The sequence below is a fragment of the Mustela nivalis genome, assembly GCF_964662115.1.
Source record: "Mustela nivalis genome assembly, chromosome: 1".
Lineage (NCBI taxonomy): Eukaryota > Metazoa > Chordata > Mammalia > Carnivora > Mustelidae > Mustela > Mustela nivalis.
The window spans coordinates 160,805,230-160,947,203 of record NC_139020.1 but is presented as its reverse complement, the minus strand read 5'-3'; the positions used below and the strand labels follow the sequence as shown (position 1 = coordinate 160,947,203).

The following is a 141,974-nucleotide window of genomic DNA, read 5'->3' as shown; positions in this document are numbered from 1 at the left end:
CTACTTCCTGCGCTCCAGGAGTATTGTTCTAGGTGAGAGAGACACAGAGCAGGTAAATAAGCTCTGGAAAAGATGAAATAGGGTAATGTTGAAACTGAGTGAACTGGGAGCACTTTATATGGAGTGATCAGGGACAGGGTAAAAAAAGAAACAAAGAACCTGAATAGAAATTTTCCCAAAGAAGATATATGAATGATCAACAGGGACATGAAAAGATGCTCAACACTGCTAGCTGTCAGGGAAATGCAAATCAAAACCAGGGAGGATAGGGGCTCCTGGGTAGTTCAGTCAGTCGCTTAAGCATCTGCCAGAGCGCAGGTCATGAGCCCAGGGGCCTGGGACGGAGACTGCAGTCAGGCTCCCTGCTCAGTGGGGAGCCTGCTTCTCCCTCTGCCTCTCCCCCTTGCTTGTGCGTGTGCACACCCGCGTTCTCTCTCTCTTTCTGTCTAAAGTAAACCAGAAGGGATAGCACTTCGCACCTGTTAGAATAGCTGTCACCAAAAAGACAGGAGATAATCTTCTCAGGGTTCATCCATGTTATACTATGTGCAAGCTTCCCTTTTTAAGAGCTGAATAATATTCCATTGTATTCATAGACCACATTTTGTTTATCCAATCATCTGTCAAAGGACTCTTGATTTGCTTCTACCTTTTGCTATTGTGAATGCTGCTATGAGCATGAGGGAAGAGACCTTGAACGTGTCTCTTCAAGGCCTTGCTTTCTTGTGTTCAGAGTACATACCCAGAAGTGGAATTGCAGGGTCATATGGTAATTCTATACTTAATTTGTGGAGGGAGGAAATACCCTACGGTTTTCCCCAGCGACTGGGTGGTTTTACATTCTCACCAGCCTCCCTGTGGGAGGGCTCCAGTGTCTTCACATTCATGCCAACACTGGTTATTTCCTGTCATTTTGATAGTAGCATCCCGATTCATGTGAGGTCCCATCTCACTACGGCTTTGATCTGCATTTCCCTAATATCTATGCCTTTTGTGGTGTGAGGGGCCTACCCTCCCATCAAGAGTAGCGTCTGTTGCTGGTTTACACCTTACTTTGGCAGTTAGGATGCTGCTGCCGATTGCCAGCCTCAGCCAAAAGAGGCCCGGCAAGCATCTCTGCTTGTTGAAACCCAGCTACTGTGTGAACAAGCCGAGGCTAGCCTGCTGGAGGATGAGAGACACGTGGCCCAGTTACTCCCGTCCCCCAAGAGCTGTCAGGCATGGGCACATGGCCCTGCCAGCCCCGCCAGCCCAGCCGAGCTGCCACGTGACTGCAGCTTGGATCCGCCAAGCCTGGCTCAGCGCGGAACCACCCAGCGGACCTGCGGCATCATGGGTAAGTCTTCGGTAAGTAATTTTTTTTTTTTAAAGTGACTGTATTTTTTTTTAGGCCTCCGTGTTTGGGAATGGCTTGTTATGTGACGATTGCTTACCCATACATCGCTGTCCCAGCTCCTGCCCCAGGGTTTTATCCTCTGCATTCCATGGACTCTTACTGATTTAGGACAGGTGAAACTTCCACCTAATTCCTGGAAGAAAGCAGACCAACTCTTTCTCTGCCATCTAGCAGGAAGGACTCTTTTGGAACACCAATCTTCCCCCCACCGCCCCCACCCCCATGTTTTATTGAAATGCGATGGACAAGCATCACTCTATCAGTTCCAGGGGTACAGTAGAAAGGTCTGACTTACATATGTTTTGAAAGGATCACCGCAGTAAGTGTAGCTAACATCCACCCCCTGATATAGATATAATACAAAGAGATGGGGGGAAAAAACAATTTCTCCTTGTGATGAGAATTAGTTGTTACCAACTTTCACAGACATCCTGCAAGGGTGGTAACTCTAGTCACCATGTGGTACATCACAGCCCTCAGATTTATGTACCTTCCAACTGGAGGTTGGTAGCTTGTGATCACCTTCCTCCGATTCCCCCCTCCCTGCCCTCTGCCTCTGGTAACTGTGCATCTTTTTCTATAAGATTTTTTTGTTGTTGTTTTAGGATTCCACAGATCTCAGACCTCATACAGTATTGGTCTTTCTCTGACTCATTTCATGGAGCGTAATGTCCTCCAGGTCCAACCATGTCACAAAAAGCAGGTTTTCCTTGTTTTGTTTTTTTTTTTAATGGCTGAGTAATATTCCATTGTAAATAGGGGTGTGTCTGTATGTGTGTGTGTGTGCACGCATATACTTATGTATGCACACAACGTACCACAACTCCTTTATCCATTCATCTGTTGATGGACACTCCGGTTGTCTCCACGTCTTGGCTATTGTGAATAACGCTGCAGTGAATGTCCAGATATCTTTTCAAGTTAGTGGTTTCATTTCCTTTGGATATATTCCCAGAAGTGGGATTGCTGGATCATATGGTAGTTCTATTTTTGATTTTTTGAGGAACCCTCTCTGTTTTCCATAGTGGCTACATTAATTTACATTTCTTACCCAAAATACACAAGGGTCCCCTTTTCTTCACATCTTTACCCATATTTGTTATATCTTGGCTTTTTGGTGATGGCCATTGTAACAGGTGTGAAGTGGTATCCCTCCTAGTTTTGAGGTGCATTTCCCCAACAGCTAGCAGTGCTGAGTGTCTTTTCATGAACCTGTTGGCCACTCACATATCTTCTTTGGAAAAATGTCTAGGAGGTTCTTTGCTCCTTCTTTCTTTCTTTTTTTTTTTTAAGTAAGCTCTATGCCCAATGTGGGGCTTGAACTCATTACCCCAACACCAAGAGTCATACACATCATTGACTGAGACAGCCAAGCACCCTTTGCTCCTTTTTTAATTGATTTTTTTGTTTGTTTGTTTTTTGTTGTCGAATTGTATGAGTTCTTTATATTCTTTGGATATTAAGCCATTATTCTTTACATGGTTTGCAGTTTTTTTTCCCCACTCTGTATGTTGTCTTTACGCTCTGTTGATGGTTTCTTTGGCTGTGCAGAAACTTTTTAGTTTGATGTAGACCGTTCTGTTTATTTTTAATATTGTGGCTTGCACTTTAGGTGTCATATCCAAAAAGTCATTGCCAAGAGCCAAAGCAAGGAGCTTTTTTCCTATATTTTCTCCTAGAAGCTACATGATTTCAGGTCTCATATTTAAGTCTTTAATCCATTTTAAGTTGATTTTTATGAGTGGTGTAAGCTAGTTTCATGCTTTTACATATGAATATCCGATTTTCCCAGCACCATTTGTTGAAGAGACTATCTTTTCTCCACTGAATACTCTTGGCTCCCTTGTCCCTCTAAATATTAGTTGACTGAATATTCTTGGGTTTATTTCTGGGCTCTCTGGAATCTCAGTCTTTAATTACTGCTCTTAATGCAATGCTGTTCATCCAATCCTCATGTGGGCCCGGGGGCCCTCTGACACCCACCGTGTATTTACCTTCCTGTCTTCCCAAGCTCCATGCCGACTTCTGTGTGCCCCTTTCCCAAAAGATTTATGAAAGTTAGGAAAGAGAACCACTAAGTCTGCACACTTCCCTTGGAGACTGCTTCTTCCAGTTTCAAGACGCTCCATAGAGGCTGGAGGAGTCTTCACCATTAATAAGCTCCCAGGCATATCTAAGATGCAGTCTGGTTTGGGAATGGAAGTCAGGATGCCCCCAGAAATGCTCCGCAGATGAAACACCAGATTCCTCCTGGCGGTCAGCCCCGCTGGCTTCATAGGGTTCTGCTGCCCCACCCCTCTCCCTTTATCCTCCTCTCAGGTGAATCAGGCCTTGCCCCTGATTTTCCCTTGATGTACTTGAGGTTGTCACCCACTCACTTGCTATCTCGTCCACTAGCCCAGAAGCTCCCAGTAGCTAGCACAGGACTTAGGACAACCAGTGTGGTGACAAAGAGCACAGCCCGTGACCATCAGACTCCCAGGGTTCAACGCCCTTACCCGCATCCCCACCTTGCAAACCTTGGACAGGTGGCCCAGCTCTTCTACAGTTGTATTTTCTCGTTTATAAGGTGGGAATGACAGTAGCACCTGCTTCACCAGGTGTTGTGAGGTTTCAATGATGGCACTATACAGGAGGCAATACGTGGACAAGCACTAGGTGTCCACGTGTGTTTTATTAATTATTAAAATTAAATCAAATTTTTAATTCAGGTCCAATGTATAGATCTTAAGTATGTATGCATGTGCTCATTTGCCAAATCAAGGCATGGAGCCTGTCCATGGCTTCAGAAATGAGTTGTCCTTTCCCAATTAATTTTCCTCCCCACTAGAGGCCACCACTGCTCCAATTTCTAAAAGGACGGATTGCTTTCTGTTTGTTCTTGGACTTCAAGGAAATGGAATCGTATAGTTAATGCACTGTTGCTGTGTCTGGCTTCTTTCATTCAACATTATGCCTTCTGGATTTGTGTCTTCACGTTTATGACTGGCTGCTCCTCCATTTTTTACATCCTCCCATTGATGGGCAGGTGGGGAACTTCCAGCCTTGGAGCTATTATAAATAATAATTTATTAATAATAATAATTTATTATTATTTATGGGAACTGTCTACAAGCCGACGTATCATTTTACTTGGGTAAATAGCAGTGGAATTTCTGGGTCACAGAGCGGATCTAATTGTATAAGTAACTGTCAAACAGTCCTCCAAAGCAGTTGTCCCAGTCCACACTCTGCTAGCAAGAAAGGGGTATTCGGTTGTTCCTCGGCCTCAGAACACTTGGGGTTGTCACTCTTACTTGTTTCAGCTGGTCTGGCAGGTGGGAAACAGTGTCTCGTTGTGGCATTTCTTCACATTTCTCTGATGACTAATGATGGCATGCACTTCCTGACGTACCTCCTGGCCATTAGTGTATCTTTTACGGAGTGTCTGTTCATTTTTACCCACTTTTTTTTTTTTTTTTAATCACATTGTCTGTCTTCTCAGTATTGATTTGTTGGTGCTTTAAAATAAATCCTGGAAATAGTCCCTTTGTCACAGAGAGGTATTGGGAATATTTTCTCCCAGTATATGTCTTGCCTATTCGCTTTTTTTTTTTTTTTAACTTTCTTAAAGCAACTTTAGGGGATGACTGGGTGGCTAAGTCGGTTAAGCATCTGCCGTCAGCTCAGGTCATGATCCCAGGGTCCTGGGATCAAGCCCTGCATCGGGCTCTCTGCTCAGTGGGGAGTCTGCTTCTCCCTCTCCCTCTGCCTCTCTCTCATGCGCACTCTCTCCCTCAAGTAAATAAAATCTTTAAATAAATAAATAAATAAAACAACTTTGGCATGTGATTGATAAACAATAAACTCTATGTATTTAAAGTATATAGATGGATACATTTTGCCATGTATGTCAACATGTATATACATATATTTGTACATGTGTGTGTGTATGTATATAAACACTGTGAAAACCATCATCATAATCAAGACACTACGCATATTTGTCACCCCTCCCAAAGTTTCCTGGTGCCCCTCTGTGATTCTTCCCTTCCTGCACCTGCCTCTCCTGTCACCCATCCCCAGACACCCGTTTATCTACTTTCTATTGCTATAAAGACTTTTGTGTAAATGGAGTCATACAGCATTACTCTTTTTTATGTCTGGCTTCTCTCTCTCAGCAGAATTATTTTGAAATCCATCCATGTTGCAACGTGTGTCAGTGCTGCGTTCATTTCTGTTGCTAAGACGTATTCTGTTTTACGGCGACACTGCATTTTGTCTATCCATTAATCCAGTGATGGACATGCGGGGTGTCTTGAGGTTTTGGCTGTGTCAGCCAAACCCACTGTGAATATTTGTATACAAGGCTTTGTGACAAATACTTTCATTTTTCTGGGCAACTACCAAGCCACGAGGATGCCCAAACATGTCGTAGGTATATGTTTGACTTTTTAAAAACTGCCAAACTGATTTTCAAAGGGGCTGTGCCATTTTACATTCCCACCAGCCTAGGATTCTAACTCTTCTGTGTCCTCATCAGTTTTGGGTTGTCTTTTTCGTTCTCGCCATTTCCGTCGGTACGTACTGGTAGCTCACTGTGATTCTGATGTGCATTCTTGTCTAACAAGGTTGAGTGTCTTTTCAGGTACTTATGCGCCACATTTATCTTTGGTGAAGGGTCTGTTCAAATCTTTTGTGTATTTTCTTATTCCCTGGCTTGTTTTCCTATTGAATTTGGAGGGTAATTTATGTATTCTGAATACATAGTCCTTTCTCAGATGTATGATTTGCAGGTACTTCTCCTGGTCTGTGGATTGTCTTTCCATCCTCTTACCAGGGGCTTCAAGGAGCAGAGATCTTAAAATTCTGATGAAGTCCAGTTTGTCCATTTTTTTCTTGTTTGGTCTTGTTATCTAGAAATCTCTTCCTGCCCCCAGGTCACAAAGGTATTCTCCCGTGTTTTCTCTAGATGGTTAATGGTTCCAGCGATGATAGATCTCAAATTAGTTTTTAGGTATGGGTTTGATTACCCTGTTGATATAGCATCAGCCATTAAAAAGTTTTCATTTTTTAAAGATTTTATTTATTTATTTATTTGAGAGAGAGCATAAGCAGGGTGGGGGTACAGAGGGAGAGGGAGAAACAGGTTCGATTCCAGGACCCTGAGATCATGACCTGAGTCTAAGTCAGACACCCAACCGACTGAGGCTCCAGGTGCCCCCAAAACTTTTCATTTCTTACTTGAATTACCTTATCATCTTTGTAAGTCAATTGGTTATATACGGCAGAGTCTATTTCTAGACTGTCCTGGTTCTGCAGATCTATCAATCTATTCTTATGTCTGTATCATAAATGGTCGATTATTAACTTTACAGTGAGTCTTTCAGAAGTTTAACTCCTCTGAATCTGTTCTTCAAAGTTGTTTTGGCTGTTCTAGAGCCTTTGCAACTTCACATACATTTTAGGATCACCTTGTCAATATCTACTAAACAGCTTTGCTGGTTTTGTTTGTTTCTTGGATTTGCGTTGAAATTTTAGGTGAATTTGGAAAAAATGGACACCTTTAAATTTTCCAGTCCTCTAGTGCGTGAACATACTGTATCTGCCCATTAATTTAAATCTTTACTATCTCTCACTGTTGTCCTGTAGTTTCCAGGGTAGAGATCATGTGCTGCCTTCATTAAATTCATTTCTAAATATTTTGGTTTTGTAGCTATTACAAATGTGTCCTTTTACATCCTTTTCTTCTTGCTTGTTGCTAATACATATAAACACACATTTGGAAGACCGAGCTTGGATTCTGAATTCACTTAATTTTTCTAAGTTTTTTTTTCTTTTCCTTTTTTTAAAAGATTCTTTAGGTTGTCTGTATACAAGATCATGTTGCCTATGGGTAAAAACAGCTTTATTTCTTCCTTACAATATGTGTTTTGTTGTTACTTTACTGCACTGGCTAGAATTTATGGATTGATGTTGAATAGAAATGAGATTAGACATCCTTGCCTTGTTGCCGATGTGGAGGAAAGCCTTCATGTTTCACTATTTCCAAGTTTTACTAACACTAAGCTTGTTGTTAACTACATGTATTTCATACATGCACCTTATAAGCCTGAAGACATTCCCTTCTCTTCCTATTTTGCTGAAAATTGTTATCACCAATGCATACTGAGGGGTGCCTGGGTGGCTCAGTCTGTTAAGTGTCTGCCTTCGGCTCTGGTCATGATCCCAGGGTCCTGGAATTAAGCCCTGCTTGAGGCTCGCTGCTCACTGGGGAGCCTGCTTCTTCCTCTCCTCTGGGTGCCCATCCCTCGGCATGTGTGTGTGCTCTCTCTCTTGGTCAAATAAATAAAATATTTTTTAAAAAACACAAATGGAGGCCACCTGGGTGGCTCAGTGGGTTAAAGCCTCTGCCTTCAGCTCAGGTCATGATCTCAGGGTCCTGGGATTGAGCCCTGCCTCAGGCTCTCTGCTCAGCAGGGATCCTGCTTCCCTCTCTTTCTCTGCCTGCCTCTCTGCCTACTTGTGATCTCTGTCTGTCAAATAAATAAAATATTTAAAAAAAAATACAAATGGATATTGAATGTTCTCAAATGATTTTTTCTGCCTTGAGGAGATGGTCCTGTTATCTTGCCCTTTTTTCTTGTTAATGGGATGATGTATATTGATTGCATTTTGAATGTTAAACCAAACTTGCATTCCTGGGATAAGTCACTGGATTCTATTTCCTGATATTTTGTTAAGGATTTTTGCATTTCTCGTTATGAGGGATATTGAACTGTAATTTTTGTTTCTTATAATGTTTGGTATCAGGGCCCACTAAAAAGAGTAGGGAAGCATTCCCACCTCCTCTGTGTTCTGGAAGAGATTGTGTAAATTATGTTATTTCTTCCATAAATGTTTGATAGAATTCCCACAGAGAAGCCATCCAGTCTTGAAATGTTCTTTGTGGGACAGTTTTTTATTGCAAAATAAAATATTTTTTTAGCTGTCATGGGTCATTCAGATTTTTAATTTCCTTCTGTTTTGGCAAGTTGTGTTTTTCAAAGGATTTATTAATTTCATCTAGGTTGCCAAGTGAAGCTGTTCATGATATTGAAGATTTTGACGCCTCCTTCCAGTGGAGAAGAAAGTGAAATGAGGCATCAGTGAAGATACAGAGTATTTAAATAACACTATCAACAAACCTGTCTGAATTGTAGGTATAGAATATCATGCTGAACACTTACAGGACACACATTCTTTCCAAGTGGACATGGAATATTCGCTGTATGTATACCACATGTGGGTCCATAAAATCTCAAAAACTGTATTAAATTAGATATTAATGAAAATACACTGTTCTTCATACCTGTTAGTATGGATACTATAAAAGAGAAAAACAGAAGTTAACGAGTGTTGGCGAGGATGTAGAGAAATTCGAACCCTTATGCATTAATGTAACATAGTGTATCTGCTGTGGGGAACCGTTCAGCAGTTCATCAAAAAAGTAAAAATAGAATTATCAGAAGATCTAGTAATTCCACTTTTGGGTATATACTCAAAACAACTGAAGGCAGGCTCTCAAAGGGCTCTTTACACACCCACGTTTATGATAGTGGTACTTTGCACAGTAGCTAAGAGCCAAGAGGAGGAAGCAAGCCAAGGGTCCATCAGCCAGTGAATGACTTAACAAACATGATCCAGACACATGACAGAATGTCATTCAGCTTTAAAAAAGAAGGGAATCCTGACACATGCTCTGGCATGGATAAAACTTGAGGACATTGTGCTACCTGAAATAGCCAGTCACAGAAAGACAAATTCCTTTCATATAAAGTTCCTAGAGATGGACTCTTTGGTGGCTAAGTCAGCTGATTGTCTGACTCGATTTGGGCTCAGGTCATGATCCCAGGATTATGAGATTGAGCCCCCCATCAGGATCCATGCTCGATGGGGAGTCTGCTTGAGATCCTCTCTCCCTCTCTAAATAAATCAATAAATAAAATCTTAAAAAACAAAGTCCCTAGAGTCAAATTCAAGGAGACACAAAGTAGAATGGTATCTGGCAAGGGCTCGAGGGAGAGGGCAGTGGGACGTGTTGTTTAATGGAGGCAGAGTTCCAGTTATGCAAGGTGAAAGAGTTCTGGAGACAGGATGGGGAACTTTGCATGCAACTGTGAATGTGCTAAGTGCCACTGAACTGAGCACTTAAAAAGGGGGAAGGAGGTGGTCTTTCTGTTATGTTCACTGCAATTAAAAATAAAATTAAAAAGCAATCCTCCCGGGAGGGAGACAAACTGTAAGAGATTCTTAATGTCACAAAACAAACTGAGGGGGACCGGAGAGAGAGGGGTAGGGAGAGGGGAGTGGGGTTATGGACATTGCGGAGGGTATGTGCTATGGTGAGTGCTGTGAAGTGTGTAAACCTGGCGATTCACAGACCTGTACTCCTGGGGCTAATAATACATTATATGTTTATTTAAAAAATTAAAAATTTTTTTAAAAAGCAATCCTCAAAATCCCAACAAGACTTGATTGTTAAACAATCCACTTTTAGATAGTGATGAATGAAAAAGTCACAAGGGAATTTGGAAATATTTTGGAACCGAAAGCAAAAACAAAGCATCTTGAATTTGTGAGAAGCCAGGAAAGCAGTGCTTAGAGGAAATTGGTGGCTCTTATGTTGGTTCATTTGTGTGTGTGTTGACTGGATTGGACCACAGGGGGTGCACACATATTTGGTCGAGCAGCATTCTAGGTGTTTCTGTGAGCGTTTTTGTGGGTGAAATGAACATCTGAATTGGTACCTGAGTAAAGCAGATTGCCCTCCCCAGAGTGGGTCTGATCCACTGAACACCTGGAGAGAACAAAAAGCTGAGTAAGAGGGAATTTCTGTTGACTGATTACTTGGGCTAATCAGTAATCATCGGTCCCCGTTCTCAGACTAGAACTTACAAGTAGGTTCTTCTGGTCTCAGACCCTCAGATGCACACTGCACCTACACCAATGGCTCTTTGGGGTATCTAGCTTCCCTTCCACAGACCTTAGGATTTGCAAGCCTTCATAATCATGTGAGTCATTCCTTATAATGAATCTCTTCATACCTGCACACACAGGCATACATACATGCATATAGGCATACCCTATTGGTTCTGTTTCTCTGGAAGCCCTGCTAATACAGCTCTAAACAGTTCTATCCGAAAATAATAAACTTTTGGGGTGCCTGGGTGGCTCAGTGGGTTAAAGCCTCTGCCTTTGGCTCAGGTCATGATCCCAGGGTCCTGAGATCGAGCCCTGCATCGGGCTCTCTGCTCCGTGGAGAGCCTGCTTCCTCCTCTCTCTCTGCCTGCCTCTCTGCCTACTTGTGATCTCTCTCTGTCAAATAAATAAAATCTTAAAAAAAAAGAAAAGAAAAAACTTTTAATAAAGTACAGAATCAGCTCTCTAAGGACAGGCAGTCCTATAGTCGGTATGTGGAAGAGCCAGGTAAATGCAGACAGCCAGCTCCAGAGTCCGGAGCTTAACCCGCAGGCTGCATCTCGGCTTATGTGCCTTCCATTGGCTTGTGTCAAGTTTGCAGGGAACGGCAGTTGGGGAGAAAGTGGTGGTCAGGCTAATCCTGTGGGTGCTCCGGAAGGCAGACTTTGGACCAGTGGATGGAGAGCAGCTCTCGTTAGCAAGGCAGATTTGGAATTGACACAGAATGCATGACAGGCTGGGTGAAATGGCAGTGAATGCTTTTTCCCTGGAGGTATTTAAGAGCAAAGTCAGACAATAACTTGTCTCTACTCATAGGCAAACCCTGTAATTGATGTTCAAACCAGGGTTTAATGGACACTCTTCAAAAAGCTATCATGTTCTGCCTAATTTATCTTGGGGTTTTTTTTTAAGGATTATTTTTTACAAGCCATAATTTTCTGGTTCTTGGTCTAAAGACCATGAAGTTATTTAAAATAGGAACATGGTCCATTTCCCTGCATTTCCCTGCCTGACAGAAATGTGGAAACAAAACTGTCTTGCCTTCAGGAGTACGGAGAGGACATTCTAACTTCACCTCAGTCTCAGTCCCCCAACTACTTTGGGCCCAAGTTCTGGGTCAAGCTCTGTGGGATCATGGGCATGGTACTTTACCGCTCTTGGTCTCAATATGCCCATCTCTAAGAGGGGTGTAATAACCAAAGTCCCAAGTGTTTGTGTGTTTGTTTGCTGGGTGTCTTAAACTACTTTCCCAATTGTTGTGTCCTGTGCTTTGATTTTCAGTGAGGATAAAAAGATCATGCATGAAAACAACATCTGAAAAGTAAAAAGCTGAATGCACACACAGGGTGTAATTTTCTCCTGCTTGGGAGAGAAAAAAACCCAGGATATCATTTCTTTAGCATCCAAATGCCACCCTTTTTTGCCTAAAGACACCTTTAGTTCTGTGACAGCAAACATCGTCCCACCTTGGGGATCAAAGATGGGCATTTGAGAACAACAAAATGTTTCATGGCAGCTCCAGGACAAGTTTTTTTACTTTGCTTTATCTCTCTTTTTTAAAAAATGACTAATATATCCTTGGGTCAGTGTGTCCCTGAGCTGACCTTAGCAACATAAAACTGAGACTAATTAGTGTGGAGATAATACAGATGGGTCCACTTCCTGTTTCCACAGACATCTCAAACTTGGAGAATTAAAACTAGAAAAGAATTCTGATTTTTAAAAAATACATCATTGGGAATATTCTTGGCAGTGGCCTGGATGGATGTCAAGAGAACTGGGTTTTAATTCTCAGTCTACCCAAATCATAAGAGACTCTTAACTATAGGGAACAAACTGGGGGTTACTGGGGGTGGGGGTTGGGGTAACTGGGAGATGGACATTAGGGAGGGTGCTTGAAATAATGAGCACTGGGTATTATATAAAACTGATGAATAACTGAACTCTACCTCTGAGACTAATAATAACACTATATGTTAATTAGTTGAATATAAATAAAATTTTAATTAATTAACTAATTAATTCTTAGTCTACCCACCGAGTGGTCCTGAGTCCCTTCAAAAGCCACTTACCTTGTTCAGTTTCCAAAGTTGTAAAGGGGGTTGGTCTTACTTACCTACTGTGACATAACAGAAAAAAATATATGTATTGATCTCTTCCCCCAGTTCCTGCCACAGAGCTCCTAAAACCTTTGTAATTTCCTGTGTCATAAGAGCACTGGGAACATCTTTTGTTTTAATATTTGGTCTTTGACTCCAGTTCCTGACACAGAGCTCCTAAGTCTCTTGGCATTGCCTGAATGATGGAAGGGTGTCTTTTGTTCTAGTGTGGTGACTCTTGGTGGGTTCCTCCATAGCTTCAAGCTGGAGGCTAGTACCCAGAGAGACCAAGCCGTGGTCAGAAGCTTGGAACTTTCAGCTCGCCCCACCCCAGTCCTCCAGAGAGGAGAGGTGAGCTAGAGATTGAGTTAATGATCTCTCACGCCTGCATGAAGAAGCCTGTGTAAAACCCCCAAACCAGGCTATTCAGGGGGCTTCCAAGTTCCCGAACACACCCATGGGCCCGGAGAATAACACACTGCAATTTCACAGGGACAGAAGCTCCCGTGTGTGGGACTCTTCCTGACTTTGTCCCATGGAACTCTATATTTAGCCTTTATACTGATCCAGTAAGTGTAAGTTACTGTTTCCTTGAGTCCTGTGAGCCGTTCTAAGAGGTTTATCAAACCTGAGATCATGAGAACCTCAGCTTAGACCTGGTCAGTGAGAAGTTTAGGTGACAAGCTGAACTCGTGATTGGGGTCTAAAGTAGGGACGGTCTCGTGGGCCTGAACCCTAACCTATGTCCAGGTCGATGGTGTCAGAAGTGAATGGGATGGTAGGGCACCCAGATGGTGTAGAATGACTCGATGTGTGGAAAATCCACACATCTGGTATCAGAAGGGAAGTTTGGTAGCCATGTGAGAGCGAGGTGGAAACACAAGAGTGCTCTGTCTACATACCTGCCAAGCCGTGAGGAGGAAATTACATTAGGAAAACAGCTCTAACCCTGTAAAGAGTTTAGCACCCAGCAGAAAAGGTCCACAGTTCTTGCTTTAGAAGGTCCACTGGGACAGGTCCCCCCACCCACACCCCTGCTTGACACTGGGTTGGGGGTTGTCTGATGGGTTCCCAGAACATCCTCTCTTTTCCACTGTTCTAGGGTAACGTGCATTCTATTACTTTAAACTTTAATTTGTTTTTGTTTACAGCCATTAGACATGTTCTTGCAAAAATCCAAACTCCTGGAAAGGCAGAGCTATTTTGTGTCCCAAATGAAAACCTTGGTTTTCAGCCTTCCCCACTAGACTGTTAAAAGTTCTGGTTACCAGTTCAGATAAAGGGTGGGAAGTCCCCCTCCCTTCCCCCCACGCCACCAAGCAATGTTCCAAGGCCCACTTAGTGTCCTACAGTCCAACCCCATTCTGACACTCCCCACTCAGGATAGCACTGGATCCCACTGGTCAAGGGCTCAGCCCCACAAGACTGCCCTCTGCTTCAGATACCAATTGAAAGTCCAGGTTGTGCCTCTGATCAATGGGCTATAAGTCAGAGATTCCCTCAACCCACTCCTTGAGGTTCCATTAATTTGCTGGAGCCGCTCACAGATTTCAGGAAACCTGCTTACTCACTAGATTGTGGATTTATTACAAAGGTTATTAAAGGAAAGAAACTAACAATCTGGGGTACCTGGATGGCTCAGTGGCTTAAAGCCTCTGCCTTTGGCTCAGGTCATGATCCCAGGGTCCTGGGATGGAGCCCCACATCGGGCTCTCTGCTCAGAGGGGAGCCTGCTTCCCCTTTTCTCTTTCTGCTTGCCTCTTTGCCTACTTGTTATCTCTGTCAAATAAATAAATAAAATATATATTTTTAAAGATTTTATTTATTAGTTTGACAGAGAGAAATCACAAGTAGATGGAGAGGCAGCCAGAGAGAGAGAGAGAGATAGGGAAGCAGGCTCCCCTCTGAGCAGAGAGCCCAATGCGGGACTTGATCCCAGGACCCTGAGATCATGACCTGAGCCGAAGGCAGCGGCTTAACCCACTGAGCCACCTAGGCGCCCAATAAATAAAATCTTTATATATAAAAAAAGAAACAGTCAAATGAAGACAAAGAAACTTTTGTCCTCACAGAGTTTGGGCACAGTGGTACATGGAAGTGTTCTGGTCCCCAACTTGGACACTCTTGAACCCCCCTTTCCTCCCTTTTTTTTTTTTTTAATGAAGTCTTCATTACATAGGCACAATTGATTAAATCATTGACTGTTGTGATTGATTCAACCTCCAGCCCTTCTCCCCTCCCTTAGAGATCAGGAGGTGGGACTCAAAGTTCCAACCCTCATTCCTGGTTGGGTCCCTGACAACAAGTCCCCATCCTTAGGTGCTTTCCAAAAGTTTCCTCATTAACACAAATCCAGGTGTGGTGGAAAGGGGCTTGTTATGAATAACAAGACACTCATTCCACCATAAGGGTTCTGAAGTAATTTTGGGAACCACGGACAAGAGACCAAATACTATAACAAAAGTTGCTCATGAGATTTCAAGGGTTTGGGGAACTGTGAGCCAGGAACTATGGACGTAGACCAAATGCATGAAAAATGTAGTCTGACCATCTGAAAGATAAAATATGTATTTCATATAAATTATATCTCACGCACTGGGAACAACCTGAGACACCAGTTTATCCTTCTCTTATCTCCCAGTTCATCCACTGGAGAAGAGGATACCAGGGCACTCGACCAGTATCTATCTATTCCATTGACGTCATTTTTTTTTTTTTTTTATCATTAAGCATGTTTTAAAAAGAGTTGTCCAAAGTTGATCTTTCTTACAGTTATAAGAGCTTAAAATCATTGTCTTGACGTTGTTAAAAAAAATTCAACTAAGGAAATTTTAAAGATCGTATTGGCTTAATTTGATGATTCAGGAATCAGGCAACATTCCACCTAGCACATAGAAAGAAGCTATACAAAATGGAAGATCTTTATAGGCAGAGGAAACAAGGAAGTTACACTATGTGAAAAGTAGGTTGGTTATTGCAAGGTTACTTTCCTGTAGGAGACACAGTTTCTATCAGGCAGATGACCTCACTAGTGCTGATCAGGCAACAAGGTTTAAGATTGCATTTCTCAGAGACCCGGCACTGTAATTAAGTCTCAGTTTGGTGACGTGGGGCTTAGCGTAAGTGACTCTACTTTGGGCCTGTTGTCTTGTTTTCAGTAACATGGTATTTCCTCCAAACTATAGCATTCATGTGAAAGTAGGACAAAAAGGAAAAAAACAACCCAAGAGCATCTCTATTATGAAATTTTACTGTACATCTAATACAAGTACCAATGTCAATCTGTAGCTTTAGTTTATTTTTTAAAATTTCATGAATATGGTTTACTTATACGTTCTTGTACTAAGTGAAATTAGAGATGTTTCTAGTTGGTTCACATTCACAAAAAAATCTTACAATAGATACATTTCCTTTTATCTCCTTATACACATGTGAGAATTTCTCTGTAGTCGTTTTGTCAAACTGGGGTTGTAACCTATTAGTGGGTTGAGAAATCAATGTAAGAAGTTTTAGCCAATTTTTTTTTTACAGTTTTAGTAAAATAAATTTCACATATCATAAAACCCACTGATTTAAAGCATAAAGTTCTGTGTTTTTTAGTATTTCAGAGTTGTAAAATCACCATGATTTAATTTTGGAATATTCTCAAAAGCCCCCCAAACACACCTCATGACCATTAGCAGTCACATCTCATTTCTGCTGCCCACCGTACAGCCCACTCCAGCCCCAGGCACCCACCAATCTATTTTCTGCTCCTACGGATTTGCCTAGTCTGGACGTTTCACATAAATTGAATCAGATAATATGTGGCCTTGTGTGTCTGGTTTATTTCACTTAGTGTAATGCTTTTAAGGTTCATCCATTGGTTAGAACATATTGGTACTTCCATTGTGTGAATATACCACATTTGTTTAACCATTGGTTGATGGATAATTGTTTCCATTGGCTATTATGAATGTACGAGGTATGTTTTCATATCTATGGGGAGTGGAATTACTGCATCATATGAGAACTCCAGATGTTTAACCTTTGTGAAGCTGCCTCATTCTACATTCCCATTAATGCTATATGGAGGATTCTGTGATGACCTGCCTGAACCCCCCCTTACTTTATTTTTCATAAAATAATTTAAAGATTATTAAAAAATAAACACAGTTGAGTTTCAGCAAATGCAGAAGGAGCCTTTTTGGAGCTTCCATTATCTAATTAAAAGCAGAAACTTCTGGAAGTAAGGTTGCCATAAATCACCTCTCCAGGGGAATTTTACTAGCCAGAAAGAAGGCAAAGATCATTCATATCTACTTAAATATTGTCACAAACTTTTTGTTCTGTTTGTTTCCCTAGAAACTCATTTGCTCTTCTCATAGAAACCTCTTCTTCCCAATCTCTCTCCCCTATTAAGTTAGATATGTAAACTCCCATCCTATACTCTTTAGAGAGTCATGTTTTTCTGTGAACTCCACATACATATGTTAATAAAAGTCTTCTCTTGCTAATCTACACCTTGTTAGCTTAATTTACAGGGCTCCAAGAACTGAACCTAAGAAGGTAGAGGAAAAGGTTTTCCTCCCCAACAGTTCCAATTTCCCCGTATCCTCCCTAATACTTGTTATTGTCTATCTTTTTTATTATAGCCATCCTAAGGTGTGAAGTGGTATCTTATTGTGATTTTGAATTGCATTTCCCTGATGGGCAATGGTATAGGACATCCTTCTGTGTGCTTATTGGCCATTTGTATGTCTCCTTCAGAAAAATGCTTATTTGGCCACTATGTCCATTTTTTAATTGGATTATTTATGTTTTTATCATTGAGTTGTAATCCAACAATTTTCAAAAAGTTGAAATGTAGAAAAAATGCTTAGAGCTGTGCAGGCATGTATTAAACTGCACAGAAATCTGGAATACACATCAGGGCGATCACCTGTAGGTAGGGTAGATACCGTTTCATGAAACTTTGGTTTGAATCATACAAGTGTGTATATGAATTGTATTTCTTACTGTGGATTGCATTCATAAAAGTTAAAATCCCATTATTTTAAGGTGTCTACTTAGGAGATGACTTGATTGGTCACAGAGTATACCCATGTTCAAGTTTACCAAGTATGGATCACAAGCCCCCTTCTGCAAATGTGAAGGCCAAAAAATTCTAGAAACCCCTTTTCCTATATCTTTGCAACAAAGTCCTGTGGCAGTGAAAAGTGGCCTCAGATGAGCTAAGGCTATTTAAAGTTTATATTTATCACATTTAATCTGAATACTGATGTTTCACTGCAGACAAACCAATGTGTTGATGTTAGGTGTAGCTCCTGAACTCATTAGGAATGGTAATGTAAAAATGGTATCTGTACCTTTTACTTTCAAAGTAAAAAAAAAAAAAAAATTCCAAAACAAATATGATTGCAAAGATTTCCAATAAGAGCTTGCAGATATATGTACCAAAAAGCTCTCCAAATTGGTTGAACCAATTTACACTTCTTCCAGCAGCATGAGAGAATTCATGTTCCCCCATCTCTATCCAGACTTGATAGAGCCAGACCTTAAAAGTTTTTCCTATCTGACCAGTCAGAAAAGCTAATCGGGGATGTTTTAATTTGCATTTCCTTGGCTTTCAAAAAGGATGAACAGATTTTCTTATGTTTACTGGCCATTTGGGTTTCCTCTACTGGGAATTGTCCACTCACATGTCTGTCTGTCTGTCTTTTCAGTTATCATTTCTTTGGCTCTCCACAAATGGACTCCAACACCATATTCAAGCTATTATAATATTCAGCTGTTGGAGAACTTGGATTTATTCTGACAAACTTATGTTTTTTTCCCCGCTTGAGATAATAAATTTAGAAGAGAAACTGAGAAATTCCCAGTAAGGATAATTTCTGCCTTTCCCAATACAAGAAGTATTCAGGGCCCATATAAAAATGGCCGAAAAAAGACATTTCTCCCCCTCCCCCCAACTAATTAAATTTTGAATGCATTTAAGTTTCTAGTGGATGCAAAACCTAAATTATTCAGACAAGCTGGTTTATGACTTAAAGGTACTCCAGTTTGCCACAGTCTAATGTGTATTTTTGTGATGTCAATGTTGAGTTAATGTCAACAGTTGAGCTAAATATACCTGTTTGGTCACTTAAATGATTAACTTAAGCAACTTCCTCCATGGGCAGGGAGGAAGACTGGAGCATCTCACAGGAAGTCACCCTCCCACTAACAGGAAGTTGCCTGCCCACCGACAGGAAGTTTCAGATGGAAAGTCACAAAGCTTCGAGGTTGAGGGTCGCAAAGCAGGGAGGTTGGCAGAGCTAAGTCTGTGGCTTCCTCCTTCAAGAAGATAGTGGAAAATTATGGAAAACCTGAAGTTGTTCTTGATCACTGTGTTGCTGAGGCTGTGGGTGAAATGAGTTTCCTAACACATATTTTGTTGCCTGGGTCTAATTTTTATTTTTGGTTTACATGCAGTCACACATAGTGGATGAAAGGACTACACTCAGAAGAACATAATGAGTATAATATTGTGGCTGCATCTTAACCAGAATATAAAATTATTTCCATTTGAAGAGTCCTTTGCTGTTACCGAATGCTTTTTTAAAAATTTTATTTGAGTTGGGAGGCACCTGGGTGGTTCAGAGGGTTAAGCTTCTGCCTTCAGCTCAGGTCATGATCTCAGGGTCCTGGGATCAAGCCCTTCTTCAGGCTCTCTGCTCAGCAGAGAGTTTCCCCCTCTCTCTCTGCCTGCTGGACTGCCTACTTGTCTTTAAAAAAAATAAAGTCTTTAAAAAAATAAAAATTTTATTTGAGTTGGGGAGGATCAAGGGAGGAGGGAGAGAGAGAATCCCAAGCAGACTCCATGCTGAGCCCAGAGTCCTGTGCAGCTCTCTATCTCATGACCCTGAGATCATGACCTAAGCTGAAATCAAGAGTTTGACACTTAGCCAACTGAGCCATCCAGGCATCCTTACCAAATGCTTTTATATTAAATATATTCTTTGACACATTTTTTAAAACATTTTATTTTTAAGCAATCTCTACACTCAATGTGGGGCTCAAGCACAACCCCGAGATCAAGAATCACATGCTCTACCAACTGAGCCAGCCAGCCAGTCTCCCCTGATATTTTTTCTTTTTAAGAATTTATTTATTTATTTGACAGACAGAGATCACAAGCAGGCAGAGAGGCAGGCAGAGAGAGAGAGAGAGAGAGAGAGAGAGGGAAGCAGGCTCCCCACTGAGCAGAGAGCCCGATGTGGGGCTTGATCCCAGGACCCTGAGATCATGACCTGAGCAGAGGCTTTAACCCACTGAGCCACCCAGGTGCCCCTCCCCTGATATTTTTAATACTCCTTTGAGATGGAAATTGTTGGTCCCATTTGTCATTCAAGAAAACTCAGGCTCCAGGAGAGGGAGTGGTTTCTATTTAGTTCACCTAAAGGGCAGGTCTGGGGACTAGTGTAAGGGGATAAGTTATAGATGGGTCTTGAACAAGGACCACATACTCAAAGGTCTACTGGGCTGGCAGGTAATGGAAATAATTAAAAGTGACTGGGATGCAGTAGGGAGTGGTGGGGACTGTGGCAGATCAGAGAGGTCACAAATCCTTATGTGAAGGTGGCGGTCCTTGATTTCCAACATAACATGCTATGTGGGAATGTAGTAGGCCCAAGGTTGCCAGAGTTTCTGATTTTTCAAGAGAGATTATAAATGCAGACTTTATATCAAATACTCTGATTTTGAAATGTTTACAAACAATTCAATTTAAAGAAATCTGGGTAGGTGTTTTTGGCAGTTGATGAAAGGGAGTTGAGGACTCCTAGCAGAGTAAATATTTGAATACAGTTTTAAGCACTGTCCTGAGAACTCTACATGTATTATTAATGGAATGCTTGTCCCAACTCTGTGAGGGAGATAACATGAAGGTTTCCATGTTACAGACAGCTGAAAATGTAACTAAGTAAATTTCTCAGGGTCATGCAGCCAATAGAGAGCAGTGCCAGGATCTGGCCAGCCAGTGCAAGGGTATCAAAGCAAGCATTGTCCGAAGGTGGGCAGTGGGATTGGTTGGCTTTGGTTGCAGGTAGTAAGAGGATGGATGCATCATTCACAAAGAATTTTAAAACAGTAATAAAAATGGGCTAAAGTTCATCTGCTTTTTATTATCACCATGCACCATCATTATTAATGTTAGTGTGTGTTTATTATTTATCACAGTGATGAAATACACAAATCCCTGGAAAAACTCCAGCAGGTCTGAGTTCTAAGGAATTGGTGAGGCTACTGTTGAGGAGTTTTAAAAAAACCTCTTCTTTGTGTTGGTGGTAAATACATGTAACATAAAATGTGTCATCCCAGCCATGGTTAAATGCACAGCGTAAGCCTATTCACGTTGTTTTGTAACCAATTTCTAGAATTTTTCTTCTTGTAAAACTGAAACTCTGTCCCCATTAAACAAATCTCCATTCTCCTTCCCCAACCTCTGGCAGCCACTGTCCTACTTGTGAGTCTATGAACTTGATTCATCTAGGGACCTCATGTAAGTGAAATCACACAGTATTTTTGTGTGTGTGTGTTCGACTTATATTGCTTACAGTGTTCTTCCGAGTTGTAGCTTGTGTTAGAATTTCCTTTTTTTGGTTGTTTTTATTTAAAGGTTTTATTTATTTATTTGATAGACAGAGATCACAAGTAGGCAGAGAGGCAGGCAGAGAGAGAGGAAGGGAAGCAAGCTCCCTGCTGAGCAGACAGCCCAATGCGGTGCTTGATCCCAGAACCCCGGGATCATGACCTGAGCTGAAGGCAGAGGCTTTTACCCACTAAGCCACCCAGGTACCCCATCCTTTTTTTTTTTTTTTTAAGGTGAGGAATATTCCACTGTTATTCTTCTGCTATATTTTCCTTATCTGTTTATCTGTTGATGAACATTTATGTTACTCCCACCTTCTGGTTACTGTGAATACTGCTGCTTTGAACATTAGAGCACAACTATCTATTTGAGTCCTTGATTTCAGTTATTTGGGTAAATATCCAAAAAGGGAGTTGCTGGATTATATAGTAGATCTATAAAAATAGAGGAAACACCAGACTGTTTCCATACTGGCTGCACCATTTTACATTCCCACCAGCAGTGCACGAGTGTTCCAATTTCCTTACATCTTTGTCAACACTTGTTTTGTGTGTACGTGTTAATTTTGAAGTAGCTGATGAGTATGAAGTAATAGCTCGTTGTAGTTTTTCCTTTGCATTTCTCTAATGAATAATGATGTTGAAAACCTTTTCATATGAGTATCGGCCATTTATAGTTCTTTGGAGAAATGTCTACTCAAGTCTTTTGCCCACCCTATTTTTTTTTTTTTTTTTTTTAAGCGGGCTCTATGCCCGGAGTTGAGCCCAACATGGGGCTTGAACTCATGACCCTGAGATCAAGAACTGAGCTTAGGTCAAGAGTCAGATGCTTCACTAAGTAAGCCACCCAGGTACCCCTTTTGTCCATTTTTAAATTGTGTTGTTTTGTTTTTGTTATTGATATGTTATAGGAATTCTTTATGTATTCTGGATGTTAACCCCTTAACAGTATATATTTTGTAAATACTTCCCCCCTTCTGTAGGTCACTTTTTCATTGTTGATCTCATCTTTTTATGTGTAGAACTTTTGAAGTTTGATGTTGTCGAGTTTATCTGTTTTTACTTTTGGTGCCTGTGCACTGTCGAATTTTAATAACATATAAGCTATAAAATAATTTACTTACAAAATTTAGGCTGTAGTAAACAATGTATTATACATGGATGTTAATTCAGGAAATTCCTAGTTACACAATTGACTCCCCAGACACATGGATTTAGCACATGTTTTTGTTTCCAGAGTAAGTTTGTAATGTTTTTGGCATTATTTGAATTTGCTTTGGGGATAGTTATTGTCTCCAATCTCTAGGGCAATACACACTCCTATGTTTACACAATAATTTCAGAATAAACAACGATAGTATAGTGATTGTGAGGACAATGAAATGAAACCCTTTGTGATTCAACCATTTTGTGCAACCACTTATAATTCTTATTTGGTTTAAATTTTACTTAAAAAAATTTTTTTAAAGATTTTTCCATTTATTTATCTTGGAGAGAGAGAGAGAGAGGCAGAGGGAGAGGGAGATAGAGTCTCAAGCAGACTGTGCACTGAGCACAGATCCCAATATGGGGTTCCATCCCAGGACCCTGAGGTCATGACCTGACCCAAAACCAAGAGTCGGACACTCAACCGACTGTGCCACCCGGACACTTTATTTGGTTTAAATTTTAAAACATGCAACAGAATGCCAACCACAAGGGGTAATATTTTTGATAAGTGCAAGTCTTACCTTATACCTGAACTGTTTTACTGAATCTGCATATTAGCCTGAATTGGAAATTTATTTTTTCATTTTGTCTTTTTTTAATTTAATGGTCAGTACACTCTAATGTTATTCATTATTGCAATAGGCAACTACATAAATGTAAGTTAAAAATGCATTAATGTCATTAATTATGATCCACTGTCTTTCCCTTTTTTGATGGTAATATTTTATTTTTTTATTAAATACTTTATTCTTTGCTGGCTTAAAGCACAATAAAACAGTAAAAAAATCATTTTCCCCACCATTATTATGTTGCATTTAATGTTCACTACTGAAAATAAATTTAAAAAATGATCCTCCCTAGGGTGTCAGATACTGGAGACATGAGGTATCTAGATGTGTCCAGGCTGGGAGAGGGGTGTGGGAGCTACAAGTAAGAGGTGACACTGTGACACTGTCTTTCAGGGCCTGAGGACTGTGGGAAGGAGTTTGGATTCTCTTCCAAAGGCATCTGGGAGGCTCTAGGGGACCAGCCGGGGGAGGAGTGCACTGTGATCTGTGTTGACTATTCCGGCTCCCACGTGGAGCTGCGTGGCCTGGCTGGGGCATTTCGAGGAAGCCAGGGGTAGGATCTGCCCTCCTCTGGTTTTGGTGCCACAGAGATGTCTGAGGCTCCCTCATGTGTTCAGCCAAGGGCTGCCAGTGTCAGGCTTCATGGACTGGGTTGACACATGTAAGCCTGAGCTTCTGAGGGGGTCTGACAGTGTGGAGCTGTAATCAGAGTGCTTGAGGTTGAAGGAAGCCAGGGGCAGAGGATGAAGGGCTCCAGCAGCCCACAGGAAGCTAACCGGCTAAAGTAAATGACCACGGATTCTGATGGAGGATGAACGTGGGAAGTGTGAGACCTTCCGAGACAGAATGAACAGAAAAGACAAAATGAACAGAAATCAGATCCACAGGCAGGCAGCTTGTCCGCACATTAATAAAGAAGAGCAATTTCTATAATTAAATAGTGCCATGATCTTACACGCAATGATGTTTTGGAAATCGTTTTGCAAAGGCTGGAGCCATTCCAAAGCTCCCAACCTCTTTCTTCTTTCTCTTACTTTTTTATTGAAATGCTGAGTGTTCCAGCTCAGAGACCCACGAAGGTTCATGTTGCGTCTGCCTTTCCTAAATTCCCATGACCAAAACCTAGCTGCAGACTTGTGCAGCAGGGAAACCACTGGTGCTGTGGTGGGTGGCCAGAAGTATGCTACACAGCAGGCAGACTCAGCAGGAGGGGGCTCTGAAATACATACCTCTATGTACTCTGGTGATAAAGGGGAAACACAGAAATCGCCAGAGGAGAAGCAGGGATAAAGGGGAAACTTAGAAATTAAAGGCCTACTTCAGTCAATTGCAATATGTGAATCTTACTTGGGTCCTGGTTCTTAAAACACAAACTATGAAAAAAAAAAATGACACTTAGGAGACAGTTGGAAATTTGAACTCACTGGATATAAGTGAGGAATCATTGTTAATTTCTTAGATGTGACAATAGTATTGTGATTGTGTATATATAAAAGACTTCTCCTCTTTAAGAGATACACACATTGAAATACAGACGAAATGATAGGATCCCTTGGATTTGTTTCAGAACGACATGGAGCGGAGTTTGGGGTGATCTGCAGAAGGCATGGGATTGGCCATGGATTGTGGTCATAGGACTGAAGGGTCATGGGTTTCACTATACTACCCGATCTACTCTTGTGAATGTTTGAGATTCTCCACTGCAAAACTAAAAAAAGAAATTCTTGCAAAAAGGTGGTGGATAGGCTCTAAGATGACAACATCCCATTAGGGAAAAAGTTACCGGCATTTTATTTTCTTGAAGATGTACTTATTTCATTTGAGAGAGAGAGAGAGAGGAGAGAGAGAAGGGGCAGTGGGAGAGGGCCAGAGAGCATCTCAAGCAGACTCCCTGCTGAGTGTGAAGACAAAGTGGGGCTGGATCCCATGACCCATGAGATCATGACCTGAGCCAAAATCACAAGTTGGACGCTTAAGTGACTGAGCCACCCAGGTGGCACCTGCCTTTTAAATGATCCCTCCACCCTTATCCACTCAAGGAACAAGGCCCTTTGATTGGGCCAGTCTGTCTTCCATATTGTCTAGTGCTTGATCATATCCCAGTTACAAAGGTAGAGTAGGCCTCCGGCTCTGAGGCTTTGGTGGGACACCCTGTCTGTTTGTAACTTGATGGTATCCCTTTGTCTCATTGTATTTATTTTTTGGCTACTTCTGTTTTTGCAACTGGTACTGGTTTTCTATTTACAGAAGTGACAGTTTTCTTCTTAAATACATGTATGTAAACAACCTCATTTAAAGGCAAATAGTACAGAGGTGCCCAGATGGCTCATTCAGCTGAGTGTCCAACTCTTGATCCCGGCTCGAGTCTTCATCTCAGGATCGTGAGTTCGGACCCTACACTGGGCTCCATGCTGGGCGTGGATTATACTTAAAAGAAAAAAAAAAAGAGAGAGAGAGATTACAGGTGGTACTCAGTTATTGTAGGATTTTTTTTTAGGGTGGGGGGAAATGACAGAAGTGTGGGAGGCACTGATACCAGTCACAGGAAACATTTCCTTATTTTATTTATCATGTCAACAACCTCTAACACAAATCTGAGGTCCCTTCCATGCTGGAGGTTCTCTGTGCCTGGAACAAGGTGGTCTGCTCAGGCCTGCCATCTCCTTGAATTTCAGATAAAGCACTTGACACAGAGAAGGTGGGCCAATGGCAGGCAGTGGAAATGGATCACACAGAGAAGGCTGGCTGGCAGAATGGACCCCAACTGGGCCCAGACACCATCCATTACTAGGTTCAGAGTCAAAGGAGGGGGACAAGTATAAGGACAATGTAAAGGGGAAAATGTTTTATCCATCATTTTGTTGTTTCCCATTGGTTGTTTTCTCTTGGGGGAAATTTCCTGACTGCTAGGGGGTTGGCAAGCTATGTCTACCCAGATTCTTTAAAAAAAAATTTTTTTTTTTAATTTATTAGAGAGAGAGCTCACAGGAGTCTGGGGAGGGCAAAGGGAAGAGGGAGAGGCAGACTCCCACCAATGGTAATGTCTTGCAAAAACAGAGGCAAATACTGCATTCAGAAAACTGACATGATCCAGTCAAGATATAGAACATTGCCGTCACCACGATGGTTTCCCCCATTGAGCTTCTATAGTCACATCACACCCAGGCCCACTTGGGCAGACCCTCACACTTGGCAACCACCCAGAAGCTCGCCATTTGTAGAACTTTGCCTCTTCAAGGATGTTGTATGAATGCAGTCATACAGTATGGAAACTTTGGGGATTGGCTGTTTTCCCCCGGAAAGTCATCTGAGGTATCCATGTATCATTAGCCTTCTCCTTTACTGCTGAGTAGGACTGCATGGGATGGGTGGACCACAGTCTCTTTAACCATTATCTGCGGAAGGACCTCTGTGCTGTTTCCACTTCAGGGTTACTCTGAATAAAGCTTCTATGAATATTTTATGGACAGCATTTACTGGTGAACATAAATTTTCACTTTTCTGGGATAAATGGCCAAGAGTATGTATGTTTGGTTTTAGTGAATTGTCATATTTTACAATCACAATATTTCACCCGCAGAAAAAAACCATGTTCCTGATTTCAGTAATCACAACATCTGGAAAGATGGGGCACAGCAACTCATGATCCTAATGGCCAGAACACTCCAGTCCCCTCATGTCCTGTCTAGTCCCTTTCTCCTGGTTGCCAATTTAAGCGGGCAAAATTGGAAATGATGAGTTTATATCTATCTATCTATCTAGATATAGATATCTACCTAGATATAGATATATCTATATATCTATAGGTTGATATATCTATATATAGATATATCTATATTAATCTATATATATAAGTACAACCGGGATGAAGTGCTTAGATATAGATATATCGATCTAAAGATATATGGCTCTATAGATATGTATCTACATCTACAATTTCTCCGCTCAAGCAGAAAACACTGGTTGCCTATGGGGAAGGGCATCTGGTTATACGACAGTGAATGGGAGTCACTGTTACTGGGAGCCCTTTGGGGCCTTTTTAGTTTAAACCATCTGTGTTACTTACTCAAAAATGAATGAAATGTGAAAACAAGAGCACTGAAATTTCTTCATGGATCCCGCCTCTGGTGCTGCTTTCCCCATACTGACGTCTCTGTTTCTTAAGAGAAGAGAACCTATTGGAATTTCCCCCTCCTACAGCACCTGGTTCTACACCGGGAAAGCCCCATAGCACTGGGATCTAGTTTCGCCTAATGCACACATTCCCTGGTCTGAGATCTTAAGGCTTTGATCCCAAAACACACCCAAACACATCTAAAAGCCCAATGACCCCTGGGAGGCAAGCACACACATGTGCACTTCTCTGAATCCCAGAAAAATTAGTGGCCACCTCCTCCAAGAAGCCTTCCCAGCCTGATTGATATTCAGCATCTTCTTCCCTGTCCTGCAGTGGCATTAACGTGTGCCTTTCTGGTTACAATTCAATGCACACTTCCTGAACATTTTACTAGAGCTGGGCTGGTGCAGTCTCACCCCACCCCTTTCCTGACCTCCCACTAGACTCCCACTACCCTCTGTGCATGCAGTAGGTGAACTCTTTAGAGACACTGGTGCATGTTGTGACCTCTGAACCCATGGCTCATGCAAGTCAGGACAAAGACCTCTACAAACCATAGAGCACAAAATGTAGACTGAATTTAAGAGCTAAGATTTCTGCATGCAGACGAATTCAGTGATGCTGAACTGAGGGGAGAGGGGGCAGAGTGTGCTCTGGCAGTATTGGCCCTAAATCCACCTTTTGGGTAACCTCTCTAGGACTTAGAGAAGACAGCAGGTGTAGCACAGAAAACAAGGGCTTTGGGATCTGAAAGCCCTAGCACTGCCCTTCTTGTTGGGTGATCTTTGGGCCACTTAGTCTGTTTCCTCCTGGAGAAATGGGGATCGTAAGTTCTCTCTGGCAAGGCTGTGTGGAGGTTAAAGTGGGAGGAAGCACCCTGCCGGCCTTCAAGTGATTCAGCGGTTCGCTGCTGCTTATGGTACCGGGTCCCTCTTCTGTAAAGTACGACCAGGACGAGGGGCATTTCGGCACTCCGCATCCCAGATTTCCGAGGTGCCTGTCCCTTTGCATGTTGACGGTCAGTCACTCTGACCGAGCGCACTGTCATGGTCACGGGAGCTCGGCGGCCTCGTTTGCCCTTCTCCCAGCCCCGGCTCAATCGCCCAAGGCGCTGAACAGAGCCGAATGAATGACTGCACGAACGGCTGGAAGGCTCCACACTGGCGCCCAGTAACAGCCAGCGAGTTTAAAAACACGGGGTGTGAGCGTGGAGACCAGAAAACTGCGCAAGGATTCCCCCGAGGTCGAGAGGTGCCCGGCAGGCGTGCGCGTTTAGGCTGACTCCTTGTGGGCGCGCGCCGTAGCCCCTCATTCCCGGCCGGAGCTTGGCTCGGGCTCCGGCCCCATCCCCCACGTGACCCGGGGCGCGGGCCCCATCTCATTACCTCCCTTCCCCCGCCCACACTGCGTGGCCCAGGGCGCGCGCGCTCCAGACCCTCCCTCCGCCCGGCGTGGTCGAGGGCGCGCGGGCCCGGGCCGGGGGTGGGGTCGCCGCGGGCTCGGCCCCCTCAGTTCCCGCGCTCGGGCTCCGCCGGGGCCCAGGAAGTGGCCCTAGGCCGCGGCCCTCGCTCCGCCTCCTCCCTCCCGCGCTTATCACCTGCTGGCCCGGCGCGCGCGGGCGGGGAAGGAGGGCGCGAGGGGGAGCGCGCGGGCGGCCAGGCGCCGGGTCGCCGGAGGTGAAGCGCGGAGAGGATGGCGGCGGCGCGGGGCCGGGGGCTGCCGGGGCTCCTGCTCGCGCTGTCGGTGCTGCTGGTGCTGGGCCCCACCGCCGCGGCGGCCAAGCTCAACATCCCCAAAGTGCTGCTGCCCTTCACGCGGGCCACGCGCGTGAACTTCACGCTGGAGGCCTCAGAGGGCTGCTATCGCTGGTGAGGCGCGCGGCCCACGACCAGGGGAGGGAGGGAGGGCCCTCGGGCCTGGGAGGCCGGCGGGCGGGAGCGCGCTGCAGGTGCGCCGGCGCGTGAGAGCGCGACCGCAGCTCCCGGGACTGGTCCGGCGGAGCCTGCGGGCACGCGCGGCTTCCGGGCCGGGGCGGGCGCCGGGGCGGGGGGTTGCCGGCGGGGCGGCCGGGCGCGCCCCCAGCAGGCCCGCGCGCAGCAGGTGCGCCGGCGCGCGCTGCCCGGGCACTGGGGCGGCGGCCAGGCGGTCAGGGCGGGCCGGAGCGACGGGCCGCGGCTGACTCGGCGGCGTGCTCGCAGGTTGCAGCCACCGCGCATGGCGCCGCCTGGGCCTCCGCGCCGCTCGAGCTGGAAGGCAGCGGGGCCTGGCCCGCAGCTAGCTGTTTGTGGTTTGTGCGCCAGGAGGGGCGCAAGAGTCCGCCTGACAGGAGGAACTGCGTCGGATGCTGCGGAGGGCCCCGGGAAGGCCTTACCAGGAAAGGGGGTCTTCAGGACTTCCCCTGTAGGGAGAGGAAAGCACTGGAGCGCCGGGGATGGGGGGGTCCACGTGGTCTTACTTCCCCTTCTTGTCCAGGATTCCGGGGAGCAGGTGGTCGAGGCCCTAGTCTGGAGACGCAAGTGTCTTGATTTTGTCTAGTGATGGGGGACTCATGCCCCGTACCGGACTGGTGTGGGAATTGGGTTTGTGGAGAAGCCAGAAAGCCATGTGTGGGAAGAATCCCATACGATGTTCAGCGTCTTTGGGAGGAACGTAAACCTTTGATGAAAGGTGTTGCGTAGGAAATCCTAGAGGCCCATTTTACAGATGAAAAATGAAACGCAAGGAATGGTTGGTGATTCACCCCACGTTGTCCAGGGTGGGGTTAGGCTTTATGCTCAAAACTCGGGCTTTTCTCGACAGCTCCCCTCCTGGTTTCCTGGGGGTACTCAGGAATTCTACATTCATTGTGGGGCGGTGGGATCTTGGAAACCCCAGAAACTAATGAAACGAGAGGCCTCTCTGCTCCCCCTTTTTCTGCTTAGACAGAGAGACCTGGCTAGGCCCCTGGCTGGGCAGGGTGATGTGGTCCAGACCTTCTCTCCAGCAGACTGAGCAAAATGCAGCTTTTACTCCTGTGGGCTGGAGACAGCCCTGGGTGTGACTGAAGCCCCACCCACACCTCACAGCCCCACCTTGCTACAGATGAAAGGAGGCTCTCTTTGCCTCTTCCTTTCTTTACCTCTTTGATGCCTGGGTCAGATGACCGAGGTGTTTCCACTGTTACAGAGAACCAAATGTGTGCGTGTGTGTTTCAGGTCTGTTTCCAAATCAGTTTGTGCATATATGCAAGGATGGGCCCCCAGAGCTCAGAGGAGCATTCTTCCTCAATAGCAGTAGTTGAGGCTGTTTATTTTCAAAAAGTCCGCCTTCTGAAATAGGTCATGCTATGTTAGCCAGTTGTATTTTGGGTTTAGTTATGCACCTGGAGGGGTCTTGTTCCTGGCTGGGTATCAGAGGCTGAACTTGGGCTTAGGGTTTTCTGTATCCTTGACTAAGGCCTTGTCTCGTGTGGGATGATGAGCTGTTTAGTCCATAGTTTCAGGAGATACGTGCTCGTTCTCTGGCTGAACTCATCTGTCCTTCTTGATATATGGGCAAGAAAGAGGAAGCTGTTTATTAAAAACAGCTGCCTTCAAGTGAATCCCTTTGGATGTATTTGTATGCAACTTCCTTTGAGATTCTATAGCTGCACTTTTTTCCCCCCCTGAGGTAACCTCCCCCCACCCCCAGTACGTTTTCTTTTCTGAGAGAGTCTGGTGCTTTTTAATTTGCTCATATAGCTGCTTAGGAGGAAGGTGGGGGGAGAAAGCAGTCCTAATTTCTTATACATCAGAGAAGTGCTAATACCTTATAACTTGTTTTGCATCTGATCCATAATTTTTATTGCAAATGTGTGACTGCTTAGCTTAAGCGTTTCCTCAGAGGTGTTGTGATTTTCCCCTTCACAGGAAAATCTTCCATCAATCAAGCATTGAAAATACTTATTTTTAGTAGCGCTGCTCCTATTTGAGGCCTCTGTTGCTTTAGTTTTTGAAGAATCTCCTCTGGAGATTTTTAAGAGTTGGCAAGCAGACAACGCTGTGTATCCTCAGTTATCTAAACCTGGGAGGAAAATATCCTCTTCATCCAAGAAGTTCATCGTTAAGTCTGAGATGAAGACCAAAATATAAAAAAAATTAAAACCCTCCTGGACCTTGGGGGAATTTTTGCTCACTCCTTTAAATTTGGGGCCAGGCTCCGAGATGACTGAAATCACGGCGTGTCTCAGCCAGTGGCTCTAAGCTCATTTTTCCCATTTCTTGATTTTAGGGCATCAAATAACTGGACAGTTTTCAGGCCCTAGGAGCCTTAGAGATCCATGTAGTCTGAACTACCCACATTGTCCTCTGAGCCTCTGAAAAGGAGGGGCTCTACGTGATATCCCGTAAACACAGGTGGCCCCCAAGTAACAGTGGTTCCACTTCGATTTTTCAACTTCACAATAGTGCAAAAGCGATGGGCAAATGTAGAAACCGTACTTGGAACTTTGAGTATGGATCTTTACCCAGGCTAGCCACATGCAGTACACTTTCCCATGACGCTGGGTGGTGTCAGCGGCCATAGCTCCAGGCCACGTGATCACAGGGTCAGCCACCAATACCCTAACAGCCATCCTGTACTCCTACAACTTTCTGTTTTTCACTTTCAGCACAGTATCCAGTAAGTTACATGATACACTCGGCACTTTATGATCAAACGGTTTGTGTTAGCGGATTCTGCCCAACTGCAGGTTGAGGTCAGTGTTCCTAACATGGTTAGTGTAGGTCAGGCTCCCACACCAAGGGAAGGGGGGTTGGTGTATTAAAGGTACTTTCGATTTTTAAAAAAAAAAACAACACATTTTATTTATCTGTGTATTAGAGAGAGAGCATATCAGGGGGAGGAGCAAGGAGAGGGAGAGGGAGAAGCCGAATCACAGAGCATGGAGCATGTGAGGCTTGATCTTAGGTCCCTGGGATCATGACCTGAGCTGAAGGTAGATGCTTGACCACTGAACTACCCAGGCGCCCCTCGACTTAACGGTATTATGTTGGGTCTTTCGGGGCCTAACCTCGTCACAGGTAGAGGAAGAGCTGTGGTGATAGTCTCTGGGTTGTGTGGAAGCTCACAGGGATGCCCCTGTTCCCATCGCATTCAGGGCTTGAAACCTCTGCACTTGCTGGATGCTGATTGAATCCTTCCCATTGCATTGCTGGTTATATGAGACAAGTCTCTTATCCTTTTTTTCTATTTTGTGTTACTGAAAGTATTCATTAGGTCTTTTTTTTTTTTTTAAGATTTTATCTTTAAGTTGTCTCTACCCCTAAAATAGGGCTCAAACTCATGGCCCCTGAAATCAGGAGTTGCATACTTGGCCAACTGAGCCAGAGCCAGCTGGGTGCCCTAGGTCTTTTCTTTTCTTTCTTTCTTTCTTTTTTTTTTTTTTTTGGTTAAGGTATCCTTTTATATACAAAATGACATTACATGGAAAATGGAAAATTGGGAAAATAGAGAAAAAGAGAAATATACCATAATCTTTCAACTGTAAAAGGGCTTGTCTCCGCTTGGGCTTTCTTCTAGGCACAGGTTTTCACCCTTGGAGCTTGTACTTGGTGTTTGGGCCCCTCGGTACCCTGCTCTGTCAACCACCAGCTCACATTAAGACTCTATTTTTCTCCAGTGCTTCGTTATCTTCCTAAGCGTTAGGTGTCTGAGCGCCGTTCTGCTTGGTACCTGTTCCATTATCTGCCCATGCCTTTCCCTGTGATTGAAGTCCCAGGGTGTTTTGGTTTCCCCAGTGCCCTGCCCTGTCTTGGAGTGAGTGTCTTCGGCTGGTTTCCTGGTTGGGTGTGTGTATGTGGCGGGGATGTTGTGCAACCTCCTGGGCCTCTGGGTGAAGCAGGCCTCTTGGCCGGGGGTGTCTGACTGGATGGTGAGGGGAGGTGGTTGGCCTGGTAAAGGGCATCCTCCAAGCCCCACTGAAGTGTCATGCCCAGAATTCCCGCCCTTTCCTGCTCTGGAAGTTCTCCCCAGGGCACCCCAGAGCTGCCTGGAGTGTCTACCAGGCTTGGTCCTGAACCAGGGTGCCCTTCTCAGTCACAGGGATAAGGATTCTTGGGGAGGCAAATGGGAGCCCTTCCGGCTGCATGGGTCCCCACTCGGTAGGCTTGTCTTCAGTGTGTGTTGTGTCCCACACTCCTCAGATCCCCCTTGGGAATCCATGGTTTTGAAAGAGCCAGCAGTCCCTCTGTCCTTGCTGACCTGTAGCGGTGCCAAGTCCAAGGCCAGCAGCACCTCCCTCCCTGCCCCTCCCCGCCCCATTACAGCCTGGGGAAAGTGGGAGAGAAAGGGAGAGGGGAAGGGTTTCCTCTGGCTCTTCCAGAAAACCCCTCTACACACCGAGCCAGGCTGGAAAGTCATCCAGCCTGGCTGTCTTCTGCTCAGAGGAGGCAGGAGAACCCAGGGGAAACTGGAGAATCAGGCACTATCATTAGAATAAAAAATATACACTGCGAAAGCTTAACCCCAAAAGTGAGTTTAATTCAGCCGGAGGCCCACCAGTGCTCACTGTGAGGACCCATCCTGCTCAAATGCCCTGGGGAGGGTTGTGGGGGGGGGGCTCACTGATCATCGATGACAGCTGGGGGTCCACTTTCCAGGTGAGGAGTATTTGTGACTTAGAGCTAATCCAGGCACCTTTCTGGTCCTGGGTCATGGGATAGCAAAGAAGCAGATGGCACTTCCCTGGAGCCTGGAGCTGGCTAGGAGCATTCAAGAATCAACCCAGATGAAAGTAGTGGCTATGTGGCAGTAAGTCTGCGATGGACATAAAACAGCGGGCCGTGAGGTTTGCAGAAGACGGTGGGGTGTGGTTTTGGATGGGCTGGCCGGGAGAGCCCTTTCTGGAGCTGACCTGGGACCTGAGCGGGTACCAGTCAGGGCCTCTGGCAGAGCTCACCAGCAGAGCAAAGAGAAGGCTTGCCGGTGAAGGGGAAGGGCGGGGTTAGAGAGGTTGGCAGGGCCATGCCCTGTGGAACCTTGTGGGCTGTGGTGAGGAGGCAGGGAGGGGCTTGCCGGGGTCAGGACTTGGGCTGTGGTGGCTAGGGACCAGCTGGCTCTCAGGGCCTTGCTCTCTACTCTGCATCTGCCGTGAAGGGCGCCTGCAGGGCTGCTGGGGCCTTGCTCAGTTCCCTCCCATGGCCCACGGTGGGAGCTGCCGTGGGTACGTGTGTGTTGATTTGAGCTGACCTAGTCCTGGGTTGTTTTCTTCCTGCTTCCTTTGTGGTCTGAGCTGCCAGCCTCTCTGGGTCCCCGAAGGCCTGACCCTGCCACAGAGGGGCCGGAGTCTGCAGGTATATGGTGGGGGGCTGTGCTTCCCTCTGCCTCCACCCACCCACCCCTGTTCTTCGTGCATCTCACTTCCCCTTCCTGGACTCTCACTTTCTGGCCTGAGCCTCCCACGTCCTTGGGTTCCCCTGCCCAGCTCCTGAGCCTGTGTTCTGAGGCGCGGGGAACGCCCCACCGCAAGGCAGCAGGGCCCCAGAGCTCCCAATGTCTAGCTCCCGGAGTCTAGCAACATGGTTTTGTTTCGTGTTTGTTTTTATGGTTACCTGAGATGTATGACAAATGATACGGGCTTTCCGTGTACACTAGCAATACACAGTTTACTTTTAAAGGACTTTTTCTTTAAAGAAGCATCTATTTAAGAGAAAAAGAAATGAGAAACATAAGATACAAGGCTTCGCTGGCTGTGACTAGACCAGGAAGGGCAGCATAAAGAAGGAGGCCTTAGTGGTGGGGACAGGTGGGCAGATATGCAGGTGTGTGGCTGGGGGAACCAAAATAGCAGAACCAGGTTTTTTTTTGTTTTTTGTTTTTTTGCTAATCTCTTGGTATTATTTCCCCCAGTTGATCTTAAAAACAAAACAAAACACTTTTTTTTTTTTTTTTTTACAAAACCCTTTTTTTGGTAAGAATGATGACTCACGGCAAAATTGGGGAGCCAGGGATCAGGAGCCGGCGATTGGAAAAGCCACGTTCAAAACCAGGTCTCTGACCCCAGAGCCAGCTTGATTCTGGGGTTGGCCAGTGGTTGGTTTAATAAAACCAGTGACACTTTTCAAAAGCAGTGTGAAAGGTACAGGTGGGATAGTGATTCAGGAGAGGGTTGAGGCCATCTTCTGACAGAATCTGGGAGCCCAGGCCCTCCAGATGGGCAGCCCCCAGGCAGGGGCCAGAGGCCTTTGGCCCTGTTTCAAATAGTTGTGCCTTCAGCACAAGGGAGTAGGGCAGTGTCGGGACCAGGGGTCTAGGACCGGGCTGGACTAAGCCGTTTTTCTAGGAATGTGACCTTGGGCTGGTGACTTAATACCCATGCAGAGGTCTCCTCAGGTATCAGGTGGTTTTTGTTTTGTTTTAGTTTTAAGGAGGCTCCCCACCCAACATGGGGCCCAGCGCCGGACCTGAACTTACAACCCTGAGATCAAGACCTGAGCCGAGATCAAGTCAGAGGCTCAACCAACTGAGCCACCACCCAGGCACCCCCCAAATGGGAGTCTTAATGAGATGCTCAAAGCAAATGAAACATTTGGGGTGCATTTCGCTCTGTGCCTGACAGAGAATAAGAATAATGCAAGGTTTTTTTTTCTTTTTTGCTTTAGAAAAAAAAAAAAAAACCAGTAGTCTGAATGAAATCAAGCAATAAGCCTTAAAGTATTCAATAGGGGGTGTTTCTTTTGTCTAGACTCTTCTGACTATATGCAACAGGAAACACAAGCCAAAATAGTTTAAACAAAACAAAGAAATGTTGCATTGGCTCCCCAAAACGGAAGCCCTGGCAGAATTTGTTTCCCGCTTCTGTCTGCAGGGGTTTACATGATTGTCAACAGGACCCGTGTTCTCAGTCCTTGTGTCTCTGCTTTGGCCAGGTGCTCTCCTGGGATCCAAGGTCATAGGTTCAGCCATACAGTCCCCAGAGTCAAGTCTAGTGGGGCACGCATTGCCCATTCTGGCTAACTTACCTGGGCACGTGCCAGGGTCTGAGCCCCTATCTGGTTAGGGGAGCACAGAGTCGACTGACCAGACCGCAGCCTCCTGCCTTCTAGTGTTGGGAGGAGTGTGAGCATTCTGGAGCCTTTTGGTCTGAGAGCAGAGGAGAGGCAGCACCCATGGAAAAGCTGGGTGTCGTTACTGAGAGAGGCAGATAGAGGCTAGGCAGCCAAAATTCAACACGGGTCCCCTACGGGCGTAATATCCTTGCCTCCTGTTGCATTTAGGACATTTGGTGAAATTAAGTTTATAATTAAAAACCTTCTCCTAAAGAAAATTCCAAACCCAGGTGGCTTGTTTATAAATCCTATGAAACATTTAAGGAAGGAGTAGTACAAGTTTTTTTTTTTTTTTTTTTTTTGTAAACTCTTTCAGGAAAGAGACAGGAGCAGTTATTTCCTAATCATTTTCATGAGGCCAACTTTCTGCTGATCGCAAACCAGACGAAAACATTACAAGGAAAAGAAATCCACAGGCCAAAAGCACAAACTTCTTTCACGAAATAATAACAAATCAAAACCAGAAAAATATTAAAAAGACGGATGAGTCATCTTGACCCACCAGGGTAAATCCCAGAAATGCAAGGTTGGTTTAACATTAGCAAACAGTATAATTCACAATATCTGTAGAATTAAAAGAAAAGCCATGTAATTAATTGTCCCCATAGGTGCAGAGCAGTCAGTGCCTATTCGTGATAAAAATATGTAGCAAACTAGGAATGGAAGAGAATCTATAACCCGATAAAGGACATCTGCTGGAACTTGTACCAGAGTCTTATGCTAGGGGCAGTGGGGGGGCAAGAAACGAACGAGCCACAGGCTCTGTGCACACACTGTCTCTGAGGGAAGTCTGACGAGAAGAGGGTCGTGGCTGAGGCATTGCCTTGCGCCACTTGGGTTTGCTGATCCTTTTGCCTCGAATGCTCTTCTCCCAGATAGTTGAAAAGCCAACCTCTGCCTCTCTTTCAGAGTTATTTAAGGCTGTGTTCATATGTCACCCCCTCTGATAGGCTTCCTCCGACCCTCCTGCCTTTCCCATCCCTACTTTATGTCTGTCCCTAGCCCTGTTGTGTAAGATCCTATATTTACATACTTGGTTTTTTTCATCCTTATTTCCCACTGAGACGTAAGCTCCATGAAGTTGGGGACTAATATGTATTTTGTATTTTGGTGTATCCCCGACACTTAGAAAAGTACATGGAATATGGCATATGACTCAGTAAATAATGGATTCAGTGAATGAAGGAAGGAATGGTCCTACCCCAAGGAAGACCAGTGGAGCTGTGGGTGCTGAGAGGAGAGGGGAGGGGGAGGCTTGGGGATGGGTCCATGGAAGAGTGGCCATTGCAGTGGGAGAGCTTGGGCGGGTGAAGTGGCAGGAACAGCAGCAAAGGAATGGAGTGCTGGAAGTGAGAGCAAGGGGGAGGGGGAGGGGTGGGCTTCCGAACAGAGGTTAGACGCCAAGTGCAGTGGCTTCGGGTCTTGCCAGCGGTGTGGCCTTGGGCCAGCAACCCTGTCTTGGGCCTGAATCTTTGCTTGTGGTTCTGGGGATATCTGCCTTGGGGATGGGGGGCCCTGATGAAGCTGCCGTGGGGGCCCTGACAACAGGGACCAGGGGAAGGGGGTGGACAGGGTGAGGCATAAATGGTCGCGATATGGAAGGACCTGCATTGTCTGCCTGCCTGCCTTCATTTATTTTTAAGATTTTATTTTTAAGTGATCTCTACATCTGCCTGGGGCTCAAACTCACAACCCCGAGATGAAGAGCCACAGATTCCTCCAGCTGAGCCAGCCAGGTGCCTGTCTAACTTTCTTTAAAAAGCAAAGTTGTTGTGGTCAGAATTGCACCAAAGACCCCTCCTTTGGGAACCTCCTCTTATTTCCTGATCTTCGGAGCTTACTATGTACAAGTCCCGTGATGAGAGCTTTGTGTTTTCTACTCCACCTAATCACCCCAATCCTTTGCAGCAGGAATTATTTTTATTCCAGTGTGTAGAGGAAGAAACAGAGGCCCAGAGAGGTTAAATCATTTGCCTAAGGTCAAACAGCAGGTGTCACCCCAATATCTTAGGACATGCCCTGGCAGCAAGCAGACTGTCCCAGATGAGAGAACAGAATGAGACATGTCACCGGCACCTAGGGCTGCTTACCAGACTGCACCAGGGACTCTGGGATGCCCTTGGAGCCTGTCCTGTGGGCCCTGGGCAGGGGGTGGGGGTGCTGGTGTTGGGAGGGTGGGGCAGACCTGCTGAGCACCAGCTGGGAGGTACAGAGGAACCCCGGATGTGCAAGCTGGAACACCACAGATCCCTTCTGCAGAGTGGCAGTTAATTTAAACTGGGGGGCAGAGGCGGGCTCTTCGGCAGAAAAGCCATGCGAGCTAGGACCTGTTTCTTCGGCGGAACACGATGCTGTATGCAAACGAGTTGGGCTGTGGTAGCAGAGACCTGGCTTCTGTGGGTGGCAGGTGACACTGCGGGCATCTCAGCTGTCAGGCCCACATGCAGACCTGCCTCCGGATGTCATTAGTGCTCGTCTGTCACCAAGCCCTGTTGTGTCCAGCCTCCGACTCCACACTGACCTTTCCTGAGGATGCTACATGCTGAGGATGCTCAGGATGCGTGTGGCCCCTGTGTTAGCTCCTGTGGCACACAGTACACTGTCCTTCACAGGGGACTGACACGACCAGAGAGGGGTCTCCCTGGTGTGTTCAGAGCTGCCAGTACTGCTGGGCAAGTACGTGGTCCCTGTGTTTCCAGACACCTTGGAAAATGGCAGCAGATACAGTAGCACCAGAGAGAAGGTATGGCTGGTGGGCGAGGCTCAGGCCCTCACACTCCTGGACCCCACAGGCCCCCCACTGCCAAACTACAGACACTTCCTGCCACTGTCAGGCTTGGGCCTTTTTTTTTTTTTTAATGGCTGACCCATATTGGAATTCGCTTTTTCCTACAAAATGGCTCACTTTTTAGGATATTGATGTTGTCGTCAGTATTAACATGCATGAGTGCACGAGTTGGATATGTTTGTTTTTCCTCAAATGCTTGAAACCGAAAGAATAATAACGAAAATCCATGAAGAGTCCAGGAAGAATAGTTCACCTGTGTATCCTCTCCAGTATTGTGTGTCACTCCATGGAGAAGACACGAAGTGGGAGAAACAGCTGACCTGTTTGTTGTTGCACAGACCTTCCTGTGACCCCTGGCCCTGCCAGTTATAGTGGTGTGGCTCTGGGGAAATGGCTGCCCCTCTCTGAGCCTCGGTTTCATTGTCTCAGACAGGCCTGCCGGAGGATAAGCAATCTGACAGACAGACGTATTCATCCTTGGGTGTAACACATGGCGGGCGATTCCCTTTGCTGTCTTCTGGCCTCTTCCTGTATTAGTAAGGATTCTCTAGAGAGACAGGACCGATAGTATGTAATTTTATTATATATAAAGAGATTTATTAGGAGGAATTGGCCCATGTGATTATGGAGGCTCACAAGTCCAAAGATCTGCAGGGGTGTGGGCGAGCTAGAGACCCAGGAAAGCCCAGGATATAACTCCCATCCAAAGCCTGGCAGGCTGCAGACCTGGGAAAAGCTGATGTTTCAGTTTGAAACATCAAAGGCATGTTCTGAAGGCAGGAATAAGCCAGTGTCCCAATTCAAAAGTGTTCGGGCAAGGGAAAGCCTTTCTTACTTGGAGGAGGGTCAGCCCTTTTGTGCTATCAGGCCTTCAACTGATGGGGCGAGGCCCACTGACATGGAGACATGTCAAGGAGACACATAAGATTAATTATACTCCCTCAGCGTGCGCACACACACACACATATTTTAAAAATTTTTAAAAAGATTTTATTTATTTACTTGAGAGAGACGGAGAGAATAAGCAGAGGGAGGGAGAGGGAGAAGCAGACTCCCTGCTGAGCTGGGAGCCCGATGCAGGGCTCCATCCCAGGATCCCAGGATCATGACCTAAGCTGTAGGCAAACGCTCAACCAACTGATCCACCCAGGCGCCCCCATATATATATATTTTTAAAGTTTTATTAAGTAATCTCTCCCCCCAACATGGGGCTTGAACTCACGACCCCGAGATCAAGAGTCACACACTCCTCCAGCGGAGCCAGCCAGACAAGTGTCCCATGCTTTTTATACTAATCAAAAAACGGTCCCTGGAGGTCTCAGCACCAGCCAGATGTGAGGTGCTTCTGTCCATCATCCTGTCTCTTATCTCCTCTGGCACTCCCTCTCTCAGTCTGCCTGGCTTGATGTGATTAACAACTATGTCTCAAGAATTACCCGTCCTTCCTCTCTGGGAAAGGTGATTCATCTCTTGCCAGATCCTGGAAGCAGAAACATTCCAGAATTGCATATGTGTGGCCAGCTCTTCCGTGCCCAGTCCCGGGGCCAGCCTGACTTTTCAGGAGCACGAATCTGTAAGGTGTTCTGAGCCCACCTGGAGAGCTGCAGAATGCAGAGACCCCACTTCTGTGTGGCCGGGAGGGACTCGAACTGCAGAAGACCCCCAAATTTGGCGTTGGATCATGTATGTCCTGGCCCTCGGCATGGCCTTTAACTAGTCCCCTCTTCTTTCTGAGCCTCAGTTTACTTCCGTGTACAATGAGGAAGGCACAGCAATAGTTCTCTAAGTTATGTCTGCTGTTGGGGAAATGTTTATATTTAGAAGTTGAAATAGTACAAAAAAGAACAAAGAATAATGTAATGAATACCAATACTCGTACCATCAGAGTTAGCCATCGTCAACAACTTCTGTCCTTGTTCCTTGTCTGCTGCTACAGCCCCAGGTTTTCACCCCTAGCCCCCGCAGTCTCTGGTTGGACTTTGAGTCCTGACGGGACCTGCCCGACAAATTCCCGACAAACACTTTTCAATGTGCTTTTTTATCTGTCTTTCACTTGAACCTCACTGTGACCTGGGCACATAAATTGCCGGGTTCTGTGGCTCTTTTGTGCCCCTTCAAAGTACCCCCGAAGCAGGCAGGCCTCAGGATGTCCCAGAAAGATCAGGTAACTGAAAAGAGCCCTTCTGCTAGTTAACAAAACCACAACCCAAGGCTGTCCTAAGCTGTCCTGTAGGGGGCTGTCATGAGGCCTTCTGGCTTCAGCTGTGGCCTCCTGGAGCCCACAGAGAATCCGTGGGTGACACCAGCAGGCTGGGGTGGGGGTGGGGGGATGTGGCACACTCTGCTCAAATCCTGGCCGTCTGCCATACCTGCTGACATTCTGGCATTTCCGCATTTCTCACAAGGTGCTCTCTGGCCCGCCCAGCTGCCCCATGAGGACAGAGTGTGGCTCCCGTTGCCCAAGTGTAGCCGAGGCCCGCAGGTGCTGCGGGGACTAGTGGCTGCCTTCCCTGCAAGAGATCCCACTGTCTTCTGGTTAGGACACAGGCCCCAGAATGGGGTGGGCACCTTCCTTCCAGGCAGCTGTTCTGTCTTATCTGAAGGCTGCACTTAGCGCCCTAGTATCAGCCCGAACTGTGAAGAGGGGGATCTTTCCCAGGAGGCACTAAGAGCACTCTGTGGCCGCCAGATCCCACGCTGGTCCTTGGCAGGGAGCAAAGGATATTCCCAGGACAAGCGGTGAATTGAGAGTCGTGTTTGCCTCCCTGGCTGCCCACCTGCGGGCCGGCCCTCAGAGCTGGCCATCCCCTGCCTTTGCCACTCTCCTCGAGTGGTGGTGAGGGCCTGCAAGACAGCTGGGCCAAGTGTTGGGATGATGACATCTGGGATATGCTGGGTTGTATCCTAAGTCTAGTTAAAATTAACTCACCAGTTACTTTATTTTTATTTTTTGAATTTACTTATTTGAGAGCCAGAGAGCAAAAGTGAGAGAGGAGGGGCAGAGCGAGATGGAGAAGCAGACTCCCCACCTAGCAGAGAGCCTGGAGCCCGACATGGGGTTCGATCTCGGGGCCCCGGGATCACAACTGGAGCCACAGGCAGATGCTTAGCCAACTGAGCCACCCCCGCCTGTTACTTTAAAATGGCTTTTTCATAGAAACTTGAAAAACGGGGATGAGTTGGTGGAGCCCAGGATTTCTAGGGCAGCGACGCTGCTCAGGGTCAGGTTATGGATGGTGGCTACATGTCCTCATTCGCAGACTGTACAGCCTTGAGAATGAACCCCCATGTGAACTGGAGGCTCTGGGCAATAGTGAGGTGTCTGTGGCCTCCCCCGTTGTTGCACATGTGCCCTCCTGTGAGGCATGTCGACAACGGGCAAGACAGTGTGTGTATGTGTGTGTGTGCTGGGGGTGTGGGTAGAAAGTATGGGAAGTCTCCGTACTTAGCACTCAATTTTGTGCGAATCCCAAACTGCGCTGAACAATATTCATTTCACCTGTTAAACTTTTGTTGACAAGGCCATTAAAAATCGATAGATGGGGGCACCTGGGTGGCTCAGTGGTTTAAGCCTCTGCCTTCGGCTCGGGTCATGATCCCAGGGTCCTGGGATCGAGCCCCACATCGGGCTCTCTGCTCTGCAGGGAGCCTGCTTCCTCCTCTCTCTCTGCTTGCCTCTCTGCCTACTTGTGATCTCTGTCAGATAAATAAAAAAAAATCTTAAAAAAAAAAAAAAAACGATAGATGGGCTCTGCCTTATTACTCTTGGACAGGGCTGCCTTGAGGCCCGCATCTGGATGTAACCTAGTTGGGAGTAAGAGGTGTGCTGAGGCTAGCAGGGCCTCTCTGGGGTGGCTGCGGAAGGGCTGGGGATGGGGGGTGGGGAGGCGGGAGAGAGATTCTCCGGCCTCTCCAGCTTGACCTGACCTAGCTCCATTCTTCTCTGCCTCTGATTAACTTGCGCTGTGCAGCAGCAGTAGGAGAGGTGGCTGCCCCTGTCTCATTCTTGAGACTGAGATTCAGAGAGTGGGGAAGGGTTTTCAGCCCAGACCAAGAGTCCCCATGTCTGGCTGCCAGGGGCCATTGAACGTGAAATAGACCACACTGTTTCTCAAATGTAGAAGCGGAAAATAGGAATTGTCTTTTGAAATAGACCTTATTATTTTTTTTTTAGAGCAGTTTCAGCTTCATAGAAATTAAGCCAAAATTACAGAGATTTCCCATATAGAATCGCCTGCCACATTCCCCACTGTTAACATTTATTGTAATCAGCGAACCTACATCCACACGTCATTGTCACTCAAAGTCCATAGCTTACATCATGGCTCCTACTTGACGTCATACATTCCGTGGGTTTGGACAAATGTGTAACAACCTGTGTTACCATGATAATATACAGAATGGTTTCCTGCTATAAAAATCCTCTCTGCTTTGCCTGTTTATCCATCCTTCCATTGTTTGTTTGTTTTTTTAATTAAAATTGTGGAATAACTTTAGATTTACAGGAAAGGTAAAAAGGTGGTACAGAGATCTTTTTACACCCTTTTGCCAGCTTCCCCTAAAGTTCATGTGTCACACAACCACGAACCTTGGTCAAAATGAAGAAACCAGCTCTGGTGAATAGTCACCAACCTCTAGACTTTTCGGAGGTCACAGTTTTCCCATGGAGGTTCTTTTTGTGCTCTTGGACCCTGTCCGGGATCCCACATTACGTTTCTTTATCCTGCCTCCTTGGTCTCTTCCGTTCTGTGTGAGTTCTCTAATTTTTTTTTGTTTCCACACACAGTTCTGTGTGTGTATACATGCCCATGTGTGTGTGTGTGTGTGTGTGTTTTAATGGCCTTTGAACACTACTTTAGAGGGACTCCGGGGTGGCTCTGCCTTCAGTTCAGGTCGTGATCCTGGGGGTCCTGGGATGGAGTCCCATGTTGGGCTCTCTGCTCCGTGGGGAGTCTGCTTCTCCATCTGCCTCGTCCACTCCAGCTCATGCTCACTCTTTTTCATGCTCTCTCAAATAAATAAAATCTTTTTTTTTTTTTAAGATTTTATTTATTTATTTGACAGACAGAGATTACAATCAGGCAGAGAGGCAAGCAGAGAGAGAGGAGGAAGCAGGCTCCCTGCCAAGCAGAGAGCCTGATGTGGGGCTCAATCCCAGGATCTTGGGATCATGACCTGAGTGTAAGGCAGAGGCTTTAATCCACTGAGCCAATCAGGTGCCCCTCAAATAAATAAAATCTTAAAAGGAAAAAAGAAAACTACGTTAGAGTCGCAGAGCTGCCGGCAGCTAAACAGAGTGCGTTGCCCGCATGCCGTGAGGCTCATGGCCTCTCATCACCTCCTCTCACCTTCTCATCTGCATACGCATTCCTGCCCCACTTTGTCTTTCCTTAGTTGCTCACATGCTCTTTTCTCAGAAGAAATCCCACTGTGAGGAGACCCCGGTGTATTTCCTCCGGGGCTGGGGGTTCCTTCCATGACAGTGGGTGAGCTCTGTGTTCTGAGTATGTTCATGGCGGTGTTGATCCGGGCACCCCCCAGCTGCTCAGTGTGGGTCTGTGATGTGTGTGCCACACTGTCATCCTTAGGTGCGTCTGGTGGGACCACTGTGCCTACCTGGCTCCGGGAGAGGCTCTCGGTGACAAGCCAGAAGACTTGGAGAGGTCTTTTGGGCTCTGTTTCACACCATTGCTTTTTACAGCAGGCGTTTTTTGTTTTGTTTTAAACAAGTTTCTTTCTGAATACTCCAGATCGATGGTGTTTTGAGGAGTTTAAGTGAGGGGCTGGGAAGGAAGCAAAGACAGGTAATTCATGCTGTGTTCAGGCCGCTGTGCTGAGCACAGCCCCTAGGAATGAGTGCTGGACACTCTGCACAGGGGACACCCCTTCCCTGGGTCCTGGAGTACACTGTAAGCGCCCTGAGGGCAACACCTTGTCCCCTGCTCCATACAGTATGCAACGGCTTGAATTGTGCACCTGCTTCAGATCCTTCCGTGGCTTGTCATTGCTCTCAGAATAAATCTAAGCTCTTTGCTTGTGGCCTCCGGTGCCTCCCTAATCTCGGCTCCTGCCATCTCCTTGGAATCAAGCCCTGCCATCTCCTTTAAGGACTCCCCCCGCCCCAGGTTTATTGAGTTGTAATAGATGTATAACATGTATGACGTGGGGCACCTGGGTGGCTCAGTGGGTTACAGCCTCTGCCTTCGGCTCAGGTCATAATCCCAGGGTCCTGGGATCAAGCCCTGTATCAGGCTCTCTGCTCAGTAGGAGGCCTGCTTCCCCCCCCACCTCTGCCTGCCTCTCTGCCTACTTGTGATCTCTGTCTGTGAAATAAATAAATAAAATCTTTAAAAAAAACATATGTATGACATATAACATAGTATTAGTGTAAGGTATACAACACAATGAGGTGATACATGTGTCTGTTGCAGAATGATCACCATGAGTCTGGTCCATCAACACACATAGTTATGGTTCTTTTCTTGTGTTGACAACTTTTAAGATCTATTCCCTTAACCAACTCAAATATGCAGTACAATACTGTGAGCTGTAGTAACCACGCTGTACCTTCCATCACCAGGACTTATTTAATTTATAACCAGAACTTTGTACCTTTTGATCCCCTTCGCCCATTTCCTCCATCTCCCACCTGCAGCAGCCACCAGTCTGTTCTCTGCTGCTGTGAGTTTGGTTGCTATTAGAGTCTTCATACAAGTGAGATCGCACAGTTTTTGTCTTTCTCCCTCTGACTTATTTCACTGATCGTTGACACCCTGAAGATCTATCCATGTTGTCACAAAGAGCAGGATTATCTTCTCTTCTGTGGCGCAGTAATATTCCACTGTGTGTGTTCCACATTTTCTTTATTCATTTGACCATCAATGGACACTTAGGTTGCTTCCATGTCTTGGCTGTTGCGAATAATGTAGCAGTGAATATGGGGGGTGCAGATATCTTTTCAAGTTAGGGATTTCATTTACTTTGGATATATTCCCAGAAGTGGAATTGATGAATCATATGGTGGTTCTATTTTTAAATTTTTTTTTTTTTTTTTTTGGGGAGGAAACTCCATACTGTTTTCCACAGGGGCTGCACCAATTTGCATGCCCACCAACTGTGCAGGAGGGTTCCCTTTTCCTCACATCCTTGCCAACACTCTTATCTTTTTGATGATAGCCATTCTAACAGGTGTGAGGTGTGAACTGTTGTGGTTTTGATTTACATTTCCCTGTGAGGATCAGACTCCAAACTTTAAAAAAATTCTCAAGGAAAGCCATTAGCAGCTTGGGGTGGTGGTTAAGAACACAGGCTGTGGCCAGCATCTCCACCTCCTTGACCTTGGCCTCTGTCCATCTCCTTGACCTGAGTCCCAGGCCTCAGATCACACTAGCCCTCCTATTCTCTGGGTGCTCCTGGCTGCTCCCACCTCAGGGCCTTGCCCCAAACATCCGATCTTCCTGTGGTAGGCTCTGAGAGACCTCCCCCAGCAGCTCCCTCGCGCCCCCTGTCGGCAGAGTACCATAATGACACTCAGTTCTGGGAAGTATCCGCTCTGCTCATACCCACTCATTCCCATCCTGCCTGGATCCCAAAACTGTCATCAGGCTGTGTCATAACCAAGGTGAGAAACCATGGCACTGACCTTGGGTCACTCCTCCCGTCATGCTCTCCCTTCCTCCTGTTGTTGTCAAGCCCTGTCTGTCCATGGGAAGGCAGCTCATAGATTTTAATGGTCTGTTTGTGTGTGATGTGTCTTTCTCCCCAGCTTCACCTTAATGTCAGCTCCGGGCACACTGGACTTTACGGTTGTTTGCTATCTTTATAGTCCGTGATCTCCAGGTTTTATGGGACTTATTTGGTGGTGGTGAATGCTGGTGCCTGCTATGACACACGGTGGTTCCTCCTTACCAGACCCCAGAGGCAGTTTTCCCACCAAGAGGGAATTCTTCCTAGTTCCACAGACTAGTCTTATAAGGGGACCATCTACTGAACGTGGAGGTTTTTCCCCCGTGTTGGTCTCCTGGTTCATTTGCTTGGTGGGCACGTGCGTGTGGAGGTCCCATGCACCAGGTGGTCATGCTCCTACGAGAGGGGCCTCTGCCGGGCCCTTCTCCCTGGGTGGGAAGATCCTGGACACTGCCCACATCGATTCTGTGTTTCAGTCTGGGATGGTGCCCGGGATGGGGAACTGCATTTTTGCTTCAGGCCCCAGCTATGCCTCCTGGGGTAGCTCCAGAGAGTAAATTCTGACCTTTTTGCCCCAGGTCATCGACCCGGCCGGAGGTGGCCAGTATAGAGCCACTGGGTGCCGACGAAGCCCAGTGCTCCCAGAAGGCCGTGGTGCAGGCCCGCCTGTCCCAGCCTGCCCGCCTGACCAGCATCATCTTCGCCGAGGACATCAGTAAGAGCTTTGAGTGCCCTGTGGGAATACCTGGGGTGGGAGGGACAAGAGACGGGAGGTGGCACCCCCCATCACCTTCCCTGCACCTGCCCCCCCACTGAGACCTCAGCCCCACAGCCCGCCTCGCCTCTCTCTCGTTGGGTCTGAAGATGCCCAGGCAGGACCCACCCTGGCCCCTCCCATCAGCGCTGTGTCCTGTTTTCCCTCTGTGGAGTCTGCCTTTCATTTCTAAATAATTACTTGTTAACCAAATAACTCTCAATGGGTCTTGAGTCAAAATGAAAAAGAGTTGTTGCAGTTCTTTTCCTGCCCATGTTTAGTTTAACCTGTTAGGGTTGTAAACTGCTTGGAAGACAATTAATGGCATTTTCTGGCATGCTTTCTGCCATTTAACATGCAAAGTTTTCATTTTTATAGGGTTATTTTTAATGGCTCAACACTATTCCTCACAGGGGCTTGTCCTATAAGGATCCCCTGCTGTTGGACATTTAGACTGTTTTTGGTGCCTGTGGGGTGTTATATAGAAAAATAAATATATTTGTCCAGGGGACAACTTAGGGATCTTTGGAGCTATTTGCTACCAAGCATAGGTTCCCAGTTTTACATATGAGTTGAAAGATTTTGATGTGGTGCTTTCTAACGAGGTACTGTGAATAGGACACAGGTGGTTTCTACGGTGCCTGGAGAGTGGGCAGGATGTTTTCGTGTCACCTGCTGTTATTTTTACACTGGAGAATTCCCCGCGTAACGCCATTTATATATTGCACTTAAGGAGCTAGTAAAAAAGGCTATGTGCTCGCTCACACAACCCTTTCATTCTGTAGTACAGTTGATGGTCTCATATAAAAACCAGTGTAAGCAGACGAACTCCAGGTGCAGTTCCTAATTGGAGCACAGGGAGAAGCATTCCAAACTGCTTTATCTTCTTTGGTGCTAACTCATCGTAAAGAGCCCTGGGCTTTTAACTTAGTGGTCACACCCCAAACAAAACCAAATTTTCTCCAAGGAGTTTTCTCGTGTGCAGCTCTAAATGCTGGTGCTCATGTTGCTGAAGAACAAGAGAGGCCATGATAATGCCTCCGAGCCCTTACTCTGCACGGGTCTGTGCTGACTTCCGGAAGGCCCGTGTGTTGGTCAGCGGCTTAGATGCTGAGAGTCAGTGTGGTTCTCCCAGCTCCACATCGTGCTGGTGGTTCTGTTGGGTGCTGACGTCCTTGCCAAAGTGAGAGAGCTTCTGACCCAGGAGACCCTGGAGGTGGGAGTGGCAGTCAGGGTGCCACCTTTTGTGCCAACCCCTCCATTCCCATCCCCCAGCCACGGGCCAGGTCCTCCGCTGTGATGCCATCGTCGACCTCATCCACGGCATTCAGATCGTCTCCACGACCCGCGAGCTGTACCTGGAGGACTCCCCCCTGGAGCTGAAGGTCCAAGCTCTGGACTCCGAAGGTGAGGACAGGCCGCTGGCAGTTTGCTCACTGTCCCCTCATGTCTGGCCCTGCCGTTCCCCTGGGGAGGGCGGTTCCAGCCGAAGGCAGAGCTGGTGCTGGGGAGACGCTGATGAGGTCAGGACCACCGAGTGGCTCTCGGACCGATAGGGGGTTGACACTCCTTGGCCTCTGTGGCAGGGCCTGTGAGATGAGACATTTGGCAGTTCCTAGAGGCTGATTCTGTGCCCAGGACAGTGCTGGGTAAAGCATGTCTTCAGGAAGCTGACCTCCGGTGTCTTGGCAGCAGTAGGAAGCTGGGAGATGCTCCCTGGATGCATTGAAAATGGTGGGAGTGTCCTTCTTGCCCAGCTTTGAGGGCTGGGGTTGGCTTCCTGGTCTAGATTGCAGGGTGCACCTGGGCATGTGTGTGTGTGCCCTGGGTCGCCTCCCTATGCTGGCCCGAGTGCCGTATTCACTTTACTTCACCAGACTCCAACATTGGATTGTTCTGGCGTTCTGAGGAGATCTGTTCTTGGACTGTCTTGGGAAGTCTCGGGAAGACTTGGACTGACCTCTTGGGAAGCTAAGCAAAGGGAAATTTGTAGGTTAAGATTCCCGTTAGAGAAAGTGACTCAGGCAACAGATGTCTTTCAGAGGAGGGATCTCCCAAAACGTAAGCCCAGTCCTTGGCTCACCTTGCCTTTGAAACCTTCCCTGGCCACCCCACCTCCCTCTGCTCAAAAATAAAATTCTCTAGATTAGAACTGCCCACCTTAGGGTAGTATCTGCACTGAGGGGTGGAGAGTTATTTGTGGTAAGGGTTGTATCATGCTTTGTAGGGTGCTCAGTAACATCTCTGGCCTTCACCCACAAGAAGTAGAATTCCCCAGGTTTGTTATTTAAAGATTTTGTTTGTTAGAGAGACAGAGAGAGAGAGCACAAGTAGGTAGAACAGAAGGCAGAGGGAGAGGGAAAAGCAGGCTCCCCACTGAGCAGGGAACCCAATGTGGGGCTCAATCCCAGAATCCTGGGATCATGACCTGAGCCAAAGGCAGACGCTTAACCCACTGAGCCACCCATGCACCCCAGAACTCAAGTTTTGATGACCGGAAGTATCTCCAGCCATTGCCAAATGTGCCTAGAGGACAAAGTCACGGTTCTAGAGCATCAATCAGGCCCCTTCTTCCTGTCCATTCATTTATCAGATAAGCTGCCTCACTTCTCTGATCTGTTCTCTGGTCTGTGAAACTGAGATGGTGGTGCTTACTTGGGGCTTGCAAGGATTCAGTAAGAAGCATGTACAGAGCTTCGTGCTGGGCAGCACAGAGGGGGTCTCAGTGAGCCTGGTGGCGTCTGAGCAGTTCCACCTGCTGGCCATCCTGCCAGATGCTGGGAAGGAAGGGCTGCCTTCTGCCCCAGTAGCTCAGGCTATAGGAGGGACCACATGCATTTCAGTAGGTGCTGCTTGTCATCAAATCAGATGTAAGGCGACCTGGGGCACGCTGGAAATTGGGTGTGGGGGATAGAATTTAGGATGGTCTCTTAGGGACATGCTGTTTGACCAAGCCATGAAGAGTGTGGTGTTTGCCCACCTTGGAAGGTCATTTTCTTCTGGAGAAGATGAAACTCGCAGCAGGGTGGTGGGGCGGGGGATGCAAAAGGTAAAGGACCTTGCATTGCCCACATGGGGTTTGCACTTGGTCTTCAAGGGAGGGAGCTGGGGGAGGGGTTTGTGCAGTGAGATGATAGGAGCTCCCCACGGGGATGAGTCATTGATCTTGGGATCAAATGACCACACTTGACGCCATGCTGGGGCCAGGCACTCTTCTGAGCACTTTGCATGTTCTAACTTCATTTCACAGCCAATGATGAGATTTAGGCACAGAGGGTGAACACACACACGTGTGCGCAGGGAGAAGACATATAGTTAGTATGTAACACAACCAGAGTCTGAGCTCCGGCCTGGTCCTGGTCCCTGAGTCCACTCTCTTGGCCTGGGCTCAGCAGACCTTTCCAGTGAAGGGCCAGAGAGAGTAAATGTTTTAGACTTTACTAGCCACACAGTCTCTGCTATAACTACTCGGCGCCCCCCACTGTCGCTCTAAAGCAGCCCTAAATGTTGCATAGTGGCTGTGTTCTAATAAAACTTTATTGACCACATACTCTTTTTTTTTTTTAGATTTTATTTATTTATTTGACAGAGAGAAATCACAAGTAGACGGAGAGGCAGGCAGAGAGAGAGGAAGGGAAGCAGGCTCCCTGCTGAGCAGAGAGCCCGATGCGGGACTCGATCCCAGGACCCTGAGATCATGACCTGAGCCGAAGGCAGCGGCTTAACTCACTGAGCCACCCAGGCGCCCTTGACCACATACTCTTGACTACTCTGTTTTATTTCCTGTCTTAAGTTACTTGAAAAAAAAAAAAAAAAAGAATTGTATGCCATGACATTCATCCATTTAAAGTGTACAGTTTGGTGGTTTTTAATATATTCACGAAGTGGTACAGCCATCACACTAGCTGATTTTAGAACATTTGCGTCAGTACAGAAAAGAAAGTACCCTTGAGCAGTGCCTTCCATTCTTTCCTCTCTCCGGCCCCTGGCAACCACTACTTTTGGTGTATATAGATTTGTCTATTGTGGACATTTTCTATAAGTAGAATCATACAATGGTACGGTCTTTTGAGTCTGACTTCTTTCACTTGGCATAATGTTTCCAAGGTTCATTCACGTTGTGCTGAGTATTTCCTTCCTTTGTATGGCTGAATGACATCCCACTGTGTGGAGAGAGCACATTTGTTTATCCAGTCATTTGTTGATGGACATTTAGGTTGCTTCTACCTTTTGGCTGTTGTGAATAATGCTGCTGTGAATATTTATGTACAGGTCTTTTTGTGGACATGGATTTCATTTCTCTTGTGCTTCTGCAGGGGTGGAATTGCTGGGTCACAGCATAACTCTGGGCTGGCCTAAAAGTAATAGCAAAGGCAGCAGCCCAGTTTTCTGGAGCTTTTGCTAAGCAATGTTTTTTTGGCTTCTGAGATCCCACAGGTGGGGTGGGGCAGGACCTGGGGCCCATCTGGCACTAAGTGCCTTACCCTTTGCACCGTAGAAGGAGCTTTTCCAGATCCCAGATGCTCTTATCTGGGTTGCCAGGCAGGCAGGGAATGCAGATGAGGGCAGTTGTGGGGGGGCAGGGGGGCAATAGGGCATGGCGGGGAGTATGGCAAATCCAAGACCATGATCCCTCCTAGCAAGGCTGAGCCAACCACTGGTCTCCAGAGGGACATTGGCTCAGGAATCCAGCTCTGTAGACTTTCCAAGAGAACTTGGGAGTTGAATTTATTTGGTGCATTTCTTTATTCGAGATGATGGGACTTAACTCAACAATGTAAAAGCAGCATTGCCTAGGTAAAAGCAAAGCTACAGCTCCTAGGAGATGGGGCCTCAGAGCCACTGGTTGCCATCTCCCACCCCACTGCGGGGTGTTGACTGATGCCCAACCAGACCTTGTACGCACACTAGAGTGTTAGGACCCACTCTGAGTCCCGTCTTCAAAATCATTACTGGGCCCATTTGGGCTCACATGTCCTGACATCCCGAACTGCAAGCCAACTGCAGAGCTAAGTCTGGCTTGGGTGGCTTGCCATCTCCTCCACGCTGGGACCCTGGGAGTCCCAGGATCCAGGGGAGAGATGAGCTGTCGCCCTTCATCCCCTGACCCTTGAGGCCTCAGTTTCCTTTTCCTGAAATGGGGGCATAACACCTGCTTTGCAGAGGGGTGGTCCTGAGTGCATTTTCCCCTCCCCCTGGCTCCAGGGAGTTAACTCTGAGCCTTTCTGCTCCCCCCACTACCCCCATCTTTTCCTGCAGGGAACACTTTCAGCACCCTGGCTGGGCTGGTCTTTGACTGGACGATCGTGAAGGACACGGAGGCTGATGGGTTCTCGGACTCCCACAACGCTCTGCGGTAAGAGGTGCCTCACCTTTGCAGGAAAAGCAGGAAGGAGGTGTCAGTTGGCTCCACACAGGGTGGGGGACTTTGAGCAGCACCATCACCATCAGCAAGGAACCCAGGGTCGTCAGGATGCTGGCTGGCATCCCCCATGACTGAGCAAGGACGAGCTTTTCGGCTCCCACAGCTGTGTGGGAACCTTGTTGCTTCTGCTCTCCGCTGGGGTGTGCTCTGGGTGTGGGAAATTGTGGAGGAGGCTGGCATGCCCAGCTGTGGAAGAGAAGACTTGCCCCAGATAATGGAAGCTGTCCCATGGTACAGGGAAGGGTTGCCTGTGGCCCTTCGCTGGAGGTCAGTTAAAGGGGAGACAGGTTGTGGCTGGGGAGACATTTCCAGCCCTGTGTTCCCCAGCACTGGGGGATACAGATGGGCTTGTTATGTGCTATGTACCACCATTTTTGCCATTTTTCAGACAAAGAAACAAAGATTTAAGCCACTGGTCAAGCTGGTAAGTGGCAGAGCTAGAATTGGACTCACATCTATATAAATCTTCACTATCCAATGTGGTAGCCACCAACCCTGGCTATTTAAATTTAAATGAGGTAAAATGAAAACTCCACTTCCTTGGATGTACTGGCTGTGTCTCACATGCTTGTTTGCTATGTGGCTAGTGGTTATGACACGTTGCACAGAGAAGATGGGGAGCAGAAGGTCCTGTTGGCTGGTCCTGGTGTAGACCCAAGGACTGGGCTTATTTCCCTTGCTACCCTGCAGTGCCTCAGGCCTTACCGAATCAAGTTTTAAAGTCTCTTTTAAGGGAAGAAGATCTAATTTTTAAAAGTATTCTCTTATAGTCTTTATAAAATTTTAATTTCAGTATAGTTAAGCATACAATGTTATGTTAGTTTCAGGGGTATAATATGTGAGTCAGCACTTCCATAAATCACCCAGTGCTCATAAAAGTGCCCCCCTTAATTCCCATCCCCTATGTCATCCATCCCCCCACTCACCCCCCCTCTGCTAACCACAAGTTCTCTGTATAATTAAGACTCTCTTTCTTGGGTTGTCTCTCTCTCTCTCTCTCTTTCTCTCTCTTTTCTTTTTCCTTTGGTTGTTTATTTTGTTTCTGAAATTCCACTTGTGAGTGAAATCATATGGTATTTGTCTTCCTCTGATTTATTTCACTTAACATACTCTCTAGTTGTGGAGGAAGACTTAACTTAAAAAAGAAATTCTTTTAAAGATCTTGTTTATTTATTTGACAGAGAGCACAGGGAGCAGCAGGCAGAGGGAGAGGGAGAGGCAGGCTCCCCGCTGAGTAGAGAGCCCGATGCAGGACTCGATCCCAGGACCCTGAGATCATGATCTGAGCCAAAGGCAGATGCTCAACTGACTGAGCCACCCAGGTGCCCCTTTAAAACTTTGCAGCTATTTTCAGCTTACAGAAAAGTTGCAAGTATAGTACAAAAAATGGTGTCCCTGAACCGTCTGAGAGCCAATTTGATGTCCCTAATTATTTTAATGTGCCTTTGCTACCACGGAGACATTTTCTGGCTTACGCACAACATCATCAAAATGAGGAGGTGAACACTGATGCCTACAGTCATCAGACCTCATTCAAGCCTTGCCAGTCTATCCTAGTTATATTGTTCATAGGAAGCACAAAACCCAGCCAGAGTCGCCTGCTGTCTGTCGTCCTATCTTTCTCAGCCTAAGATAGTTCTTTGGTCTGTCTTTCTTTTGGGACCAAGATGCTTGTGAAGATTACAGTTCATTTGTTTTGTAGAATGTCCCTCATTTTGGGATTATCTGATATTCCCTCCTGATTAGATGCAGAGCTTTGCATCTTTGGCAGGAAGATCACAGAGGTGAGCTTCTGTAGTCTCCTGATTGTATCTTATCACGGTTTGGTGGGTCTATCGCGGACGACCTTCACGGTCATCACTTGGGGTAGATGGTGCCTGCTCAGGTGCCCCACTGTGAAGTCACTGTCCTATCCCTTTGCAATTAGTAAGTATTTTGTGGGGAGTTAAGAATCTGGTCTTCTGTTTACACCTTTCCAAGTCCAGCTCCAGGCTTTAAGGAACATCTCGGCTTAGCCCATGCTTATTCCCATGGCAGACATCACTATGCCCTGATACTGTGCAAGGCGGGTTGCTCTTTTGGGTCAGAGGTCTTTGGGGGCTGGGGGGGAATGGGGCCCTCAACCTTCGCCTTCTGCGTGAGCACTGGAATTTCTGGTGTCTCACGAAGCCAGGAACATGGGCTGGACAGTCAAAGAGACCTGGATTCCCAACCTGGCCTGGTCACTTCCTGCCTATTGCCTTAGTCAAGGAGTGCAGCCCGTCTGGGCATCGGCGTCCCCCTCTGTTGGAGAGAGGAGAGTAATGTGGCTACTTCTGAGAGCAGCTGTGTGGGTCTACATGGTATTCGGAGCTCTGCCCTGGGCCTGACACCTGCTAGACATTCAGAGAACGCTGGTTCCCTGCCCCAGTCTGTGCTAGCAGGTGCATTTCCTACCATGACAGCCCCTAAGTGTCCATGCACTCTGTACATGAGCTGAATGTTAACTGAAATCAAAAGCACTAAGGCAGGTTGCAACCACAGTGCCCTTTGTTTTTATTAAAATCAGCATGTGACACCTAGTCAGATGAGACAGGGAAATCAGTCACAGCACACTACCACAGCCGGCATATCTTGGGGAGAATGGAAGCGCGTCCAGTGCACTGCTCTTGTTCAAGTGGAAAGGCGGGCTCACCTGTAAATCAGAGGCTGCGAGAGAGAGAGACCACGTGGAAAGATCCCTCAAGCCAGCCCTGCTTCTTGCCTACATGGTGGGGTCTCCGCATCCCGGCTTCTCCCCACAGCCCAATGCCTTACCCTGGGAGCCTGGTGGGCACTGCTGGCCCCACCCCAGCTGGGTCTGTGCTCCTGGGCCTGCTTCCTAGTTTCCATGGGCCTCAGCTGTCACACCTGTGAATGTGAAGCATTTTGTTGAAGCAGGTGGTCCTCATGTATCAGGGTTTACCATCATTGCATGTGGATTTTGATAAAAAGCACAGTGCCAGGCTTCTTGCGGACAAAGGCCTGTATGGGGCCCAGGATTCTGCACTGTTCACCAGGAGGTGGGCAGTTCTGATGTAGGAAGTTTCGGGGACACATTTCTATGTGGTGCCAAGCAGGGCACCGCCACTCACTTAAGGGTTTGGCCCCTCCCAGGAGGTGCTAGCAACTGGTGAATCTGTTAAGGTCCTTGCTTTTGCAATCAGGTCTGATGACATCTTCCCTCTCCAGAATCCTCACGTTCTTGGAGTCCACGTATATCCCTCCTTCCTACATCTCCGAGATGGAGAAGGTGGCCAAGCAGGGGGACACAGTTCTCGTGTCCGGGATGAAGACGGGGAGCTCCAAACTTAAGGCGCGCATCCAGGAGGCTGTCTACAAGGTGGGCCTCCAGGGTCGGGGGGCACTGGGCTCTTTGAGGTGGCTCACATCTGTGAGCGCATTTAGGCATGGTACCATGAAAGTTTCACTCTTCATGAACTGGGAACTTCAGGGTGTGATTCTGTGTTTCTGTTCGTTGGGTTTGGTTTTTGGAGGAAGGGTTCCACAGCTTCTGAGGGAGGTAGTTGGAGGACCAGAGGGCACCATCTCCAGAGTCACAAAGTAGTTGGTCCATGGTCCGTTTTGAGGCAGGTCAGGGAAGGGGATGCCCATTAACCCACTGATGTTCAGCATCCCCCCTGCACTGGTTCCTGTGGAGGGATGCAGCCAAGCCTTTGGAGCTCTGGAAAAACTGGGGGCTTCCAGGTGTCCTCCATGCCATCCCTTCCTAGGTCCCACTCTGAGCACTGGGACTGGTGGTCCCATCTGTGGAGAGCTAAGACTCCTTCCCTCCCCTCCCCTTCCCCCAGTTACCCTGGCCTCACTAGCACCTGCTCCGGCACCGTCTGGAGAGGGATATAGGACAGCAGAAAGGAAAGGCTCTTTTTCCCTGTTCTCATGGGCACATGTCTGCCCTGCCTCCATTGAACTACAGCCCTGAGACTATCCTTTCATTGGCCTGGTTCCTGGAGCTCACACAGGGAGCGTGCCGTACTCCATCCACCACTGACTTTCTAAAGTGACAGATGAGAGGATGCCTCCTGATGCCCTCTTTCATCTTTTAGCCTATAGGCCAGGGGTCATGGGGAGTTTTAGAAGCACAGGACATGCCACATTACAGGAGCTCATCCTGTAGCACCCTGCAGATCATGTTTGGAGACCATTTGCCTCTTGTTATTCGTGGCCTGAGCCCAGCCTACCCCGCCCCTGAGCTGGAATTCCCTCTTGTCCTGCCTGGTGCCTGTAGGAGGCTTCCCTGCTTGCCACACTAGAAAGCACTCACCAGAGCAGAGCCCGGCCCAAGGGCTGCTTTTGTCTCTTTGGATGATCGAAGATACTATGCAACTTCCTATTAAGTGAGGAAACCTGTAAGATGTTACACCTGGGGCCCAGGAGACCCCCCAAGAATTTGGGAACAGACACAGAACTGGTCAGTATCCATGGGGTGCTGATTGATGCCCTCTCCACCTGAGACAATGTATTGGCATTTCTGTGGATGAGAATCATTTTCTTTGCCAAGCTTCCTCCAACTTGATGAGTTGCCAGTAGATCAAAGGCAAGGGAAAGCGCGGGCCCCCAGAGACTCCGGTGACCCAAGGGGTGTGCTGGGTTCGACACTGGTGATCGTTCTCCTGTTTCAAGTCTTTCATGCCGTTTCCCGTTGAGGAGGTCACGGTGTGGTGGGGGTGGGGTGGAGGGACATGTGTTGCTCCCCCTTTCCAGGTTTGCCCTTGGTTCCCCAAGCTCCCTGATCTTTGGGCTTCCGTGGGTGGAGCCCCTGAGCCCCTGAGCCTCTGGTGGGGCTCAGTATCCATGATCTCACTCCTTTTCTTTCTTTGTAACTATGATGACTGCACATTGAGCTATAGTGTACGTTAATGTAAAGTGATGTGCTCAGCACCGTCCAGCAGTAGCCACTGGACATGGGCCTCGTGAACACACAGGGTTCCCCTGGGGCTTTGAGGGGTCTGAAGGTGTGGGGCTCTGAGCATTGCCTTGTTTCTTTACCGCTAACTTCCCTATCCCCATGTAAGCATCTTGAGAAGTTCTAGACTCTTTGTCCTGCCCAAACTGCTCCCTGTTCCCCACCCGCACCTCACTTTTTCTTCTTCTTTTTTTAATAAGTAGGCTCTGTGCTGGGTGTGGGAACCAGCGCCGGGCCCAAACTCACGATACTGAGATTGAGATCTGAGCTGAGGTCAAGAGTTGGAGGCTTAACTGACTGTACCCGCTGAGCCCCCCACCCCCCACCTCATCCTTTCTACCCTCTTTCTTCCAAGCACGTGCGCCCTGCGGAGGTCAGGCTGCTCATTCTGGAGAACATCCTTCTGAATCCGGCTTATGACGTCTACTTGATGGTGGGGACCTCCATTCGCTACAAGGTGCAGAAGATCAGGCAAGGAAAGATCACAGGTGGGTCACTGACTCAACATGGCAGAGGCTACCCTTTCTATCATTGTGGTAAAATGCCCATAACAGAATTACCATTTTCACCATTTTTAAGTGTGCGGTTTGGTGGCACTAAGATAACTCACATTATCATGTCACCATCTCCTCCAGCCCTCTTTGGAACTTTCTCATCTTCCCAAAATTGAGACTCCCGTTTCCATTAAACACTAGCTCCACATTCGTCCTCCCCAGCCCTTGGCAGTGGCCATCTTTCTTGCTGTCTCGGTGACTTTGACTTCTCTGGGGACCACAAATAAGATGAATCCTACTGTATTCATCTTTTTGTCACTGGCTTTATCTCATTTAGCCATAATGCCCTCAGGGCTCATCCACATTGTAGCGTGTACTAGAATTTTTTTTTTAAGGCTTAATAACACTCTAGCATATGTGTATTGATACTTGTTGAATGCTTACCTATTCATCTGTCGATGGGCGCTTGGGGTTGTTTCTAAGTCTCGGCTATTGTGAATAGTTTTACTAGGAGCATGGGTGTGCAAATACTCTTTTCAGGACACTGTTTTCGGTCCTTTTGGGTGTATATCCATCCCTTTGTTTGGAGAGTGTCAGAAGCTGTGAGCGTCTCATGGGAATGGGTTTGCCTTTGGTCTGCTGCTAACTGCCGGCCAATCTTGGCCAGCTGCTGCTAACTGCCGGCCAATCTTGGCCAGCTACTGCCCACCCTCTGGGGCTCAGTTTCTCCTTCAGATACCTTGAGGCCTTTCTGCTTATGCTTTGAGGGCAAAGTTAATTAGTGGATATGGATTTGTTCTGGTAATTCTAGAACGCTGCGGACCTAGGATGCATTTTATATGGTGAGAGTTCCTAATGCAGCACCCATCCTCCTAAGAATTATTACTATTATTATCGTTTTAAAAAAAGTTTATCCATGTCTCATAGCCAGAGCCCAGGAGGTCAAGAGTGTCACTCACCTGTCCCGAGGGCTTTGACATGTGTTGAGGCAGATGTCTCCCCCAGGTTGGAGGGTCACTCTGTCTGTGATGCAAGGTATTGTGTAAGAAGCACATAGATGCTTCCATATCCAAGGAACTTGGGTTTTGTTCCATAGAGGAGGTCCTAAAAGACCCTGCCTCACCTGGGAGCAGTGGATCTGGGGAGCAGTTATAGTGTGAGAGAGCACTGTTCCCCTCAGACTGTGGAAGCTGGGACTAGGCTCCTTCTGGGTAAGAAGCAGGGCAGGGGCTCATAGCCAGAGATCTGAGAGCTGGGCCCCAACCGGGGAGGGTAGTCAGCATGGTTAAGGGTGGGTGATTTAATAAAGAAGTCTTTTTTTTTTTTTTAAATATTTTATTTATTTATTTGTCAGAGAGAGAGGGAGAGAGAGAGCAAGCACAGGCAGAGAGAATGGCAGGCAGAGACAGAGGGAGAGGCAGGCTCCCTGCTGAGCAAGGAGCCCGATGTGGGACTCGATCCCAGGACACCGGGATCATGACCTGAGCCGAAGGCAGCTGCTTAACAACTGAGCCACCCAGGCGTCCCTAATAAAGAAGTCTTAAGAGCCCACCCTGAATTAGCTCAGGTGTCACAGTCCAGAGGAACAGCACATCTCAGGGGACCCAGAGAATTTGTGGGCTGGGTCATTGATCTACCATAGATCTCAAAGGGCCAGAACACACAAAAGATAGCCCAGGGCAGGAATTAGGAATGTCGTTGCCTCCCTTTCATCGATGGAGAAACGGGATCGAAACTTCCTCCAAAAATGAACACACCTGTGTGACTGATGGTTCTGGTTGACTCAGGTCTAGAGCGGCTTCCACAAGGAAGCCTCGAGACATGAACCACCAAGGTCCACAGTGACCTAGTCATACAAATGGAGATTCTGCTCATTTGTTTTAGATGGATTGGGCTTGGGTGTTTTGTTTTGTTTTTTAATTGAAGTACAAGTCACATCACTGTCATTTTGAGTGAGTTGACTGGACAGGGAAGTGAGGACTGATGACAGGACAGGAGTGTGAATTTCTGCTGTTGCCTGTCTCGCACAGCACCCTGCATTGGCTTAGAGAATCCTAAGTTAGAGGCCAGTTACCCGGACTTATGAACATGCAGATCCTTACAACCCCAATTAATTTTTTCTCTTTGTTTTTAGTTTTCCTTCCTTAAAAATTTCTTTTTTCCTCTTTTCTTCCATGTCTTTATTTCCCTTCTGTCTGCCTCCCTTTGTTGGGTGGCTTGCTTTCTTGCAAGCCCGTTTTTTTTTTTTTTTTTTAAAGATTTTATTTATTTATTTGACAGACAGAGATCACAAGTAGGCAGAGAGGCAGGCAGAGAGAGAGGGAAGCAGGCTCCCTGCCAAGCAGAGAACCTGATGTGGGACTCGATCCCAGGACCCTGAGATTATGACCTGAGCCGAAGGCAGCGGCTTAATCCACTGAACCACCCAGGCACCCGCAAGCCCGTTTATTGAGCACCTACTCAGTGCCGTGGTCTGCTGGCTGCTGCATATGTCGCCTGGGTTCCTGCCTTCCTGGAACACACAGCCCAACAGCCACTCTGACAGTTATTCTGCAAACATCTTACAAGTGGGGACAGGGGAGGGAGGAGAGGGGCTCTTGGAGCTCCTAACCAGGGGGATGTGTGTTGCTTTCAGAGCAGTGTTTCCAGCGGGTAGGCGGGGGGAGATGCTGGTCCTTCCCCTCAGTTCTTAACGGTGTTGGTGTTTGTGCTGCTTGAAGACATGATTGGCACAGTAACCAAATTACCGGACAGAACAAAATGCGGGAAGACCATGCTGACTAAGGGAATTGGTGTCTGAAAGAACTTGGGTGGAACGGTGGAAGGGACAGAGAAATGCACTGAGGCTGGGAGAGTCACCTGCTGAGGCTGGTGTCAGTGACCCAGGTGTCAAAGGGACTTGGAGTCTAGCACCCCCTTGAGCTGTGGCTACCTAGAACTAGCTCACATGGGCTGTGTGAGCAGGGGCTGGAGCCAGAATCAGGAGAGTGAACTTCCCATCCTCCTGGACTGAGATCCTTTCCAGGAGCTCCATGGTCATCCCTGGAGCCTACCCTGGGTGGGGTGGTGGTGGCAGGGGATGAAAAGCATGTCTGGAGGGTCGGCCAAGATCAGGAGAGTCACAGAGCCTGGTCTCCTAGAAGCATGTGGGCCTCCTGGTTTACAGAAGGGCAGCCCTGGGGATGGTCCTTTACCCCTGCAGATGATAGATGGGCTGGTCCAGTACCCCAAGAGCAGCCTTCCTATTTTTACAGTTAGACAGTGACCCTGAACATCTGCAAAGCCTTCTGCATTCAGTGCTTTTCATAGTAGCGAGCTCTGCATTCTGAGAGGTGTTCCAGGAGTCAAGCCCCTTATTTTCCTTGTGTTAGGATTTTGTAATTATGTTGTCGTGCAAGATCTTTTGAGAATCAGTATGTTCATTTCTCAAAATGGCCTCTTTGTCTGGAGAAGTCAAATAAGGGAGGAAGCTAGCACTTCATAAAACAGCATAAAGTAATACTGCTTGATTGAGCAATGGCATTATTTTCTTACGGTGTGGATCCTTGATGCCCTGCTGCCATATTCTGTACATATAATCCTCAAGAATCTCAGCCTAGTTTGGCTGGGCTTCCCCTGGGTAGAAAACGAGGAGACGGGCTGTGTATATGCTAGAGGATTCTCTATTCTAGCATGTGCTGGAATCACCCAGACAGCCTGTGCAAGCTCAGAGCTTCAGGCCCACCCCCCAGAATTTGTTTCAGCAGCTCTGGGGTAAGGCCAGTCATTGGCAGCTAGCAGGTGACATTGATGGTCCATACTTTGAGGACCCATACTTTGAGAACCCTCTGCTCTAGGGCAAATTCTTGGGGATTTATCAGAACAACACAGAAGACACCCTAAGACAGGAGGTGGACCAGTTGCCTCCCTTAGCTAGAGGGCTGGGATGTGGCCACACCTACAGCGTTCTGAGCAGGTTGCTTGGTAGGAAAGTTGAGGGACAGGACTGGGAGGGGTCAAGTAAAAGTGTTCCTGTGCTCTTTGGTTTTTTAGTTTTTTGGTTTTCTTGTTTTTTTTTTTTTTTTGTCTTTCTGGGTTTTTTTGTTTTGTTTTGTTTTTTAATGTTCAGTTAGCCACTGTATAGTACGTCATTAGTTTTTTGTTGTAGTGTTCAGTGATTCATCCTGCTGTCTTTGGTTTGAATCCCAGCTCCGCCACTCCCCCACTGGAGGACCCTGTGGGATTCTTGCCTCGATTTCCATAGCACCACCATCTTGAAGGTGTGGGCATCAGCAGTACCTGCGCCAGGAGTTGTTATGGGATAAAATGTGGTGATAGGCCCCTAAAGCAGCAGGCACAGTCCCGCCACATCTTGTTTTTGTGGACAGCAATAGCCATTTATAAGAGCGTTCATGGTCACTACCCACAGGGTGTGGAAGACGGACTCCAAAGTGGCAGGTTTTGCAGGGTCCCTCATTTCCTGGGGAAATCGTTTTTCATCCCAGCCCAGACTGAGTGAGTTCTCTTCTACAACGTGACACTGAGCTGGGAAACCTTGATGGATGGTCAGGATGGTGACGGAGAACATTCTTTGCAGATCCTAGACTGAGCTCCCCAAACCGGTGGGAAACCATGGACTGGTGCCTTTTTGGAAACCCCCCACTCCCAGAGGCCACATGGCTCCACTGAGCCCCACTCTAGGCCCCTCGGTGCAGCAGCAGAATTCACTTAACTTATGGATTCTGCAGGGAGCCTACAATTGCTGTCAGAAGCTGTGCTTAATTAGGAAAAAAAAAAAAAAAGCAGTTTATGACAGTCACTAAAAAACTGATTGCTTCTGAAAATTCATGGAGAGTGTCAGTTTTGTCCACGGGCACGGAGAATACTGTTAAATTTTAAAGCGTCGAGAAAATTATAACACTGTGTGTTAACTATACTGGAATAAAAAAAAAATAGTGTTGAAGAAACTAAGCAAAAAAAAAAAGAAAGAAAGAAAAATCAAGCATTCGTACGGATGGTTGGGTCCAGGGATTTGGGGTGGGGTGGTGGTATTGGTTTGTAACGTTCCCTGTCTTTGCTCTTGTCTCTTCCACTTGGTTCTTTCTGCTTCTGGGCGGCCAGAGCTGTCAATGCCTTCCGAGCAGTATGAGCTCCAGCTTCAGAACAGCATCGCAAGCCCCGAGGGAGCCACAGGCCAGCCTGTGACCATCTTGGACCAGGATACATCGACAGTCACCGCTGTGCAACTGGGACAGAGCAGCCTGGTCCTGAGCCACAGGAATATCCTTTTTCTAGCCCGGCTGCAAGTCCATATGTGCGTCCTGCACAGGAGATTGGCCTGTTTAGGAGTCATTTTTCTCCCCGAAAGCTTGGCTCAGCTAAAAATAACCCTGTTTTCCTTCAAGGTCTGAAAAATCAGAAAAGAACCGAAATAGCAACACGGCTGTGTGGCATTGCTCACCTCCGTGGGTGACTCACTGGAGAGGCTCTAGGCCAGGAGGTGGTGGTAGGAGCAGAGCCTCGCTCCTTGCCTCCAGAACCTTCCCTGGCATGGACAGCCCCATCCCAGGGGCCTGGCCAAGGCTGTTTGCATACCAGCATGTAGGTTGTCCCTGTCCTAGCCTTGTGCGGGTAGTCTCCAGTGTCCCTTGCAAGAGATCCTCCCCTGCTGGTGTGGGAAATGTGCCGGGGCCTCTGATTCTGGAACATGCTTTGTTCTACTTGGCCTCAGGCAAGAGGGTTTTCATCCTCTCTCCCATGCACGTGATGTCTTAGTGGTAATCAGGCTGCCCTAGCCTTGCTGAATCCTGCCACCTGCTCTGTTTACCTTTGTGTGTTTTGTTCCTTAAGTAAGAATTCAGGTATCCGCATGCAGGGTGCTTCCAGGTTACCCAACAGCACCATCTACGTGGTTGAACCCGGATACCTGGGTGAGTCTGGTCATCATGGGTCCTCATGGATGTTATTGACAGGAGTTAAAAAAATAAATAAATAAAGGCAACAGCAGTTGCCCAGAAAATGCTTCACCCTGGCCAGCTCTGCCAGCTTTTTTGCCAGGGCTGTTCCCCAGTCCTTCTTGCATTGATGCACAGAAACAAGCAGAGGGTAGGCCAAGGTCAAGGTAGGTGGGTAGCTCCAGAAGGAGAGAAGTGTTTGGGTAGAAGCCAGAGGGTTTTGTCTCCTGCTTCCTATACCAGGGCTCTGTCCAGACCTGACCGTGGCTGTGGACATCTAGAGGTTAGGGGCCCCAGTGATCAGCTCAGTGACAAAGGAGCCCCTCAAGCAAGGAGACACTTGGTAAAAGTCTCAGTGGGGAAGAAGGGGAGGCATTTGACCAAGAGAGGAAGGGAGGAGTCTGTGGTCATGGAGGACCTGTGGGGGCAGAGCCCAGGCCCAGAGCTGCTGTAACTGTTGAGTGCTTGAGAGATGTCTGGGACATATGTGTAGCCCAGGTCATAGAGATGATGCTCCCTTCGAGTTTCCTCCCTGTTGATGTACCTGTTGGGTGTACTGAATGGGTTCAGGCAAGAGAATATGCAGCAAATCCCTGGGTCCTCCTGTTAGCCACCAAACAAGCTTGCTGACTGATTCAGGCCTGAGCTGACAATGTTGAAACACCAGGCAGGGTAGCTCTGTGAGTCCTAGGAGCTTCATTCATTCAGAAAGGCGTCATTCAGATGTAGACTCACTGTGGATTCAGATGTAGATCTACTGAGGATTCAAAGGGTAGACCTACTGTGGATTCAGAGTGCAGATCTTGTGTGGATTCAGATGTAGACTTACTATGGATTCAGATGTAGACTCATTGTGGATTCAGAGGGTAGACCTATGGATTCAGATGTAGACCTACTAGATTCAGATGTAGACTCACTGTGGATTTAAAGGGTAGACCTACTGTGGATTCAGATGTAGACCTATTGTGTATTCAGATGTAGATTCACTATGGATACAGAGGTAGACCTGTGGATTCAGAGCGCAGACCTACTATGGATTCAGATGTAGACTCACTGTGGATTTAAAGAGTAGACCTACTATGGATTCAGAATGCAGACCTACTGTGGATTCAGTTCATAACATTTACAATGGATTCAGAGTCTAACCTTCAGTGGACAGGCTCAGGCTGAATGAGCCCTACAGCAGTTGGTGTGGGATATGCTCAGGTGGTGCTGGGGTAGCTGAGGGCTCAGCCCAGCATCTGCATCCCCAGGGCTGCTGGTGGGCATTAGGTCTCCCCGTGATTAGCAGCTGTTCTTTCTCCTTGGAGGAGTGCAGGTGAGTAGTTTGTGGGGTCCTACACAAGATGACCTGCTACCATCTTCTTCCTCAGGGGCATGTCCCTGTGGCCCAAGTGGTCAGGCTTTGTTGCCTGCCTGTTTTGTAGGGTTCACAGTCCATCCTGGTGACAGGTGGGTGCTGGAGACTGGCCGCCTGTATGAAGTCACCATCGAAGTGCTTGACAAGTCCGGCAACAAGGTCTACCTGTCAGACGTGAGTGCCTGCCTTGGGTCCCAGCGGGGTTTCAGTGAGGGATGTGTCTCCTTGAGTGGCACCCCAAAGCTGCAGGGCCCCCATATAGGCAAGCTGAGTTCAGTGATTGCTGATGGTGCTGCTGGGTTCATGGGGGACAGCACCGTGACATCCCTGGTGCCTCTCTGGACTTTGTGAACCTGCGAATCTCTGCCCCCCCCCAGCCCTACCCCTGCAGGGTCCAAGTGGGGAGAGCAGGCTACAGGCTCAAGAAGGTTCAAGAAGGCAGGGATGGGAAATAACATCTGCCAGCTGCCTTCCTGCTCCCTTGTCGTTGGCCTGAGACTTCATGGTGCTGAGAATCTGTCTCTGCCTGCTTTATGGAAGTGCAGGGAACAGTTCCTGACCTTTCCCTGCAGGACCAGGAATACTTGTAACTGTCTAATACCCGTAACTGTGACCTAGGCCAAGCTTGGCTTTCTGGCTTTAGAAAGGAATGGCAGACATAGGATGACAGGAGTCTTGGCAGGTTTTGGTCCTTCTTGAGAAGTTCCCAGTATCATCAGCTAGAACGTCTGCGACCTTCCTAGGGGGCTCTGGGGTTTTAGAAGAAGGAAGCAATGTTCCCCCTTGGGCAGCTTTGCAGGTCATTGCTTTCCTCGTGTTGTTTTACATAGACTATCGATCAACATTTTGGGGGGAAGAAAGCTCTAATGGATATTGGTGACCTTTTTGGTGTTTGCTGGTTTCCTCTTTGGAACCTCAGGGTCTGAGAAAGCTGGCGAAAGTAGGCTTTGGGCTCCCCTGAGCACCACATGGGTAATCACAGCAGGGCCATGTGGGGAGAGGGTAGTGGCCTGGGAGGGGGTCAAAGGCCAGAGGAGACAGAGCCCAGTTTTACGTCTAGTCCAGCTGCTCTGCTGGTTTTGGAAACCTCTGGGCCTCAGGGGGCCCTGTTGCCGGGTCTGGCTGCTCTCTGTGGGTCACATTGCTCCTTTACTGCGTTCTGACTTCCAGACACACTCCCAGAAACACCTCTTTCACTCATCCTGCCTCCCTTCCAGAATATTCGCATTGAAACCGTGCTGCCTCCCGAGTTCTTTGAGGTGCTCACTTCTTCCCAGAATGGATCATACCATCACGTCAGGGCAACAAAGAGGGGCCAGACGGCCATCGAGGCAGCCCTCACCTCCGTGGTAGACCAGGCAAGTCAGCACCTCCCTCCCTCTGTCCCCTGCACCCTCCCAGGCTGGACATGCGCTGGGGGAGCAGGGTGCCCAAAGTTCAGCCTGGTGTGCCACTCTTGTGGGTACCGTGGGGGTTGCCTCCCTGTCCCCCATGTCCACACAGGGTACCCCTCCTCCTTTGCCCTTTGCCAGCCTCTGTCAAGGTAAGCCTGCCCTTCTAGGATTGGGGTGGAAACCCTGTTAGGGAAACGGAGTTAGGCCCATGTGCCTAGCTGTGCCGTTTCCAGGAGCCATGAGCACCCTCTGGCTATTTTAGCTCTTGGATCCTTTAAAGTCTTCATTTCCCCCCTTCATTTAAAATGCCAGTTTCTTTTAGGCATGAGCAGTTTTTTATTGATTGGAACATTAGCACAGGTATTCTTATCTTCCTACCCTGCACAAAACCTGTCCTGGCCTCTTAACAAGCAGCAGAAAACAATGGCCTGCAGGCCAGACTGCAATTCCTACCAGTCTGTCACTGCAGCTCCAGGGGCTTTGGGCAAAGTTGCTGCAGTGGCCCATGCCTCAGTTTCCCCATCTGTCAAGCGGGGGTAACCACAGCATCCCAGGTAGGGTGCTGAGAGGGTGAAGTCAAGCAGCATTTACTTGTGTGGCTGTTCCAGAGCCCTGGGAAGCTGTCTCCATGGAGACAGAGAAGGCTGCAGGGTATCTAGCATCTTGCTTCCTGCTCCCAGACCATCAAGGAATCTCTTTGTGACCTGATCTCCAGGGAGGGGTGGGGGTCTGCTTGACTGGGAAAACCTCTAATGACCTGGTTGTCATGGTGACGTGTGGCACCCTCACCTCTCTGTAGGATGGAGGGGTCCACACATTACGGGTGCCTGTGTGGAACCAGCAGGAGGTAGAAATTCACGTCCCCATCACCCTCTATCCGAGCATCTTGACGTTTCCGTGGCAACCAAAGACAGGCGCCTATCAGTACACAATAAAGGTAACCGTGATTCCCCACATCTGGGTGCATTCCTTTGGGTGTTTCCTTGGGATTAGGGCTTTTCACCCCTCCTGTTTCTTTTACTATTACCTTCTAGTGGTTGGAAAGAATTTAAAGTCAGGGGATTATGCTTCTTGTATTTTCTGGGGTTTCTATCACAGCATTGTATTTTGGTAATCAGAAAAAAACCCCTGAAAAACAGAAAAGAAAGCATAATAAAACCTGGAATACAGATTTAACTTCCACCTGCATTTTTGTTGTTTAAAAAACAACAACAACAACAAAAAAAGATTATTTTCTACAAATAGTGTAACTATCCCTGGAGAAAAATGTGAAATGTGAAATTCCAGGGAAAAACATCTTTAACTCTGTCACCTGTCAAGTGTTCTCAGTTTCTGATGTTCATGTGCCCGCCTGGCCTTCACTGGCAGGGACTGACTCCCATGGGGGCTTGAGTCCCCATCAGTGGCCAGTAGAGTGCCCATCAGTCCCCGCTGTCTCCCTGGCAGTGAGGACTGTCACTGGGATCTGCTGCCTGTTCACACAGGTGTCTCCCCTTCCTGGCCTCTCTTGGGCTCCAGGGTGGTGGCCCCTGACCTGGGAAGCCACTGGACTGTCTCTACTCCATGGTGGATGACCAGAAGTGGCAGGGGTATGTGTCAGGAGGGAGTGTTGGGCCTGGTCAGGGAAGTAGCTTCTAGCACCTGACTGTGGCCCAGGGTTCTCCTACTCCAGTCTGTAGGTGCTCCCTGATCTGGGGCTACTGTCACAGGTGACAGTGGGTGTCAGCCACAAGACCCCCAGATTATGAGGAGGAGAAACGAGGCAGGGTAGAGAGAGTGAGGTAGGGAGATGGCCTCCAGCCAGGTAGCCCCGATGCCCTGGTTTTCCATGGGGTGGGAGGCTGCTGACCATGCGAGTCAGAGAGTGAGACAGAAGGACAGACAGAAAGACCAAGCAGGTGGACTGATCTGATGGTTCTTCTCTGCAGGCCCATGGTGGGAGTGGGAACTTCAGCTGGTCTTCGTCAAGCTATGTGGTTGCCACTGTCACTGTCAAGGGTGTGATGACCACAGGCAGTGACACCGGACTCAGTGTGATCCAGGCACATGATGTGCAGAACCCGCTACATTTCGGGGAGATGAAGGTGAGACCTCAGGGGCCCGGAGCTCAGGATGGCGGTCTCTAGCTACCTCCTCACATCCAGTCCTCAGTCTTATACTTGGTGTTGGTGGTGGGCAGGGGGATGGATGTGACATTCTCCACCAGCCAGGGGATGGGACACAGAAGGGCCAGGGTCAGCATAGGTGGAATTTCTGGAAAGGAGATCAGAGAACACAGAAGACATGAGATATTCAAAGGAGCCATTCTAGAAAACTCCTCAGACCTGAGAGGTCTGAATCTCCAAATCAGAAGGGCCACTGAGTGTTGGTAAATTCACAATGAGAGGGAGGTGCCAGACTCCAGGACACCTGGCTCTGACTCCTTTCCTCTCCTTGTCCTGGGGCCCTACACCTGGCTCTTCATCACAAGTGATGCTGGACCAACTCATTTAGCATAAGGCTTTGGGTGGGAGTGGTCACCGGCCACTGACCTCTGCCAGCCCCACCTTGGCCTCCTGGCTTCTTGACCCTGACCTCAATTTGTCATTGTTACTTCATTGAGAGCAAAAGTCAAAGCTCCATATGTTATGTGTCCAATCCCAGCCTTCCCTTTTATTATTTGGAACATGGATGGACAGATGATTCTAGTCTTTTTATTTGGATCGTGTAGACAGACAGATAGACACACACACACACACACACACACACACACACACACACCCATCTAAAGATTGATCTCATTCTCGCATACAAAGTGTTGTAACTGAGACCCTTTAGCTACAGCATAATTGTGGAATATGAGATAAACTACGAGCACCTTGCTCCCTTCCCCCGCCCCAAGCTTCCTTATGTCAGCACAGGTTCCACCTTTCACCCAGTTGTCCAACCAAAAATCTGAGGAGAGTTCCTTGAGAGACAGTGTGTGTCATGGTTAGAGCCTGTTCTGGGGCCAGGCTGCCCAGGCCAGACTCCATGGTGGGTGGGCAAGTCCCTTAACCTCCTGTGCCAGTGTCTTCATCAAATAGAGATTGCTAATAGAATCTTCTTAAAAAACAGGCTGAGGGGATTGAACTTAGCAACATTTTTAAAATAGAACCTGGACTATGGAAAGTTTTGTTTCATCGAAGTGTTAGCTGTGGGCAAGGACGCCTCTCGCCCTGTACTGTGACCTTCTTTATATTCCTCCAGTAAGCCGAGCTGCTGCTTGGCTTAGGATATTTGCACATACTGTCTCTTCTTCCTACAACGTCTTTCCCCCACACTTCTGTCTGGCACCTCTGACATGCCCCTAAGGTCTGAGCTCCTGTGTCACCATCTCAGAGGGGCCTTCCTGGACAGCTCTGTCCCTGAACTCACTCCAGTCCCATCACCCATGTCCTCCAAAGCTCAGTCTTCTTACTGACGCGTCCTTGGTGCCCAGAGCATGGCAGCTCTTAGTAAATACTGGCGCGGGCCCTTCCTCTCGCATGGAGCCTGCTGACCTCCGTCTGCACCCCTGCCCTCCAGGTCTATGTGATCGAGCCCAGCAGCATGGAGTTCGCCCCGTGCCAGGTGGAGGCCCGTGTGGGCCAGACCTTGGAGCTGCCCCTGAGGATCAATGGCCTTATTCCTGGCGGGGCCAACGAGGTGGTCACCCTGAGCGACTGCTCCCATTTTGACTTGGTGATTGAGGTGGAGAACCAGGGCGTGTTCCAGCCACTTCCAGGTAAACCAGCACTGGTGAGTGGGCGGACGCCAGACGGGGATCAGGCCAGACCGCCGAAGTTCTCAACATGGGCTGCCCCAGATTCCTAAAGGGAGGGCTTGAGGGATACAGCATCAGGAATGGCATTCGTCCCCTTGTCCCACCATCAGCAATGGTCTGGTCTAGCTCTTGCCCACGTGTGACCTGCTCTGTCACTGGGCTTTCAGAACCTCAGGTTCCACATCTCTAAAATGGGTGTCATCCTAAGTAGAACTGCATGTCCTCGTGCCCGTTACAGTGTCTAGATGGTAGGAGGAGCTCAGAATACACGGTCCGTAGGGATTTTGGCTGGTGACAGAGTCCTGACACCTTCGTGGCATGCAGGGTCCGACCCCCTGAATAGTCGAAGCTGTGCACATTGCTCTTTCCTCTTGGGCATGCTGGGCAGGGTTTCAGTGGTGATATAAGTGGTGATGGTGGCCACAGAAGTTAGTTTAAGGGATGTCAACCCTATCAGGTGCAGTGAGCACTCAGTGTGTGTGACTCATCAGACTTCCTGGGAGTGTGGGAGGGGGACTGCGGTTGGCCCACGTGTCATGGGAAGAGACTGGGGCTGCCTGGCTGCCCAAGATCACACAAGGGCACAGGTGGGATGGGATAGAGACTGATGTGAGTCTGACACTGACCCTGAAGCCTTTTGTCCCCTGAGAAATGGTGCCTCGCAGGGGAGCCAGCGGGGGCAGTGGGTCGGGGCGGTGGGGGGAGGTTCTGTGGACAGAGAAAGCCAAGGACTGATAATTCACTGAGGGAAGAGGAAGGTTTGGGCAGGGTTAGAAGTCACAGGTGGGCAGGGTCTTTGTGGTCCCAGAGGTGGACACGTCTGTGGGGCACAGGCGCATACCGTGGCCCTGGGATGGGGACCTGTGGAATCATGAATCACGAAGGGCTTGGACTTCAGGGTCTAGCCAGTGGGGAGCCACTGTTGGTGGTTGAGCACAGGAGTGACCACTCAATCCCAACAGGTTTAAGAAGCTCAGTTGGCAGAGGTATTTGTAGGATTGCCTGCAGTGCCTGGGCGGCTTCACATGCCCCTGCTGTATTTGTGGTTACTCATGGAGACCTGTGAACCTGAAGCTATGTTAAGGAAGGGGGCAGTGTCTCTGAAAGGCCACTAAGCAAACCATGTTCACGTCCTTCCTTGGATGCTGCTGCTGTGTCCTCTCTGACCATCCATGGAGGAACAGCTTTTTGAAAATTTAAGTGTCCTTAGTGAGGCAACCATTTAGAATGGAGGAAGATCTCAGCATGAGGGAGAGAGAGGCTGGCTGATGGCTCCCCCTGTAGCACCCCTGATATGTGTCTGGGAGGAGAGTCTTCAGGCTGTGGCACCAGGCACTAGGTCAGTGCCCAGGAGGTCCTGGGAATGAAGATAGGGTTGGGAGCTCTACAACTATGCATCCTTCTTCCATAAATTGGCTGCATGGTGGTAGACAAGTTGCCCAGCTTCTCTGAGCCTTGACTTTTCCATGTATAAAACAGGGGTACTATCTTCTCACTTGCTGTGAGGGTTACAAATGAACATCTCTCAGCCCAGTGCAGAAGGATTTTTCAAGGAGTTTGGTTCTAAATACCACAGCCAAGACCAAAATCCTGTGGCATCAAAATTTCCCTTACGAAGCCCCTGAAATGTCTCAGTGTAGAGCTGATTTGGCTTTGGAAAGCCTGTGTATAGGATCCAGGTTTTATGAGAACTATGTATATTACCACCTAAGCCTCATCAGGGCAGAGGGATGTTGGCATTGTGGAAATCTGTGGGACTAGAGACCAGGTGGGGCCAGCAGATCCCCCTGTTAGGTTTTCTTCTCTGTCTCAGCCTCTTTCCCAGGCAAGATTGCCCAGGTTGAGAGGACAAGCTATGGGACTTAGGTCCTGGTTCTCAGGAAGGGACGGCCCCAGGCTCCCAGCACCCTCTGGGTCAGTTTGAGGTTCCACTCTCTTCCTATTGGAGTTGGCCGCTGGGATCCCATTTGCTCCTCGTCCTCAACACTGAAGTCCCCCTGAAAGTCCTGGGGCTGTAGGCACCAGGGAGCTTCCGGTGGAACCCCAGGGCTTTGGACTTGGCTAGGCTCAGTGCCCAGGGTGGCCACATCTCAGCTCTTGCTCTGCCCTGGCCCCTTCTCTGTTCCCAGCCTCAGCTGGTTTTCAGCAGCCTGTTCATGGGGCACCTAGTAAGTGCTGTGCTCTGAGGGTTCCTGGTAAACACCAGGGCATGGTGTCGCCTTCATGGCCCACACAGCCTAGCAAGACCCACCCTTCCGCAGGCAGTTAAGTACCTGGAAGGGAGTGCGCCTGCGCCTAAGCCCAGGTCCCGGAAGTCCCTCCCACTGTTGGGTGGGCCCTCGGCAGAAATGCCCGAACGTATTCCTGAGCAGAAATGTGCCCAAGATGGGTGTCCAAGCCAGGAAGGCTGCTTAGAGGAAATGAGAGCAGAACCCTAAGGATGAGAAGGGACAAATTGGGGAGTGTACCGAGGAGCAGGAAGAGTATGTCAGAGGCCAGAGACCACAGAGGCGGTGGCATGTTCCAAGTTGGGCCCCAGGTTCGTGCAGGTGGATCTCTCATTGCTACGGTGGAGGCCACAGGACGGGGAGAGCCTGGGTACTGGGGGAGCCCTGAGTCTTCCCACGGCAGGCTGGGTGGGAGGAAGCTCAGGGGGCTCTTCTGCCAGGTGTCAGGACCCCCGGTTCTCCAGCACTCTCTTCCCAGCTATGCAGAGGACTTGGTTTCCTGGCTCATAATTTAGGGCCGTGTCCAGAAAAGCGCTTGTCCAGACTCCCCGCCAGCAGAGTCCACGCTCAGACCTAGCATTTCCCTGTCCACTGTATGTAGCTACATACATACAGTTGGCAGACTTGCAGTTTTCCGGAACTCGTGGGCTCTGCGCGTGGACTCCCTAGCTCACCCTTGGTGGTGTAGGGACTTCTGCCAAGGGCACGGCCGACTTAACTCCTTGATCACCCTAGCCAGGAAACAACCCCAGTGCTTATCAGCTGGCAAATGGATGAGCAAACTGGAACCCTTGCAATGGAAGACTCAGCAATAAAGGGGAGCCAACTATCGGTCATGCCACAGCCTAGATGAATTTCAAATGCATGCTGCATGAAACCAGCCCTACTCAAAGAGCCCACTTTATTGATGTGCAGTGTGAGGCAGACTGATCTACACAGAGAGAGACTGGTCCTTGAGGCAGGGTTTCTTTTTCCGGAGAGGAGATGTTCTAAAATTAGCAGTGATAGCTATGGGACTCTATGAACATGTTAAAAACCACTGAATTGTGAGTACCCTCTAAATGGGTGATTCTGTGGTAAGTTGAGTTATAGCTCAATGAAACTATTATTTAAAAAGAAAAAACTAAACTGGGACACTTGGGTGGTTCAGCCGTTAAGCGTCTGCCTTCAGCTCAGATATGATCCCAGGGTCCTGGGATCAAGTCCTGCATCCGGCTTCTTGCTCAGCAGGAAGCCTGCTTCTCCCCCTCCCACTCTCCCTGCTTGTGTTCCCTCTCTCGCTGTGTCTCTCTCTGTCAAATAAATAAATAAAACCCTTAAAGAAAAAGAAAAACTATGGTGGAAAAAAAATCAGAATGTCATAGTGATTGCTTCTGGGACCAGGGGTGGGGTGGGGTGGGGGTGGGGGTGGGGGTGGGAGGAATCACCCGAGAAGGAGTAGGAGGGAACCACAGAGGCAGGTCATGTCCCACATCTTGGTAGAGGTTCGGGTTTCACAGGAGGATGTGTTTGTCTGAACTCATAGTGCGGCCCACTTAAGATCTGTGTATCTCACTTTGTGTAAATTTGACCTTAAGAAAAAAGAACCAGGAAGAAATACTGAACTGGAGATAATTATGCGTATCTAAAACATTTCGAATGAAGTGTGCTGATGCCTGCAACTTACTTTTAAATGCACTGAAAAGTAAGATCAGTTGTTGGATGAGTAGGGGGATGGATTGCTATGCAGTAAGAGAAATACAGCGAAATATTCTTTGTAGAATCTAGGGGATGAGTATGTGGGGTGTCACGGAAATTTCTTCTCATGTTTAGAAAGAAAACAGTAAGATGCTGCTACCCTCCCACCAGATTGGCTTTTTTTTTTTTTTTAATCATGGGAAATACCGAGTATTGGTGGGAATGCTGTGTAGCTTCTAGTGGCAATATGCCTTGATGCATCCATTTTGGGGAAGATATTTGGCAATAAAGATGAAGAGTGAACATACGTGTGGTCCTAGCAGTAAGGACGGGGGGTGGACATACCGTACTCTTAGGGGTACACGTAATAGAAATGCTAGAATATATCCAGCCAGGAGAAGACGTACACATGCCCGTTCATAGCAGCACCCTGCATCAGAGCCCCATCCTGCAAACAACCCAGATGTTTGTAATAGTATGGGGACATCAGCGGCTGTCTATTCACATAGCACAATCATACTACAAATGTGGATTAAAGGTCTACCTCATGCAAAATAGAAGGAGGGCTCTCACCACCAATACTGAGCTCAAGAGGGCAAATACAAAGGAGTTTATGTTTAGTGATTTACTGTGGTTAAAATAGGGCAGCCAGCAAAATTAAGCTGGTGGTAAAAAGTCAGGTAACAGTGGTTTTCCTTTGGGGAGGGCTAGTGACCAGAAAGATCTATGGGAGATGCAGGGTTATAGGTCATTCTGTTTCTTTCTTTCTTTTTTTTTTTTTTTTTTTTTTGGTTATCCTGTTTCTTGATCCTCAATACAGGGTGTGTTCAGTTTGTGGGGAGGGATGGGGAATCACTGTGAATTGTATGCTTATGCTACGTATATTTTTGGTATGGGAATTAGTCTTGATATTTTTAAGTTGAAAAAATTAGATTGCATATGAAGCCCAGGATGAAGGAAGGGCTGTCAGCCTGTCATGCTTTCTAGGCAAAGGCAAGTTCACAGTGACCATTTGACTCTCTTACAGGGAGGCTGCAGCCGGGGTCTGAGCACTGCAGTGGGGTCAAGGTGAGAGCAGAGGTCCAGGGCTACACCACACTCCTTGTGAGCTACAGACATGGCCACGTCCACCTGAGTGCACGGATCACCATTGCCGCCTACCTGCCCCTCAAGGTGAGCCTGGGGTCCCTGCCCTCTACCTCCTCCCCCGATGCGAGTAATTCATTGGCTCTGGCAAATTTGTATTAAAACCCTGATTGGTGAGAATAGCTTTTGGAAGAGCGACCGCTCCCTCTTGTCTGAAATGTTGAAGGAGCAGAGCCTCCCCAATTGGAGACAGTGATTGTTAACACGTGTGTGGATGATATGTTCCCTGAAGGGGTCCGGACAGGAAGGCTTCTGGTCCACTCCAGAGCTATCCAGGTCTTCATGGAACCCTAGGATGGCACACGGTGCTGACTCTGGGGTCTGGGAGATGCAGCTCAGGTCTGAATTGTGCTGTTTGCCCTCTGTCAGGCAACCAGCTGGAGTAGGAATCCCCCTTTGTCCATCTGTAGCCAGAGGCAGCTAAAGCCTTTGCAGCTCAGAGCCCACTGCCTCGGCTTTGACACCAACTCCCAGTCACCAGCTCTGACACCATCTCTGTGGCATTGGCTCATTTCATTTTCCGGACCTCCCCTTTCCTTGACTGTAGAATGAGGCTAAGACAACACCTAAACCCTAGGGTTGTGGTGAGGAGTAGCTGAGCTAATGAATGAAACAGACTTAGAACAGTGCCTGGAAGGGAGTAAGTGCAGCAGGGTTAGTTATTAAAATGTTAATGAAAGGGAACCAGACCTTCTTCCAAGGGGGGTTTGGAAGGGTTTACACAGCAGCTTGCGGTAGTGGGATGGCAGACCTGCTGAGAACTTTGCCTCTCACACAGGAGGCCCTGAGTCGGTGAGTTGGCTCCCCCTGCAGGGGAGGGGGAAAGGGTCAACCTCCTGGAGGCCCCCTCCTCCGCCAGCCTCCCAGACTGGGCCAGTTAGGGCCACATTTCCCTGACATCCAGCATCAGCCTCTAGAACAGCTCTGGTCCCTGTGGTTTGTGGGAACAGGTTTTCTTCCCCCTCTCAGACATTAGAAGTGGAGTCAGTGGAGTTAGAGCCTTTTACTTCTGAATCTCTGTCCCTGAGCATAGCGCCTGATACAGAACAGATAACCACCAAGGGTTGGGTTGGTTTTGTGTTTCTTTTGGGTAATTGACATGTGACATACTAGTTCATCTGTACAAGGTAATGATTCGTATTTGTATACATTGTGAAATTGTCACCCCAGTAAGTCTAGTCTTACTCTGTCTTAACAACTTTCTTAGTCATAATCTACTCTCATGCGACATGGTGTTATTAACTCTAGTCACCGTGCTGTACAGGACATTGCCAGGAGTTATGAATTTTATAACTGGAAGTTTGTACCCCTGACTCCCTTCACCCACTTGCTACCCCACGGCCCTCCCCAGCAGGCTGCCACCACCAATCTGTTCTCTGTCTGTGAGCTCTTTTTCTCTTTTAGATTACAGTGAGATCATACAGTGTTTTCTTTCTAACTTATCTCACTTAGCACACTGCCCTCAAAGTCCATCCATAGTGTTGCCCATGGTAGGATATCCTTCTTTTTTATGGTTGAAAAATATTCCTGTGTGTGTGTGTGTGTGTGTGTGTGTATCACATCTTCATCCATTCATCTGTTGCTGAACACTTAAGTTATTTCCATACCTTGGTTGTTGTAAATAATGCTGAAAGAAACAGGGGAGTGCAAATATCTTTTTGAGTTAGCGTTTTCATTTCCTTTGGTTAAATACCTGGAAATGGGTATTTTTTGAGAAGGGTTGTTTTATTGACTCAATGAGTGTGCACATGTGTTCAGACTTACTAGCCAGGACAGAAACCAACATCTCCTTAGCTCTCCCCTCTAATCCCCTCCATTGCCAAAATCTATATGAACACCTTTTCTACACCAGTTCTTGCTCTGAAACTTAGGAATGCACAGTACAGAGAACACACAGAAGGGGCATCTGGGTGGCTCAGTTCGTTAAGCGACTGCCTTCAGCTCAGTCCATGATCCCAGAGTCCTGGGAGCAAGTCCTGCATCAGGCTCCCAGTTCCATGGGGAGCCTGCTTCTCCCTCTGCCCTTTTCCCCTCTCATGCTCTCTCTCTCCATCAAATGAATAAATCAAATCTTAAAAAAAAAAAAAACACACACAGAAATCCTTGTCCTCATGAACGGACATGCTGGCAGAGACAGTAATAAACCAGTGCTTCCCATGCAAAAAGTAAAGGAAGTAAAGGAAGTCAGGATCCCCTTCCTGATCAGGGAACAGGGGTAGGGCTCAGAAAACATGGTTCCAGAGATGGGCAGCCTTCTTGAGGAACCCCTGCCACCCACAGCCTCAGGTAGAGTTTCTTTAGGACCCTGGGAAGGAAGTTCCACGGGACTCTTCCTTGGTGCTTGCTCTAAAGGACCAGACATCCTATTTAACTGGGGTGTGTGACTGAAGTATCAGAGGCAACCGACTGAGCTCACTGTCCCAAGGTGGGATTAAGTGTGAAGAAAATATGGACAGGTTCCCAATCGAGGCTTCCTGACTGGACAAATTATAGAAGGATATAGGTCTTTTCTTTTCTTTTTTTAATCTTTCTTCTGTTCTGATAATAATTAAGATCAAGTTTATTTACATATAACAAAATCCAAAACTGTGGCTTAGCCAGTGTAGAGGGTTTATTTCCCTTTCACATGAGAGCCTTCACATGGGGCTAGTGTGGCAACTCCATAGTCACCAGGGCCCCAGGTTTCTATTTTTCATCATTCTAGTACATTGCTTTCATCCTCACATTTGCCTTATAGTCTAAAATGGCTGCTGGAGCTCCAGCCATCACATCTGCGTTCCGTGTAGCTAGAAGGGGAAAGGGCTCTCCTCCCAGCTGAGGTAGTTTTTTCTAGTAACCTCGTCAGAAGTTTAAAGGAACAGTTTCTACTTCATTGGCCAGAACTTAATCCATTGGGCATATCTATCTGCAACAGAGGCTGGGAACTATTTTAGCTGGACAGTTACCTACACTAACAAAATGGGGTCCTTTTTCTAAGGAAGAGAACAGTGTGGAAACTGGGAAAGCAACATTCAATGACTATTTGCTTGTCCATTCACCAGTTTACTCTGCAAATCATCTCTGAGTAAGATACACAGTTGGTACCTGACCCAGGCTGGAGAGACAGAGGTGCAGGGAGAAATCCCACACTGTGCCCTGGGTGGCCACTAGTCCGTGGGGAAGGCAGGTGGTCAGACAACTGCAGTGAACATAGTAAAGGGAATGAAAAGCCCCAAGGGGGCAGGTCATCGATGAACACAGAAGTAGAAGGAGTTCCTGCTTTGCAGGGAGCCTGGCTGATGAGAGCACTCAAAATTGTGTGTGTCAGTTGACATAGGAGGCTGTGAAGTCTCCCTGGGTCAGTCAGATCAAGGAGGTGTTTGAATGCCGAGTTAGGGGTGGCTATTTACTCTCTTCTTACCTAGCAGTGGACAGCTGGTGAAGGCCAGGGAAGGACAAAGTCAGGTCCACATTTAAGATGGGCACTGCTCGGCCCTGCCCCCTGACATACATGGTAACCCCCTCTATTTGGACCTTGGAGGGGCTTATGTTTGCTGGCTACTTCATCCCTTCCACAGTCAGCACCCCAGTTACAATTCGGCTTCTGTCTGCTACAGGGATTGGCATCCCTTAACCTACCAGCAGGTTACCCCCGGGAGTCCCTACTGCGTGGGTCTGGGGACCCCACTTGGCTCTCCATTCCCACAGTGTCAGCATGACTGAACTCGACAACCTCAGCCCCTGGGACAGCCAGGTGCAGTGCGGCCCTGACTTCTGCCCACCCCACCTCTCTCCTTCTGTTTCTTGATTCTGGACCTAGTGTGAGCATCCCTGCGAGGGGGCGCATGGTGCTGGCTGCTGGAAGTGTAGGCTGTCTGCGCTAAGGGCCTCCTGATGTCTAGACTCACCCTCTTATTCTGCAAACCAGGTTCCCAAGGCCCCAGAGTCGTGGTCTCGTCCGAGGTGCAGGGGCTCTCTCCTCTCTGGCCTGGCCAGTTCAAATACCTATGCCTTCATAGCTGCCAAGGAACCTATACGATTTATGGGTGTCCTTCATTAGCTGGGCTGATTATTAACCTTTCTTCTTGGCAGAGGATGCTGTGACACTTTTATGCCTGAGTGGGAAGAGCATTACACATGAAGGTGATAATTCATTGTTCTCCAGTTGTTAATTACAGGCCACGTGGTGCCTTTACACCATCTTTCCCTTTGGGCTGGCCATGGAAAGAAAAAGTCCTTTGGCCACATTTACAGTGACCTGCTTTGCCACAGTGAAGTTTTGCTGGTTGTAGCATTGAGACTTGGGGAAGAACAGAGCACTGGACTTGGAACAGACTGGGTGAACCTGGACACATGGTTTCACTTTGCTGGGATTCATGCTTTCCATCTATAAAATGGGGATGTCAGTTAATCATAATGATGGTTGATAACAGCAGGGGCCATTTATTGAGCACGCATGGGACATGTACTTAAGGCTTTCGTTCACATGCCCTTGATTCTCTATAGCAAACTCATGAGGCTTGCGTTCTTGTTGTACCATTTTACTGGATGGGGAGACTGAGCCTTATAGAGGTTAACCTGCTTAAGGTTGCACAGCTGGCCAGTACCAACTTCATTCTAGTTGTGGTGACTGAGAAACATCATCATACGGAAAATGGTGGCAGGGAGTGACAAGGGTGATTGAGCTGGGAAAAGAGGTAGCCAGGGACAGGAGGTTCTGTCTGAAGGGGTCAGAGAAGGTGTCTCCGAGGAGGTGAAGTCTGAGCAGAGGCCTGAGTGGTGCAGGCCATGAGGCTGTCTTGAGGAAGAAAAACGAAGGCCCTGATATTGCTCTGGCCATTCATGTGCAGGAAAAGGACTCTTTTGATGGTTTTGAGACCTGGGCTCACAAGCAAGGTAGAGTCTGTGGCTGCGGGCGCCCCAGGTTTTTTGAAATTGCACATGTGTGTGTACATGTGCATGGAGGGAGACCTGGAGAAGTGATACCCAATAACAAATTCAGGAAAGTGTCCATATTGCAAAAAAACAAGTTCAAAGGACAGAATTCTCATTGACAAGTGATATGCTTTCTTTGCTAAGGGTTTCATGTAAGTACCCAACCCAGAGAACCTGTGCCCAAGAGGCCTCAGCAGGTCATGTCACCTTGCCCTCCTGCCTCCATCCTGGAGGGTGTGTGGGTCTGAAAACCTGTCACTCAGGTCAGACTCCCCCTCCATATGGAGGAAGATGGCCACTTGCCAGGACATGGCTCCAGGTGACAGCCGAGCAGCCATCAGTCTGTGCCTATGAGGATTTGAAGCTCTCGGCAGTTGTGGGATGAGAATCTAGCCACCATGTGGGCATGGAAGGACCTGGGTGGAGGATTAGGTACCCTGGTGAGTGGGTCAGTGTAGACTGGACTGGAGTCTGCACTGACCGTCCAGTTTTCATGACAACCTAGCAATACATTCTGGCCTCTGCCTGCAAAGTGTCTGAGATTGGATGTTCTGCCCAGAGTGGCACAAACCCTCAGGGCTTTATAGATTCCAGGAGAGTAGAGCTTGGGGAAGCAAGACCCAGATGTAACTCTGGATGCTCTAGGCAGTAAACCGAAGACACACTCGAGGTGTGTTAACAGTGGCCTCCCAGCTGCCATCATGCTGGCCATTCTGAGCTAGAAGTGGCCCCACCCACGTGGATGGCAGTCTATGACATACGTTATACCTGTGTGTATCCATACCCACAGCAGACATTGCTAATCAGTCCTGGCATCCTTTTTTGCCTGATGATGATTCCACCTTCGGAACCAGTGCCCCTTCCTCTGTCTTGCCAGCTGTTGCAAGGCTGTCAGGGTAATAGGTATTTGCAAGAGTAGGGGACTGGTGCAGGCCAAGAGTAGGGGACTGGTGCAGGCTCCGTCACTGCAGCATTGTGGTGACCAATTCTTCAGACTGGTCTGTTTCCCTTTCTTCTCAATTTTAGGGTTTGCTTTTGGATGATTTTTTTTTCTTTAATTTTAACGCATCTGTAAGTTGTTTATGTGGTTCCAAAGTTAAACCTGTCTTAGGAGGATCTTTGCAAGTCTTGCTTTCACTTCCCTTTAGGGAAGTTACACATGGACTTTCGGCTGCCTGGTGGATCAACAGCTCAAACCCCTGCATTGTTCAAGGGTCAGCTGTGCATGCACATATTGAATAGTTATGCTATACCCCTGAAACTAATACAATGTTCCATGCCAATTATACCTCAAGAAAAAAGTAAATTTTTCCTACTAAAGGGTTCACGTTTTTCTACCAACTCACCAGCAGAGCATGTGCTCAAACTCCTAGATTTTTGCTAATCTCATGGTTAAGGGTTTTACCCATGATTTTACAGAAGAGGCAAATCAGTTTACCTCCCACCCCCCCTAGGCAGTGTATCAGAATGGGAACACAGTTCTTCTCAAAACACTCATATGCTTTTGGATCTTGACAACAAACCACAGTGGTGCTGTCAATGAGCAGAACAAGTTCCACGGAGGGGTTGCAATTTGTCTGACCTCCACGGGGTCAAGTCAGTGGCAGGGCAAGGCCTCCCGTGCACGTGAATGCTGACTTTCCTTCCCTCCATCCCCCAACAGGCTGTGGATCCCTCCTCTGTTGCCTTGGTGACCCTTGGCTCCTCAAAGGAGATGCTGTTTGAAGGAGGTCCCAAACCCTGGGTCCTCGAGCCTTCCAAATTCTTCCGGAACATCACCTCTGAGGACACAGACAGCATTAGCCTGGCTCTCTTTGGGCCCTCTACCTCCCGGAATTACCAGCAACACTGGATCCTTGTGACCTGCCAGGCCTTGGGAGAACAGGTGAGAGGGCAGCCATCCCTAGACTCATCTTGTCCAGAAGGAGGGGTGGAAAATCCCCTTCCCTGAGTACCCTGCCATGTGCTTACAGCACCATTTCCCAGACAGGCAAACTGAGGGTCAATGGGATAGGCAGGTTGATCAGGGTACCCATTTGGAGACCCTGCCAATACAGGACAGCTTTGCTAGAGCTAGCTAATTCTGGCTCCCTTTCCACTAGTGGGTGACTTCTCTCCTGGGCTTCATCACTGCCTGCCACCAAACTGGGGGATGGGACAAATCCTGGGGGATCACAGTCAGAGGCAGCCAGGGTCAGGCAGATAGCGTACATGAGCGAGACTTTAGCCCAGGTTTGGCATCTCTTTTCAGTGTTTCAGGATAAGCAAGGAATCCCAATATTTTTTTCTGCAAAATCCCTCAATATTTATCACAATGCTGAAAACCAGAGAAACTTGGAGACTGGAAGACCGAACCCAACATGTCGGTGATCTGAGCTCTCACCGTGTGGGCTAGAGAGAGCAGCAGCTCACCCATCGGGGCCACCTGTGCCTGCCACTCCAGAGGCTCAGGGCCCAGTGTTCATTTTGCTGATAGTAAGGACATAGCCCATCATTCACAGGGTACCCCAGAGCTGGAAAATCAAGATCAAGGTGGGAGGCCAGCGGGGATCAAGAGAGACAGGAGAGAGGCCATGTCTTTAGGGAAGTGGAGAATGTTAGGGAAATGGAGGATGCCCTTGCACGTGCAGTAGTGCAAAGGATGTCAGTTGCGTTAGAACACACGTGCTCACATCACCCGAGTTACACTTACAAAGCTTGCCCAAACCCAGACAGCCTTGGTGTGGATGGAAAAGATGCACAGTGAAAGGCCCTGACTCCCACTGGCTTTGTTTTGTCATTTTTTTTTTTTAATTAATAAGAAAATTTTTTAAAAAATAAGAAAAATAAATAAGGGAATAAACTTAGTCCAGAAGGAAATGAGAGAAGTTTGTCCTCCCTGGCTTGGCATCCTCATCCGTGTCCCAGCTGGGCTGGAGGACTTGGTCCTCTGAGCAGAGGCCCCTCCGGGATCCTCCCACTCCGTGCGCTGTGCCTCTCACTTCCTTGGGGGCATTACGGTGGAGGCGCGGGGCCTGCAGGTCAGCATGGAAACCACCCTTTGTCCTGCCTTGTGGTCAGGAAGGGTGAGGGGCTCTAGGATCTGACCATTGGGTCCTACGACAGTATCGTGTCATTTGAGGGGCCGAAGGTGCTCCCTTGGCATGGGTCATTCGCTGGGGTGCTTGCAAAACTCAGGCCTGGGCTTGACTTCTGAGTTCCCAGGCTAAACTAGACTTCAGCTTCCCTCTTTTGTTGCCTCTCTAATTGTGGCTTCTGCAGCAGCCAAGTGAACTTCTCTCCAAGAGAAGGACAGCATGCAGGCTGAAGCCCCTCACACAGCCTCACAGGCCGGGCCCCCCACAGCCTATTGTCCAGTCCGTGCAGGTCTCTGTCTGTCAGCACATACCCTCCCAACACCTGTACCCCATTGTAATGGATCTTCTAAGTCAGTGTAGGCCCTTCATTTGAAAACCTACAGGCCTGGGAATTTGCCCCTACAACTCTGGGGTCTTTGGAGGGTCCCGGCAAGCTGGGAGGCCTTACTGCTCCCCCTCCTCCCTGGGTCACAGAGCAAGCAGTGGTTGGGCCAGCATTTGTAGAGGGCCCTAGAGACTCTGTCCAAAGGCCTCTTGCATACTGAGAGAGCCCTCTCCCACACATACGTCCCTGGCCCTTTGTATTCTGGTGGTGCAGGTCTTATCTGCCCATTCTACAGGGCAGCAGCCTGAGTCCAAGGGAGCTGGCTCTTGAGGCCAGGCTCACAGTGGAGCAGGCACACAGACTCTGACTGCTCTGTTCTGCCAAGGTCATCGCCCTCTCGGTGGGGAATAAGCCTAGCGTCACCAACCCTTTCCCGGCGCTGGAGCCTGCCGTGGTGAAGTTCGTCTGCGCCCCGCCCTCCAGGCTCACACTGACCCCCGTCTATGCCAGCCCACAGCTTGACCTGTCGTGTCCGCTGCTGCAGCAGAACAAGCAGGTGGTAAGTGAGCAGTGCTCAGGGAGGGTAGGTAGCAGGTCCATGGCACGCCCTCGCCTCCATGCTCAGTGGCCCCTGCTTGGGGCCTGCTCCTGGGCAGCATTTACATATCAGAGGGTTGGGGGTTGAAGCCCCAGAGAGGTGAGGGGCTCACCTAGAGTCCCAGTTGCTCGTGACAATGCCAGGTGGAGGTAGGGCGCCTCTGGTCCCAGGCTCCCCCTCTCTCTGTGCGGCACTTGGCAGCTGGTAAAATCTCATCATTTTCTGTGACTTGGGGGTGTTGAGGTGGGCCTTTGGTCTGTGGGCAGCCAGTGTGTGTGTGGTCAGAGGGGAGACTCTGCACCTTTCTCCATGGGTGAGGGGAATGTAGGGAGGCTGTGTTTCAAACGTACACATGGGAGGGGAAGAAAATCTTTGGGGGTTGCTCTCACAGGCAGGGATGGAAGATGAACCCTACAGGTCTGGTCCCCCTGGGCTTGTGACCAGTCTAGCCTTCTACTCCAGGACACCCAGAGGCCACAGTGACAGATGCAGAGGACTCTGGAGCCCTCCTGTTCAGGCTCAGGGGCACCAACAACCTCCCGGCCAGCCCCAGCCCCCAGGCCCTTCTCAGGCAGAGACCCAGCCGGCAGCTTTTCCTTCCTTCTTTCAACATGTGTTCATCCAGCACCTTCTGTATGCTGTGCACAGAGTCCTGGGTTCGAGAATACAGAATACTCAGAACAGTTGAGGCACCTAGAGGGGACAGGAGACCAGGAGGCCCATGGATAGCAGATGAGAAGGACGAAAGGTGGGGATTGCTGTGGAGTGCGGGAGTCAGGGTAGGATCCCTATCAGCGGAGGCCACTTCAGATGGGGCCATGAAAGGCCACTGTCAGGAGGACACTGTGTCAGGCCCCATGGTCAGGAGATGCCAGCCCAGAAGAGCTGAGGTAAGGGTGTCCCAGGCAGGTAGAATGGCAGTGCAAAGGCCTTGAGACTAGCCTAGGGTCTCTGTGTCCCTGCTGCCCAAGTGGAAATCAGAATGGTTGTCTGTGCCACAACTCTCACCTGTGTGCCTCATTGCCCATTGCCAGGACCATCTGGGCAGCCAGGCTTGTTGGATCCCATTCATGGCTTTGCCCACGAGACCCGGAGATGGGCAGGGTCCCAGAGGAAGAACCTAGATCTGCCCACTCCCATGTTTTCAGTGCCTTCTCTATGGCCCCTGCGGCTGGTTCTTTCCTCCCAGCCCCGGCCTTATGATCAGCCCGAAGGCGTGTCCAGCTGCCCTCTCCCTTGGTGGCTTCTAAGGGGCCCTGTGTCTCCTCCCCCTCTAGGGATAGGACCCTCTTCCCTCTTTGCCTTTTGCCTGGAGAGGACTCAGTGCCTAGTCTTTGTGCACACAACGGAAGCTTTCTGAAGCTTCCTGAAGCTGTTTACCTAGGTAGCCTATCCCAGCGGGGGAGGAGATTTGGGATTTGGCTTCCCTGTGGGTAAAGGAGGAGAACAGCTTTGTGTCTGGTCAAAGTCACATTTCTTTGAAGCTCTGTTGGGGGTCACCGACTCCAGTTCCAGGACTCAGGAACAGCTCTGCCTGTCTGGCGTGTAACTCTGCCTCTTGGCCCCCGCATTCCCTGCAAGCTTGGGTGACTTGTCTTCCTGCTGTCCCGGTGGGTGTCTGCCTTCTCTCAGGCTTTCTGGATTGCTAAGCTCTAAGGTTCTTGGCCGCGGGAGCCCCTCTGTTGCCCCCAACGCTGGTCCCTTTAAGGGTCACTGCCTCAACAGCATTCAGCACGAAGGGAGGGTTCTTTGTGCCCAGACTCGGTGTGCTCTCCTGCCTCTCCCACCGCTGGCCAAGGAGTACCCCCCTGTGTTTCCTCTCAACAGGTGAGGCTCTGGGGACTTGTCACCTTGAAGCCACATTCACCCCTAACTCAGGCCTGGGTGTTGGTGGCAGGGAGCAGGGAGCTGTCGTTTCCAAGCTGAAAATCTGTGCATCCAAGACTTAACTCTTCTCCCTGATTTGAGGTGCTTTTGAGACGAATGTCCTGAAAGCTTCACATCTTAAATCACTTTCACATATTTATTTAGCACATTATCCCTGAAGAATATAGTCAGGCGAAGTTTGGACTCTTCTGGAAAACCTAGCCTGTTCGTCCCCTGGGTGTGAGGCCAGGAGTCAGCCATCAGCTGACATCAGTAGGGACTGACAGCTGGGGCTGGATCCCTCCTTGAAGGACCTTGGTGACAGTGGTCTCCTAGGGCTGTAGGGAACAACCGTGGGTGAACTGAAGGTGTTCAAAGCAGTAAATGTTACCCTTCTTATCTTACTCTCTGCTTAGACCTGGCCAGCAGCTTCCCATTCCCCCAGAGCAAAAGCCAGTCCCCTTCTGTGACCGCCAGTCCCTGAGTCCAGGCCGCTGTTAATGTCCCTCCCACCTGCTCCCCCCATACTGGGACACCCTGTCATGCCATGAGCACCCCAGAACATGCCCTGTGTGCATCCCCAACTTACTGTTCCCTCTGGCGTGGCTTCTCCTGTGTTCCCAGGACTCCCTCCCTGCCTCCTTCGCTTCTTTATTCAAATGCTACTCCTTGCAAGGGTGTCCTCAGCCTTTAGAACTTACCCAGAGTTTTCCCCTTCCCTCAACATTTTATATTCTGGCTCTCTTCTCCCCTGTCCCCAAGCTCTTACCATCATCCAGTGCCATAGAATTTGCATGTTTATTTCCTTCTTTGTGAGTCTCTAGAAGAGAGCACTACTTGGGGTAGGAGGTCAGTAATGTGATGGACAAATGAACACAGGAATGAGCATACCACGCCCATGTCCCTGTGTCTTCTGCCACCACCCCCCCTTTTAAAGATTTTATCATTTATTTTGACAGAGAGGAGAAAGAGAATGAGTGCATAATCGGGGGAGTGGCAGAGGGAGAAGCAGTCTCCCATTGAGCAGGGAGCCCGATGCGGGGCTTGATCCCAGGACCCTGGGATCCTGACCTGAGCTGAAGGCAGATGCTTAGCCAACTGAGCCACCCAGGTGCCCCTCTGCCCCTGACTCTTGCAGGGTCAAATGCCCGGAGAAGCCAGGTGAGGTGCTGGTGAAGGAAAAGGGGCTGGGGTATGAGGCAGGGATGCAAACCTGGAGAGCAGGCACCCCTTTGCAGGACAGCCTGCCCCCCCTCAGCTCCAGCCCCTTCAAGCCCAGGCTGGCCAAACCTTCTCATTTTCAAAGAAAAAAACAGGCCAGGCAGATCGATGGGCATCTTCCTTGTCTTCACACGCTGGGTACCTGCCAAGTAAGCTGTGTCTGGCTGTCTGTTGGCTGTGACCTCGGGGTCAGCGCGGGGCTGTCTCTCTTGATGGAAGGATGACAGTCAGGCTGCGGAGCATTGCTCTGAATGGGCTTGTGCATGTCGTAGATCTCACTCGTCAGGAAATAATGGACCTCAGAGACAGGATCACTGGGCCATCCATCAGGCCTGGTGTTGCGGAGCTGTGAGCTGCTCAGGCACGGCTCCTGCGATTTCTGATCTCACTAGGGGACCTTGAGAAAGATATATCCGTGCCATGCATTCCCGGGTGCAGTATCAATTTAATTTTATACCTCTCCAAAGCCAAAGGCCACCCAAGATATGTTTGCAGAGTAAATTATGGGCAAGGCCAGACACCAGAACGCAGCAGAACAGTCAGAGTGACAAAGTGGAACCAGACTCCGGCCTGACCCCAGTCCTCAGCTCTGTTCGTCCTGCGCTCAGCTCACTGCGGCGGAGCCCCGTTGCGTGCCATGATGACTGATCACCCCGGGGCATGTGTGGAGCCCTTGCCCGACCTGTACTCCGGGGAGAGGCCACATAGGGGAGGCCGCACACTCACAGGGGAGGCCTGTGGGCTTTAAAATCAGACCAGCAGAGTTCCACCTACCCCAAGTAGTGCTCTCAGACTAGCAGAGTTCCACCTACCCCAAGTAGTGCTCTCTTCTAGAGAGCAAAACCTGTGTGACCTTGGGCAAGTTGCTGGATGTGTCTGAGTCTGAGTCTTCCCGTTTGTTAAAATGAAGATAATGTTGCTCCAAATGCCCGTTGGAAGGATCCAAGTGTGCTTGGCACAAGATGTTAATGTCCTTCCCTGGGAGCACAGTGGTGGGGAGGGGGGAGGCATTAGTTTCCCACCCAGGTTGCTTCTACAGGAAAGAGAAAATGCTACTTCTCATCCCTGCCCAGAGTCAGCAGCTCCTGGGTTGAATCCAGACTGATTACAAGATCCTTTGCATCCCTGGGGGTTTGTGCTGACCCGCGTTTAAAATTTGCTGTATGCTTTGGCTCAGTGTCATCTAGGGGAGAGAAAGCTAGAAGGACCTGGGGAGGAGTCTTCCTGGCACCAGTCGGGAATTCAGGGACAGTCTCAGTCTGGACAGGCGAGGCTAGGCAGGAACAAGTACCCTCAGATCCCAGGGCCTTCCCACAGCAGTTCATTTCTTCCTTGCACCACCCGTGCATCACGGTAGTGGGGGACCTGGCTTCGTGTCACTGCTCTCTTCCTTCCGAGACATAGTCAGTGGGACACCCACCAGGTGGAATGTGGCCGGAGAGAAGGAGAGCCTGGCAGGCTGCTTTGCCCTGGAGGTGTTTTAAAGTCAGTTTCTGCCTTTCACCGGTCAAAGCAAGTGACCTGGTCCCTCCTAACTGCAGGGGCCAGAGAAGTTGAGCCCTGGTCTCTGGACCCATGGCTGCTGGAGGACTGGACATACTGGTAACTACCACGCATGACTGCCCATTTCCAGACTTGTTCATTTGTTTCAGTGAGCCAGGCTCTTGAAAAGGATCTCGTATGACCCTTTTTTAAAACGGGATCCTGGGAGGTGGGTTCTGCTGTGATGCTCACTTCACAGATGTAGAAACTAAGGCTCTGGGAGGTGGGCAGCTAGCCTGGGTGGTGAGAGGCCGAGGTTTGAGTCCAGGCAGTAGAATCCGGATGTCTATGTGCTTAGGGTCCCTGCTTTGCTTCCTGCCCCACCTACCCCCTTGCCATCCGGGCAGGGAGCAAAGGGGATGAACCAGCCTCTGGGAGAAATGAGGCCGACTTGGCATGGGTTCCAAGGGGTGGATTTGCTTAGAGAGCCAGAGGTAATGGTACAGTGGTTATAATTCAGGGTTTGGAACTGAACCCTGACAGTGTACTACTCATTTGCCGAGTTGCCTTTGATTTGTTCCTTTGCTTCCCTGGGACTCTGCTTCCTCACCCTTAATGTGGGGATGGCAGCTCCCATCTCACTGGGATATTTAAGGATGAGGTGAGAGAGAACCTGGCTCTGAAAGGAGCTTTGCAAGCTGAATGACTAGGACATTTCAAATGTTGTAACTGGTGTTCTTGTTGAACCCTTGGGGGCGATCATCCTAGAGGGGCTGGGCTGGGCGTGCATGGGGCAGAGAGGAGGTGGCAAGGATTTGGGAAGGTAAGGCCAAAGAAGAAGTAGAGCAGCCTGGCCAAGGTGGCGCTGGGAGGGTGTGGGCTCTAGGGTGGGGTCTCCTGACCTTGGCATTCCCAACATTTTGAACCAGATCCTTACTTCTTGAGGGTGGTCCTGTGCTTTGTGGGGTGTTAGGCCACATCCCTGACCCCTACACTTTACATACCCGTTGCACCCCCTGCCCCCCCATTGTGATCATCAAAAAGGCTTTCAGACATTGCCAGGATCACCCTTGGGGTAACAAATGTTTCCTCCCTCAAGGGGGACCATGGGCTGGAGTGAGAGGCCAGGTTGGACAGAGCTATGAGGCATCTTGAGGCGGGGCAGCATAGTTGGTGACTTGCCCCCTCCCCCTACCCAGGCCCCAGGGAGCCCTGAAGGCAGCCATCCAGTTCTAGGGTGACCCACACGATCAAGGGCAAATGTGCCCTGTTCTAGGTACGGCCGGGATGCGAGATTTCTGCCCCTTGCAGGTTCCGGTCTCCAGCCACCGCAACCCCATGCTGGACCTGGCCGCCTATGACCAGCAAGGCCGCAGATTCGACAACTTCAGCTCTCTGAACATCCAGTGGGAGTCAACCAGGCCCCTGCTGGCCAGCATCAGGCTGGAGCTGCCCATGCAGCTAGTGGCCCGGGATGATGGGAGCGGCCAGAAGAAGCTTCACGGTGAGCCCGGGGTTGGGGGGTGGGGGTAGTCTGCTGACCCAGGCCAGGAGGACAGAGTGTAGTGACACCCCAGATGGACAGGAGGGACACTGAAGGAGGGCTGGCGGCAACTATGGACCCCACTGGATCACTTTTTCAGGGATGGGCAGACAAACTGAGGCTCAGGGCAGGGGAGTTTCACGTCTCAGCTGGTCCAGATCAGCCAGCCTCCCAGGCCCACGTTGCTCCAAGCCACGCGCCTTCACAGACCAGTGGTGGCCAGAAGTCAGGGCCAGCGCTGCTCCCCGAAGCCTCATCAAACTTGGCTCCACGGGCCTGGTAACTCATATGGTGCATATAGTTTAAACCAACTCAGTCATGTATTTTTAGGACCAGAGACTTAAACTGTAAGAAGGAGGGAGGGGCTGCTTCCCTGGCAGCAAGGGGGCAAAAACCCAGCATCTGTTCTCCTCTCCCTGGACTTAGGCTTGCAGGCCATCTCGGTTCATGAGGCATCGGGGACCACGGCCATCTCCGCCACCGCTACTGGCTACCAGCAGTCCCACCTCAGCACGGCCAGAGTGGAGCAGCCGGTATCTGCCTGGGGCCCCGGGGAGGGAGTGGTTCCCCCAACCCCGCCCCACTGTTCCCCCTCACATCCTGCCCACTGTCTGAGCATCTGGAGCCCCCTGAGCTCACTGCATTCACTAACCCACACCCAAATCGAATGCCATGGGCTCACATGAACTGGGGTGCCTTCCTGCTGACCTCCTGCCTCCAAAACCCATATCCCTCATGCCTGGCACTCAGGCAGCTGGGGGGGGGGGTCCAAATTAAGGGCAGTCTGGCCCCAGCCCCTCATGGCCCCTGCATACAGCTTTGGGAGCCCTCGAGCTCATCTCTCCTGCCTCTTCTCCCGCAAGGTCCTGACCTCACACCCCACCTGGATGTGCCTCAGGGCCTTGGCCCTCCATGACTTTATACCCCGAGTCCCTGCTGCCTGGAACACCATCCCCCTCCTTCCCTTCACTCCTACCCAGCTGGTGGCCTCCTGTTCCTTAGTCCCAGCCATACTGTCAGCCTGTCTGCGGAGTGGTCCCTGAGCCTGGGCACTGAGTAGCTGCCCCCACCCCCAGCGTGGTGTAGACGCCCCCCCACCAACACACAGTTGCCATCATCCACATACAATTGGGTCAAGGCCTGTTGAATCTTCTCTCCCCACCCCAGCATCTCATGGGCCGCCTGTAGAGGCACGGCTTATGGACAGCAAGGGAGGGCATCTGGGGGGTGGGGCATGAGAAGGGCTCCCCCAGAGTGGTCTTACCTGGATGATCCCCACCCCATGGTGAGGGAGGGGCAGCAGTCGACTTGGGTTTTATATAGGGTGAAGGCAGCAGATGGTGGCTGGAAGGAGGAGGTGGGACTGGGTTCCAGGAAACCCTAAGTGCCAGGATAAGGAGCTTGAAGTTTCCTTCTGGGTAGTGGGGAGTAAGGGAAGCATTTGAAGGGGGTGGAACCCCAGCGGGAACAGCACTGAGGCTGGCCTGGGGGGAGGTTGCCCTCAAGAAGCATACCTGTATGCCCCTTGCGGTTCAAGTTTTGGGTCCTCTGTTCCCCACCTGCACAGGGTGTCCCTTGGCTGTGGGTGGCCTCACGGGCCTCCCCCTTCTGGGCCTCAGCACATAGGCTCTTTGGCCTGTGGGCTTTTCTCTAGTGATAACTGCCCTTAACCTTCACTTACTTGGCGTCTGCTCACCTGCGAGCCCCCCCACCCCTGCCACCTCCAACATGCCCTTCACTGCCTTCGCAGCCCACCCTAAGCTCTGACACAGGCCATTCATTTGCTTTCCCTTTTAATCCTGACCTTAGATTCAGTTCGCATCATTGCCAAGGGCACTTGTTGGGCCCCTAGGGCTAGCACAGGGCTGGGTACAGGGGAGGAGCTCGAGCACGAGGACACGGGTAGGTCCGAGCTGGGTCAGGTCCAGCAGTCTCCCTGAAGGCCATGTGGCTGAATCACATACTTGGAAATGTGCACCACCTGAGGGAGTGAGGGGCAGTGCTAGTTCCCTTGTAAACCCACTGTGACGACATCCCCTCCACTCAGCCCCTTTGCTGCTCACCCAAGCCCCAGCCCCTTGCACATGGCTCCACAGCTGGTCATTTGCTATGTGTCCCCGCTTTCTTGGTGAGTGGAGGGTATGAATCACCCGTTTCATGGGGCCTGGAAGGTGGGGTGGGATGCGGGCCTGGATAGAATTATTGGATGTCTCAAAGGGATGTGGCCTCTTGGCTGGGTTGGAACACGAAGGTTTTCCTGGGGCTTGTGTCCCCAACATACTGAGTGCCCTGGGATAACACCAGGACCCAGGGTTTCTAGAGCTGCTCTTTTAGTGGTGAAGCCCGTGGGCTGGCCCTGGGATGGCCCATTGCCTTGGACCTAATGGCCCTGTTTTGCTTCTCCAGTACGACCCTCTCGTGCCCGTGTCAGCCTCCATAGAACTCATCCTGGTAGAGGACGTGAGGGTGAGCCCAGAGGAGGTGACCATCTACAACCACCCCAGTGTGCAGGTACAGAGTTCTTTCCCTGTTACCGTGACACCTGGGTGTGGCCCATGCGGTGGGGATGGGCGGGGGCTCGCCTCTGACACCCAGGCTGACCCCTCCTTGCAGGCGGAGTTGCACATCAGAGAAGGCTCGGGCTACTTCTTCCTCAACACCAGCACCATGGACGTCATCAAGGTGGTCTACCAGGAGGCCAGGGGCGTGGCCACGGTGAGTGTGGGTCCTGTCCCCACGCTCCTTGCAATTCCTCCTTAGGCTGGCCTTGGGTGTAACAGAGTGGTTACTTCCAAAGTAGGTGCTTAATCACACCAGATGCAATTGGTGAAGCCTTTTGAGTCTGTAGTTCATTGTGAAACTCTCATCATTTGTGAACTACCTTTGAGACTTCGTTCCACGTCTATAAACTGCCCACGCTATTAGTGAACCAGCGGTTTCCTGTCAGTCTTTTAATTAAAACATGATATATAAGCAGCAGTGTAACAGTGATAAGGAAGGCTGCTTTTGAAAGGTGTATCAGCTTTTTCTGTTTTCCCCTGGGTCTTTCTTGACCCGCTCCCTGTTCTGGCAAATACAGACTCAGCTGTGCCCACGGTGTGGAAGGGTTTAAGATTCTGCTTTTTGTCAGGAGTTGCACCCTTAGTTTTTCCCCACCATGTTGCTATGTAGGCTGGCTGAGCTTTTTTTTTTTTTTTTTTTTTAAGATTTTATTTATTTATTTGTCAGATTGAGAGAGAGAGAGAGTGAGCACAGGCAGACAGAATGGCAGGCAGAGGCAGAGGGAGAAGCAGGCTCCCTGCCAAGCAAGGAGCCCGATGTGAGACTCAATCCCAGGACGCTGGGACCTGAGCTGAAGGCAGCTGCTTAACCAACTGAGCCCCCCAGGTGTCCAGGCTGACTTTTTAAAAAATATTTTTTTTAAAGGTTTGTTTATGTATTTTAGAGAGAGCATTGAGGGGAGGGACAGAGAGAGGGAAAGAGAGTCCCAAGCAGACTCGACTCTGTGCTGTGCTTAGAGCCCGATGCAGGACTGGATTCCATGACCCTGAGATCACGACCTGAGCCTAAACCAAGAGTCAGACACCCAACCAACTGTGCCACCCAAGCGCCCCGAGGCTGCTTTTATGTAATTGTTTGTACTTAGCTATTCTCTCTTTGTAGAGGATTTCAGTTGTTCAGATCTTTTTGCTTTTTAAAAACAGCACTACAGTTATAGCAAAGAGTAAAAGCAAACAAACACCAAAATCCTAAATGTCTGCATATGTGTGTAAGGAGTTATTTTGCAATCATGCAAACAGAACTTTCTCCAAAACAAACGTACTATGGAATGTAGTGAACCTTAAATGCAGGCAGCCACGAACAAAGACATGACACCCAAGCAGTATCATTAAACTGCAGTTCTGCCGTGGCCCTTAGACTGCTCTGAAGTCCATTTCTCTGTTTGCACTCACTGACTGTCTTGACACAGGGAGTCACAGTTATTTGCCTCTGGAGTGGGACATGTGTAAAGGACATGAGGGTCACGAGCAGGGTTTCCCGGGATGGGGAACATACATGGAGGTGCTGTGCCACATGGCCCCTGATGTTTACTTTCAGTGTCAGTAGTAGGGAGTGGTGGGGACCATGGCAAAGTAGAAAGCAGAGACCGTTTCTGAGGGACAGCCACCAAGTGCCTCCAGGTGGCTTTTGTTTAATTTTTATTTTTTAAATTTTTTTATTTTTCAAAAGGTTTTATTTAGTTCTTTATTTTAGAGAGAGAGCACATGCATGCAAGTGCTGGGGGAGGGGCAGAAGGTGAGGGAGAGACTCTCCCAGCATGGAGTGGCAGACTCCATGCTGAACTTAGAGCCCAACAGGGGGTTTGATCCCATGATCATCACCCGACCTAGGCCAAAACCAAGAGTCAGATGCTCCACCAGCTGAGCCACCCAGATGTCCCCCACCCCACCTTTCATTTTTGTTTTTTGTTGTTGTTTTTAAAGATTTTATTTATTTGAGAGAGAGAGACAGAGCATAAGCGGCGGGGGGGGAGGGCAAACTCCCACCTAGCAGGGAGCCCTATGTGGGGCTTGGTCCCAGGACCCCCAAGATCAAGATCTGAGCCAAAGGCAGACGCTCAACCAACTGTGGCCCCCAGGCACCCCATCTTTTATAATTTTTAATACCAGCTTTATCATGGTATAATTCGCATACCATACACCTTGCCCATTTCAAGTGTAAGGTCAGTCGGTGTTTAGTCACTAGTAGACACGTGCATTCAGGACCACGGACAGTTCTGGAGCGTTTTCATTCCCTGAGAAAGAAACCCCTGTACACTCTAGCTGTGTCCTCCCTGTTCTCACCCAGAGAAACAAAAGAGCATTGGATTTTGTCAAATGGCTAATCTGTGTCTCTTGAAATACTGATGTGGTTTTTGTTTTTTATCCTGTTGATATGATGTGTTGCATGAATTGCCTTTCAGACATTAAACCAACCTTGCATTTCTGGGGCAAATGCTACTTGATCATGATATGGAATTCTTTTTACATGTAACGAGACTCTGTTTGCTAATATTTCTTTGGGTTTACACTAACAGCCCTAAGAGGTACTGGCCTGTGCTTTTCTGTCCCATGATGTCTTCAGCCAGTGTGGGTATCCAGCAACATTGGCCTCACAGAATGAGGCCTGCTTCTTAGTTTTGGTAGAGTTTATGTGGCATTGGTATGAAGTGCTCTTAAATATTGGGTAGAATTAACCAGTGAAGCTACTGGGACATGATCTTTTCTTCCAGGGCAGGTTTTTGATTATTAATTCCATCTCTTTATATGTTACAGGTCTATTCACACTGTTTCTTTTTGAGTCCATAGCTTGGGTCTTTATAGGACAGAATGCCCTTTTTAGGACAATTCAGATTTTTTGCTTTCTGGGTGTTTGTTCTGTTTTCACATTTACATCCCTCCAGTGATTGACCTTGGTCTCTACCTGGCTGTGGAGAGGCTTTCTTTTGGTTCCATCCCTTGGTGAGGAAGCATGTCATAATAATCCTGTTTTCTCAGAGGCAGAGTCTTAGCCGACAGAACCCCTTAGGTGTGTCACCATAAATCAGAGCAAGAAAACATTTTCTCTCGCCACCTGGGAACAAATGTGTGTTGTTAGAGGCAGCAGGAGGGTTACTAGAAGTCTGAGATCAGAAGAAACTGTCCCCAGAGTATTTTTGTTCCCTTTATAAAAGAATGGATAGTTCCCTGGCCATCACTCCTGCCATGTAAATGAGCGTTCACTGTCACATCCTTCATACTAAAAGAAAAAGCTCAAGTTGTAAATAATTCTGACCGCTTGAGATATGCCTTGCTTTGCTTTACTTCTGGAGATTAAAAAAAAGAACTCCCTTGTTATCAGCAGGGCACCTGGGTGGCTCAGTCAGTTAAGTGTCTGCCTTATGGCTTGGGCCACAATCCCAGGGTTCTGGGATCGAGCCCTGTGTCAGGCTCCCTGCTCCATGGAGAGTCTGCTTCTCCCTCTCCCTCAGCCCCTCTCTGCCACTGGTGCTGTCTCTCTCGTGCTCTCTCTCACACACATAAATGAATAATATCTTTTTTAAAAAGTCCCTGTTATCAAGAAGAGGGAAGCCTTGAGTTCAGAAAAAATGGGTACAGTGCCAACAAAACTTGAAGACCCCTTTAGTTACATTTACCTTGCCTCTTATCTTTTGAATAAGCCCAGAGCATAGATCTGTAGCCAGAGAGTGAACTCTCCTCCAAGAACAAGAGCTTCTAAGAGCCCGTGTTGGACTGGGCTGCCCCTATAGGTAGTGAGTCCCCCATCTCTGGAGGCAGCCAAACAGGAGGTGGGACACTTGTCTGGGAGACTCGAGATGGGATTTCAACATCAGAGCCAAGTTTCCCCAGGAGACCTCGAGTGCCTATATAGTCCCACAATATTAGGTTTACCCCCATGCCGTCCCTGTCAGTAGCAGAAACTAGGCTTCTCTAGTCAAGACAAGTAATGATGTTCCCATTCTAAGAGGGTCCCAGGAGAGCCCCAGCAGTTCTCTCTTGGTTGTGGGCGAGCCCTTGCTCATGTGTCTCATCCTGCCATGGTTCCCGTGGAATGAGACAGAGCACTCAGGGCAGGCACGACCCCCAGGACGAGCCTAGCACTGTGGAAAGCACCACAGCGTCCCATGTGGCGGGCCCCACGAGGCGTTCTCGGGGGCACCTTGACCATTGGGGTCTCTGCTTCCTGTCAACTCAGGCCTGGACAAAGACCCTTGCACCTTGAGGTAGAGCTTGGGCTCTGGTTCCCTCTGTCTCTTCTGCCGGAGGGGTTTTTCATGGAGCGTTGACAATAGGTGACAGTTGTTTCTGAAGGACGTTTACACATTTTCTTTGGCATTTTCCAGCTGCTAATTAGCAACATTCTCGCTTCCCTTAATCACAGAGACGAGAAAGCCCACAGCAGTTCTTCAATTAGCTCACAGAAGATGTTTCTTTCTTTCTTACTGATACACATTCAGGATGCAAGAATGTCTCCTGGGTGCACTTTGGCTTCTGAGCATCTCTGGAAGGGAGCTGTCACGCTCACACACCAGGGCCATTATGAAGGCTCTCTGGCCACACAGTGGAGGGCCGTGCATGGCTGTGCTGAATTCTTACACCCCTTGCCCCGCCCCCCACAAACTCCCTGAGAGCAGCCTTTAGTTCATTTCTGGCTGGCATGCCCCTAGGAGTGCTTACCTGACTGAAACTTATGGTTCCTTTTTTCTCACCCATTCTTTCCATTTCAAATCAAGTCCTCTACGCAGAACCCATGTAACTAGAAGGGGAGGCAGGGATGGGGGCACGTGACCTACTGTGCGCCATGCACTTCATACCTTTAAAGTAATGCGTTCATTCTGCAAAGATTGGTGATGGTCCAGGTACTGGGAGTTGGTGGGGAACAAATCATGAGCCACATTGTTTGTCTCCATATCCTCAGTCCTGTGAGGCCTAGCCAAGCACAGTGACCTTGTATATTCAAGGAGTGTTTCCAGAAGCAAGAGGGTATGGGTAGCAGGTGGCAGCCATGGGCTTTGAACTCGGGTGTGTGTCCTGCTTTTCCCCTGAGAATGACTTGAGTACAGAGGTACCTGTCCCAGTCCTGGATGGATTTTCATCCAACATCCAAGCCAGGGCTCTTCCCTCTGCCTGTGACTTTCCTTTGTTTGTGGTCACCACTTACAGGTCTCAAGGACATGCCCTGACCACCACCCCCTACCCCATGCTATTGACAAGCACTCTTTAGTAGGAAATGGGAGCTGATGACTCCTGGGACATTTGGACATATTTGTAGGGTTCCTCCTCTTCTATAAACACCACCCATCAGAGGATAAGCCTGAAGCGTGTGGGGGCCCAGGGAAGCAAGGAGCTGAGCCGGTGCAGGCGGCATCTCAGGGGCTGGGCGGGTACGCGGGGACATCCACAGCATCACTCGCAAGCGGAGCTGCCTCTGGCTCCACTAGCAGGGTCTTAATGAGCAGTAATGCATTCATCGTCTCTGAAGAGATGACAGGACTCTCCTCTCGGCTCAATACGCGCTGAAGTTCTCAGGTGGCACCTTCAACACCTAGAGATGAGAATTCGCTCTGGGCCTGGAGTGCCCCCTCCTCCTCCCCTCCATACGCAATGCCCCCAGATGTCAGTCAAGAAGCAGGTGGACCCAAAACGCCTGGAGAGGCAGATAGGCACGGTCCAGAGTTAGTAGTGATGCTGGTCCCCTCGCAGCCAGTAGATGCCTGGTAGACACCCTCCCTTCCCCAAGAGGGGCCAGTCTCACAGGCGGCCCAGCAGAGCTCGCCCTTGATGCCTTGCTCAGCAGGGGCAAGGGGAGTGGCTGTGTGTGGTGGGAGGACAGCTTGATGCTGCCCTCTGCGTCCGTCATTCGGAAGGATGAAGGCAGCCAGACGTCCAGCCTCTGGGAAATCAAGTGGAAGACGAATTGATTTCTGCTCGCCTTTTTGTCATTGTTTAAAATGCACAAAATGGTCCTTTTGAAGGGGGAGGGGAGAGCTAGAAAAAGCCCTCCGTGCTTTTACCTGTGAGGGTCCATCTGCCGCCAGTGTAACATGTAATTTCTCAGCGCCGTGAAGGACGCACTGGCCCCTGACAGCACCAAGTTCCACAGGAGGATTAGATTGGAGCCTTGAATTAGGTTTTCAAAGATAGCTCTGGTTTCTCTCTCGAATTTGTAAATGCGTTCACATTAAAGGAAAAGGAATAAGCTGGGTGAATCATCCCTGGCCAAAGGGGAGGCCTGGTGCTTCCCAGACCCCGCTCCTTGGCCCGTATTTCGTACCAGACTCGGGTGGCGGGGGCTCAAATTGCCAAGGCATTACTCCAGGATACGACTGTGATTTCCACTCTGGGATCTTTGTTAATCAACTTTAAGTCATAGTGCAGAAGAACTTGGGCACGCCTCCTCGGGGCTGGTGTGCCCTTGAGCTCAATGATACTGCCAGCGTGGCCAAGCTTGCTAATCCTTCATGCCCCCAGCTCACTGTGGGCTTGGGCCTCAGTCTCAGTCCTGGCCTTTTCCTGGCCTGCCCTCCTCCCTTGCCCACGGTTCCATTTTGGTTGCTGCGGGCATCTCGCTCTGGCAGAGTGTGGTAGAAGGAGCCCTGAACTGGGAGCTCAGGCACCTGGCTTTTCTTCTCAGTGCTGCCCCTTCAAGGCTCGGTTCTCAACCTGTGTGGGCCTCAGTTTCCCCCATATGTGCACTGAAGGAGTTGGACTGCAGTCAGTACTTCCCAAAGAGATGAGGGTACATGGGTTTGCAGACTGTTTTTTTTTTTTTTTCTAGAATTTGTAGTTCTTCACAAAGTTAATATTAAAGCTAAGCAGACAGACTAGAATACCAAGTTTCTTTGCCATCACTACAGTAACCTAGAGCTGTACCCTGGGTCTTGGTCTGATCAATACATGTTTATTGGGGACTGAGCCTGTGCCAGACGCTAGGCCCAGCCCTGAGAGAGGCTGGTGAGAAGATAGCCTGGGGGAGGATGGACACTAGACAATGATCTCTGTCACAGCCCAATTATAAGCAATAAAGCTGCACCAGGAAAAGTGAGCAGCAGAAGCAAAGAAGCCTTAGCTGTCTAATTTGGGAAGACTTTCCTAGGAAGGATGCTTGAGCAGAAGCCTGAAGGATGAGGAGCCAGCCGGTGAAGATGGGGTGCAGGGAAAAAAGCCCCAGGTTGTTAAGATGGGCTATGCAGCCCTGAGGCAGACAGGCCCTAGCTGGCTTTGAGAACCAGAGCAGAACAGTGGCTGCTGGAGCCTGACGGTGGTGAGGGAGCAGGTTTTGCAGTGACATTAGAGCCCTGGGCAAGGGCCAGCTTCATGCCAGTTTCTTCTAGGACATATGAAGGATTTGGACTCATTTTCTGGGCCACCTTCAAAGGATTTTAACCTGGATATAATGTGACCACGTTTGGATGTCTCCTTTGGTTCAGAAACCTGCTTTTCTTCCCCCCACAGGTTCTTAATACTGACATTGTAGCTTTTCAAACACTGAATCCCTGTAAACTGCCCCCCTTCCTACCTCCTGCCAAATGACTCTACCAGCGCAAACTGCAGCCAGCAAAGCCAGGGCTAGACAGGGATGGGAAGCCACCCTCTGGACCCAGCCACCAGCTCCGTGGCTTACCCCCCACCTGCCCAGCCCCAGACCACCCAATTGAGATACATGCCTAAGCAATACAGCATACCACTGTGGGCACATTGGCAGCATGAGATAGTGATTATCGTGCAGTTTGAATGTGGGATCTGTGAAGCAGATAGGGAAAGAGGGAGGTTTAAAATGGGGGTGGGGGTGTCTTTGCAGCGAAGACTGGAACACAGTCACTCAGGTGTGTCCCTCCACTCAGAATCTTCACGAGGTCCCTACTTCAAACACGGCCAAGGCAGACATGAATGTCGGGATGAATGAGACTCACAGAGCGAATATTTGAGATTGTGGTGGCCTCTGTGGTCTGTTTACAGGTTCTGAGATTTGTGGGGTCAGATGAGGACTGCCAAGTGAGAGTTTCGTTCAGAAAGGAGCTATGTCACGCATAGCACAGTCTTCTACTGCTGAAGCTGCAGAGGCAGGTGGCATGTACTGGAGATGTGAAACCCTGGTTGGTGCCCTTGTGTGTGTTCGTGGCCTCTGACTGCCCTGCTTTAAGCAACTTCCATTTTTTTAAATCTTAAATTGTAAATCTTACCAAGTTGAAGTAAATGTACTTCAAGATCCACCCTGGTTCTATCATGTTACATTTCAAGCCCTTCGCCTGGCTGGCAGTGAGGGCTCAAAACGAGGAGTAGGCAGGACAGTAGCTGGGTTAGGATTTTCCTTGTCCGCTGCTTCTGTGCCCTGGCCTGGAGGCCTCCTGGAGGTGGTGTCTCATGGGTGATGGGCTGATGCCACAAGCGGCTGTCAGACTGAGCACCACTCCCCAACCTTGCAGGTGCACCCTTTGCTCCCAGGCATGTCGACCATCATGATCCACGACCTGTGCCTTGCCTTCCCAGCCCCAGCAAAGGTGGATGTGTTTGTCTCGGACATTCAGGAGCTCTACGTACGCGTGGTGGATAAGGTCAGTAGCAACTTCCTGACAGGGCCCTCCGCTGCTGGTTCACAGAAATGTGAAGAGTGGTGAGGCTGCAGGAATTACTTTCCTCATGCCCTTTGCTCTTTTTTCTGGTCTCTGGGTCCCTCTACCCACCTCCTGAGTTGTTTGGAGCTTCTAGAGCTGTCTTGCCTCCGTCCCTCCTTGTGCACGATGTGGAGGGACCTCTGAGTTTAGACTTCCATGCCAGTTTATGTCAGGAAAGTTCAGCTGTAAGTTCTGCCCGAAGTTGTCTCCTCCTTAGACCCAAGGTGGAAATGCCCGTCCTCTAGCTGATGTAGGTTACTAGTCTACACTAAGCAAGGCTTACACCCTGCTGATGGTGAATTTCTCCCTGTTGTGTGGGTTGTGGATTCGTGGGAATCTTAGTGGCAAATGAGTAAAACACACTATTGCTAAGTGCTTTTGGGAAAGGAATACATGACAGATCTGGGCTTTTCTTGAATGCCAATGGGAATTTATCTTGCTGATACCTGAAGGAGCTATGGCCAGGCTTACGAGGGTCTCTGGTTCCTAGTTTCCTGACCAGAGAGAATGGTTAGTATTAAAATGTTTGAGCAGCTTACAGTACCCAAAAAGCCAATATTCTCTTATGTGACTTCAGATATTCCTTCTGCGGTCCTATTTCCTCATCAGACTTCGGTTTCTTCACTAAACATGTCTGACGCTTGGTATGCCAAGGCTCTTACTGTATACGCTGCCAGGTGTGAGCAGTTTGGTCAGTGACCATTATTGAACGCCTACTGTACGTCATCCTGGCTGCATCTTATCACTCTAACTAGCTTCTTAGCTCTTTAAGAGTGGGGAGTGTAATTGATGAATCTGAGTATCCCCAAAGTCCCCTGTGTACAGGAAGCACTTAATTGATATTCATTTGTTGATTGGCCTGTTATCTGGAGCTCAGCCTGGGCCGGTGGGTTTGAGGTTAGCAACGCTTTGGCAGAAAGCCTTGGAGTGCCACCAGTGCTAGAATTAGTCACTCAAAGACTACCCTGAATCTCTGTCCCCACGATGCAGGTGGAGATTGGGAAGACGGTCAAGGCCTATGTCCGCGTGCTAGACTTTCACAAGAAGCCTTTCCTGGCCAAATACTTTGCCTTCATGGACCTGAAGCTCCGAGCGGCTTCTCAGATCATCACGTTGGTGTGAGTCCTCCCAGGCGTCCCAGAAAGCCATCTCAGGGATAGCACTGGCAGGTTGAGGGGAGAAGTCCCAGCCCTTCCCTCTGTTCCAGGGCCCTCGACGAAGCCCTTGACAACTACACGGCCACGTTCCGCATCCATGGTGTGGCCATTGGCCAGACCAGTCTCACTGCAACGGTGATGGATAAAGCTGGACAGCGAATCAACTCGGCCTCCCAGCAGATCGAGGTAAAAGTAGGCAGCCATGTGGTGTCCATCCATCCCTCGCCACCTGTACGCATGGAGTGGGAAACGTGTCATTATTGCAACAGGCTTGGAGTTCTAGGGGTCATCCAGGAAGCTGCCATGGAGAAACCATATTAAGATCTCTGCCCTGCCGTGTCCTCTGACTCAAAGGGAGCTCCCCCCCAACCAGTCCTCGGGAAGGTAGCACCACAGGGAGGGGCCTGAGGAACTCCCATCTCCCTCTGGGACATGGGGGACAGGATGTCACTCAGAGATGTCACTCAGAGGGGAGAGCCACTTGTCACATGGCCGGGGAGGGCACAGTACTCTGTAAAGCCTTAAGTGCCAGAAAGGAGTAGCTGGGCAGGAGCTGTGGGCCGATTAGGCTCACATCTAGAAGCTCATCCTGACCATTGCTCCAAACCAGCCCTCCAAAGGAGTGGGCTCCTGTCATGGCAGCTCCCGGAGCAAGTGGGGATGTCAGGAGTCCTCTCCATGTGTGCGTTAGGACTGTCTTGTGACCTTAGGTGTTTCACAGGAGCCTTCTAGTCCTCAGGGGCCAAGGCAGCCATGGCTCCAAATTCAAGTCCAAGTTTCTCCCTCAGTGGCAGTGCTGAGATGCGTGCCCTCCCGTCGGCATCCTCCACAGGCCTGTCCACTCAGCGGCTGGCAGGCTTTATATTAAATGGTTCTGAAGCCGGCAGTTGTGGTTTGTGCCTCTGGATGGAAGGGCTCCTTTCTGGTGATGGAGAATTCATTTCTGCCTATAAATAGCGCAACACACAGAGATTAATCCTCATGTACAAAGCAGCCCCTTGGGCAACTGGGCTCTGTGCTCCGGTCCGGGTTCCTCCTGCGCTCCTGCTAGGTGGAGCCAGGGGGGCGGCCAGGCAGGAGGAGGACGTCAGGCCTTCCATGGTGCAGAGAGACAAGCGCGTCCTTGTCCCTGACCCCCCCCCCAACCCCTCTTCCTTCATCTGAGAATTTTGAGAGCATCGAAAAAGAGAATTGTCCCCGGGCAATTTATCAGTAGAAATTGGAGAAATGCTGTGCAAGGGGGAAAACCTTGAAGGCAGCGGAATGTGAACTTTGCCATGTATCAAAATCCCCTGGAAGACTTGTTAAAACACAAATTTCAGGGACAATCCCCTTGCCATTCTGATTCCATAGATCAGGGTGGGCTGAAGAATGGGTATTTCTAATAGATCTCAGGTAACACTGATATGGCTGGCCAGGGGACCATGAGGTGAGAGCCTTATAAGAAGGTTTCATGTGACAAAGATGTGTTTATTTTCACGGGGCTTCAGGTCTGGCGAAACGAAGCAGGGTTGCAAACAGCAGAACCTGCCCCTGGGTACCACAGATCCTCAGGCCCTGGACCGGCTGAGGTCCTGGGGAGGGGAACTCAGGCTCTTCTTGAGCTCAGCAGGACCCAGGTCCACCCCAGTCCCCTCTCCCAGAGCAGGGACATCCAGGAGCCACGTGTCCCTCTCCCTGAATATGTTCAGGGTGGATTCTGCCCAGCCGGGTGCACTCAGAAGACAACAGCCCCCTTCTCTCTTTTGTTTCCACATGCAGGTCTTTCCCCCATTTAGGTTGATACCCAGGAAGGTGACGCTGATCATTGGGGCCATGATGCAGGTAGGAGCCGAAGGCTGCATGCTTGCCCACACCCAACCTGTGGCCCCTGCCTGGCTCCAGTCCGCGCCCCACCCCCACTCTGGGCGTCAGGAGGCTAAGATGGAGAGCTCGGGTGTGTCGGCGCCCTCGCCTCCAAGGATGAGACCCAGGGGCTGACTGGGCACTGCTGCTTCTCCCTGCTCCAGATCACCTCGGAGGGCGGCCCGCAGCCCCAGTCCAATATCCTCTTCTCCATCAGTAACGAGAGCGTTGCCGTGGTGAACAGCGCGGGGCTGGTGCGGGGGCTGGCCGTCGGCAATGGCACTGTGTCTGGGGTCGTGCAGGCTGTGGATGCTGAGACTGGCAAGCTTGTCATCGTGTCTCAGGTAATGCACATGGGCTCCTCTGGTCATGGGGGCTCCTGAAGCCTCTAGTTGTGGGGTGCACTTCTCCCCCCAGCAGCTGGCATGCCAGTCAGCTGTGATGGCAAGGAGGTCTGTTTACTGGGGTCGGGCTGTTACTGGTCCCAAGGACACTCCCCCCTTCCTGAAGGCCTGGCTTCTGCCCTCTGAGTCCACAGCCCCTCTCTGCCATCTGCCCTCCACCAGGGCCAGCCCGGCCAACCTGGGGACATCTTCTCCAGACTGAGTCTCCCTAGCTGCTTCTTTTTTTTTTTTTTTTTAAGATCTTATTTATTTGACAGACAGAGATCATAAGTAGGCAGAGAGGCAGGCAGAGAGAGGAGGAAGCAGGCTCCCCGCTGAGCAGAGAGCCTGATTCCGGGCTCGATCCCAGGACTCTGGGATCATGACCTGAGCCAAAAGCAGAGGCTTTAACTGAGCCACCCAGGCGCCCCTCCCTAGCTGCTTCTTAAAGGACAGGATCTCCAACGCTATCCCTGCCCTGGGGACATTCCAAGGCATGATGGTGGTAGCAGCTATGACAGCGGACTCTGCACTGGGCACTTTACCCTTAACTCCTTTAGCTCCCCTGGCACCCCTGCCCCCGGACATTTGCTGCTACCCAGTTTCCCTATGATGGGCCTAAGGAAGAGCTAGGGGCCCAAGGCTTGGGGACATTCAGATGGAAGAGAAGGGTACTGTTGCCTCCGACATGCTTTATGGCTTAGTGTGGGTTTTCAGGAGTGTGCATAGCTTGGCTACTACTTTAAACATGGACAGTTGGACACCAGTAGGATTTTAGAAGCAGACTTGTATTTTCAGGAAAAAAGGAAAACCTGAATCATGAACTAGTCACTTTTGCCACTGGAGGTTAAGTTATTCCCCAAGCTTCTTGGCTAGACTCCCGGACATTTACGAAGTGCTGTTCTGGATTAGCAGACATTGGAAGGCGCAGCTAGAGGAGTTTTCCCCGTAGTGGGGGTTCTTCCTGCCCCTAATCAGCGGCCCTGATTCCACGTGGGAGAAAGTTGGTTTCTTTTTTGTTTCTTTTTTCTTTTTTTTCTTTCTTTTAAGTAAGCTTCACACCCAGTGTGGGGCTTGAACTCATGGCTTTGAGATCAAGAGTTGTATGCTCCACTAATTGAGCCAGCCAGGTACCCTAAACATTGATTTCTAAGTCTGATCATGTTCTTTGTTTCCCGGGGGTGGGCACCTCATTGGGATCCTCAGGGGAGATGGGAGAAGGTCTCCACGTGCTGAGGACTTGAGTTCTCCCTGACAGCCTGTGAACATGGTGACTTGCGGAAGTGTCTGCTCTAGCAAGACCATGGACAGCCTTTTCAGAACCCCATTTCCTGGTTCCTTGTCTGGCATAAGGGCTCCCTGGAAGGTGTCCATGAGCTCCACTGTGTTCACCACATCTGAACACAGGGCACCCAGGGGAGCTGGTGTGCGTATCGTCCTGGAGAAGGGGAGGCTAATGCGTCCTTCTTCCCCAAGGCTGACTTTGATCCGACATTGAGTTCATTGATTTACTCCCTTTTGCTGGAGTTTCAGCATCTCTGCAAGGATTGTGCTTAAACCACAAAGTCTTTTTGAATCATGGAGGTAGATGCCTTGATTCTACCTATCGATTTTATAAAGCCGACAAGAAAGCCTTGGGAATGTGAATCTGCCCTGTGGCATATAGCAGGATTCAGATAGATGTCCTGGAGAATAAGATGAAAGACCAACGAGGTGTTGCTTTTTTTTCTCCCCCCTTCTAAAGAAAGGATTGCAGCTTCGGGAACTAGTTTATTTTTCTCCTCCTGAGGGCCCAGGTGGCTGAAGTGGCAGCTGGCTGTGACTTCAGCTGGAGGGGCAGACAGCCATGCAGTTCCCTCCCAGCCACTTCTCTTCCTGGTCTGACCTCGCTGGGCCACCTCTCTCTGTGTCTCCCATCTGGGCGAGTCAGGAGAGGAGCTGGGTTAAGGTCCTGGTGCCCCCTGGCAGCTGGAAAGGTTGGGCCACCAGCACCAGCTGAAAGCCATCTTCTTGAGCCCAGGCAGGTAGGGGCTCAGCTGAGGCCCATGTATCCACAGAGTGTGTGGGAGCTCAGAAACTCCCGGTTCCATCTGTCCAAACCAGGTCACCGATGCAGCACCCATGGCCAGGGTGTGGGCCGGGACTAGCAAAAGGAGACCAGGCTGTGAAAAGGACAAAGGGAAGGACAGGAATGGATATTTATTGAGTACCTACTAAATGCCAGGCCTTAGTCCGGATCACAGGAGGTGGTCCCTGTATGAGCCAATGCAAAAAAGGCTTACAGGTTTTAGTAGCCTGGGTTTAGCATGAGTCAATAGCACTATAAAGAAACTTAATAAAGTCAAACTTTTTTTTTTTTAAGGTTTTATTTACTAACTTGAGAGACAGAGCATGAGTAGGGGAAAGAGGCAAAGGGAAAAGTAGGCTCCCCGCTGAGCTGGGAGCCTGACGCAGGGCTCCATCCCGGGGTCCTGGGATCATGACCTGGGCCAAAGGCAGATGCTTAACCGACTGAGCTACCCAGGTGCCCCTAAAATTAATTTTTGACCAGATTAATTCAAGTACAGACTTCAGGATAAAAGAGCATATACAGTCTGCTCTAGCCAGATTCTGTGTCCTGCCTTCGTCACAGTACCCTATTCACTTACAGAGAGACACATGCTAGATTTGGGGTTGGGAGACTCTGGAATCCTGTCCTGTGAGGGCCACCCAGAAGAGCCAACCCCAGTCACTGCCCCCAAGTCCTTGAAGTGCGGACCTGGAGCAGGTGGCTCAAATAGGCCTCTTAAGCTCAGAGGCCCAAGGTGGGACCCCCAAGGGAACAGGAAAAACAGCAGCCAGATCTCTGGGGGGGGGTGAGCCACCCACAAAGCCAGGCTGCGTCGGGAAGAGAAGCAGGTGCTGGACATCTTGTGAGGACCTCCTGGCCTGCAGGACCCTAAGCTGGCCTTGACAAGATCCTCCTTCCCTGGAGGGGTCCCTTCGTGTGATACCCGTTGCTAGCCCCTAGTCCCTTCTGCAGCCAGCCTGAACTCCCAAAGCCCTTCTCCTAGGACCTCGTGGAGGTGGAGGTGCTGCTTCTCCAGGCGGTGAGGATCCGAGCCCCCATCACTCGCATGAGGACAGGAACCCAGGTGAGGCGGGAAGCTCTCCAGCCCCTCCCATCCGTGCTGGCTGTCTGAGCAGCCTCCTAGAGGGTCTTGGGCTCTGAGTTCTGGTTGAGCTTGGCTGAGTCATGGCTAGGTCGCTATTCCTTCTCCCATTCAGCAGGCCCCCCAACAGTCCATGGGTTCAGCTCTAGCTTTAGGAGCCTTCCCCGTATTTCCTGCTCCAGGTCCCTTGTGTTTTCTCCAGCACATTTACTGAGGGACACCTGTGCCCCCGCCCCACCCCCCCAGAGTCTGCCTGCTTCCCAAACCTAGAATAGCACCTGGCATATAACAGGAGCTCATGCTTGTATGGCGGGTACTTTGCTCCACGCTTTCTATGCAATAATTCAGTCAATGTTTGCTAACAACCCGTGAGGTTGCCCCCCATGTCATCTCTCTGATATAGATGAGGAAATGAATGCATGTAGAAAGCTTATGGCCTGGGCCCTAGGTCACACAACTAGTAAGTGATAGAACTGGAAATCGACCTGACAGCCTGGCACGGAGTCTGCTCTTAGCTTTTGGCAGTATTCCTCCACGTGTTTTCTCTGGCGAGCACTCAGAAACTGCAATTCCCACTCATGCCCATCCCCCATGTGTGGGGACCCCCGGTTAGGTTGAAAGATAAGAGCAGAGGCAGGGACCCAGGGCAGAATGAGCTGTGCCATCTGGGAGACTGCCGGCACCCTGGAGCTCCGGGGGACATGGGGGGTCATATCACGAAGAAGGGGGTCGGTCAGCCAAGGTGAGACACTGTCCACAGCCCAAGAAGGACAGTACACAGAGGGGCTTGTTCTGTCTTTCATTTGATCATTGGCTGTTCTACCCGCCCCTCCTGCACCTGCACTGGGCCCATCCAGGTAAGGGAAGAATGGGGCACATGTCCCATGGCACAAAGGAGACAGTCAGTGCCCTGGGGCTCTTGGGGGGCCCTCTCGGCAGCGGGACTCCTGTGGTCACAGGCCTGCCTTCTCTCCTGCAGATGCCTGTTTATATCACTGGGATCACCAACAATCAGAACCCTTTCTCCTTTGGCAATGCTGTGCCAGGCCTGACCTTCCACTGGTCTGTCACCAAGCGGGACATCCTGGACATCCGGGGGCGACACCACGAGGTAACTACCCACCCAGGGCCCCCTCCCCCAGCATGTGCGCCAGTGTCCAGAGCAGGAAGGTCTCTCCCCATATTTCTGCCCATGAGGTCTGCACCCTCCCTCCCAGGCTACTGCTAGCCCCATTCTATCTCTCAAGGCTCGTCTGGACAGCTTCTTGCAAACGCTGCCACCACAACCATCCTCCCGTAGTGTCCTTCCTCCACTCCCAGTCCTCTCGTGTCCCGGAATCTGGGCTCCTAGCTCTCCCTCCTCGTAGCCCTTTCCACTTGAAGCACACACTGCTAAGCGCTACAGATGGGCTTCATAGTAGCCAACTTCAGAAGGCAGCAACAATGACAGGCTGTGGGGAGGCTGCAGAAGTTCCAGAACATCACAGGGGTCAGGGTCCCTAGTCTGTAACTTCTCACGATCTCTCGGAGGTGATGCCGGGCAACCCTGGGGCTTTTTCCAGATTTTTCCCTAAGGACAAACTCTCCTCCCCTTAGCCCTTCTTAGAGGGACCCTGGCCTTTCCTCAAACCTCAGAGCTGGAAGAAAAGGTACTGGACCCGTCTTAGTGCTGACTAGAGCCCATCTAAGGGAAAGGACTTGGTGTATGTCACCCAGTGCACCAGTGGGGAAATGGGACAGGGAGTCAGCCCCGGTAACTCTGGCCTGCCACCCCCAGTGCACTGTGGTCATGCAGGGCCCAAGTAGGAGTTGGTTTGGGGAGGTTTCTTCTTACCTTACCTGTGCACAACAGGGAGTGGGTGGTTGGGAGGGTCCTGTACCCAGGACCAGCTGTCAGGGGTACCAGGGCCCTAGGCCTTTCCTGAGAACGCGTTTGGTGTCTGTCCCAGGCTTCACTACAGCTGCCGTCACAGTACAACTTTGCCATGAATGTGCATGGCCGGGTGAAAGGCAGGACCGGGCTGCGGGTGGTGGTCAAGGCTCTGGACCCTGCTGCTGGGCAGCTGCACGGCCTCGCCAAAGAACTCGCCGATGAGATCCAAATCCAGGTAAAGGGGCGGGGGGACAGGAGTCACCATTAGGGGGAAAGCCAGTGTGCTCATCCCACCCCCCAACCCAGGGCCATTTGGGCCCACATGAGCCCTGCTACCACTCCTACACCTGATGGCTTCTCAGTCTGCAGGAGCCAGGAGTATATAAGGTGCTGTGGGAGCCCAGAGTTGAGGCTTCCCTGGGCCAGCAGGATGGGGGCGGGTGGCTGGCAGGCCAAGTGGCAGGAGCAGTGTGTACAAAGTCCGGGAGGCATGAAATAACTTGGTGTATTCCCCAAATAGCAGATAATTCTATGCTTGGTGTTGGAAGCACCTTCGTGGTAGGAAGAAGCTGGAAAATTGTGAGGCATTCATTGAATTGTCTGTGTTTATTTCACAAATACTCAGCACTTAGCAGAGGCATACTTGCCTTTCTCCACCTCCCAGTGTTGTCTGTCCTGGGAGGTGCTCCCATGAAGTCCGTGGGGGCTGCTGCTTGAGGACAAGCCTGCGGCCCAAGGGGGAAGGGGTCCAAGTGTCCCCTCCAGGTTGTGAATGGGCGGTGGGCCCAGAAAGGCCTAAAGGGCTGTGCTGTGTGGACGACCTGGGATGGCTCTTCTCCCTCCTGGGACTCGACACCCGTTATTTCTGTCTCTGGCCTGCCCTCCTACCTCCCCTGTCCTTCGGGGCCCTTGTAAAACTAGGAGGGGACAAGTTGCTTCTGAAGAGCATTTTTAGCTTCAGAGGGCCCCGTTCTGCCCATCTGGGACTCAGTAACCTCTGGGTCCCCCTAAATTGCAAAAAAAAACCTGAAAGTGGTCCCTAAATATCATGAGAAAAGAAACAGATTCAAGCCCCCTCGTGTCTGGTGCCTCTCACGGGATTAAAGACAGGGCTTTGCAGCTTCCACATTCTGTGACCTCAAGTGAGACACTTAACATCTTTGTGCCTCAGTTTCCCGAGCTGACAGCTGGAGGCTTGAGTACCTCAGAAACTTCAACATGCTGGATCCAGCCCACAGATGTATTTGCTTTGGCTCATGCAGCGCTCTAAAACAATTTTTATTTGTTGCCAACATTTAAAAATAGGAAGATGTTGTCTAAAAACCCAGTAGGCAGCTTGTCCTAGAGATTCGGTGTCTTGGTACACAGCAGAATCAGCAGGCGATGAGAAGCAGCCTCCCCTCAGCGGAGCCAGCCCCACCGCTCCCCCTCGTCATCCCCTGGGTGGTGAGGCCACGGGTCCGTCGCTGTTGACCCTGGTGCTCACACTGTTGCTTTCCTGACACTTGAGTTAACAGGAAAGTAAGATCCCTCTCACAGCCACCTCTCCATCCAAAGAGGGGCAACAAAGAACATGCATATAAGAAAAGCAGGAGGAAACCCATTTATAAGTATGTCTCCCGGCCCATGCATGTATCCAAGTCAGAACTGATGCTCTATGCTGGGTACCCCCTGCCCAGGGCAGGGACCACCCCCCCCACCGACATCAGAACCCCATCTTGCTCCCAGAGACAATTTATCAGTCACCATTTAGGAAGTACTGCTCCCATTGCTACATGAGGCCTGCTGTTTGAGACGAACGTGGCAAGGATTATTGCTTTTAGACCCATTTTACAGATGAGGACATTTGGGCTTATGTATATGATCAGAACATAGCAAGGCTGGAAGGGAATGAAAATTGGACCCTTTAGACTCCAGCCCATCTGATGAGATCAGAAGCCAGTGGGGGAGCACAAAGCTGGACTCCGCATCCAGGCCCAGAGGCCAAGAGAGGTCCTCCCAAGGCCCCCTAGAGAAAAGGACTTGGAAGGGTGGTAGGCAGTTAGGGTGCTTGTCAGGAGGATTCTGGAGTTCCCATAAGAGCTGCAACCGTAGGCTGGGGAGCTGTGGCAGGCCTTGGGGCTCCTGGGAAGCGAGGATCAGATTTGATCTGATTCACTCCGACATGACCAGGTTTCTCACCTGCCAGTCTGGTTCACTGACCCACTTGCCCCCACACTTTGTGGCTCCCAGGAGAGCAGGACAAGAGGGAGGAAGATCAGGGCCAAGGGGCAGCTAGGGGTTATCCTGACTTGGGCACAATGAGGATCAGCTGAGACAGACCCTGAGCCCTGTAATTCTGCACACCTCCTTCCATGCCCACAAAGATCGCACCCACCATAGGAACCTGGGGAGCAGCCTGTGCTCCCTGGCTTCAATGGGGTATGCACACATGAGCCTGCCTGTCCACTCTTTCTCATCACACCCCTGGCCTCTGTTAAAAGCCTGCCCTATGCATCCCATTCCCTGCCATCTGGCAGGTGCCCCCAACGGTGTTCTTCATCTCTGCCCCTCCCCCCACCTGGTCTCACTGCCAAGAGTGGGGACAGGGGGCTGGACGGGACTCCAGCGCCTGCCAGGAACCAACCTCGCCCTCCGTTCCAGGTATTCGAGAAGCTGCTGCTGCTGAACCCTGAAATAGAAGCAGAACAAATATTAATGTCACCCAACTCATTTATAAAGCTTCAGACAAACAGGTACGTGACTCAGCGCTCATTTGCAGCAGGCTGAGGAGTGGCGCTCCGCGTCCAACGACTCATTTGTCAAAGTTGTCAGACGCTTCCAGCCAGCTGCGTCCCTCTCTGTGCGAAGTGGGTGCGGCTTCTGCAGGCCCCTTCCCCGCCCCACCAATTGCTCCTGCGGCTCCACGTTGCTGGTCCCCGTGGGCCTGTCTCTTCTTCCCTCGCACCCAGCAAGCTTGTAATGCCCACTGCTCCAGTCCGTGACTCCAAAGGGGGAAAATGTACCACCTTGGAAGAGTTAGACTTCCAAATGCCCCTTTGTCTTCAAGACACACTGCTCGGCGGGTAGCATTCCTGAATCAGCAGCCTGGGCATCTCCGGGGCACAGGGTGAAAGGCAAGTTCTGGGCCCCACCCCAGCCCTGCACTCAGCCAGGTCCCCACTCGGGGGGATGCACACTGACTGCGGTTTAATTCCTGTCTCGCCTTCATGCGGGTGCCTTTGGTAGCCCTGACTTGCGTGTAAGTGGCGGTTTGCCACAGGGGGTGCTCCGAGGACCACAGGGTACTTGCATGTTGTGTGAAACACACACATATCTAAATACCATCTGGTGTGCCCGTGGTGGTGAAGAGGAGCATGGCACGAGAAGGGTGACAGTCAAACAAGGTATGATAGTTTAGCTGTAACCCAAAGCAGGGCCTTCTGTGCGAGGCTTTAGGAGAGACATGTCAGATAGAAATGCTTGAACTAGGTCTTTTTTTTTTTTTTTTAAAGATTTGATTTATTTGAGAGCGAGAGAGCTCAAGCAAGAGTAGGGGGAGGGGCAGAGGGAGAAGCAGATTCCCCGCTGAGCAAGAAGCCCTACTGGGGCTCCATTCCAGGACCCCAGAATCATGACCTGAGCTGAAGGCAGACACTTAACTGAGCCCTGCAGGCACCTCTTGAGCTGCGTCTTTTTTTTTTTTTTTTTTAAGATTTTATTTATTTACTTGACAGAGAGAGATCACAAGTAGATGGAGAGGCAGGCAGAGAGAGAGAGAGAGGGAAGCAGGCTCCCCGCTGAGCAGAGAGCCCGATGCGGGCCTCGATCCCAGGACCCTGAGATCATGACCTGAGCCGAAGGCAGCAGCTTAACCCACTGAGCCACCCAGGCACCCTTGAGCTGCGTCTTGAAGGATGAGCAGGACCTCTGCAGGTTCCAAGGAAGGGGCTGGTGATGGGGCAGAAAGTTGCAGCTGAGGCAATAGCCCTTATTATCCTCATCTGAGGAGGGTCCGTAGGGCTGCGTACAAAGAGCAAGGTGACAGAGGCTAGCTCTGGGGGCGAGCACATTTCCTTCTTATCGTTTTTTGTTTTTGTTTTTAAGATTTTATTTATTCATTTGACAGACAGAGATCACAAATAGGCAGGAAGCCCTTCCTCCTCACAAAGAGGAGGAAGCAGGCTCTCAGGGAGCCTGATGCAGGACTCGATCCCAGGACCCTGAGATCATGACCTGAGCCGAGGGCAGAGGCTTTAACCCACTGAGCCACTTAGGCGCCCCTTGTCGTTTCTTTATTAAACAAAACACATGGGAGAGATTATAAAACACTGTGGTATTTGTCTTCTAACCAGTGAGGATCATTGGCAGCTTTACGAACCGTTTTCTGAGCAAGTAGCCCATTTTCACCCAGTCCCCTGCCCTTAGAAATTAGACAGGGCAAGACCATTGCTTCCCTTTCACAGTTGGGGAAACTGAGGGCCAAGAGAGGAGACACGAGGTGCCTCGAGGCATGCAGCTATCTGCTGGGCATTGGGACTGTGCTCAGGATCTGCCCGACTCAGGGCCCTATCCACTTTCCACTGTGCCAGGCTGCCTTATGTCAGTAAATGAGAAACAGTCTGCCCCAGAAACGATCTTTTTTTTTTTTTTTTCTTTTTTTTAAAGATTTTATTTATTTATTTGACAGACAGAGATCACAGGTAGACAGAGAGGCAGGCAGAGAGAGAGGGAAGCAGGCTCCCCGCCGAGCAGAGAGCCTGACACGGGGCTCGATTCCATCCTGGGATCATGACCTGAGCCGAAGGCAGAGGCTCAACCCACTGAGTCACCCAGGTGTCCCCCCAGAAACGATCTTTACAGCAAATGTCCCATGCAAGGGACGGGAGAAGCTCAGCTGTCAGTGTTTTCTCCAAGGAGCACCACTCTCCTTGGAACCATCGGTTTTCTATATTAGGTTTCCCACAGGGGACCAAGGAGGTTATGCACAGGCTGCCCACCCGGGTCCTAATGTACAGTGGGGCCAGGTTCAGGTCTTTCCTTATCCCAGGAGCCCTCAGGAAGCCCAGATGGCTGCATCTCAGGGCAGAGACACCGGGCCCCTTCGCTGCGACCTGCTCTCCCTGCTGCGCTCTGAAAAACTGGGTCTGTTTGTTTTTCAAAGGGATGGTGCGGCATCTCTGAGCTACCGTGTCCTGGGTGGGCCGGAGAAGGTCCCCGTGGTGCATGTGGATGAGAAGGGCTTCCTGACGTCCGGGTCTGTGATTGGGACGTCTACAATCGAAGTGACTGCTCAAGAGACTTTCGGGGCCAACCAAACCATCATCTTTGCCGTAAAGGTAGGATCGTGTTCTCCTCCTGTTTTAGAGTAATGAAGGCAATAGCACTGAAGGAAAAACCTGCCCCTCGCAGGTGTAAAATGGATCTATTCACCTTTGAGCTGAGAAATTGTATGGAAGAATTCACTGACAGATAACTTGGGGACAAAGGTCCCAGAGGAAAAGCTATAGCATCTTCTGGGTGTCACAGCTGAAGGTCCTTGTAGGTTACTGATCATAATGGCCTCATTTCACAGAGGGGGAAACAGGCCCAGCAAGGCCTGTGATCTGCTGGGACTGGCATCCCCGTGTCCCGATGGGGCCGCCGGTACCTGATTGGTGCCCAGGAGCAGTGGCTGTGTGTGCTAGATGCCCGGTGCAGAAATCATCACATTATATCCATGGTGACATGAAGAGTTCAGTAAGGAAAGGCAAGGAAAGTGAGACTTATTGTGGAAGAGAGTCACTCTTGGTGACTGTGAGGCAGAGCCTGGGCCCTAATCCACATGGGCTGGGCTCGGGGTTGTGTCTCCCAGCCTTATCACAACACTTCCCATGGCCCCTGCCATTCCATGCTCCTTAGTGCTGGGGGTTTTCTCCTTGGGCATCCTTTGGGTAGGTCCCCCAGATTTCCCTCCTGTACCTCCTTGCCACAGGCTGAATCCTGAGTGACAGACAAGACACATGACTTCAAGTTTTGAGATTTTTGCCTGGGTCCCTGACCTGCTTCCTTAATTAGTGCCTTTTTGTTTCAAAGTGGGTGCCTTGCAGGGAACCCTCCACCCTACTTTTTGAGTAAGTGGAAGCTACTCATTGCTCATCCTACTTCAGCAAATAGGTATTGAGCACCAGCTGTTTACCTATCACTGTACCCACTGAGCTTCATCCCAGAAATTAGGTCTTTCGAGGGAGCAAATGTTCTGGCCAGGATAGATTTATCTCGGTGTTAGGGGGCCAGGAGCTCGGGTTTCCTCCTCCCCATCCTGCTTTCCCTGCAGCACCCACAGCCTCCCAGTGCCCCCCAGTTAATGCTTCCCCTGTAGTCCCCAATGGGCATTCCTTCACTTGAATGCCCAGAGAGCCAAGTTTCCCAAAGAAACCGAACATTCAAAGCCTAGGGGATATTTTGCAAAATGAATAATGATAATAATTTTTCAAAGTCACGGGTTTAGGCTCTTGTAGGTTGGGTTTTCTTTTCATGAGTCTGGCCCGCTCTGTGGAAAGGCAGGAATCTCATCACTAGCTCAGGACTCTCAGGAGACCAAGGCCTTTCCTCCTCCCAGGACCCCCACGTCAATCTAGTCCCCGGTCCTTCCCGAGGGCGGTACCCAGCTGGGGAAGCTGGTTCCCAGAGCGGTCACTACCACATCTGCTCATGTCCTCAGGTGTCTCCTGTTTCTTACCTGAGGATCTCCATGAGCCCTGTCTTGCACACCCACAACAGGGAGGCTCTGGCAGCCCTGCCTTTGGGAATGACTGTGACCTTCACAGTCCACTTCCACGACAACTCTGGAGACATCTTCCATGCTCACAACTCGGTGCTCAGCTTTGCAACCAACAGGTAGGCTGTGGGAGACCCTCATTTCTCACGGGAAGGAGTGCCTCAGTTGGACCTGGATGGCAACTGGACAGTCTAGTGCCACTGAAAGGAGACTTCATTACCTGCGGTCACCAAGAGGAGGGGACATGCCACACTTGTAGGGCCCCAGGGGGAAACCCTGGGCTGGCTCCGGAGGCAGGAGTGAGGGGAAAACAGGCCAGAACCTTTATTACCATGTGGCAGGAAGCTATCGGTGATGTCCCCAGTGGGCAGGAGGTGACCTGACACCTGACCTGACCGACACAGGTGTCGGGTTTGGGTTTGGGGTTGGAGGGCTTGAGGTAAGACTTCTGTATACCTGGGAAAGCCCATCGCAGGGGACATGGAACCATGACACAGTCATGGCCAATGAACTGGCTCTGTGATAGGCAGATGCAAAAGTTGGTAACCCCGTAAGGCCACACCTTCCAGCACTCCGGTGCTGGTGAGGAAGGAGTGTGATGTCCACTGCCTCTGCCGTGTCTCACTGACGCCTCACTATAGCCCATTTGCTGAGGCCCAGAGAGTTCAAGCCACTTGCCCTGGGTCACACAGCCAGAAAGTGGGGTTTGAATACCAGGTCGCATCTGGCTCCATGGGCAAGTCATTTTGGCTATCTCTTATAGCTGTTAGCTGCACTGTATTTTGGAAGGTCTCAGGTGAGGTGACAGGGTGCTCTCCAGAGCAGGAAGAGAGCTGTGGCCTCCATCTGGGCCCACTGAAACCTCTGACTGGGTCTGCTGGAGCAGTGAGTCTCAAGGCGTGGTCCCCAGACCAGCCTGGCCAACAGCAGCCAGGAGCCCTTAGAAATGCAAGTTCCCAGGACCCAGCACTTGGTGTTTTTAGGAGACCTGCAGGTGATTTTAAAGCCTCTGGTACATACTAGCTAAAAGCAGGAGAGCGAGCCATTGGGCACAGGAGGAAAGAGGACAGCTTAGGCGGTGGTTCTAGGGAATACGGGGACAGAAGAGTATATGCAGGTGTGAGTGACCATTGCAAGTTGGCCTCCCCGCAGGCCTGCAACAGATGTGTTCCCTGTGGCTCACATACCCAGGGCCAAGCACTGGGGAAGTAGCATGGTAGGAGGACTGGGGTTTGGAGTTAGGCCCAGTTCAAGCCCCAGCTCTATCCTTTGTGGACCCTTCCCAGGCAAGGCAACTCATCTCTCCAGGCCTCAGTCTCCATACCTGTCGTGTGGGGAACCTGCCTCATCCTCAGGGCCATCAACCGAGGCCATAGTCATGAAGGCCTCCGGCAAACCATGGAGCTCTGTGCCCATGGTCTGAGCCGTGCCTCGGTCTGGGACCAAGGCTACCCTGGAGGAAATGGAGGCAGGTCCTCCCAGCCCCTCGGCTACCCCACAGAAGTCGTGCTGGCACTTTTGTGGTGGGAGCCCGTCTCCTGGGGACCAGTCAGGGCTGAGGGATCAGAAGGCAGTGGAGGGAAGTGATAAAGCCAGAAACCCTGCCTCTCTGGCCGGCCAGTGCAGGCCTGGTGCTGACCAAGCATGTGTCATGCACCAGCTGCTGGTCCCTATGCATTATAGCCGCCGACCTGGTTTAGCACTATGTCAAGCCTAGGACGCCATGGGTTTATTCTCATCCCCATTTTAAAGGAGGCAGAGGACAGAGGTCGTGCCTCCTCCCACTGGTCTGTTGGGAAGGGACTGACAAGCGCTTTGTAACTCCCCTTGCCCTCTGGCCTCAGCTTTCCTTTCTAGAACATGGGGACGTGCTCCAGGCCACCCCAGCTCTGGGCCAAGGGCTCCTCCTGGGACAGAGGAGAGGAGGTCAGGTTTAGCATGGCCTGCAGTGGCCCCAGATCTGCACCAGCTGCTCAGTAACCTTGAGCCGGAGGGACATCTGGGGCCACGGTCAACAAGAAGCTTGTCTGGGCAGGGGCCTCCATATATCTCCCTCGGGGGTCAAGCACCTCTTCCCTGAGACTGAGCGCCCACCTCCCCCTCCTGTGCCTAGAGACGAGTTTGTGCAAATCGGGAAGGGCGCCACCAACCACACGTGCGTCGTGCGCACCATCAGCGTCGGCCTGACGCTGCTCAGCGTGTGGGATGCCGAGCACGTGGGCCTCTCCGACTTCGTCCCGCTGCCTGTCCAACAGGCCATCTCCCCGGAGCTATCCGGAGCGCTTGTGGTGGGAGACGTGCTCTGTCTGGCCACAGTCCTGGTCGGCCTGGAAGGTAAGAGAGATGGATACGGGCCGGGGACTCCTTCTGAATCCGGACAGCCCCAAAGATGGGAGCGGGCTCCCTTGGTGTGGGTAAGATGGACAGAGCTCGGAGGAGGTCCAAGAGCAGGCATCAGAGCCCTACAGGCAAAATCCAGTGTGCTGCCTCTTTTTGCAAACAGGATGGCTTTGGAATTCCGCCATCCCCCTTCATTCATGTGCTGTTGGTGGCTGTGTTTCCCCTACAACGGCCGGGCCGAGCAGTGGCATCAAAGACCTCCAGGCCCCCACAGCCTGACACATGTACCATCTGGCTCTTTACAGAGCAAGCTTGCCAGCCCCTGCACTCACGTAGCACTGTCTGGTAGAAGTTTCTGCCACAGGAGACATCCCATATCTGCTAAGGCAGGGGGGCCCTCCCAATCCAGCCCTCAAAATGCACCCAGGAAACTACCTATTTCATATGAAGGCACTTGTGCCTAGTAGCTACAGGGCTGGTCAGAGTACGTCCAAAAGGAAATGTAAGCAAAGAATAGCTACTGGGCCTGTTCCGTGATTTCCGGATTTCAGCTGCTCCCATGCCACCTGTGTTGTATATCCATGATCTACATCATTTGTTTTTTGTTTTCTTTTTTTCCAAAGTTTCAAATTGACTCCCTATTTTTTCTTTATCTAATTCATTTTAAAAGGAAGTTAAACACTGCTCTTAAAGAAAAACAAATCTAACTTGCCAGAAATAGAATATGGTGGTTATTTTGTGGTCTATATTCTGTTACATGATTGGCTTTTTTTTTTTTTTTTAAGATTTTATTTATTTATTTGAGAGAGAGACAGTGAGAGAGAACATGAGCGAGGAGAAGGTCAGAGGGAGAAGCAGACTCCCCATGGAGCTGGGAGCCCGATGCGGGACTCAATCCCGGGACTCCAGGATCATGACCTGAGCCGAAGGCAGTCATCCAACCAACTGAGCCACCCAGGCGCCCCTACATGATTGGCTTTTAACTAAGAAATGTTGTCTAGCACTAGCCCTCAACCCTGACATCGGCTTTGTTTGCTAAAAAACACTGGATAAACAGTTGGGGCTGGGAAGGGGGTGGTCCTGTGGAGAGGGCCAGCTCCCAGGTCATCCCAGGACAAGGGAATGATCAAGAAATTACAAGCAGGGAGGCACTAGAGAGAAAGGAGGGCGGAAGGTTCACTCGGCAGGGGTTGCAGCTGTGCAGAGAGCAGGTGCCCTAGGCCTGCAGCTAGCCCCGGGTGGCTGCAGCCAGGAGCCTGCGGTGGGAGTGGGGGGAGTGGGCCCCAGCCAGGGTGCCAAGGCCAGTGGGATAGATGGCTTCTACCCTGAGGTTGATGAGTTGAGCCCCCCGGGGCAGCAATGTGGAGCATGGGGCTGGGCGGGGCCAGAGGCTGATGCTGTCACCTGGGGGACAGAGTTTGGCCGTGCTATTGGCTATGGGAATGGTGAGTGACAGCCAGCACTTCCTCTCCCAGGCCTCTCTGGAACCTGGAGCTCCTCATCCAGCAACGTCCTCCATATCGACCCAAGGACAGGCGTGGCGGTGGCCCGAGAGGCAGGATCTGTGACCATTTACTACGAGGTTGCTGGGCACCTGAGGACCTACAAGGAGGTGGGACTTTGGGGGCACACGTGGCTGACCCTCTTGGGGTGAAACCCTTAGCTTTCTCTACTGAATGACTCCCTTTTCTCCAGCAAAGAAGCAGTAGCATCTTGCTAGCAGTCAGGATCCGGAGTCATGAGTCTGGGTTCCGCTGCCCCCTGCCTCTGGGATTGAAACAAGCTCCCTTTTTGGCACAGGCTCCCGCCTCCCCGCATTCAAAATGGTGCCATGACAAGGGCTGGTGTCCTGGAGTTGCCATCCCCCATCCCCCGCTCCCATACACTGGTGGACTGGCAGGAAAGTCCCCCATGGGCATCCCCCTGGGAGACCTGGGGTGGGTGGGCCAGTGTGGTGATTTGGCGTCACTGATGAAGTTAAGCCTCCCTGGCAAGCCACCCCTTGAGTCTTTCTGGAGGCGAACAAAACTGTTCTCTCCTCTGTTTATCTCCAGCCGAGAATGAATCAATGAGCCACGTCGGGCCGTGTTCCAAATGTGTCTCATTTTAGAGCCAGCGTGCATGTGATCGAATCCAGCAGTTTAACCTGATAGCTCACACGTTTAGTGCTGGAGCCGTGCAGTGGGGGAGCCGATCCCAGATAGGGGCACCTGGTGATTGACGAAGCTGTGTTCTCCCGGGAGGAGCCACCGAGAGTGGGCAGGGGCTGGGCGGCGTTGGCTAGGAGAGGGAGGGGCGGCTGGATGAGAGAGCGTGGCATAGGCAAAGTTGTACCCAGCTCCAGAGCCCAGCCCTGACAGCGGGAACCTACCTAGGCGGTAGGCGGGGCGGGAGGGGGGCAGTGGAGGCTGGCATGGCCATCATGATGCACCCTGGGTTCCAGGAAGCTCTGTGGAGTGGTTAAGCATATGAGCCTGAGGGCCAGGCTGCCTGGGTTCATATCCCAGCTGGGCCACTGAGAGGCTGTGTGGCATCAGGTAAGTTATTTCACCTCTCTGTGCCTTGGTTTTCCTGTCTGTGAAATGGATGGAAGAGTGTTATAAGGATTAAAGGCACTCACATGTGTGAACAGCTTGGAATGGTACTCAGCAAACCTTCAGTAGGTATTAGCTGCACTGTTACTGCTTTATAGCAAAGAGACAAAAGCTTATGCCAAACCTAGGAGGGCTTCATCAGGGATTTTGTTTGTTTGTTTTTTACAGTAGAGAGTGATCTAGATCAGAGGTAAGGTTTGGAACGGGTCCCAGTGCCTGGCAAAGTTTAAGAGCCCAAGAGAGGGAGAGGAGCTGCAGGGAAACCAGGCAGGGGGCTGGGGATGGGACTGGCACCATTGGGCGGGCAGAAACTAAGGGTGGGTTTGGGGGAGACTGAGCGGGGAGAGTCATTGGCAATCGATGACCATTTGGAAGTAGGGATTGAGGGAGAAAGAGGCTTTGGGGATCCAGGGTCTGGCTTGGGTGACAAGGTGGATGTTGGTCCTTTACATTGACTACGGTGGGGGGTGGGTGGGGTGCAGAATGAGGGGCCAGTGTGGGTGGAAGATGAGTGAGTTGAGAAATGGCCAGCCTAAGGTGGTTATAGCTCCTCTGTGTGGGGCTGGTGGTAAGGCAGCAGGTGTTCCTGGAGCTCCAGAGCAGGGAGCAGGAGAGGGGTTGGGGGGCTAAGGACAGGGATGGTTCTGGAAGACCTGAGAATGGATGGGACTTTGCAGAACATACTAGAGCAGGAGGGGAGAGGGGCAAGGCCTTGGGTCCCCTCTGCAAGGTGTGGAGGAGGAGGAAGAAGAAGTGGGGAGAAGATGATAGCCTGGTGATCAGGAGGAGTCCAGGAGAAGATGGGAAGACCTAGGGCCAGAGTGCAGGTGCCTACCAGTGAGTCTGAAGGCCCTGGGGCCAGCCCACAGGCCTGCCTATGCTTCTGCATCAGCCATGACCCTGGTAGCATCGTGAGCTTTGGGGAGGAGTGAGACCGCATCCCTACTCTTAGGGAGATCACATTCTGGTAGAAATCAGATCTGTGGGAGGCAGGAAGTGCTGAGTGCCTGCCCAGAGGTGGGTAGACAGGCTTCCAGCTAGAGGGGGTGACTCGAGCTGGGCCTACAAGGACCAACAGGGTCAGTCTCTGCAGGGAGGGTGGAAGCTTAAGGTAGGTGCACAGCTGCGGCGAGGGGGTGGGGGAAGTCTGGGTGTGGCCAGGGCAGGATGAGCAAAGGGGATAGGTAGGAAAAAATCTGGGAAGACTTCAGTCTGGCCTGGGGGCGGGGGGTGTCAGTCCTTAACCCAGGGTATGTGGGTTGCATTTTCATCCAGGTGATTTATGTTGAATAAATGACAGTAAAGTAAAACAGTGCCTTCTCTCTTCACTGAAAGCCTAATTAACGAAACTAATGAACCAGAGAAGTGATCGCAACTGTCCCAGGAGCCAAATTCTGTAGCCCACCCCAAACCATTGAAGGAATTCAGGCCCAAAGTCCAGCTGGGGCTCTGCTGCTCTGGAAAAACAGTCAGCTCAGAGAGAGGGCAAGGCTGTAGGGTCTGACTGGCCCCAGGGTCTAACCCCAGCTCTACCACCTCTGGGCAAGTCCCTCGAATGCTGAGCCTCAGTCTTGTGCCCTGTGCAGTGGGTTGTGCCTCATCACAGACAGCAGGGTGAGGTCACAAAATTGCCCAGCCACCAGGCCCACATGTGGTCGGTGCTCAGTGCAGCTGCCTCGGCTCCCTCCCCAGATAGCGATTGGTGTCCCTCAAAGGATCGTGGCCCGTTCCATCCGCCCAGGCCAGACCAGCTTCCAGGAGGCCTCCAAGGTGACCGTCACCGTGGGAGACAGAAGCTCTAACCTGAGAGGTAGAGAATAAGGGGCTTGCTTGGTCTGGGGAGGGGCCCTGCTGGGCTCAGGGGCTCTGCTGCCATTTTGTCTGCTTTTCCCACTCAAACTTACGCCAGAGCTGCATTTAAACTCCTTGTAGCCTGTTGCTTCCAGCTTTTTAGAAATCCAAGTTGTCCCCAAGCAGAGACAATGAAAAGAGACCTTCCTAAAAGATCCTGGTGCCCAGAAATAGCCTGTATCTGAGCCAGAAATGCCCCTTCACCCTTGGGTCACCTGAGGAAAGAAAGCCACACTTTACCCCCATGAATCCCAGAAAGTAGTGACTTAGCAGAGATCTCATGGCTGATTTTTATAATTAGCTCTTCCAAGCCTTGCATGGAACATTCGACCCTGTCCCCTGCCCATGACAGTCCTGGACAGCAGCTGTCAGGAATAAATCCATCAATACGGACTGGTTTTTTGTTTGTTTGTTTTTGGTTGTTGTTGTTTTTTTTTAACCACTTAACTGGTGGAATTAAATATGGCTGTCCTCGTTCTGATTGATGAGACACCTTTACCGTATCCACTCACCTCTGTTTTCCTACCTCAGTGTGCGGGGACAGCACCATGCAGTCGCTGAAATGATCCTCAGCGCATCCATGGGGAACTCTTGCCCTCCTGATGTCCAGAAATAAATTGCCCATTTTTCCCCACTGACAGGGACAGCGATGCGCATTAGTGGGCCTGACCTGTCCAGCCGGGCCGTTGGATACAGCCTCTAGCACAAATGCTCGAGTTTGGATCTGGACTTGCCCCAATTCCGAATGGCCCTCCTCCCCCCTAGAATTGTCCTCGGCTTTTATAACCTCCAGCAGCATCGTGAAGCTGGGGGCAGTCCCGGGGCACCCCGCAAGCGTCTGTTCGCAACCCCTCCGGCCTGTGTGTGCAGCCTGCTCTTGCGTCCTCATTTTGGGGCACCACGGGCAGGTGCACAGGCCCCGGGCGGGCCTGGCTCACACCCTCCTCACCCACTTCCCATCCCCAGGGGAGTGCTCCCCAGCCCAGATGGAAGTCATTGAGACTCTGCGTCCAGAATCCCTCCTTAGCTGCCAGGTTCAGTTCAAGCAAGACGTCTTTGACTTCCCAGCACGCGACGTCTTCACAGTAGAGCCAGGATTTGACGCAACTCTAGGTGAGTGGGCGAGGGTGTGAATGGGTGTGTTTGGCCCACCATGCCTCTGTGCAGAGGGGCCCTGTCTGTCAGGAGCCCAGCCTGGGGACTTAGGCCACCCTCTGGACGCGGGTCCCTTGCAGCCGCCAGGAGTGCTTGGCAGGCCCATGCTGGGTGACAGCCGCTCTCCGCAGCCCCCCTCCATGTGGCAGGAAGGACACACTTCCGAGCTGGAAAAGCTGGGCTCAAGGCCCAGAGCTGTTGGGTGTCAAGGATCTGCAAACTGGGCAGGATGGTGCCTTGCTCGCCCTGGTGACAGGGCTGAGCAGTGCAAATGAGCAATGGCTAGAAGGGTCCTGGGTAACGAGTTTGGGCCACACGGTGTGTCAGAACATCACTGTTCCATGGCCTATGGAGCTGAAGGCTAGTGCCTTGGAGTTGGAGCAGCCGCCTGGGCCCCTGGCATTCTGGCCAAGTGACACTGTCACCAATGCACCCTATGAAAAGGGGTGCCCTCCTGGGGCACTTCAAGGGTTCAGTAGGATAGTGCCTGTGACCTGCTTAGCATGGGCCAGCACACACGCCTATCAAGTCCTTGATGGTCGCTGCCAGCATCAGTATGATGATGATTATTGATGAGCATTTGGCCCGTTTTTCAGTTCCTTCCAAGAACATGCAGCTCAGTCTTAATTAGCAGGAGTTAGCCACAGCACCGTGCCAGGCCCTAAGCCCAGCTTGCAGCTCTCTGTGGCTCGGGTTAGTACCCAGGCCACTGCCCAAGACGCTAGAGGTATGTCCTCAGGGCACGTCATGGGTGGGGCCCAAGTGTACAGAGTGGGTACCTGGGGGTCCCATATCCTCTTTACCCGCGAATGTGGCCCCATGAGGGGTAAAATGTTATTCCCACCTGACTGAGGGAAAGCATGCCAGCAAGAAGGCCGACTTACCCACCAAGGGGCACTTGGCTGGCATGGGCATGGAAGCAACTCCAACACAGGCACCCAGGTTCTAAGCTGCAGGGGAGGGCTCTCTAGGGCCCCTGTTGGCAGTATCCATTTAACTCGTTTGTCCATTCAGGGCAGGCATGGAGGATTCAGCAGGTACCAAAATGTCCCGATCCATGCCCTCCAAGAACTTCCTGTCTCTGTACTGGGAGTCAGCCCCAGCTGGCCTGTAAGCCCAGCATTGGGTCAGGGTAACTGTTGATCATGGACTCACAGTCCCTCTGAGCCAGGATGGCTGGGCCCTGAGATGCAGCACTGGCCCATGCCTTCCCACCCCAGGGAACGTCAAGGCAATGGGGATCTGGTAAACCAGAGCATTCTGGGAAGGGAGCCAGAGTGCTGGTCCCAGAGAGGGTGTCCAAGCCACCAGGGGTATGTCCCTGGAGGGTCCTGGAGGAGGGAATGTCCCTGGAGGGTCCCAGAGGAGGGGATGCCTCAGGTGGGCTCTGAAGGGGGGTAGGAGTTGTCCAGTTAGAGAAGCCAGTAGAAAGTGTAGCATGGGGTCACGGGCAGGAGAGGGGACTAAGGGGAACATCCTCATCTCCACAGGCCGGTACCTCTGCTCGGTCATGATGCACAGGCTGACGGACAAGCAGCTGAAACATCTCAGCATGAAAAAAACGGCACTGCTGGTCACCGCCTCCATCCCGGGCAGCCATGCCCCCAGAGAGCATGTGGGCGCCGAGGTGCCCTTCAGCCCAGGGCTGTACACTGACCAGGCTGAAATCCTTTTGAGCAACCATTACACCAGCTCCGAGGTCAAGGTCTTTGGTGCCATGGAGATTCTTGAGAACCTGGAGGTGAGTGGCATCCACACGTGAGCCAGGGGCCTCAGAGATGACTGGGAAGCACAGGGAGGCCCCCATGGATCATGGAGGCCTGGATCACCTCTCTTTAAAATGAGAAATTTAAAAGAAAATGTGAATACACCATATCCTTTTCTTTCTTTCCATGCCACTACCGTTATCTATGAATTACTGTGATTTCTGCAAGTCTTCCCCAACCAGGAGTTAAGTATGTGGAGCCAGTATTTAGCATAGGGCTTCCCAGGCACATAGTATGTGCTCAGTGAACGTTTGGTATGCTCAGTGAATGAAGTCAGTGCAGGACTGCACACTGACATGGGGCAGGAGGGAAAACCTCTAATCCCTGACCTGTTGCTGACACCTGCACAGCTGGGGACAAGTCCCTTGCTCTGGGCCTCAGTTTCCCATCTGCTGAGTGCTGAGTGAATGGAGTCCTGTGTTCTGCCATGTAGCACGCTGGGAGATCTGGGGTGACAGGCCCAAGGTGGTTTTGGCTCCTCTGTTTACCTCAGCCCTTGTCTCACTGCAGTGAATGTGGCTGAACATTCTTGGAGAGAGACAGGGATGAATTCATTGCTGGTGACAGAGGGTCTGCCAGGCCTTGGGGTTGAGCTGCTGGCGATCAGCCAGTAACAGAGCTCCAAGCTATTCCCTTGGAAAGTTGGCATTTGGTGATAGTTCATGTTAGTTTAACACTTTTTTAATAAAGAGCCCTTGATTAGAATTCAATGGTATTGATTTGTCCTTTCCTTAAAAACGCTCTAAGTATAGACACCGTGCTCCTTCCCTGACTCCGTGCATTTCCTGCTGTCAGTTAAAAGCACCCAGGCATCATCACCTGCCTAGGAAGGGGGCCTGGGGAGGGGTCTCCACTCCTCCACCCTTGGGCCCAGGAGGGAAGCACAGCATTTCAGGCAGAAGTGCTCCTCTCCTGCACTGTTTCTCCCAGGTGAAATCGGGGTCCCCAGCCGTGCTGGCCTTTGAGAAGGAGAAGTCTTTGGGGCTCCCCAGCTTCATCACCTACACTGTTGGCGTCTCAGATCCCACAGCCGGCAGCCAGGGGCCTCTGTCCACCGCCCTGACCTTCTCCAGTCCCATGACTAATCAAGCCATCACCATTCCGGTCACCGTGGCCTTTGTGATGGATCGCCGAGGGCCTGGTCCTCGTGAGTCATGGGACGGGACACAGCTGGGATGGACCTGGGTGGGGAGGGCTGGGCTACATGGTCTTAGCTGTTTATGGCAACCTGGGGGCATCGATAACAGGACGACTCAGAAATGCAGAACGTCCTGTGACGCGAATATGGCTCTTTTGAGCGGCCACACGTGCTTTGCTTCCCCGTCTGCTCTCAACACGGCAGTTAGAGGGATCCTGTTGAAAAGTGACTAGACCGTGCCCCTCCACTGCTCAACACTCTGCTATAGCTCCCACCTCCTTCACGAGGTAAAGCCCAAGTGTCTCCAGGATCTTGGAAAGCCCCACGTAATCCGCCTTCCCTACCCATTTGTGAGCACTTGCTCCAGCCACGCCGGCCTCCCTCCTGTTTGGGGCACATGTGCGGCCCCCAGCTGAGTCCCTGGCATTCACTGTTCCCTCTGCCTGTGATGCCTTTCCCCCAGATAGCCCCTTAGCCAACACCCCTCGCCTGCTTCCAGCCAACCTTCCCTCAAACTTTCTCTGTTCATATAGTAGGAAACTTCGAACCTTACTTCTACTCGAGCCTTTTTCCATCTTCCATGGCACTATTCTCAACTGCCAGCCTATGGAATAATTAATACAATTAATGATTAATTAATTAACCATTAGTTAATAATTAATTAATACAATTATGATTGCCACCAGTCTTTCCCCCACTAGAAGCTAAGCACTGTATGTGGGGACGGCGCCTAGAAGAGGGCCTAACATACCATAGGTGCTCAGTAATGGGCGACTCATTGATTCTGTAGACATTATTAGCACCTGCTGTGTGCCAGGCCCTGTACTGGGCAGAGGCCTGAGAAGCCCCCTACCCCAAATAGGGCATGGATTATAAACACAGCAAGAAAGGAATGGAGGCATATGGAGGGGTAATTTTACCTCTGCTGGCTTGAGGGTACCATTCAAAGGGGCTGCTTCCACCAGGTCCAGAAGGAGGAGTAGCTGGGGGAGGGCAATGCAGTTAGTAAGACCCTGGGGTGATAATGCCGGATAAGAGGCTGGGCCACGAGGAGCCTTGAATGCCAGGTCAGGGGCTCAGGCCTTTTCTTGAGAGCAAGAAAGTGGCCTGGTCCGTTCTGGCTGGGAGCAGACTGTAGGGATGGGACCAAGGTCAAGGGCACTTAAAGAGGCGAACACCTCCTTACTGCCAAGCAGGGATGTGTCCTGACACAGGACAGCCCAGTGAGGGAGAGGAGGTGCAGGATGAGGTAGAGGGAGACGGAAGAGGAGGCCACAGTCGGACCACCCTGAGGTGGGGCCCCAGAGGTGCAATAGCTTTGGAGCAAATGATACTGGCATCCCTTGGTGCATGGGCCCCAGTTCTGAGAACGGCAGTATCCCTGTCCAGTGCCTTTACCCAACACTGACTGGCATTGCCATGGGCAGTGCAGCTCATGGCTTGACACTTTCAACACTGCCTTGCCTTTCCAGGCAACACAGCTGCCTCCTGGGCATCTCCCCCTCCCCCTTGACTCCCCCACACACATCTGTTCTTCCTTGGAATGGGTATGGACGCTGAGCCCACCTCCAAGGAAGTGGGGCCTCAGATGGAGCTGGGTTGGTTCCAATGACCCAGAATGGGCTAGAACAGAGCACTGGGGTGACTGCCTTACAGGACCGGACACTGGTCCCCCACCCCAGGCCTTGGGCAGGCCACCTCACCCTCTGGCTGGGCACACAGACACAAGGGAACTCCATGTGTTGGTTTGGTGACTTGTCTTTCCATTGATCGCAGACGGCTCCAGCCTCTTCCAGCACTTCCTGGACTCCTACCAAGTGATGTTCTTCACGCTTTTCGCCCTGCTGGCTGGGACTGCTGTCATGATCATAGGTGAGGTGGGCTGCACTGTATGCCCTGGGTTGCTCCCCCCGCCCACTCTAACCAGCCACGTGGTCTTGCAGCCTACCACACTGTCTGCGCGCCCCGGGAGCTCAACGCACCTCCGGCCCTCTCCCCCCGAGCCAGCCCTCGCCACAGCCCCCACTGTGAGTACCCCACCACTGGCGGATGCAGCCAGGCAGGGCTGGGGCTAAGAGGAAGGGGTCCTAAGAGGAAGTGGGGATCAGGGCCCTGAACCCCAAGTCTCAGAAGCTCTGGCCCTGGGCAAGAGTGGCAGCTGAGGTATGAGGCCCAGAAGGCAAATCGGGAAGCTGAGGAGGGGTAACGGTACGCTGGTCCTGGGCGAGGAGAGCTTTCCCCAGGCAGAACCGTACAGGGTGGCGGGGTGGCGGGCTGGTGGCGGGGAGCTGTCTGTGGATGTGCTCGCTGGGACTGGCTCCCCATGCCAGGGCTGCCACAGAGGCCCGCAGAGGGTTGGGCTGGCTGACTCAGAGGTGCAGGTTCGGACAGTCCCAGGGATAAATCTCAGAGGGAGAGGAATCACGAGGACCATGCCTCTTCATAGTCCAGTTGTCCCTGGTGACCCTATATAGCTCCAGGGGATACTTCTGTCTGTGAGAAGTGCAATGTCTGACCACGACGGTGCATGGCAGCCCTAACATCTTCTGTGTTCCGTTGGAGGGTTCTTTCCCCTGAACAGGTGTCTGCTGAGCCCAAGAGGGCATGGCCAGGTTTCAAAGAATCTGAATTTTTGGAAGATAAGAGTTTCATGTATAGATGCATTTTCCTGGGTGACAAGATCCTGCATGCACCCTGGACCCCTAGCACCATAGCCTTCCACAAACATCCCCCAGCCAGCCTCGAAGCAGACACTCACCTTTTCTAACCCCCTCTCCCAGTGCACCCCTCCCTCAGTGTCTTGTGGCCACTGTGGAGTTTTGGCTTTATTTCTGGAATACTCTGGACTTTTCTGCTCACATGGGAGCCTTTGTTCATGCAGTTTTCTCAAGGAGCTCTTCCTGCCGGGATAGCCAGGACCTCCTCCCAGCATGCCCTGTGGGCTCATGGATGCTTCCATGTGGTCCTGAGACCTGCTGCTTGCTCTCTCCCACAGGTCTGCTGTAGGGGAGGGGGGTCAGGCTTCCGCTCCAGGTCTCCCTGATGTCCGGACATCACTACCATCCCTTGGGTGACATCACGCCACTGACCCAGGGCTGCCTAGGGGACTGGTCGCTGGGGGAATGAGGTGGCCGAGGTGGGCTGCCAACACTTCTTCCCAGGGCTCTTCTGGCACGGCTGAGGAATCCCTGGGGAAGGCTGAGCTCTCCTATTTGCTCTGTTCCTCATTTCGTCTCTCTCCCTCCTAGATTTTGCCGCCTCATCGCCAACGCCTTTCAACGCACTGCCTCCCAGCCGCAGAGCCAGCCCGCCCTCAAGGCTGTGGAGCCCCGCATACACCTCCCACTAGTCGGCTGGCCAGCCCTGCGCCCCCACGGTGGGGACACCCCTGCTCAGCCTGGCCTGGAGTACCAGGCCCCCTCGCTGCCTGTCCTGGCCTGTCGCTCAGGCCGTGCCCGCTAGCTGCTGCTGACATGTAGGAGTCCCAGGTGGCTTGGATTTGGTTTTGTTCTTAGCCTTCGCGAACACGCTGGCTCGTCCTTCATGCCTGGTTGTCTGGGGTTTCTGGGCAACGTGCAGTCCTGCTTCTCTTTTCCCTCCAGGCTCTAGAACCCCCTTCTTCTTAAGACTTTAAACAGGCAGAAGCTCCATTTCCTAGGAGGGGTTGGTACTGCAGTGGCCTCAGGGATTTTTGTGGGGTTCCCCCGCACCGTGAAAACTTTACCCTTAGTCTGGCTCCTGCTAGGAGATGAGGAGAGAGAACAGACGAGTGTCAGATGTGGGCCCTGTGACCACACAGAAGCCTCAGAAATGCAGCAATGGCGACCCCGTGCTGGCTCAGCCTTCCCGGGGGGCCCTACGGGCCATGGGAGCTGTGAGCCGGCTGCTCTCTGCCCCTCTGTGGACCACTGTGAATTTGTGTTTCTGTTTCCTAAGCGTGGAAAAGTCTCCTGGGACGTGGCCACAGCCCCACTGGGCTATCTGGTGGGGTCTGGTTCCTTCTCTCTCTCCCCGCTTCTCTATGGAATCGTAGTTAGGAAAAGGTCCTTGAGCCAGAAACCAGGATCTTTCCTTCCATGTGTTCTTCCGGAGAAGCCACTGTATTCTGCCCAAGCACAAAGACCCAGGGTTATCTGTTCCTCCTTCCGCATCTCAGCAGACCTGAGCCTCTGGCCCGCCCAGTGTGGGCCCCAGTCTCCCCGTGGCATTCCCCCAGCGAGCCACGGAGCCCGGCCTGGCCAGTGAGGGCAGTGGGCCTGCTCTCCAGGAAGGGGCTGGGAAGGAGAAGACAATGAAGAAAAGGCCCTCTTCCTTCCCAGCCCGACATTTAGCACTGGAGGCCTCCAGACTGGCCCCTCTGCCTGTGGCCAAGAGCCGGGCCACTCTCAGGATGAACTCGAGACACCCCCCAGCCCCCGAGCCAGGTACGCGTGGCTGCTGCGTGGGGAGTCATCCACTTTGACTCTGAGCCACAAGTGTGAATCCGCTGCAGGCCTCTAGGGCTGGGCTGTGCGATTTATTTTTGTAAAGCTGGAGACAGGAAGAATTGTGCCTTGCATATTACTTGAGCTCAAACTGACAACTTGGATGTAAATAGGTGCATTTCTACTTGGTTTATTTAATAAAGCTCTCTCTAATTTCGTAAGAAGGGCATGCTCGTTGCCAGAATTGCCGACCTCCTGCCTGGAAGGGACCAGGCTCTGGTGACTTTGCTTCTGGTTACATGGGTTTGGGGAGCAGATCTGTTCTGCTGCCCCTCTGTGTCATACTCCCCCTTCTCTGGCTGGCCACCCCGGCCTCCCTCCCATGCTGTGTTCCCATGGCTGCCAGCCTGGGGCCCCCATAAGTGCCCCACTTATGGGGGGGGACATGGCAGCCCTGCCCACATGTCACCAGGTGTCACCACGGCCTCCCTACCCCGTCTCCCTCTCTCCCTTGGGCTCTTCTCACTCTGTAGCTGTTCCTTCCTCCTGTCCCCCTGGTTTCCACCCCCACTCTCCTCAGAAGCTGACCTCCCTGGGATCACCATCCCCTTGCCTACTGGTCCCCAGCCCCTCACACTCTGCCTGTCCGGGTACTTGCTCCTCTTGGGGTGGTCCTCAACCGGCCCGCCATAGGCTTACCATAAGAGCCCAAGGCAGTTTCTGCTGTCCTGTGTCATGGAGCAGATGCCTAAAGAGACGAGGGGGCCACCCAAGGTGGCAGGCTACCCGGAGGTTCCTCTGGCAGAGGCCACCTGTCCCCCACGTCACCCGCCTTTTTCCTTAGGACCCACACCACCAACTCGGAGCTGGGTGAAAAGTGGCCACAACACACTCCAGGCCCCGCAGCCCCTTTGGCTGCTGGAGGCAAACACACAACTGTGTTGTGGGGGGACAGAACGTGGGCAGCGGTGTCCCGTGCAGCTCGTGAAACGGACTAAATGGCAGGTGGTGTCCCCAACACCACGTCGTCCCTCCCCTGGCTGAGCAGACCAGGTAAGGGCCACCAGAATGGCTAGGTCCTTGTCTGTGGAGCCTGTGCCCAGACCCAGGACGGCCTCCCTCAATAGGAGAGGACACTCCCAGCAGCCTCAAGATCAAGTGGGTCTTCTGCCACGGCCAGACCTCCTCCCCGTGGATTCAGTGGCATCGCCCAAAAGCAAGTTCAGTGGCCCAGCTCTGTGACCCTCCTGCAGGCCACAACCCCACATCTAGCCGCTGCCTCTCCGGAGCCCTGCCCCAACCACCACTGACACACTTGCTTCTGCACGACAAGTCACTCCTGCAGTCCCTTGTCACCCATACCTTACATCTGGCCAGTCTCTTAAGTTCTCATGAATCTGCCCTCCCCGTGGCCCTCTTCTTGGCCCAGGGGCCCTCCCCCAGCATGAGGTCCCAGGCTGCTCACAGATCTGACCATCACCCCCTCCAGCTTACATGCTGCAACAGCCCGGCCTGCCCTTGGGGTGGACGCTGACCCTTGGGACACACCCAGCAAACTGCAATTTCCAGACAGGCTCTGCACCTTCACCTCTGCTCTTTAACCTCAGGGAGAAGCTGCCCCCAGGCCCTGGGCCTTTGATACGAGCCAGGGCTGGGCTAGGTCCTATACCCGCCTGCTCCCACCTGTGTGGTCTCTTCCCCACCCTGGGCTTCAGTTTCCTCTGCAAAGTGGGCATAGCAGCGGCTTCAGAGTTATGGTAAAAATCAGCAAGAGACTGTGTGTGAGGCCTTCTTTTGGGGCAGTGGGTTGGTGACAAGGGGTGCCCTCTCTCCCAGAGAAGATGGCTGATCGACTCTTAGAGGGGATGGTGGGGGCAGGAGAAGCTGAGGGACTGCGGACAACTCTGTGCAGCAGACCTGGACTGAGGGCCCCGGGCAATGGGGGTGACGGCGCACAAGTGCTTGGGGGACAAGGGGCACTTTTAGGATATGTAAGCCCGTGTCTTGGCCTGCCTGCACTGAAAAGCTGAGTGCAGAAGCTAAAAAGCTAAAAGCGCCATCAGTGCCCTGGGCCTGGTTTCCCTGATTGGGAAATGAAGAGGACACTGTCCTCAGAGGCTTCTATGAGGACAAAATGAGCCGATAGACAGGAGGTGCTATGTCCACATATGCTGCAATCACTGTTGTTGGGGAAAGCTGGCATGGGGCCCGCGAGGAATCCAGATGTAGACAGTGTTGGTCTGCAGAATGGAGCAATAGCAGGTGAACAGGAGGGAGGGTGCTCCCCTAACCCCCTGGACCTCCACTGTCATTCCCTGTACTATGTTGGCATTGTCTGACCCCACTATCCCCTCCCAGCTGGGACCTCTTTGAGGCTGGTCCTACTATGGCCCCAGGACCTGGCACATATGAAGACCTAGAAAGCATTCAACCAATGTCCTATGTTCAGCACAGGGCCTGCCTGGCATGCAGCACTCAATTCAAGTGTCAGTATCGCTTTCAAGGAGACCCCCTCACCGACATAAGATGGCTGTCAAGATCCAGGCATCACATCACATCCAGACATGACAGCATTCACAAAAAGAGGAGAATCAGAGAGACAAGCTCTCCTTATCTCCTAAGGACTAAAGATGTCTTTTCTGGAAGGCTCCTCAGCAGAGAGCTCCCTCCCTATCTGTAGCTGGGATTGGCTCTCATGGCCATTCCACTCCCCTGGCTAGCGAAGACAATGGGGTGATCACCTCCATGCAGTGCGATCCTTTAGGGTTGACTGAATATCAGCATGTCAACCCCCTCGACTTCTTTCAGATCAAAATAGAAAGGTCTCTGCATCTGCTCTGTTGGTTTCCTCTCAGATGATGGTATTTTCTTCCCTTTATCCACCTCTAATACTTGAGAGAGATGGCCAGACATGCAGGTGGGAGGCCTGGGCCTTGTTATCCCCAGAGGGGACCACCATTTCAAAGCACACACAATGACAGCAAACACACATGCTGCCTGAAGCAGGCCAACCTTGCCAGAAGTGAGTGCATTGACGAAACCAGAGGGTGCCCAGCATGTTCAGCTTTCTGCTCCCCAACCGTGCAACTTTCGTTCTCTAAAGGGTGCCAAAAAATGCTTTTAGCACCATTTAGTGCTAAAAATATAGTATTGCATATAGATTTTTTTTCCTGCAGAATTCCCAAGTTTGGATAAAAATTAACTATCTGCTTCTTCCTGCTTCTCTGTTTGTGTCTTGGGTGCTCTGGAAATGTTACGTCTCCAGGTCTGATGGACTGGCTAGGAGAAAGCCCAGGACCTGGGGCATCCAGGATGGGTGGCAAAGGTCTAGGCTAGTGCGGAGTCCGTGAAGCTTAGAGGTCAGGTGGCCAGGAGTTGCAGGCCTAGCTTCTGGGGCTAGAAAGCAACCATTTTCCCTTTCTGGGCCACAGAAGTTTTCTGTTCTGCTGTTCTGCTGGCCACCCTGAGTGGCCACCCATGGAAAGCAGGTACATTTTCATTCCAGGCTTCTCCCTCATTGCTCACTGCCCCTCTTGCTCAGAAGTAAGGAGCCTGGCCATAGAGGCTGAGTAGGTTCCCGCCCCCTGGGAGCTGGCCGTGGTTCTGTGACCTGCTTTGGCCAGTAGAAGTGGTAGAAGTGACAGCATGTCAGTTCAATGCCTGGGCTCAAAGAGGCCTCAAGTGTCCACTCACCCTTCTTGTACTTCTGCCATTGACATAATAATAAGGACGTTCAGGTAACTGCTGGCCCAGGGAGGAGGGACCCGAAATGAATCCACCCATTTTCCATCCACTGGCATTGGGAATAGTTTGTTAGACAGCATTATTGTCACGGGAGGTGATACGGATTCCCTTCCCGCTGAACCATTGAAGGCTAGCTTCCCGCCACTTGTCACAGGTCTGATGGACATAGCTGGGCCCTGCGGTGGGTCCATCCTGCTTTCTGGGAGGGCTCAGCGAATGGCTGGAAGGGCATGGGGTCACATGCTCAGGCAGGATCCTCCAAGGATGAGGGGCACAGAAAAGCTGTCTGGTAGAGGGCCTTCCCCTCCCTGAGCTCCGATTGCCTCCATCCTGAGGGGGAGGGAGGTGAACGCCATCAGCCACATGTTCAAGGCTGCCAGGGACTTACAGCCACATGACTCTGAAGGACTCCTTGCTCCATTTGTGTGGGTCCTACATCCAAACAAAAACTGTGGAGGTGGGACCACACACAAAAGGATGTGTTCAGGATGGTTCTTTGAATGAGTACAAGAATGAGCCCCATGAAGGACTCAGTGACTTGTGGGTTTTCTGGAATAAATACCCTGAGCTTCAGGCCAGCGAGGAGAGGAGCCAGGCCGAGAGAGGCAGGTGACAGCAGACATTCCCAAGTCCCTTTCACTCCAAAGGCCCAAGGCAGGGGGCCTGTCCCAGACCCCCAGCCACTTCCATGCCACCTGGACCAGGGCCAAGCAAAGTCAGCCTGGCAGGTAGCTACCTCCTCCCACAGCCAACTATGGCTCCCTATGGCCTGTCTGGCTGTTAGGAGAGGCCTGGGGCCACCTGACCAAGCAAACTGCTGATTATCTACTATACCGTCCCCCCCAACCAGGCTCAAGCCAAGCCCTTTCCCACCTCTGGTTCACGTCATCATCACCTCAGCTTTTTACAGATGGGGAAACTGAGGCATGCAAGGTTAAGCCACCATTCTGATGTCCTGCAACAGATAAGCAACAGAACCAGAACTCAGATCCCCCCAGACTGGCATCGGGGTTTACCGTCTCACACTGGTTCTTGTCTCTGCCCATCTGGGATGGGGCTGGGGGGGAATCCCCCCTGCAGAGGGAGCCAGGGCCCACACCCCCTCCCTTCCAAGCAGTTCTACTTGATGGCTCATCGTCATCTTATTTTTTTCATAAGAAAAAAAAAACAAAAACAAAAAATGCTGAATATAGAAAAGTACAAAGCATGACAAGACAGCCTCCTATGCCTTCCGCTTGGTGTTGGCCACTGTGAACGTGTGCTCCCAGGCCGTGGTAAGAAAAACGGAAAAATGAAAAACTACAACTATGACTTGAGTTTCATTTACCCTCTGCCTCTCTCCCTTCCCTCCCTTCTCAGGGATAGCTAGCTTTATAAATTTGCAGTATGCCCCCCCAAAGCAACTTTGATCATTAATAACGAGTGTCTCTAACTAGAATATGACTATTTTGTGGTATATTTTTAGAACTCGGCATGACCGTGGCCACACTTTGTCTCATTCAGCTCTTATTTTTTTTCTTCAGATGTTCTGTATTATTCTATCATAGAGGTTCATTTCATTTGTTTTTTTTTTTTTTCACTCCCTTCTTGCTGGACAGCAAGCTTCTTTCTTTTTTTTTTTTTTTTAAGATTTTATTTATTTATTTGACAGAGAAAGATCACAAATAGAGAGGCAGGCAGAGAGAGAGAGAGGAGGAAGCAGGCTCCCCACTGAGCAGAGAGCCTGACGGGAGACTCGATCCCAGGACCCTGAGATCATGACCTGAGCCGAAGACAGCGGCTTAACCCACTGAGCCACCCAGGCGCTCAGCAAGCTTATTTCTGAGTCTTGCTATGTTGAACAGTGCTCCAGCCGATGCTCCTGTGCACGGCTCTGTGGGCCTAGGGGCTGGAGTTTCTCCAAGGGGTGGATATCAAGGCACGGAGCTACTGAAGCAAAGGGTACGTCCGTTGTAAGTTTGCCTCGATGGTGCTAAATTGATTTCCACAGCACTGCCCGATGCTCACACCCACCAGCGGGATACAAGAGCTTCTATCCTCCCTGTCCTTGCCAGCACGTCCCCTTGTCATCCATGTGTATTTATTTTTGCTGGTTTGGTGGGTGCGGTTGAGTGTTGTAAGTTTAGTTCAAATTCTTGGATCACTACTGAAGGCAAGCTTTTTTGTTGGTTTAAAATTGGCCACTGATATTTTTCTCTGCGAATTGTTTGTCCTTCACCCCAGTGTTGACTTATTTTTTAAAACTTATTTGTCATGCCAAAAGAGAAATACTGGGGCATCTGCATGTCTCAGTAGGTTAAGCGTCCGACTCTTGGTTTCAGCTGAGGTCGTGTTCTCATGGGTCATGGGATAGAGCCCCGTGTCAGGTTCTGTGCTCATTATGGAGTCTGCTTGGGTTTCTGTGCCTCTCCCTCTCCCTCTGCCCTTACCCCACTTGTGTGCTCTCTCTCTCTCTCTCAAATTAATAAATAAAAATCTTTTTTAAAAATGAAAGAGAAATACTATAAAATACCTATTCATATGCCCAATTCTGTATTCAGTGTATCAGTTAGCTATTTGTGTAAAAACTTAACTCTCCCCACCAATCCCAGTATCTTAAATTACTTCTCATGAGTCCAAAGATCAGGTACTCTAGGCCGGGTTCAGGTACTCAGAGCCATGACTCTGATCTGTGTGTCTCTCATCCTCCACCCAGAACCCACAGGACAGGTGAGACACGTCCTTCTCCTGGCGACAGCCTAGATGGAAGAGAGTGAGTGGGAACACCAGCCAGCTTCTTGAGTGCTAGGCTGGTCCTGGCACGCTGTCATTTTTCATGTCAACCTAATGAACAAAACCAGTCATGTGTCCGAATCTAGAATCAGGGCTTGGAGAACAGACTCTCCCTTTGCTAGGAGGACCTACAAAGCCACAGGGCATAGAGTGTGAAAGGAGGGGAGAGGAACCAAGGTCATTGATGCGGATTTGTCCCAGTTGTCTTTTTTGTATTGATCATCAGTAACAGCTCTGTATTCAAGATACATACACATCAATATTTTACTTATGGATATTTTGTCTGAGGTCTTCTGCTTCTGGAATAAAATTTTGAAACCTGTTGATCCAGCTCAATTCTCTCAATGTACAGATGGGAGAACCGGACCCAGAGATGACAAGGAACGAGGCCATGGTCACATGAGTAACACACCGGGTTGTAGCCCCTTCCCCTGACATTCAAGGCTCCCGACCTGAGGGCATGGCCGCTGCAGCTAAGACAACTCATGCGGGTGTATGGACAAATCCCTGTTAGCATTTTACCCTATGAATAATTCTCGAGGAGCCAGTTTAGAGCCACAATTTTTTCATTAAATAAAGTGAGCGATCGTAGTAGTTAAGGAGTGAGAAAGGGAAGAAACTAAAACCCAAGACCGTGGGTTTGGGTACCGTCTATTATTTTGTTAAGTTTTATGTTGTATGTAATTAGCAAATAAAATTCTGTGGAGGATTTCATTAGCAGCCTCATCGGGTGACCACTTTCATTTGGGAAGTATTTACTGAAAGCAAATAAAGACCATTTGTAAGAATCAGGAAAATGGAATCCGAAAGACCCATTGCTTCAGTGCATTAAGACATAATCACCCCAGAGCAGCCGCACTCCCTCCCTCGGGGCCCTTCCGCATGGAGGAGGGGAAGGCAAACGCCCATGAGCCTGGAGAACGGGGCCCGGGCATCAACTAGCACTTCTGCCTCTGCCACTTACCAGCCCGGTGACCTTGACCTTGGGTAAGTCACATCATCGCTCTGAGCCTTAGTTTCTCTGTCTATAAAATGGCTATTATAATCTGACCTCCTCCAGAGGTTTGTTGTGTGGGCTTAATGAGTAGAACACCCCCAGTGTGGTGGGAAGCAGATATTTGGTGCTTGAAAATGTGAAATTTGCTTCCTTCCTCTCCCTGGGTGGTCAGAGACAGCCACCTTTGCTCTCTCGGGGGCCAGGACGCTGCCCTCTGGGAGCCTTTCCATAGCACTCCCCTCTGCCACCTGCCAACCAAGGAAATCAGTAATCAAGCCCGGGCTCCTAAGCGTGAGTATGACAGGCCAGGTGAATGACATGCCCAAGGAGCCAGTGGCGGGGACTAACCTGGAGTTCATGACCTCACCCACTTGGCTCCAGCTGCCCCAGGGGGATAAAAGCCAAGGGGTTTTTCTAGAAATTCCTCAAATCCAGCTTTGGGGGCTACAGGGATAAAACCTTCCACTTCATAAATAGTGGTAATAAAATTTGAGGTTAAAGAATAGGAAAAAAAAAAAAACACCACTGGTGTGGGCTAAAGAAACCACTTTTCAATCTGAATTTCATAAATGGTCAACTTCTCTGTGCCTTTCTCCTTCCCATGGCCCTGGTAGACATTGCTAATTGCTCTGCACACAGGCAGGACTTAATCAGGCAGCCGCAGCCAGTCCACTGGGGTCGATGGAGAAGCCCTTCCTCTTCGAGATGGAGAAGGACTGGTTTTAGTTCACCCATAATGAAAGCTGTGGAGGTAGGAACTTTTCTCCAGCACCTTGCCCAGGATGGACAACAGAGAGAGGAAGGGACAGAGGGAGCAGCTCAAAGATGCTGTGTATGCTAGAAGGTTTTTCACCCCTGCTCAAAATTATAGGTTGGGAGCCGGAGGATCTTAAAATGCAGAAGGAGCAGGCGGCAAAGGCAGCCCCAGCTCCTTGCTCCTATTGCCGTGGGTTCCAGACATAGTGGGCAAGGGATCTGCAGGCGGGTGGGGCACAGGGAGTTCACACGTGCGAATGTAATCATTCTGTTGTTTTCAGAAACCCCTGAAATGGCATTTCCCATGAGTTGGGGGAGAGGGGAATGGGATCTCATGATCTGCATCAAAGAACACTTATCAAGGGCTGTTTCTCAGACACCCAAGTTGGTGGCAGATTCCTGTGGGCTGCCAAGTCAATAATTCTGTTCCCTAAGCCAGGAAAGTTGAGCTGCTGTTATCACCTCCCAGGGGTGTTGGCACTCTTTATCAATGCCCTGCTTGCCCATGTATTTATTCTCCAAATATTTATTAGCTCAAGTTATGTGTTGGCAGCTTCCCAAGGAGCTAGCGGGGATGAGGGGGAGGGGAAAAGAGTTCAAGTCAGATGGAGTTCCTTTATGGAGGGGCAGGGAGGGAAAGAGACAAGCACCTCCTATGGGATGGAAAGTGTTAGAACCTTGGAGAAGGGACTGTGCCAGGTGGGTGGGTCAGAGGAGAGCCAAGGAAGAGGTAAGTTAGAATGTGAGCTGAAACCAGGGCATCTCAGCAGAGGAACAAGTTTGAGCTCAACGTTAGAAACTCACCATAGGAACAGTAAGTGATGAGCAGTAGAAAGAAACAGGCAGTAGCCTGGATTTGAATCTTTACCTCTTTGGAATGGAGCTGTGGCCTATTGTGCTGGGTATAAAAAGCTCCCAACCCCTAGACATGGGGATGATGGCAGGTACTAATTTGGGATGACGGAGATCACGGCATTCAAACCACAGGCTTCCTGTTTCTCCCTGGGTCTTATAACACCCCCTGCAACCCCTCGGGGACATGTGGCCTGGGTGGAGGTGTTCTGAAGTCAGGATGGCCAAAGAGAATTCAGCAAAATTGATTCTTTCCCATTTCCCTGGACTCTTTTTGAGGTTTCTCACATTTTAAATTATGAAATGGATAAAACCCATTGGATAAGATGTCACATGATTTCAAAGTCTGAGGAGGGTATTTAATTTGATAATTAAAATATTTTGTCAAGTTGTATCCTAAAGTATTCTAATGATGGTTGGTCCTCATTGTACTTCATCCTGCAAAATGTTTAATATGTTCTCTTCCCTATTCATAAGAGTATACCTTTAAACATAGGGTGAGGTCATAGATGCCAACCTACAAATGTTAGGAGGGTTGGAGTTTTGTGAAAATTCTCTGAGAGTCAACAAAAAATTGTAAAACCTCTCCCATGGGCAATGGGGAACCATGGATGGTGCCTGAGCGGGATCCTGATG

The 141,974-nt window shown here is 50.2% G+C and overlaps 1 protein-coding gene and 1 long non-coding RNA gene across 3 annotated transcripts; one reads left to right on the top strand and one right to left on the bottom strand.

Moving 5' to 3' along the window:
• Positions 1-25,118: 25,118 nt before the first annotated feature.
• Positions 25,119-28,667, bottom strand: LOC309843008. The gene is made up of 3 exons (XR_014299905.1): positions 28,538-28,667; positions 26,890-26,982; positions 25,119-25,250 (listed from the first exon to the last, which is right to left on the bottom strand). It is a non-coding gene; the product is annotated as an uncharacterized lncRNA (long non-coding RNA).
• NUP210 (nucleoporin 210) lies at positions 28,545-132,438 on the top strand. Of its 2 annotated transcripts, none has more exons than XM_082688052.1 (40): positions 28,545-28,808; positions 47,058-47,194; positions 48,509-48,640; positions 52,493-52,589; positions 55,869-56,019; positions 57,959-58,091; positions 63,198-63,392; positions 63,938-64,006; positions 65,458-65,564; positions 66,608-66,748; positions 67,584-67,721; positions 68,713-68,868; positions 70,331-70,529; positions 75,501-75,646; positions 82,197-82,418; positions 84,321-84,494; positions 90,414-90,606; positions 91,072-91,178; positions 93,052-93,156; positions 93,259-93,360; positions 101,612-101,740; positions 102,791-102,918; positions 103,008-103,143; positions 104,719-104,781; positions 104,967-105,146; positions 108,239-108,319; positions 109,317-109,448; positions 110,287-110,445; positions 112,854-112,945; positions 115,354-115,528; positions 116,893-117,068; positions 119,063-119,283; positions 120,765-120,901; positions 123,576-123,693; positions 124,701-124,847; positions 126,380-126,630; positions 127,586-127,802; positions 129,570-129,665; positions 129,737-129,820; positions 131,042-132,438. In XM_082688052.1, the coding sequence occupies exons 1-40, from the start codon at positions 28,633-28,635 to the stop codon at positions 131,140-131,142; spliced, it is 5,703 nt and encodes a 1,900-aa protein (XP_082544178.1). In that variant the 5' UTR covers positions 28,545-28,632; the 3' UTR covers positions 131,143-132,438. The 2 variants fall into 2 exon arrangements, with proteins under 2 accessions (XP_082544178.1, XP_082544179.1); XM_082688053.1 differs by having other exon boundaries at positions 28,546-28,808; positions 63,198-63,356.
• The last annotated feature ends 9,536 nt before the right edge of the window (positions 132,439-141,974 follow it).

Coding starts and splice junctions, on each gene's coding strand:
- NUP210 (XM_082688052.1), top strand. CDS start 28,633: ATGGCGGCGGCGCGGGGCCGGGGGCTGCCGGGGCTCCTGCTCGCGCTG. Junction 48,641..52,492: donor CCAAGCTCTGGACTCCGAAG/GTGAGGACAGGC, acceptor CTTTTCCTGCAG/GGAACACTTTCAGCACCCTG. Junction 129,666..129,736: donor GACTGCTGTCATGATCATAG/GTGAGGTGGGCT, acceptor GTGGTCTTGCAG/CCTACCACACTGTCTGCGCG.